At 45.1% G+C, this 144,179-nt stretch overlaps 4 protein-coding genes across 11 annotated transcripts; 1 reads left to right on the top strand and 3 right to left on the bottom strand.

The window, feature by feature from the left end:
• Positions 1 to 40,933: 40,933 nt before the first annotated feature.
• GP1BB (glycoprotein Ib platelet subunit beta) lies at positions 40,934 to 44,895 on the bottom strand. The gene has a single exon (XM_048322670.1). It carries the CDS (start codon positions 42,414 to 42,416, stop codon positions 41,826 to 41,828), a length of 591 nt encoding a protein of 196 aa, XP_048178627.1. The 5' UTR covers positions 42,417 to 44,895; the 3' UTR covers positions 40,934 to 41,825.
• Positions 44,896 to 44,990: 95 nt separating this feature from the next.
• Positions 44,991 to 87,683, bottom strand: SEPTIN5 (septin 5). Of its 6 annotated transcripts, XM_048322662.1 has the most exons (13): positions 87,595 to 87,683; positions 87,451 to 87,461; positions 66,939 to 67,002; positions 55,565 to 55,661; positions 54,965 to 55,051; positions 54,301 to 54,424; positions 54,062 to 54,196; positions 53,277 to 53,394; positions 52,847 to 52,948; positions 51,877 to 51,973; positions 50,475 to 50,610; positions 48,824 to 48,926; positions 44,991 to 48,502 (listed from the first exon to the last, which is right to left on the bottom strand). In XM_048322662.1, exons 3-13 carry the CDS (start codon positions 66,951 to 66,953, stop codon positions 48,446 to 48,448), a joined length of 1,071 nt encoding a protein of 356 aa, XP_048178619.1. In that variant the 5' UTR covers positions 66,954 to 67,002; positions 87,451 to 87,461; positions 87,595 to 87,683; the 3' UTR covers positions 44,991 to 48,445. The 6 variants fall into 6 exon arrangements, with proteins under 6 accessions (XP_048178619.1, XP_048178618.1, XP_048178620.1 ...); XM_048322661.1 differs by lacking the exon at positions 66,939 to 67,002 and having other exon boundaries at positions 87,595 to 87,677; XM_048322663.1 differs by lacking the exons at positions 55,565 to 55,661; positions 66,939 to 67,002 and having other exon boundaries at positions 87,451 to 87,507; positions 87,595 to 87,640.
• Positions 87,684 to 90,555: 2,872 nt separating this feature from the next.
• On the bottom strand, positions 90,556 to 125,924 carry LOC125335223 (septin-2). 3 transcript variants are annotated; one of them, XM_048322667.1, is made up of 13 exons: positions 125,893 to 125,924; positions 120,966 to 121,017; positions 119,770 to 119,869; positions 118,222 to 118,308; positions 117,495 to 117,618; positions 112,908 to 113,042; positions 112,328 to 112,445; positions 107,640 to 107,741; positions 106,693 to 106,838; positions 105,584 to 105,667; positions 104,595 to 104,652; positions 97,931 to 98,024; positions 90,556 to 91,339 (listed from the first exon to the last, which is right to left on the bottom strand). In XM_048322667.1, the coding sequence occupies exons 2-12, from the start codon at positions 120,990 to 120,992 to the stop codon at positions 97,956 to 97,958; spliced, it is 1,050 nt and encodes a 349-aa protein (XP_048178624.1). In that variant the 5' UTR covers positions 120,993 to 121,017; positions 125,893 to 125,924; the 3' UTR covers positions 90,556 to 91,339; positions 97,931 to 97,955. The 3 variants fall into 3 exon arrangements, with proteins under 3 accessions (XP_048178624.1, XP_048178622.1, XP_048178625.1); XM_048322665.1 differs by having other exon boundaries at positions 90,556 to 91,336; XM_048322668.1 differs by having other exon boundaries at positions 91,257 to 94,553.
• Positions 125,925 to 135,007: 9,083 nt separating this feature from the next.
• Positions 135,008 to 138,771, top strand: CLDN5 (claudin 5). Its single transcript, XM_048322669.1, has one exon. The coding sequence runs from the start codon at positions 135,107 to 135,109 to the stop codon at positions 135,755 to 135,757; it is 651 nt and encodes a 216-aa protein (XP_048178626.1). The 5' UTR covers positions 135,008 to 135,106; the 3' UTR covers positions 135,758 to 138,771.
• Positions 138,772 to 144,179: the final 5,408 nt, after the last annotated feature.

Raw genomic sequence — 144,179 nt, 5'->3', positions numbered from 1 at the left:
TTAGAAATGTTCTAATTTTCCATTACAAATGGTAAATAACAAGGCTGGAGCAAGGTGGGCTGAGGAAAGGCTGCTTGGGCAGGAGCAGTGCAGCCCTCAGCCTCCATGGCCCCCAGAGCCTGCTCAGGGAGCACAGCTGCACCGCAGGGTAGCATCCCGCAAGAATAACAGATAAACACGCTCGCTTCACAAGCCACTGGACACTATATTTCTTCTGATGAGAACCATCCATTATTCTTCCATCCTCCTCTTTGTGTCACATTAGTGAGAGGTTTTACAAAGCAAGTCAGGGGACAGCTTTATTTACTCCCAGACGCACTGCACGGCACCCAGGTCCATCAGTATTGGTTACACATGACCTCGGGTCTTCCATTACGGGCTAATGTCTGCAGCCCTCTGACCTCCGGAAGTGCTTGAGGAAGAGCTGCAGTAAATCAGAGCAGCACTTAGTCGTGGAGGAAGAAAGTCCCTCCTTATCAATCTGCCAGCGGGAGAGGAAGGACTCTGGCTGGGCTGCTGAAGGGTGATGTGCTGTCGGCTGCTCGGAATACTCCACAGACAGAAGCAGCCCTTGCATTGCATGTTGCCACCATGGACTGTAAGAGCAAAGGTGGAGGGGGGTGAGCCTGGCTGTGTTCACCTCTCAGCCTGGGCTGGCAGGGGGAATCCCACCCACTCCATTCACAGGGCAGGTACTGTCTATGAAGGCCTCTGCTTGGTACAGACAGACTTTTCTACTGCATTCCCTTGAAGGATGCCTGGTCTCACACACTGACTTCATGGTAAAGCAAGGGCTAACCCAGCCCTAGACCCTAACCCTGCACTAAGGTCTATAATCAACCCTTACTACCCAGCTTCTTACCAGAGGACATGAGTAGTCTGTGCAGTCTCAGAAAATTTGTCATCATGGAGTTAACCCAAGGATGCTATTAAACACCCTGTGTGCTAGAGCATAAGAAATTACAGGTGGAAGTAATAATGTAACCACAAAACACCATACTTGCAAATCATCATCAGTACAAGCAGTTCTTCCCGTGAGGATGGAAACAAGCAAATTTGCCACACATCCTCTGTGCCAACAGGTGAAGCCCCAGAAGGACACAGAGCAGGGAGAGCATTACAGAATAAAGTTCCCATTTCTGCTGGTCTTGCAATCAGCAGGAGATTTCAAAACTAGTAACAAGTAGCTCTCAGGGAGGCCCAAAGAACATTGGGATGGGACCAGGTACTTCTCTGCTCTGGATGGGGCCTTAAGGGGAGAGGATAAAGATCTGCCAATGAAATGCATTACAATCAAGGCAAGAGGACCTTGGAGAACAAAAAACCAAGGTGGCAATATCACTTTCCTTCCCCATTTATCTCCTACACAGTTGCAATGTTCATCTCATTCTCAGAGTGCCTGGCTCAGTCAGGTCAAGGAGCTCCCTCTCCCAAAGATAATCAAATACCTCATACAGAAAAAAAAAAATTCTGCAGTCCTAGAAACAAATGAAAAAGCAGCTGATCAGGTTGCTCAGGTCTGGAGAAGGCTTGAAGATCCAACATGCCATCTCCATCCTTCACCCCTAGAGCAAGAATACTACCCAACATAAAGAGCAAGGGAGGAAAAGGGAACAAAAGGATTTTATTGTAATCAAATGTGTCATGTGCCTAAAAAGTATTCTGCTGTGTCATATACATGTATACATAGTATATGTATGTGTTTTTTCCTTCTTGCCTGTCTGCAGAAAAACCACATCAATTTTACTCTCCCATAACTGGTTCTTGGCTCCCTCCACACATTCCAGTACAGCAGCATCACAAAATCTCTATAGGAAGGATTTACTCCCTCAGCTGATGTAGCTGACTGCCAGACTGGCATTATCCTCTTTGTATGAGGACTGGTTCTTCGGGGAAAGACAGGGTGTAACATCCAGCAAAAGGAGACGCTCTGCCCTTCAGGATATAGGAAATACTACCAGAAAGAATACTCTTTTTTTCTGGCAGAGCTTAAGATTCATACAAGATTCTCCAAGGGTGGAGAATCACCTCCTAATGACAACTCATTAGGTCACCTGGAGAGGTTTTTTATGGTTTATGTGCTTTGGGGGTTTTGTATTCTATTGCACAAGGAAGTTTACAGTGAGGAGGTTTTTGCTCAGCTACAATTAGAGACAGGCCCAGACCAAAACCTCCTAATTACGGAATCCCAGGTCTTGGAAATCCCCACACATGTATTCACACTTCACAGTTCAGACCCAACTTTCCACTACATAAGGACCAGTAATTGGGGTTTCTTTAACACATAAATATTAAAACCAGCCACACAAACACAAAGACTGCAGAAGGAGCAGCATGTTTCCATACAAACAGTGCAGAAAAGATTTTTTAAAAGAATCTGCAGCATCCATTAGGATCCTGGGAGCCTGGATTCATGAAGGCAGCAAATGTGACAGCCCTTTTCTCCTCACCTCTGTAACTATTTGCTTGCTGTTTACTTGGTGTTTCAGAAGTACTAAGTCACAAGATCCTGTCCTGTCAATTCTGTCACTTTTCATGTGACAGCTGTCTGTCTTCCACATGATGATAACGACTTTGAAATTCACTTGGCATTTCAGCTCCCTTCCTGCTTCTCTCAACAGCTACACAAATGATGTCAACACATACAGAACAATAGCCTGTCATGAGCTGATAAGCACAAAGTGCACAGGAGCCTGTTTCCACAGGGTGATCCCCAAAAAGAGACTTGCATGCATTAAAAAATGTATAGAATCACTATTTCTCATGGATATAAGGAAGCCAGAATTTATTGCTCTGTTCATGTTGAAGGTCCCAGGTGCTGTTAAGCACTGATGCAGATGGATCTTGCAAAACAGAAAGCTAAGCTAAGTAGACCTGAGCTGTCTCAAACAGAAAACTGAGCTGTCCCACATGTGTGTCTCAGTTGTCACAGTCACCAGGGTTTTTACTTTCTGCTATGCCTGAAGGAAGGAGCAGGACCACAGCCCAGCTCACCACACCAAATACACATTATGTGACATTTACACTTCAAGCCAGGGTTTCTCAAGGGCATACACTACCAAATTAATGCATAATTATAGTTTATCACAGTCCTATAAAGACTTTCCTTACAAATCCCAGGATATCCTAGAATAAAACCCAATGTATGGTGTTCTTCAGAGGTTTCTTGTTTTGTAGTTACTTCATCTTTTTCAGTGCAAAAGTTTATTTAAATATTTCTCTAACAAAAAAACAAACAAAAACCAACCAAACAAAAGACCACAAACAAAAACCAACAAAACAATAGCAAAATAAGGCACAAATGCAAACCCAATGTTGTTTTCTGTGGTGCAAACATTTAATGCCAGTTTCTTATTATGGCAGCTTAAAATCCTGTGACTGCCCCCTAAGACACTATCTGAAATAAAATAAAAACAGTGACAAGTCTGTAGCTGAAGAAAAGGATCACCAAGGCAATAGCTCCTGACACACTATCTTTGGCAGTGGAGATATCCTTGCCTTTCACTGCTTCAGCCTACTCCCAGAGTGCTTTTATAGAGCGTTGTTTTAAAATCAGGATCATTCAATGACCAGATTTATAGCACAAATGGAAAAACCATGCCAAGGATCCCTTCAGTCCTGCTTCATAAGCACTGCTTAAAGCTGCCCACCCCCTTATTTTTTAACTTTTTTTTTAAAACAAGCAGCTTTCTGTCATGAACACACCTATCTATCAGCCATTAATAGTGAATGGTGGACAATTAACATGGGCACTTCAAATACCAGGGCCATATCAGCATACAAGTCTCTAAAATAGGAATAAATGCAACTCAAGTGTGCAAGGAAGTTCTGTATAAATATGAATAGACTGAATCTGAGAGCTTTGAAAACTTGATAGTGCCAGTGAAATCCTGTACTATGAAGACAACCAGACTTTGCGCCCATCCATACTAAATCATTTTGAAACCTGTTTGCTGACTATTTTTATAGTTACTGTAAAGTGAGAGAACTTCCAAATTCACACTTCCCCAAGTATTTTTTACCACAGAGAATCTTACTGCAATTAGTCTGGTTTGTAATGGAAAACAGATGAAAGGAGAAATTAAATCAAAACCTTGCCTCATATCTAAGGTGTTTTCATGCCATGCATCCCAAGAAGTTTCCCCAAAACCAACAACATTAAATTAAAAGCTCAAATATTTCTACCAGACCCAACAAATGCAGATTAAGCTTAAATTTAAATGGAAAGTGAAAAGATTTTTCCTTCTCCTCACCTGCCAAGTCTTCAAAGTTCAGGGCCCTGTGTTTCTCTTTCAACACTTAGCAGCAGAAACACCTAGGGTTGAGTGGAGAGATTTCCTCCTCACACTGGCATTATTCATTATTTCTGAAGTGTCGACAAATGTCTTCAACACTACACAACGCACACAAACAGAGAGTCCCTGCCCCAACAAATTTACAGTCTGAGGCTGTTATCTTTGTTCTGTTTTGGTATATCACCACAAATTTCAACAGGGTACCAAATGGGCCCAATCCACCTTCCACCAGCAGTTTTCCACTGCTTTTAATAGGAGTTGGAACAGCCCCAGTCAGACTAAGTTATAGAATTAGCTGTTGCAGGAGAGAGCAGAGTTCTTGGCATGTCTGCAAACAGCAAAAAACCTGATTCTCAACAGTTTTGTTTGAAATTAAGTGTATATTTGAACGTTTTCACACATAATACATTTTGAGAACTTAAAGAGCTCCCTTTCACTGTGTCTTTCAACCCCAGCAGTGCTACAGATTAAGCAGCAGCAGGCAATTTCTGAACCAAGGCAGGCTGGCAGCTACAGTAACAGCTCCAGCTGGTGGAAGTTGGTGAAAGTTTTGGTTTAGTTTGTGCTAAGCTTTCTGCCAGGACATTTCACACACTGGAAGTGTGTATTTTCTCTGACATTTCTGAGAGCCTCCAAGTGTTCCTGCAAATAGCCCCACAAATTTATTTCAAATTCAAATTGTGGCAATTTCTACCTATCCAAAACTCTGCTCTGAGTTGTTATCCATGCCTTTTCCCCAGCTGTACCCTGTGGAAGAGAATGCAGTCACACAGCCCTGTGTACTAACACACACAAGAGGCACATACACCTATTTACACCTAAAAAGTCGTACAAGGATAGTACCAGCTGGAGACATTGCCCCTCTGGCTTGTGCTCTAGCTGGGGCATGGATCCTTGTCAACATTCCTGTGTAAACCAGACTTGATTTTAAATGTTGTCATAATTAATTATTGCAGTTCAAGCAGCATTTCAAACCACAAGTGAAACACGTTCCAGCTAAAGGCAGAAGGGAATTACTGGGAAAAGACTGGGACAAAAAGCATCTTAAACCCACACCCACAACGTCCTAGTTACTACTGATGCATACCATGCCAAAGCTCAGCACCAGCACAGCCAAATGCCAAATGCCACAGCTCACAACAGCCTGACCCCACCACTGCATAAACCACACTGAGTTCAGAGAAAGACAATGTGAAATGACTGAGAAAACTTCACAGTTCATAGAGCATCTTCAAAGTCACATACCAGCAGTGTCCCCACCCAAAGCCCTCTCCAGCCTACCTGGTGCCGTCTTCTGGTAGAGAGGGATCCAAAAGGGCTTTCTTGCTTACAGCATTTTGCTGATCTGCTCTCCCTTCCAAACAGGACACGGCCAGTAACTGCTGTGAACATCCAGGCCAGATGCCAGGTGTTGCTCTCCTTCTGTCCTCCAGCTTACAAGTGCTTCTTGCAGTTATCCCTGCTTAAAACCAGTATTTTCCTGATTTGCTCATAGATCTCCTCCTCCCTCCAAAACACGAAGTCCAAGGGGTTTCCATCCTTTTCCTCAACTGCTTGGCTCAGCCACTGTGGAAAGCAAAAATCAAGATCATGAGACTTGTGTGCAACAGAACAGACAACTTGTTTGCCGTAAGACATGAAAGTACACCACAAAGGTTTGCTCTGACAATTCTTATGTTCAACTCAGACAAATTGCTCTCTGATCCTTTTTAATGACATTTTTTTATTTCTATTTCACTGATATTCCAAAAGCTCCAAAACAAACGTAGGCATTACTAGCTTCCATCAGAAAGTACTCAGCCTACTTACCTGGAAACACTGCTTGGGGATTTAATAAGGTAACTACTTGTCTACAGCGCATCAAAATACTTAATTTCCAGAACAAAGCTTTTTAGTACTTATTAAAGTGTTAGCTTGTACTTAACTTCCTTCTTTTGAAAAGCTTTCTCAGTTTCTTTCTCTGAAGTAGCATCATCCCACTGATTACACACTTCATGAAGACCTGATAGGACCAAACACACTGCTCAACTGTGTTCAATGTATAATTCAAGATCAGCTCTTTCCATCGTAAACTGATCTGTTTACTGTGGAACCACTCTGGGATACAAGCCTAGTATCAAATTGGTTATTTGGATAAGAAGGGGTTTTTTTGCCACATCTTTCAGATGGAAATGGAGTGTTCCAAGATGCATTAGGTTTACGTTATTGTGCAAATGGGATCCATTGTGAAGGTTACATGCAAGCTTAGTTTCTGAATGATTATAAAATTTTCAATACCCAGGTTGAGAGCACAAGTCCAAGTCTTATATAGAAGCTGCCTTCAGCTTGAAGGAAATAAGAACTCCCAGGGAATGAAAGACTAGCTGATTTCCTTTATAAACCCTGAAAATTCTTGGGGGAGAAGAGACTTGCTCTACACTTTTGACATCTAGAAATAACCTCCTCTTGCTCCCTGTCTCCTACCTTCCACTTGCCCATTTCCCATAAAGGTCATTTCCAAACACAATTGATTTGAAAACTCAGATTATTCTGTTAAAATTGCTGACTTTGTACTTGGCACCCTGAGCCAGATTGGGACAACCCCCTCAGGTCCTTTTTCCAGCTAATTTATAGCAATTTTTGTTGAGACAAGGAGTTATGGTCTGTAAAAGGCTTGCTGTCAGCCTCTCATAAAACCCCAGCACCCTGTCAGAGAAGCGACAGAGCCTGGGAAGAAAGTTTCAGCAGTGATCAGCTGGTTTCCAGATGGGTGGCCTTCTACACGCTATCCAACCCCATGGGTCCAATAAACTAGCCCTGATTTTGCACTTTAAAAAAACAAAGATACAAACCCTCCTCTACTCTCCAATAGGGTTTTATAAACACGCTCCCAGTCTCTGTGTCAAATTTATTAGGAAGAAATTCATTCTGCTTTCTCTCTCTTTGCATGCATGTGGCCAGCCCCTTTTGCTCCAGTTTCTCACTTTTACATGGGGTGGAGAGACTTTATCATGATTTACATCCTTCTGGGTTGTTTTCCCATCAGAAATAAAGAAGGGAGTAAACAAGTCAGAAAGTTGAGGGATTGGCCTCCAAGGTATAAAACCACCCACATGAGGCAATGTTTGTTCTCAGTCTGGCATAAATTCTCCTCTTGTTCTCTCCTCTGCACCTTAGCAAACCAGAAGAGCACATGATTCAAGAGGTAAAAGCCTGATCAGCAGGACCAGTAGTGAGAAAACAGCCCAGTTCTGAGCAGGAGAGCATCCTGCCTCCAGAACAGAACTGCCCCAGTACCAGCACTGCTGCTTGGGGGCCTGGCTCTGCCTCAGCACACAAACCACACTACCTGCACCTACAGATCTTCAGTTCCCTTCTAAGTAGAGAAATCTGTACCAGCCTCTAGACAACTATTTATTCAGCTGATATGTCTGTCTGTTTACATTAATTGTGGCATGCATAATTTTCCCTGTATTTAGCCCAAACTCCCCTTTTACTTTCAGCTCATTATTCTTACTGGCATCACTGACTTCAGCAGTGCAAAGATTTCAACTTGGCATTACCCTGAAGGGAGACAGAAATGGCTGTTATCAGCCTTTTGCCTGGTAGATGCCTCAGGGCCAATATTCAGGCTTTGGACTTTCCTTATAAAGCTGCAACTTCGAAGCCAATTGTGTTCTTCTCTAAACTCAGTCCATAAACATTACTACTTGATGACCCTGACTATAACATGCTCAGAGACTTTCAAATAGTGCAAAAATAGAAAACATAATTGTAGGGGGAGACTGATTGTCTTCACAAAGAGTGAGTAAATGTCATATTTAATCAAGATGTTGAACTAAATTTTTAGGCATCATAAATGTCTGCTCACTAAAACACATAATTATGGATGATCCTGGAATTTGAGTATGTAGGCTTTGCACCGAGGAAATTAGTAGAAAATATGCTAAGGAACAGACTTAATTGTAAATACGTGATAATGATACCACTGATCCCTTAGAGCTCTCTGAAGGATTCACTGTGTGTATGGGTAAGAACGAGCCAGTTGATACTATGTAAATATATTATTTTTTTAAAAAACCCAACCTTTTATGAAGGTCCCTTATGGATGTTTCATAATGGTGTGAGAAGGAGGCAACTGATAAGCCCCATCATTTCTCTGATATATCTATTAGAAAAAAATTTCAGATTTGCTTGCTCTGACTTGCAACCCCCTGAAGGCTCTGACCAGCTTCCCATGGACTGCACCACGGCCAGGATTTCATTCTCAGATATGATTAAACCTTAAATAAAAACAACATGTCCCAAAAACAATTACAGCATTTTTCATCAACACGAAACTCATCAACCTCAGCAGTACAGACAATCTTTGTTAGAACAATGAATTTTCAGCAGGGCCTACAGAAACCTCATGGTGTAGGATCAGGGTTATTATTACCTTTTTAGAGGTATAAAGTTCCCTTATTAGGTGCACTGAAACCCAGAGCTCCTTCGGAAAGAAAGAATGCTTCACATCCACTATTAATAAGCTTTCACTACTGACGTTCAGGACAGCCACAAAAAGTTAATATCAATCTTTCCTGTGAAGCTCTGCCCATCTGCAGCATTTGGCACAGATTTTAAAATACAGTAGACTCGAGTTTTCCAGGGAGCAGCCATCATTCCTGTGCTCCCTCTAGAGTGACTACTGGAAGCCAAAAGCATTTAAGCAAAGCTAGATAAAATCAGCAGCACCCAATATGGGTTCTTTCTGGTTTCCTGCAAGTAAACAGACATGTTTACAAGGGGCTGTACATTCACATCAATCATAAGGTGACTTTGTTTACAGTAGAGGAATTTCCTGCAGGCTTTTGCTGTCCTGGTTTCTTTCTCTTTGTAATTACTTTTGTTCAAATGCAATTTAAAAAAGCCATAGGTACTCCAGCTCAATTCAAAACGTGACACACTGAAATCTGAAGCAGGCTATAATTCATGCCCAGATTTAGTTGTTCTTTTTCTTGTTTGTTTGTTTAAGCTAACACACATCTCTGCATTAAAAAGCCACTTTTCTCTACCTATCCAATTCATCTACACCTGGAAGAAGGCAGCTTTAATTTATCACCCCATAAAGAACTGCTTTTCTTACCTAACCTACACAACAGCAGAAGCCCACCTTACACAGGGATCAGGCTTATACTTCAGGTATCTAAGAGACAGATTCCTCAGGGGAATTAAAGTAAAAATGTTAGTGAATGCAACTGAAGACTGGTATTAATAGCAGCTGAGCAGCCGGGATTAAGGACTTCTGCTGCCATGAATCAGAGTGAACTATTTCTCCACCACTTCACTGAATGAAAATTTACTTCAGTGGGGATTTAATTTGAAGAAACACTACAGAATTTGGCTGCAAAGTTCAGAACTTGGACAGGGAACCATATTGGTTGTTCTGAGATACACATATGCTTGATAAAAAGTCATGAACCAAAAGTTCACTCATGCTTAAGCTACTGGGTGCAGATAAGAAAAGACTGCAGCACTTGGGCAGACATCTCACCCACTGTGATGGCACAGATCTCACAGTTGCTCCATCAGTCCCCTGAAGGGATGTGCTCACTCCAGCCTTTTCTGCCTGAGCTGTTTGCTCTCCACTCTGCTTCATGGTTCAACCACACTTTAGGTAACTCTGAATTATTATTCCTGAGTGCAAGTGAGCACTAAGAGGTCAAACACAGGAAGGGCCAGGAAAGGACACTCCTTTAACACACAAGTTTTAGGAGGCAAGGTGCACCTAACCCCCAAAGGCTACAAAAGAGAGATGCGCAAGAATATGAAGAGCAGAGCCAGAGATTCGCCAAGAAAGAAGTAGATTGGTGTTTATGAGTGGCAGAAGAGGGAAGTAGCCCCTGTTTGCTACTGAGAGGCTCAGTTGCACAAATAGGAGCAGGACCCACATGAATATAATTTCATGAATTTGGAATTTCTTTTCAGTAGTTTCCAATGTACAAGCCATGGTTCGGTATAAAAATCAGCCTAGTACAGGCTCTCTTTGTTAGCATCTGTTAGCAAGAATGTCAGCTAATCAATACATTGTTATTGCCAGATACCTACAGGGCTGGAATAGACACTATTTCTGACATTATTTTCAGTGTTCTTCTTACACTTCTTATTCCTGGAAGCTGTTTTCCTTCATCTTGTGTGGCATCATTATTCATCTTAAGCGATGCTTATCTACCTCCATAAATTTGCAAAAGGCCATCCAGAGAGCTGAGTCCCTCTGGACAGGCTACCAAACTCATGCAGGTAACTGTCTCCTCCTCACAACTTCATGCTGTCAGACTGTCACCTGCAGTTGGCTCAGGCTTTGGCTCTTCATGGTGGTGGGGACCCTTGTAGTTGACTTGCAGTGTCCCCACAGATCAGTTTCCCTGCTGTAGGTGATATGAGGGAACAGCCAGGACTTGGCAATACACGACAAAAAATCTTCCCAAACCTGTAATCCAATTTACAAGCAGCTCCTCGTACCACATTTGTGTGTCACAGGTGAATAGAGCCATGAGCTATATCTGTTAGCAGCTCCTGCTGCAACCATGGACTTCTGCAGAACTATTTGGCACCCTGAAGAATATGTTAGCAAGCCTGGAACTGCCTCCTGGAAATTTCCCAGCCTCTCTGTTTGCTTCTTCAGACAGACACTTCTTCTCCCATCCCAGGTATCTGCATTTTTCTCTCCCATACATTGGCAGAGCCCTGTGTTCCTCAGTGCTTTGTGCTTTTGAGGAATCCTGGCTGCACACACACAGGGCAGAGATAAACTGGCACATGGTGCTTTTCTGCTCCACAAGTGCTGTGTCCCAGGAGGATGAGTAGCACAGAGAGCAGGGCACTCTGAACCAACTGGGAAGCCCTGCAATCACTTCCAGTCTGACCTCTTGGGCAAGTCACTCATCTCTCAGGGTCCTGTCCTGCACCTCAGCTATTGAACTGTCTGAAACAGCACCTTAAATGCACAAGCTCCAAGCTATGTCTCTGCTCTGCTTTTCGTATTTCCTTTGAGATTATGGCCAAGTCACTTTTCGTGAAACTGTGTCCCAACCTGAATGTAGGGGTTCTCCTTCAGCAAGAAAAAACATGCAGTGTTGTGACACCACAGGGGGAACAGGAGGAGACAACACCAAAATTTTTCAAAGATGTCCATTGCCATGATAGAAGCTACAGAGAGCAAGATCTGTCTCTTGTCACGTGCTGGTAAAACCAAGCACCCACCATGCTGTGTCACTTTGCACTAATGCACCTCACTCCATAAATAATAGTGTATTGGTGTATGGGCCATAGCCAGCAGAATAAGTACCAAGTATGTAGGATATACCACCTCTAAGTTAGTGTCTGAAGGGAGTAAAATTAGGGTAAAATTCATCTACTCTCACTTCAAATCAAGTGAATAAGGCAATAACATTTAAAGGAAGGGGGACACAGTCAACTGTACCATGCACTCTTTGGGAAACACATCAATATCAACAGTATCTTGTAATAATATATTTAAGAGAATTATTATAATTCTGAATACTCTCTTGCCTCAGGACCAGTTTCTATTTGTCCCAAGACATGTTGAAACAATAAGGAACATTTTCTCACCAAGCCCCTGCAAAAAATTTTCTCTCAAGGGTTTAAAAAATTGGCAAAAAGCCTTCTGCAAGAAAAATGGAAATACTCTCTATTGCAAAATCATCACACTCCCTCAAACTGTGCATACAGATATCGGCAACTTAGAAAAACTCACATATTTAAAACAAGATCTTTTTCTGGTAAATACAAGGGACCACTCTGCCTTTATTTTTAGAAAGGGACAACATCAAGCAAAACTTCTCAGCATAGTACACAAACAGATGATTTCTGTAAATGCTTACACTGATGAAGTATGTGCTGTATTTGACGGGTAGGTTGTGAAATGTTTGTTTTGCTGCAGGACAACAAGATCCTGGAACTTCTACGTGCTAATACAATCCAAAGGATCATCAGGTATTTTGAAGGTTTAGAAATAACCAGGACATCACAATGAACACCCAAGTGTTTGCCATTTGTCTTACATTAACTGACCTAACAAGTCATCTGAATAAACCTGCATGTACATAAAACACAGGCGAACTGATCAAAATGAGGAGCTACTTTGCTTAGTGTCTGGCTGCAGCCTTAAATTCTTCAAGGGAAACTGGCTGAAGTAAAAAGAGAAAAAAGTCTTACTTCTTCTGTGAACCTCTTTTGAGCAGTATCTGCCACTAAGAAGATACTGAGGGAGAAGAAACACATCCCTAGCATCCCATGTCCTGATATTTTGGATGGAAACACTAGGTGGTAGCCTGAAATTCATCAGACTTCAGAAGGAAAAATGCGAGTTACAGCAAGCTCTTTTTTAAATTACTCTTTTGCTGTAGAGAAGACCATAATGGCTGTTGAGCAATATACAGGGGCACTACGGAACAGCAGAGGGTACAAGGACTAGCTGGGGGTCTCTTTGGCAGTGCCTGCCACAGTAGCTCAGAGCCAGCCAGCAGCGGGAGGAGGAAGAAAATGGATTTCAGTGTATCAAACAAAAGACCCTGCAATTATTACCATCCTGAGGCATCCCTGACACAGAGTGGGCTCAGTGCAGGAAAAGAAAAAGCTGCACAGAGAGCTGCCTCCCTTTGCATCATGTACTGAAAATCCACACAGAAAATACAGACCAAGCCTCAATAGTTTGCTCCTGGAGGCACCCTGCATGCAAAGAGGAGGGGGTTAATCTAGCCTATAGACAGGTACAATGTGCATTAGGGATAGGGGTAATAAGGAAGAAAACTTACTGAACCCAAAGCAATGAAGTCACTAACGAATGACTTCCTTGTCTTTGCACCCCGTGTGAGGATAAACATAAACACTCACAAGTACCCTAGCGAGCCTGGGCTACTTATTTCATCAGAAAAGCCACAACCTATGCCATGAAGATAAATGAGCTACAACTGGGGGTGTTTTTCCTTTTTAAAGCACAGTGGGCAGCAGTAGACACCTAAATACTTGGTATTTCTCATCCCTGTAAGAAAAGGGTTTCTACAACTTTTTAAGAAAAGCAGAGGAATCATCAGCATTCCAATCTCCTTGACATTGTTCACTGTGAATATTTGCATAACAAATTCTGCATACCTGACATTTCCTTACCCAGGCTGTGTGCATGCTCGCACCTGACAGCGGTTCTGCTGTATTTGCTGCCATAGAGATTGCTTGGCAAACATCAGAGATAAGCAGCAAACTCAGCTATCATTCTGTTATAAGGAATCCAATCAATTCTAATGTAAAAATAAGTCAAGTGTTCTTCCTCTGCCCATTCTGCTACTGATTAAAAGTTATAACAAGCTTCACAGACCTCCCATCCCTCCCCACCTTGTAAAACTATTTGTCTAATGCACTGGGGGGTGTGGCATAACCATTTGCACTGTCCTTCAGCATCAATTCAGAAAAGTGTTTCAGCATATGATTAAGGTTCTCTGAGTACAACACCAATGCTAAGCAAATGCCCAAGGACACTGCTGAGCTGGCTGTACCAGTGAACCAAGACTTTTAGCTGTCAAGCTTTGAATGAGCATCTTGCTGGGGCACCCTGGTCTCAGGGCATGGGCAGCGAACAGAAAGCAGCACTAGGGCAGAGCAGTGCTGATGAGCATAAAAGAATAGCATTAGAGCTAGGAAGGAAACACTTAAGAGATTCAAATCACAGGATGAAATGTAGGTAGCAAGACACATCACAGCTGTCTCATACATAACAGGAAATGTTTTAAATCCTCCTCAGTATCAAGACAATCAGACCAGATGATCCACTATGGTCCCTTCCAACCCAACCGATTCTGTGATTCTGAGAGCGTGAGGAAAGAAAGTGCTGCTGGCTTGCTCACCTTCTCTCAGGTCTGTGACCCCTGAGCTCAGAAGGAAAACTGGAATGGAGCAGGGAACAACCAGTCCAGGGTTCTTCTAACCCTCACGTCCAGCTGTCCTGCTGCCACACAAATAAGCTGATGAGGCACAAAGACACAGTGAAGCACAACTCAGAGGCAGCGTTGGACTCCTGGGGGCAGAAGATGATCGCTCGTGCTGTGCTGCCAACCACTCCTGGGATCCCCTTCAGAACTCTACTTGGCATGTGGGACTAAGAAACTGATGTCTCTGGGCACAGCACACAATTCTCTCTGTGTTGGGGTGGTATGCCCTAGGAGAGCACACACCTGCAAATACACTCCTTCAGGTGGCAAATAGAACAGGAAAGTGAATCTCCACTAGAAAGCAAAAAACCTCCTGATAATAAGCTGTGACTGAAGTGAAATTCTCTTTATGCACAGCCATGTGATATCCAAAACCAACCCAACTGTCCTTCATTCTGATCTTTACCAGGAATTATTAGCACCCCTCCAGGAGAAAATCCACCTCCTGTATTCTGTTTCCAGCTGGCTCCAATTCACTCATGTTCTAAATGTCCCACTGGATTCTTCTAACATTTTATAAGGTGTCAGCTTAAATTCCTGTAATCCGTGGCCCCAGCTATGGCTATTAGCATACAGTATGAAAAACAGTATTTGGGAACAGGAGAGCCAAACTGTGAAAGTGCAGTCTCTAAATATGGCTGCAACTTCAGAAAGGAGTTTGCAAATGTCCAGAGATTGGGCTGCTCTCATGTAAACCAGGTCACTTAGACACCAAATCTCCTGATCTGATCATATGTGTTGGAGCTTGAAAGAAGTAGGGAGAAGGGGAATATATGGAGCTACAAAAAGTCTCAATTTGCAACACTGCCAGTGTACATTTATCTTGAATATGTCTCAAACAGGAGAAAATCAAAAGAAATAATCTCCTGTGTCTGCTTGGCTCAGGACATAATAAAAAGTGGCAAAATTTCCCTCTTTTAATACAGACTATTAAGTTTTCCATCCCAAAGAAAATGGAGGGTTCCCTGCTATGTAAATGCTTCTCTCTAATAGCAACTGGTCAGCTAAAAGATGGGGGACTGATTTAAGAATTATTTAGTGAAATCTGGTGCCTTCTTTTCTGTTGGGTGCAGCCAAAGGCCAGCTCCAACTCTCCCCTCCCTAAGCATCTTGACAAATGGGTTTTTAAACAGCTCTAGTCCCTCTGGAGGGGGACTTTTTACAAGAGCATGCAATGATAGGACAAGAGGGAATGGCTCGAAACTGAGAGAGGGCATGTGTAGATTACATATTAGAAAGAAATTCTTCCCCATGAGCGTGATGAGGCACTGGCACAGGCAGCCCAGAGAAGCTGTGGCTGTCCCATCCCTGTTCAAAGTTAGATGGGATAGGGCTTGGAGCAACCTGGTCTAGTGGAAGGTGTCCCTGCCCATGGCAGGGGGGTTAGAAACAGATGGTCTTTAAGGCCCAGTCCAACCCAAACCATTCTATAACTCTGTGATAATAAATTAAGAAACCTTGTCTCAATTAATAGTCTCTCCAAATTGGAGGGGAGTGAGAATAGGGAGGAAGTTTGAGTCTTGGAGAAGATCCAGGTATTACACGCTGAGTGTAATGTAACAAAACAAAGAACTAGATAAAGCTAATAATGAAGTAATCATTAATAACAAATCTGTCGTACCCTAAGCAACAACATATCATCTGCTAGCAGCATCAGTTTAAAATGCCATATGTACAAGCCCCTTCCACATGTATCAGATTTTGATTTCTTCTCTTAGTCATGTTCAAATACAGCTGCCCCTGAAACTACCTTGTCCCAAAGGAAACCACAACTTTAAAGTGCAAGCCAGGAATATTCCCTTGGCTACAATGATTCTCAGCAGCATTTGACATTACAGCCAAGGTCATTTATCCACTAGCTAGTCAGGGATCGTTAGTGACCTATAAGTGCAAGTCTATTACAAACCTGTAGGTCTTACATGAGCTAACAGCACGTACCGTCTCCAGCCTTTTAGGGTAAGTGTGAAGACGCCTCTTAGATCAGATCCTCAAGATAGCCTGGGGATACTGATGCATTCAAGTTGGAAATTCATGCCAAAACAACCCCAAATAAAAATGCTGTGAAAAAAATCCAGTGTCAGGGTGTCTACTTGGGAAACGAGAGTGCCAAAATCACTTATTTTGCTGGGAACAGAGCTTTTAGAAATCACAGGCCTATTTAAGGGGTGTATGTGGGTGTTTTGGTTTGAGACAAATTTGTAGGACAAATACAATATCATACAGTCACCCCAGGACATTGGGACACTTTACAAAAACAGTCTTATTACCAAACAGTAGAGAACTAATAAATGTTTCAAGTAAGATGAGCTTAAGCTTACCTCCATTTTTTGGTGCTGTTGGGAGCAACATGATACAGTGATCTTAATGGACACATTTCCCATAAGTATCCTGGATTGCACCTTTATACTCTAGTGTATGGTTATTGATGAGCAGTATTGTATGTGCAGTTCTTCCCATCTGGGTGCAAAATCTGCACTTGCTATATTTGGAAGCTGAATAGAAAGCCACTTGGCATCTCCCCTCCTTGCCCTCACAGGATGCCCCTTTATAGCCCAGCAATCACCAAGCACTAGATGACACCTTTAACCAGTCACTCATCTTGACTCAAGTGTTTGTAAAGGTTCCCATTAGTCCATTTTTCTCTGTTTCACACCACCAGCATTTGAGCTCCCATTAAACTGAACCAAGGAGACATTCAAACATGACAGATCATCTCAGGATACTTTATATTTAGAAATCAGCCTCAGGCTACAACAGTTCCTGAGATTCCTAGCTCCCTTCAGACCCAGGTTTATAATGTATCCTCCACGAATCACTTTAATTTCAAATTAGCACTGCATAGTCCCCAAAAGCCACAGAGAAGAATGAGGCTTCCACCGAGCCAAAAACCCCACAAATGTCAGGAAATGGAAGACATGGTCCTAACCACACGTAAAATCCAATCAGAGTTGTTCTGATCATTGGAAAGCTGTTCTCACAAATACTTAGGTCTTTCCCCCCGCCATACATTTTATAATTAGTTGCTTGCTTTTATTTAACAAAATACGTTTCTCACACACTGCCTTCAAGGTTACCCTACTCTGTCGGTCTAACGTGAGCTGGCAAAAGATAAACACAAGCTGCCTACAAGATAAATCTAGAGAGGAACACACTCCATAGTAAAATCCTCCATTGCATCTGTTCTCTTCACATGAACAACTGCTGCAATCTGGTATTTCTGTTCCAAGATATTTATGTGTTCCATACACCAGTGGGAAGCGATTAGGCAAAGCAGTCCCGACGCTGCAAAGTGCTCACCAGCTGAACCGTGCGTGTGTGGGACGATCAGCTGTCAGTCTGAATCCACATGGATTTTGTTACCTGTTGCCCCTGTGCAACACAGTAATCAATATTAAGGGATTACACTCTAAGAACATGAGTGGGGTTCAGTTTTCTCTAAGTGACCCAAGCACATGCTCAACGTGTTTGTATGAGGAGATCAAGTGAAAGATCCATTAGACAATAAAGCAGCACAAGCCCACGTTCCTGTGGGCTGAAATCAAGGGCACATTTTCAAGCACTGAGTAGGCTAAAGAAACTTGATGCCATCTGAAACAGCCCTCAGCCAGTGTGTGCTGGCTGGATAGAAAATTCTTATTATCTTCTTATCCTGCTTTGTTCCTTGCTGGGTTTTTGCAGACTCAATAATAAAACAGCAAAGTAACATCCCAGACAGAGAAACTGAAGAGCCGCCCCATGTTTTCTTTATGAAGTGCTTCATGTATTTGCCTCCGGTAGCTTTTTCATAGAAGCTAAGGATATTCATGAGGAGAGGCATAGCGAAACCAATCTGTGTCTGGAAAAGCTGATATGCTCCTTACTTGTCGTAACCTGAAGCCACTGCCTTCTTTTTTCTCTCTCTCTTTTTTTTTTTTTTAATTACTGGTACATATTTGAGACCTGAGCCAAAATGATATAAGAAGGAATCCTGCCATGGCTTTGCTGATTACTTGAACAGGTCCTTTGACAGCAATAAACACCCGTGCTGATAGCAGAGTATAATGCAATCTCAAATCAGGCCATAAACCAGGAAAAACAGATGAATGCTGAAAAAAAAATCCTGATGTAAGTGCATGTGATGGTCTACTACTGCAGTGTAACCCCAGGTGCTCTGGTAACTCCTTCTTGTCAAGGAGACTACAGTGCTTTAAAAACTCTCATGAGCTAAACACTGCAACATCCCATGGAAACAGGGAGGTATCCTTCACTCTGCAATCTGGTAGACAGCTGATGTCTGCTCCCACCCCTGTGGGGCTGGGGAGTCTGATCCCAGCAGGACCACACAGTGCTCATCCAGGAAGCCATTGACCGCACTGAGACTAAGCCTGCAAATCCCAGCCTTTTGCCTAACCAGGAGCACAGTCCTTCCTCCGAGATGAAGGAAGAAAATAGACAAAGTTAGGTTGATAAGCTAGGCTGATGACAGATGCTGTGTTGAATTCCCACATTAGATAGTGATGATAAGGACTTAATAATTTCTATACTGAATGTACAAAAAGTTTAATAATGCATTTCTTTTAATAAATATTGAAAGCATAGTCACATAGTGTCATACCCAAGCACTCAATTTTATGATTTTGTCCCCAAACCCATGGCATTAATATTAAGATATCATAACTTAGTGGGTTGTTGCTTCTTTTAAATTTGCCTTCTATTTCTGAGCTTTAAGTCCTGTTTTTCAGCTATTACTTTTTTCCTATGACAAGGAGGGTTAGAAACTGCCTTGGTTTTCAAAGGCTGAGATTCTCCATTAATTACATGCATGGCTCTAGGAAATACACCAAATATCGCATAACTTGGCATTCTTACCATGTTTCATGTTCAAAGCACTTAGTAAAATTCAGTTAATGGGTCCTGATAGCACTGCTGTATTTGGGGTTAGTAAAAAATGGTTGCTCTGAGCAGGACTTGGGACCCTGACAAGGCTCTTTGGAGGATCAGGCCCTAAGCAAGGTTCCTCACGGTCATTGGAGGACTCATAACTGGGATTACAGTTTTGGATTCCTCCTGTCCCGAAAGCACACTTCTCTTATTAAAGAAATTAGCACTCAAACAGAGCCACATCCACTCCTGAGCATCTGTTTACACACTCTGGGTAATTTTTGCTTTGTTTGTTACTGACCTATCCCTCTAGCCAACCCTGCAGTAATGAAGCAGTATACAACATCAATAAAAACAATGTACAAAAAAGTTTTTAAATTGAAATACCACACACCTCTGTAAGATCTGGAAAGTAACAAAGCACAAAATGGCAGCTCTTGTTTCCACACCTGCCTTTCTTTCCCATCCACCCACCCAAAATTTTAACAGGAGTGTTTATTTGAAGAAAGAAAAATTAAAAGCTAATAGGTAAGAGATGCACACTGGGGACTCAGAGGGCCCTGATCTAGGGACAGGGAAGGTCTCATTACACCTGAGAGCCCTTTTTCCTTTCACTGCTAAATCCCACTCTTGGGCGTCCCTTCTGGAAGGCTTTCTGAGGTTGGTAGTGTTTGCACTGCTTTGAAATGCAAGTCTCCCCTCTTTGTTTGTTTTTGAAATGGTTTGAAAGGGAGGAGCAGACGTCCTTGGCTACTAAAGCTGAGCTTTCCCAAAACACAAGCTGCTGCTCTTTGTTTGCTTCTCGTTAATTAGCTGTGTGTCTAATTAGTGACAGGTTCCCTTTGGCTTTCCTGAAACCAAAGCCGCTCCATGTCAGTAGAGGTCCATCAGGGGACTTGTCAGTGACCGAATGGTTTCCAGCTGCTCTGGGGCTCTCCTCAGGAGCACGGTGCACACACACTGTCACTTACCCCCGAGGGACTGCTGATAGCCGAAGGAGATACCCTTATCCGCACTGAACCCCTGATTTCAGGCAGGTCCAATCTGTAATATCCTAATCCACATCACATCCTAATTCACATCACATCCTAATTCACCGTGGAGACAGTTTCACAGCAGGATAGGAAACAGGGGCTCATTTTCTAACCCTCTGCTCTAATCCACTTTCCCTTCCCAGTGTTTTGCTCCGACACTTCGGTCAAGATTCACCCCAGTCCAATAACACTAAGTTCACCCGAGGGTGAAAAACTACTTTTCATCTGCACAGTGCATCACTCAGCTTTCAGGGCACTCACTGTAGGATACTGTTATTGCAGTTTGTTTATTTAAACTGAGGTGAGCTTGGCCTGTTACCAGCTTTAAATTCACCTTTTTGGGGACTCATTGAAAAACCCCTTCAGCTGTACATGCTGGTGTGAGAAAGAGGAAGGACACAGACTTGTACCATCCCAGGGGACCACTGAGACTGTTTCTCCCCCACGAACACACTTCCTGCTCTTCTCTGCTCACTTCCCCCCTACGGGTTTCCATCAGCAGATCCCTAAAGAGAGAGGAGTTTATTTAATTCCCTACTGATGCTAGATCCTGTTGGTGCCAGAATGATTGATGGGCAAGCACCATGACTGACGGGAAGATGCGCTTTCAATTAGCTGTGTGGGCCCCTTCCCTCTCCTGCTCTCACTCCCCAAAGTCCCTCTGGGGCAGTGCCCTCATTGCAGGGCTTCTCTTTGTACCAGAATTCTGTATTCCCTACCCTCTCTTGTATCAGCAGCACCATTTTACACAAACATGGCTTATTTTAAACTGGGCAAAGCTGAACATGGAATTTTCTTGGACATTAAACAACCCCCAAACCCATCAACCCCAGGCCACCAGAGAAGATATTTCTCCCAAAAGCCACGGGGTTCATAGCATTTAATTCAAAACCTCTCTGAAACCCAAGATCTGTGATACATGGCAGATGACAGCTCTGGGGAGTCATGGAGCCAGGAGAAAAAGCATAATCTTTACATGGTTTTGACTCCTTTTTTTGCAATGACCACTCTAAGACTGGCCTACATACAAAAACCGGGATTACTCCTACAAAACACTATCAAATGCAAGGGAGATGAGAATTCATCCTATTTGGTTTCTTGTTTCTGCAGAACATGTAATATCTTAGCTCTTGCTCTCATTCTTGGTTAACAAATCCAACCCCTGGCACAGCCATTTGTGCAAATACGATGGCATAAGAACATCAAAAGAGCATTTTCATTTCACCTTTTCAAAGGTGATTTTTTTGCGTTTCTTTTCAGGTTGCACTAGAAATAATATTGTTTCCTGGAAATATTTTCCTGCACCAAGATTTTCCATTAAGAACAAACAGTATGATCTAAACATTGACTGAAGCCCAGAAGACTGAAACCATTTTCCTGTGTCAGTTTTAACAATAGCCACATGTGGATGAACAGCAGGTGCCAACAGAAAACATCAGATCTGAGCTGATATGCTCTTCACCAGCCAAGTCCAAAGCCTGCAGCAAGGTTATTACTTCACTTCCCACAGTAAAGGTGATCTAGTCAGTAACAATGGTGTGGAGATGAGAGAAATCAGGGCAGTAATGAAGAACTACACTATTCTGGGACAATTGACTCCAGAAACAAAAGCATTGGACTAAGAGTTGAAGAGATATATAGAGAGACTTTGCTGGTGATGTACTGGAGATATGAACATCTAAGACCTCCTCTACTGATCAAATAAAGCTGTTCTGAGGAACTTGTATGACATTAAATCATGGCCAGAGAAACTTATCTGAACCTAAATCCCCTGTAAATGCTTCTCTGTGCCCCATTCCTCCATCTGCAAACAGGGTTTGATTATTTCCAGTAGATCTACACAGACCACATTACAAAGCTCACTACTCCCAACCCACTGGCTTTATGTATTTCCAGAAGCACTATTGTCTTCTGAAGTTTACAAAGCATCTTGGATTCAATTCTGGAAACACACATCTAGACCTTGCCTAGAATATATACGTAATCAACAAACTTGAGACAGACACTTCTGTACTGGCTGGTACAAAGATTCCTTACTACACAAACTAAATAGCCTGCCAGTATCAATAGCAATTAAATACAGTTACATAATCAACTCTCATTTCCAGCAATGAACCAAATCTTCCTTGTTTTAGACAGGCAACATAAGTAAAAGTCAGTAACACTATCCTCATACTGTTCGAGGAAGAACACTCCAGAAGACTGGAAAGAAATAGCCTCTAATAGAGATTCTTTCCCACATTTCCACATGGAAAAGGAAACCCCAAAGTATGTCTCTACTGCAGCCTTTCAGCTTCTGTTGCTTTTCTAGTTCAAGTTAAAAACATGACACAGTCCATAGAAATGCATGAAAAAGAAATCAAGCACCTGATATACTTATGATGTGTATAAGCAGATGTGTGAGACTTTCCTGTATGACTCATTGCTCATCCTTGGTCAACTACAATTAGGAAAACAACAGGAGGAATTAAAATGGGACAGAAAACCATGACGGAACAAAAGCTGAGACATCAGTCAGCCTAACCCTAGCCTCAGTTACAGCATGTGAACCTGAAATAAGTCTGCTAAAATCAGTGCTATTCTTCCAGACTTACATACATGAAACAGAGATTAGGAGGTAGTTCAGACAATAAATCAGAAGATGTGCGTATCATCACTAGTTTCACTGCAGTTGGTGTACTGCAACACATGCCTCTGGTAGGGGGATGCTATGAACAACTGAAGCCTGACATTCAGACCTGGTTTGGACTCCAAAGGTTGGACTGCTTCTTACGGGTTGCACACTGAGGGATGGCAGGCTTGTCTACACACTGCCTGCTGAGCAGTCTGAAATGAAAAGGGAATCTGGCTTCACTCTCCACTGTTCATCTGTTGGGAAAAGAATTTCCAAGAAAAAAAAAGAAAATATATTTCTTCTTCACTTTCTATCAACTTCCCCTGCAATTACACATGGCTTAAATCTAGTGCAAAGGAGGGACCAGGGAAAAGGGAAATAGGGTTGTCTTTGGAGAAGCAACTTAATTATGTGCAGTGTGGAGCCAGATCCTACATTTAAAAGGCCATACTACAGAGTTCAGCAGGCCATGAGGGAAATAAGAATTTGAGATCTAACAAAAACAAAGAAAAAGGAATGTCTTTTTAGATACCCCATGCTTTCAAAACCAGGGCAAGAAGCCTATAAGGAATGCCATTAGTGCCAGCCACTGCAGCACATCTGGCTTCAAAGCTGCCCTTGCAACTCTACATGTTTTTTCATCTGTGTCAATAGAAAAGAGCAGTAAACAGTTCTAGCAGAGCTGTGATGGTCCGATTTGGGATGGAGTTAGAAAAAGCCAAATGCAGGCTAAGTAAGGAGCGCTCACAGAGCCAGTACTAACTCCTAAATAGCTTGTCTCTTGATCTAATAGAAATTTGGAATTCTAATTTGGAAATGCTGCATGTGTTCCCTGTCAACCACCTCCAAGATCACCTGTAACATGAAGCAAAGGAAAGGCAGAAGGATCTGATCCAGCCACTGACCCTGCCAACAAGATTTGTTTCAGCCACCGCAGCAGAGGTGAGCAGGGCACAGTCCTGTCTGTGTGTGCGAGCCCCGTGGGCAGGTAATAGGATTCAGACAATCCTTTTGTGAAGCAGCCCCTTGATCCATTCCCCCAGTCTGGCTGGCAGGAATGAGAAACCGGGTGGATGTTCCGGCTGGGGACATTTCTATCCAAACGTCGGTGAATTCTGCCCCAGAGCCGGACGTCTCTTTTCCTCGCCCGCTGGCCGGTGGAAGCGGCAGAGCAAGCGCATCCCAAAGACTGTCTCCAGGTTACTGGTGCCCTCTGCCGACCAGCAGGAGGAGGACGAGCCTGATGCGATAGCGAGAGGAGAAAGATCCCAGGCCTCCGCCAGTCTGCGTGGAAAGGCCTCAAACACAACGTACAGACCACACTTAGGTGTAAGAAGCTCCTCCCCTCTCCCCAGTCTGACCGGGTACCCCACGCAGCAACACATCTGCAAAGGGACCACATGATCACTGTAAAATCATGTGCATGAGATGATTGCAAGTGTCATTCTGAACCTCAGCCCTCCAACAAGCAAAAGTATTAAAAAAATCACCAGCATCTGCGGGTTTGTCTTCAGTGAACAGCCCCCTCAGCACACACTGAAGTGCATCAGCTCCTGCAGTCCTGCACCACAATGGGGCAGGGGAAGCGCAGTGTGGCCCAGGAGCACTTTGTTTGTTCTGAGTGAAAGAGGGGATTACCTGAGTGGGGCTAAACAAGTGCCTGAAGATTCAAGTGATGTCCAGAGCCAGCTGAAAACAAGCTGTATTGCAGCCACTCTGATGGCAAAAGATAAAGAGGCTGATGGCTTTAAGAAAAGGGCTCATTGCACAGGAGAAATGGAGGGTAAATTGGTCTTTTTATTTCCTGCTCGTGTCAGCTGGTGATGAATTAGGAACAGAAGAAGAACCCTGACAAAGAGCTCCCATAGGCCAACCAGCAGGCTGAGAATTTGGGAGGTTCAGGTCTGCAGGGACCCCATGGCTGCCTTGTCGTACCTGCCCAGCTGTCTGTGGGCTTGGGGTTTGACTGCAGGGGGGGTGAAGAGGCAGGAGCTGCCTGGGGACTGCTGCTGTGACTGGCAGGACAACTTCCCCCCCCCCCCCCCCCCCGAGGCTGATGAAGGGGCTGAGGAGAGACGAAGAGGAGCTCTTTGTTAAAGTGTACCCGCCTCTTGTGGCAGAGCCAGCCAAGCAAGAGGAGTTGCTGTAACTTTGCCCCTGGCCTGTCAGGGCTTTTTACAGGACAGAAACTTTGCTCTCTTAGCACAACTTCAGGAGGGACAGCACACAGCTTTCATGCCCCACCAGCTCTGAAGAATAAGCACTTGCTGGCAACCCTTCAGCTCCAGCCCATCCCTGTACCCAACAGCCCAGGAGCAGCTGGAGCAGGCTCAGAGCACCTGCACTAGAGGGTTGTGCAAAACCCCAAAGCCACATGACTGTTTGCCACACAGAAAAGGGTGAATCAGCCCTTCCAGATTGATCTGCCACCCTCCAGCATATGACAGACTTAGCCCTTGGCTACCCACAGCAATATTATATCCACTTTGTTTGTTAGGGTGTCACTGGGCTGAAGGAGCCTTTTCCCTGACCTGTCTTGAAGCCAGCTGACCTCAGTAAGAGCCCTACTTCCCCACCTCAGTGCATGTAACTGTCTATCATTCACTTCATCCCACATTTTAGGTGCTGAAGAAGAGCCCTGGCCTTGGCATCTGCTCTGCAAGCCCAGGAGGTATGTACTGAAAGGCACCTGCTTTCAGGCTGTGGGAACAACCCTCTCAGCTCTCCATTAGAGAAGGCGATGACAGTTGCACTTATACAGGTGACTAGGTTTCACCCATAAGAGACAGGCAGAAGGATGCTTTAGCAAAGGGCACACCAAAGAAATGCACCTTCTCTTGGCTAACCTCTGCCCCCCTGGTCCTTGCCACTCACAGTGAACTAGAGGTGTTCCCTGAGGTAGGACAACCAGTTCTGGTGGCAAGAGCTTGGCTTGTTGTCACAGAGCAAGAGCCAGAACTTGCAATAAACCGTTCTTTATAAAAGCACTTTCCCACATGTTTTCCCTTTGGTGGCACTGCAGCACCTCCCCTTCTCAGGTGCCCTCTCCAGGACTGGACCTCAATTAACTCACAGCCTCAGGCTATAAATCAAGTCAATAAAAGGGGCTGTAAAATAAACATGAACAGATCTTCCCCCTTCCATTCAAAGGTACTGAAGTGGCAAAGCCTTTTTCCAAGCAGAGCTTAGACACCCTGTACTTCACTGGCCTCAGAAGAGGGAATCCAATGTGCTCATACATTAATAGAGGCGACCTGGTCACTGGGATGCAGGCAGTGCTAGGAAGTGCCCCATGGCTTGGAGGTCAGCCCCGGGTCTCTTATTCAGAATTTCCATGGGGTGGACAGTTCTAATTTACAGCTCACAAGAGTTGGGAAATATTTTAGAGAGGGAGGTTAAATAAGCAATGTTGTTGGTTTTTATTAAAAGGCCTGGCCTACAAGAACATAAAAGCATACATTTCATCCAGCAGACCTACCTGACACCTCAAATAAGGAAGAAAAGTAGATCTTCAGCACTGGAGCCAAAATCTGCTCCAAGGGATGCCCAGGAGGTCAGTAAAGTTGGCTGCGTGACACTGTCAACACAAAGGACTAAATTCTGCTGTCAAAGCAGCAGCCATGAGAACTGTAACCTTTTCAAATAATTTGCAAAGGAAGAGAACAGAGGATATATAAACTATTGTTATTTGTAATGCTCCAGTGTCCAAAGCTTCCAGCTGAAAACAGGGCCACAGCATGCCAGGTGCTGTAAGCCAAAGTGAGAGAAACACCCTGCTTTGAAGTAGTGAGATCCCTGTAGGCATGAGGGAGTAAGAAGATAAAGCAAGAAGAACAGAGCTTTGGCCTGGTTGTTCTGATCCACCCAAGGCCCTGTATACCCTCACTGGGCAATAGAGCAGGATAACCCCTTCAAAGGCTGTTGGTAACAGTCTTTTAAAGTAAGATGACCCAATTTATGGAAGGTTCTGCCTTTCAACCAACTCTCCACACTGTCCAGCAGCACAGCAGCCTCACTCATCTGGTCTACAGAAAAGAAACCAGCTTTATTACTCCAAATCACTGCCAGTTCCCTCCATGGTCCAGAGTCTGCATCAAACATTTTTATAGCCTGAAAAGCCATATGGAACCTTGAAATACATTATTCACCTTCCTGGGTCAAAAACGGCAAAGTAACAGTAACTCTTCAAATCTTTGGACTACCACACCCTTTGGAAATCCTCCATCTCCCTTGTAGCTCATAATCCAGCCCCAGGGAGTGTCTAACTCATAAGGAGACTGTTTGCTTGGAGCTAAATCCTCTGCATATTATCATTAAGAAATGGATGAAGCAACTGTAGCCTGTTTTCATTAGCAAAGGGTCCAAAGCCTGTTCAGAACTCAGCTGCTCCTTGCATTAAGGAGGGAGTGAGCACATGTGCACACACCCACAGTGGAATGAGAAGGGTTAAAATCCTTAGGTCTATCCTTTTGTGGCCGCTCTTTCTGTTATTGTTGGTTTGCAAAGAACTGCTCATTCAGAGAAGCAGGTGAGACATCTTTAGAGTCATGAGATGGATCAGAAGATACAGAAAAAAAGAGTTCAAGAGAGGAAGAAAAAGCTGAAGGGGACTGAAATCTTCCTTCAAGTCTTTGTCCCTCCTCTATAAATGGGGAACTATGACAATGCTCCTGTAGTTTGTCCAGTTAATTATAGAACAATAAGAGGACCTGGGCTGTGATGGATTGGTGATTTACAAGATAGGAGTGTGAGAGCGGAGAATGGCAATTACACGAGCACTTCCACACTGCCTATATAACAGAGTGTTTGACTAAGGAACAGAATCCCTCGTATCTGCCTTCCCCTGATGATAAGAGCCGAATGCCTCACAGGCCCAGGTAAACAACAGATTGGCTTCACTCAATCTGGATGCCCGTTATCTTCCCCCCCCCGCCCGGTCCTGGAGAGGCACCTAGGGAGAAGGTGCAGCACTGGCAACTGCTCACCTTCCCTGCAGGGAGTGGATGCCCAGGACCAAGATAAGAATCACTGAAGTAAGGCCACAGGCAGGGGACAATGGCAGGACTTGGGCCACAAAGCCATCCATCACTTGGGAAACAAAGCTGTTGTCAGCAGGGGTGGCTGCATCCTCCAGGCATGTCAGTTGTCGAGTGAGTTGGATGACAGGCTCGTCAAGGGCTGAGGGGGCCTCCGGGGAGATGCCAGGAGGAGCAGAAAGACCATACAGTGATTGTTGCTACTCCGAACCAGTGCCAGGAAAGGCCACATTGCTTCACAGATTCCTTCCAGGTGAAGAAAGCATAAATCTCATGATACCAGGTTTGATTTTTCTTAACTGAAGTATTTCTCCAGTAGTTGAGGATGCAGCACTTTTCCTTGGCACAAGGGAGTATTGTAATTGCACAAATTAAGGCCCTTCATATTTTCTGACCAAAAAATCCAGGCTCAAAATATTCAGGGATTTTTTTCCTCTTTTTTGAATGGTGTGAACCCTTCCCTACAGTCTCTAAGTACCCATACAAGAATTCCCACCTGCTTACAGCTCATTTTCTAGCTCTGTGGCTGGCAACTAACTGATACAAGTTTGGTCCAGTTACCCCATCATAAAAGAGAGAAACATTGGAGAGTACTGATAGCTCCACAGAGGGGTTGCAAGGGAAGGGAGCTGTAAGGTAGTGTACACATCTCCTTCACACTTTATGCACACACCTCTATATCTGAGGAATAGTTTTTCTGATGAGTCCCTTCAATGATTACCCTTATTTCAGAGTAACAAAGTAGCTCAGTTTGACTTCCCGACCCACTTAAGCCTAATTGCCCCGTGTAGCAAGCCCTTGCACAAGTAGCTTGGTATATATGTAGTTCCACCAAATGATCCACCTTGAGGGAACAAACAAATTTCCAGCAGGTCTGCCTTCCACATGAAAGTGATACAAGAAGTCTTTCCGAGTTCAGTACTGGCCAGAAGACAAGAATGAAACACATGTTTCTGATCATTTCAGAAGCTCCAAAAGAACTCTGGTTCAGAGAATGGGCAAGAGTTCGAAGGGGAAGACGTGTCCTGTTTGAAGTATAAGGTCTCATTTTTTTATTAAGCCATCTTAGCCACTCTTAACACATGCCCATGAAGTGTCAGCCCAGGGCAACATGCAGAGTAGTTCATGATGCACATATAAGAAGTTAAGACATCCCAGAGCCTGGAAACTGCTGAATTCAGCAATGTGGTCTGAGCTCATTGTAAAGAAAGATTAAAATGATGATGAGAGTCAGAACTTGGACTCACAAGTACCAAGGTTTAGAGTGGCGTACATCTCGAATTATAAGCTGCTCTCTCTCCTTTCTTTTTCCTCATTGCAGCTCCTGGGACTTGCCTTCTCTGTGTCATGTTAGGTGACTTTTTGCTTATTTTTCTGCAGTCGGGAGAGATGCCACAAACCTGGAGCAGGGCCCTTCCACCCATTAATCAAAAGCTACAAGTGCTCTGCAGGGAGACAAAACCTCTGTGTGTTTTCTCTGATATTTCTGGAGCACGGCATGGAGGGCAGGGGGGCTGGGCCAAGGACCCCTAGTTAGATTAACGTTTTATTCAGAGACCTATTAATCAAAGTCAGAAGTAGCATGAAGCAGCACCAAGGGAGAAAAATAGCTGGACAATCAAGGCCCTTTCAAAAAAAACCCCAACCAACCAACCACCCAACAAAAAAACGCTCTCAGCTTGCCCTGATTTACTGCAACTCACTCACAGAACTAGGTGGGAAAGGGGGGATTTGCAGCCTCTATCCAAACAGGAGTGGACCATACAGGTAAATTCTGGCTTTTTTCACATTAAGCAAACAACTTTCTGTATCCTGCCCTCAGCACCAGTCAAAAAGGTCCCTATCTTTCTTTCTCCAGAGCATAACGTGCTTTCATGCAAGCTTATACTTTTTAATTATTATTTTTGGAAGACTGCACAGTTACACTCCTTTTTCTTACAAGGAAAGACAGGCACAGTTAACGGGAACAGCTCTGGCCAGCGTTCTGCAGGGCCTTTTGGGGAGGAGATAAATGACCTTAACCGCACGATATGGACAGGAGTCAGGCATGTATGTGTTGGGAGCCTGAACAACCCCATATTTGTTCCCTCTGGCACCAGCACTAACTAATCACAAGACGAAGCACAGGGACAGGTGGTACGAGCCTGAAAACACAAAGATGCACTGGGCACGGTGCAAAAGGGGTACTTTGTTTTAAGATAGAGATCAGCCAGGGAAGAATTCAACACTCAACTCTACAGTTTGCCCCAAGAACACAGCCACTGAAGCTCTGCATGTCTCAGTGAGAGTCCAGTCCATCCATGACTTCTGTCTCCTCAGGCTGTTGGAGGATGGTACCTCAAGGACCTCTGAAACCTCAAGGCACAGAAGGGAATTGGGCCCCATGACCCCAAAGGCTGATGGCATTAAGAACATTTTTCTGTAGGGGCTCAGCCAGTAGAACCACATAAATTAAACAGTTCCCAGAGGAAAACCTTGTGCTTTCCTCTGAAAGTGGGGCAAGCCTCCTGGAAGACGGAGGGCAGGGACTAAGCTGGACAGCAACATGATGACCAGTCATGTCAAGCAGTTAGTGGGAACCTATAGCAGCTGCCTTATACAAAGACAACTTTGCCACAAGGAAGAGGAGGTGGGGAAAACTCTATGAGTGCATTCTCTGCCCAGGAAAAACCAACGCATCTCCAGCAGCTTTGGGTTGGTTTTCTCCCATGGCGAGTTCCTGGCAGCTGATGAAAGCAAGGAAACTTAGGGAACTTGATCCCTTCTCTCTTCCTCAGGCTTCTGCCCCCTCCAATCCCAAAACACAAGTATATGGAGGAAGAAAGAGATTTTTCCTCTACAGATACACAAGACACCAGGCAAAGAGAGGCTTGTGGAATGCACAGCCCAATGGATCTAGTTTCCCAGAAAGTCTGGCCTGGCCTTAGCAGAGGGTTAATTAACTCTGGCAGCTCAGGGCTGGAAAATGTCCACTTCATGCACTGGAGTGCCTGGCCACGGGTGAAGAGAGGGCCAGGCAAACCATAGGGGCAAAGGTCCATCTGCAGACATGTATAAAAAGCTTGGCTGGGCTTGTGCCTGGGTCCTGTGGGAGGAACACAAGAAAGATTTAGTTAATTGTGATAGCCAGTCCAGGGTCTTGTGGGTGCAAGGGGAGAACAACAAAACCACAAAAGAGCTAGAAAAACACACAGCCATGCCAGGCATAGGTGGAGATGTATTATATGAGGCAGGCATGCACTCTGCCTTCCCTTCTCTGGGCATCACACGTGTCTTCGTACCTCAGCCTCCAGACAAAATGGCTGAGTGCTTGATGGGGCTTGGAGATACATTCCTCAGTGGGTGTTGGGGTTCACAAGTCAGGAAGCCAAGTGCATCACTGTGGCATAACAAAGAAATGAAGTTACTCCAAGGCCATGCAGACCTGATGAAAGCAGGATTTGGCTTCCCTTGCACACTGAAAGACAACACTATCCCATATCTCTGTGCACGCTTGAGTGAAGTGTGTTCAAGACAGGAGACCTCTGTTCCCATTGCTAGTTTTGCACATTGCCAGACTGCAGGATACATTTCATGGTCAACAAGAGCAAAGTCAGAGAGATCTCTTCCCAGTGTAGCAGCTCCCAGCTGCACCACACATGAAAAAATGCCCTTGTTCCCTGTTATTCCTCTAAGTAACTAGGATCTGAGTATTTTAAGAAGACTCCTGGTGGCGTTTTACAAGACTTCTGTGAGGTGGCAGCTGCCTATGTAGGCCCAGGGTCTGCTTCCCAGACCCTGGTGTCAACCTGTAATGCCAACTTTTCTATCCTCTGACTTACTGAAACCTAGAGGGAGCTTGGCAATTAGCTTAACCATGAAGAACAGGAGAACATGGTCCCTCTTCTCCAGTGTGCCAGTTATTGAGAAGGAAGCAAGAAGAGCTATGTGCAAAAGATACACCTTGGGCTGCGCATCCTTCCCTCTCACTTCTGAGGAAGGTGGTGCTAAATGTGGGGGTGTTCAGTCCCAGCTCTGCTGCTGCTGTGTTCTGGGAGAGGAGGCTCTCTTCCTGCTTCTGTTTCTCCATCTTTCCAATAGGTGTGACAGCTGGTATCCAGCTTGGCAAAGCCATCCAAGATCCATTGATGAGAAGGATCTATGACACAGCTGTTATTATTTTACTAATTATGTTCCTCACACTTCCTAAAACAGCAGGTTCATCACAAGGTAGGGAAAAGGATGAACAGTGCCTGGAGCTATTTCAAAGTGTCCCACCATCCAAAAGATAAGAGACCAAAACCTTTATGCTGTGTTAGGATAGAATACGGAGCAAGTGGGGAGCTTACCTATCTGCCCGCTGTGTAGCAAAAGGAGGGTGAGAAATTAACACAGAGTTTCTGTGATTCCTTGGCTTGCTACTCAAGATGAATATCACAGCCTTAAATATTTGAGGGAAATACTAAACCTAAACAAAGGAAAGTAAGATTCAAATGGAATTGTTTGCAAAGAATAAGGAAGAAAAAGAGAAGGAACACAGGCCAGGAGGTATTGGACAAGCCAAGGAAAACATTTTGAGAACACCATGCCACTTAGTGCAGTCAAATGTATTTCAAAAGCAAAGAAATAGTTTTTCAGAAGTTACTGCATAGCCCAGCTGTAGGCAGGAGGTGTACTGTTGCCCCTGCTTTGAACCAGATATATCCTCTCCTTCTGCCCAGCATTTTTCACACACAAATTTCAAAGCACTTGCAGATGTTCAAATTTAGCTTCCGAGATTAACTTTCTAGATTAGCTTTCTTGATAACTCCACTCAATAAAATAGACGTCAGCTTATTCCTTCTGCTCACAAAGGTCCTGCAAAAGCTGCTTTGCTATTAAGGACTCATGGTGGCCCACAAGTTCTACTGCTTTCCTCTCCATTGGAAGTGTAGCAGCTCAAATATATTTTATGTCTTTTTTTTATGTACAACTTGGCATAGACTTGGGTACAGTGATTCAAATGAAGATCCTTCCTTTCCTGTGCTCTGAAATAGGGCTGGATTAGCCAGAAAGGTAGGAGGGCAGGGCAAGAGGAAAAAAAGTGAGCGCCAAGACAGGCAAGGGAATCCTGGCATTCCTCTCTGAGCCTGTAACCAGGTCCACCCTCCTCTGATATTCTGCCACTTATTCTCCATCTGTAGGAATTGCTGAGGAGACAACTAGGCCAGCTCGGTAGGCAACAAATGATTCAGCGTTTGTAAATACTCAGTAATTGGCCCAGATCAAGCTCTTGTTGCCAGGAAACTGCCCATCAGCTCTACTCCTTTTTTCTGCTCACTCCTGGTCTTTTCCTGGTCGTGTGCACAGACTTCATCCTGAGGGCTGTTTGCTGTCAGCTCGGCAGTGAGGTTCTTCCTTAGCTGAGCGAGGAAACCTTTTCCAGGTAGCTCACAGCAGAAAATGAACAGCCAGCAGGGAATGCTTCCATACACCTGCCAGGGACATCTTCATCTTTGTAGAGCTTAGGCCAGACCTTCCTGGCTCGGGGAAGCCAAGGGGAAACTGCCAGGCGGAGAGTGGCCCATTTCACTCCATACGAGGATCACGGGGGAATCCACTCGTGGCCCAAGGATGCTGGAGAATTGCTCTGGAGGAGACAGTGCCCCATGGCATAAGCCACCTCCCCTCAGCAGCAGGCCATGAGGACACTGGTAGTTGTACTAACAAAGACCATTTACCCCATCCTCCTTTTTCTGTTCACTCTCTCACCACACACAGTGAAAGACACTTCAGCAGACAGAGCCTTCTCACTGTGTAAGATACAAAGCTGGTGGAAACCATTCCATGAACTAATTTTTTAACATGAATGCTCAATTTGGCACGACTAAGGAACAGTTGGTATAGGCATCTATTTTTAAGACATGGGTTAAAAAATACATAAATCAGTGCGTTGTTTAGATGTCTGTTTTCCAGCTAACAAATACTGAAGCTCCAATTTTTGGATTAGAGTTATTTTTCATTTAGAAAGTCAAGTGTGTTGCTAGTAGGCAGGTGGATGAGCATGAAGATGAATGCACCAGTTGTATGCTCTGGGTTTCAGCTGAATCACTTCCAAGATAGATTTTTTTTTCCTCTAAGATGGGAAACATCCGAGATAATTTCCCATCCCACATGGATTTCACAATTTCCCATCCCTGGGAACATAGAGTGCCTAGCACATGGGGCCCTGCAGACATCTACAGATAAAGACAAGGCAAGGTAGGAATGCTGGAAACTCACAGACAAATGGGGATTGAAATTACATGCTAATTTTTCCGCAGCTAATTAATCACTGGAACAAGTTTAGGGAATACAGTGCCCAATCTTCATCCCAATTTTCTTTCATTTTGACAGGATTCAGATGCTTTCTGTGGTTTTAGAAATACTTGCCTTACTGTATATAACTAATGTTATACTACCAAGACATGCATAATCCAGTGCTCTTGCCCCACCATTGGGCCTCCCTCCTCTTCTTAAAGAGATTCCTGTTGGCAATTTGTGTGCACGGCCCAGCACATGCTTCAAAGGCTCCTTCAGTGAACCCTGGCTTTACTGAAGTCGATGGCACAACAGACCAGGGCTAGGATTTCACTCCACTGCCCTCAGGTTTCACACATTTTCAGCAGTTGCATCTCCAAATTATTTTTTCCCTGCACATCTGGAACACAAAGGAGGCCACTGGATTATTGCAACACAAAGCAACTTACCCACAGCTGACTTCTCCCAGAGTGTGAACTCCACCACAGAGTTCTGCACTTACTGAGGAGCTTCCTTTCAGATATACACACAGGAAAATAAATCTCATTATATATTTTCAAATTACAGACAATACAATGCCCTGTCTCTCCATCTTTACCTGATGTAAGCATATCTCTTTACTTGTCTCAGCACAGAAAGAAACCAATGCAGTCTTTTCTTTTTTTTGATCAGGCCACATCCAGCAATGGACAGAATATAAAACACTACCTGATGTGCTGTAGGAAACTGCATGGGAATTTGCACACTGAAATTCACACACAGCACTTGGAGAGAGTTTCCCTTTATTTAGGCAGCACAGAAATTACAATGCTGCTTCTTGTGCTCTTTGAAGTCTCAGGAAAAAAGGAAAAGAAGCAAAGGGATCATTAAAATGCCATTTTTGATGGATAGTGGCAAGAGGGGACGACAGGAGAGGAAGTAATCAAGAACACCAAGGTCTTGCTTTCAAAGCCTCCTGCACTGGATGATCAAATTAATATGTTTGGTGGTTTTGGTGCAGCTCGGCCATCAGAGAACCAAACATAGGAAAGTAGCAAGCTGTATTTTATATACAACTTGGGAAATGCCAACAGCAGTGGGAAGGGTGTGGAAGAGCAAGTACCAACAGAATAGGCAGCAGCTCACAGCAGAGCTGAGGACAAGGCAAGAAGGACAACAGCTGTTTGGTTAGAAGTAAGCAGCCAGCCCAGGCAGGAAGCTTTGGGCTGGACCTGGAGAGAAGTGCTCTAAGAAAACCATGGCAGAAAACCATGTACAACTGCACAGGGAAATTGCCCTCCACTTCATAGGTTTTAATGTGGACAAATTCCCAGCAGCACATGGGGATTTATGGAAACTAAATATGAAGCCCAAGTCCCACTGACTGTCATTTTGTCTCATGTCCCCACAGAAAAAAGATTTCATGTTTTACTTCCCTTCTCTCTCCCTGCAGGAATCAACGCAGCTGACCTAATATGAAGATTCACCTGTGAGAGGTACAAAACAGCCCGGGGAAAAGCCTTCATTTCACCAGCAGGTTCATTCACAGAGATCACGACACAGCACATAAGGGGGCCATTGTTCTGGAATAAAATCTCCATTTGAGCTCTCTTCTTTGGCCATGATCAATGGGAGGGAATTAAAGTCTCATCCTGGGAAAAAAACCAGCTTGCTAACACTGTGTTGAAAGATCAGGTAATGGAGATGCAGAGCAAGTGTGGGCACCCACATAATCCCTTGGTGAGCTTGAGAATGCTGAAGGTAAAATTTCCTGGTGAAAAAAGCTCCCCAAACACAAGGACATCCCTTATCATACCCTGTGAGAGACAACCAAGTCAAGGGCTAGGAGTCCTAACAGGAGATGTTGGTGTTTCACAGTCCTTTGATCCAGATTTCAGATCCCCACAGCTCCTCCCAGTGCAGGGACATTTAAATTCTGCAGGTGCTTTGCACAGCTTTTCAGCCTCTGCATTTTGTGTCCCACAGATGCACAGAGCCAACCCCAAGAATTTTGAGCCCTCTGTCCTACACAGCCCTGGGGTATTCTGAGAGTACTTACCTCCCACCCATCCTCCAGGCACCTTCCCATCTTCAACAGGCATGTCAGTGGAAACCCACTGCTCTCACAACTCAGTGACAATGGGCAAGGGCTTTTTCTACCACCTGCAAAAGGATGGATGGATTTCCACCCTCCAAAGCTCATCAGACTAAATACCCACAGAGAACCAACCCTGTTTCCACCACAGCCACAGCATCATAATGACCGCCTTCCTCCCCCTCTCTGTTTCAGTCTGATGCTTTGAAACATCAACAAGAAAATGAGCTTTTTACCTAGTAGTTCCTGGTTCAAGAAGCAATGTCTGCTGCCTGGGCAACTATGCAATGTCTTCTGCTTGGAGCATCACTGTCAGCCTCTGGGCAGACACCTATCACACTTGCCTTCATCCTCTCCCAGTCCCAAATCTCGTGTGTATTTTACTAGTCAAAGCAAACAGGAGATTAAAAGTGATTTGCTGCCCTCTCCCGAGCAAGCCCCAGTGACATGTCAGTACTGTAGTGGCTCTGGAGACAGACTTTCCTTCAGTGAGCACAGCTGCTCCCCTGCAAAAGGAATTGTGCTGATGTGGCACCAAACAGCTGTGACAGGGCAGGTTAGAAGTGATCATCAGCTGTGACAGACGAGGACGGCAGGTCAGCTACACAGCCTGAACCATGTGGTATCCAAAGAGGGCATTCCTGCCATTTTGGTTTTGTAACTCTCAGGTTAATCTTCCTCTGTGGAAATACAAAGAAATACCTCCCGGCATATTCTGTTCTCAAGAGTTAGAAACATTTCAGAGCAGAAGCAGACCATGAGATATATAAAGAAATAGGAAAAAAATTCTTGTAGATTTAAGAGGGTAATTTGAGGATGTTTTTTTGGACTAAACCCACTTAAATCTTTTATGTCCTCCAGTAGAGCTCTATCCTGTCCTTCCAGGGAGCATGTAAGTTTACATAGAAAAAAGAGTATGTAAACACACATTATCTTCAGGACAGAACTTAACCCTGCAACCTGCTGCTTTCAAGGCGCTTCCCAAGATAACTAATCTTTTGCAGAAACTTGTTAAATTAAACTGTGCTCTCCATTAAAGCCCCCCAAAATCAGGCCTACGAACCTGAGGGAGCCTCTGTTTTCAGATGAAAATATACACATAAAAAAAGTTAAAGCCACTTCTAAACATTTCTAAAATATTTTTTTTCCTATGTACCCTAGGACAGATAAGATGCCCCATGATGTGGAATCTACACTGCTCTTCTTGGCACTCTCTCTGAGATGCCCTTCATGCTTCAGTCCTGAAGGGAAATGAGGGGCTTGGCAAAGGCCAGGTAGCCTCATATTCATGACCATGAAAAATGTCTCTTACAATTTGTAAACAATGCAACAAATCCCAGATCAGGCTGCCACCAAGGCATCCACTCGAAGTTCTCACTTGGGCACACGCACAGCACACAGCTCTGACTATGTGAGAGAGGGATGTGCTGTGCTTCTCCAGCACTTTCTTCCATACTTTCTCCAAGCACTGCCTAATCTCCAAGTGCTGCATGGAATTGGCCTGTCCCAGTGACCAATCCCTGCAGTGGGTGATAATGAGTTGTTGCCTGTGTGTACAGATGTGATATTTTTATTGCATGCCTGAGGGTGCAGAACCTATGAAAGTGTAAGTAAAAGAACAGGGGCAGGTTCCCAAGGGTCACATGGACCCAGGCAATCTGTAAACAAGGGCCTGCAGCAACCTTGAAGCAAAACAGAACCACTATCACCATATGGTACAAGGACTGAAAAATGTGTTCTCTGTGGGATTACGGGTTACAATTCTCTAGGCTCCAAAATCAGCTTGCTTTGCTTTCAAGCCTTCTTTTTCTCTGCAAAACATGCTGAAGTCACCATTAAGATAACTGAGAAACAAGGCATTTGGAAGAAGAAAGAAGCAGTGTGCCTTCCCCAGTGTCATCCACCAGCTGTTTGGTCCTTCACTTAGAAAATGCTGACCTGCTTTTTAGATGCTTCAGGTTTGGAGCTCTGCATCATGGAGGCTGCAAACACCTTGGTCTGGCCTCCCAGGCTTCTTTAACCTGGTAACTTTCAGAGAAAGGAACTGCTTGGAAGCATCTGAACCTTTGACAATGCAGTTGCCTGTCCAGCAGGCCTGGCAGCCCAACCCTGCATGTCATGGGTTTGGATTGGCCTTGATACTAGAAAATTATTTGCAAAGCAGCTTAATAGCCTGTGTTTATCTTTGCCATATTTCATCGCTACTTCCCCTTTGAAGCACGTGTGCATTCTTGGACAGTATCTCCCTTCAGAAAGAAAGCCAGTTCTCCCTTCAACGACATCCCAGCAGATCCTCCACTAGGTAGTGGAGCAAGAAAGCATCTGTGATATGCAGATTTCTGAGCCAGGAGAAGGCAAGATATGCAGGCTCTAGATTTATGGATTAGACATGCTGCCATGGCACACAAATCACTCTGCACTCAGTGCAATTCATTATCACTGTGCCATGGCTGGTCACATTTTTCACAGGTACAAATAATGCAAAGCCAAAAAGGCTTTTTAACTTTCATGTGCCAAGACTTAATGATGCAGAGTCAGGAGCCCTCCTGCCTGCCCAGGGAAGCAAAACCAAAGTCAGCAGTTGTTCTGTCTCTCTGGGCACACTGAGCCCTGAAGGTTTTCCAGCACCCCACAGCAGTGTTAACAGACTAAGCAGTCACAGGGCTGGGATTGTGCCTGTTCCCAGTCCAGCCTCTCCCAGCAACTGAACCTGTGCCTGTGGCACTGCCAGTACTGCCCACATGTACAGCAACATCCTCTAACCCAGGTAAGTTCAGCTAAAAATCTGCAGGCAAACCTGGGGATTCATTCTGTCATGCCAGCACACTCTGCAAAGTCTTGGGCAAGCAAAGGGTCTTTTACATCTCTTGCATGTATCAATAAAGGAAAACAACAGGCATAAAATACTAAAATAACAGTATAATTGACCAACAGGAATGAGAAGGAAGGGATGAAGGGATGACAGTGGCTTGTGCTACTTCCTTACACAGCTGCATCTTGATTCTGGCGAATGGACAAGTCAGAAAATGGGATCACTATTCCTGTGGAAAGTTAGTTCCTCAGGGGTAAAAAATAATTTTAAAATACAACAGTACTTAAAAATCAGATTTGAGAGCATTTGGGGCCTCATGGAGCACCAATTTGGACCTCTCCACAGAGGAGGCACCTCGGTGGACCTGTGTCACTCCTTGGAGGTCATGGTCATGGTGATATTGCAGGGGATACTGGTGCAAGAGTTGCATTGGGCAAAGTCCAGCATGGTGCAATCCCCAGAAGAAAAAAATAAATCTGAGTTGGACCCTCATTTCCTTGGGTGCCTTACTGCCACATCCAGTCAGGCCAATGCCACAGGGGTTAGTGCTGGAAGGACACGGGGCACAGCAAGGAAATGGCAGAAGGAGACCCCCAAGTTGGAGCCGCATGTCACTCACCTCACCAGGCTGGCCCCGGCACACACAGCACGGGGAAAGTCCATCTCAGCCATCGACCCCACCCGCGCGCTGCCCGTGAGGGACCCACGGGGCTCCATCTTCCCGCCTCAGCTCCAGCCGCACCGCCGCCCCCGAGCACCTGGGGCTTTCCACTGCAACACCTGGTGCGTTTGGGGCTAGCGCAGCCCCCTGGGCTAAGCCGAGCCGAGGTGAAGCAGCCTGAGGCAGAGAAGCCCCACGGCTCCTTTCTTCCCCTCAGGCGGCCCCGCTGAGGGCGGCTCCGTCAGCTCCTTCCCCCCTCACGGGCTCCCTCAGCGGCCTCGGGCAGCGGCCGTCGGGCCGCTAGGGGGCGCTCGGCGGCCACGGGGCAGCGTCGCCCGGCGGTGCTCAGCCCCTGCCCCGGGTCCCGACAGCGCCCTGCCCTGCCCCGTGTGCCACCGCCCTGCCGTGTGTCCCACCGCCCTGCCCTGGCCCGTGTCCCACCGCCCTGCCGTGTGTCCCACCGCCCTGCCGTGTCCCGTGTCCCGACAGCGCCCTGCCCTGGCCCGTGTGCCACCGCCGTCCCCTGGCCCGTGTGCCACCGCCCTCCCCTGTCCCGTGTCCCACCGCCGTCCCCTGGCCCGTGTCCCACCGCCCTGCCCTGGCCCGTGTCCCACCGCCCTCCCGTGCCCCGTGTCCCACCGCCGTCCCCTGTCCCGTGTGCCACCGCCCTGCCCTGGCCCGTGTGCCACCGCCGTCCCCTGGCCCGTGTGCCACCGCTGTCCCCTGCCCCGTGTCCCACCGCCCTCCCCTGGCCCATGTGCCACCGCCGTCCCCTGGCCCGTGTCCCACCGCTGTCCCCACCCGTTCGGTCACCGCCCTCCCCTGGCCCGTGTCCCATCACTGCCCCACCTGTTTGGTCACTGCCCCCACCTGCCCCATCCCCTGCCACCAGCTGCCCCGGCACCACCACTGCCCATAGCCCCCAGGCAAAGAGCTCTTCTCGTGGCCAAGCTCTATTCATGTGTGAACTGAGTGGGGAATGGACCCCCCACGATTTGGGTTTGGGGGCTGAGGGGCACCGGTCGTTCACCTGCTGGTCACCCCACAGCCCTGCTGCCCCAAACAAACGCCCTCTCCTTTCCAGCTGCATCACAAAACAATAAGCAGCCACTCAGTGGCTTTAGAAGAAACTCCCTGTTTCTCCTGGCCCATGGTGGAAGCCAGCAGCTGCCAAAGTTTAACCCTACAGTGCACTCCAGTAATTTCTCCACCTGCCCTTGGGATTTGTTTTGCTTGGCACAAAATCTGAGGGTGAGGAACTCCAGGGAGCACAACAGCATGCAAGATACCCAATGTAGAATAGAAAAAAAATAAAAAGCCATTTAGATCATTATGCATCATTATTTTATTTCAATTTTGTTTCATTTCAAAAATAATTAAGGGACACCATAAACAGCAGTAGGCACAAGTGGGGTTTGCAGTTTGAGTCTCTAAAGACCAGACCTCTCATGCCAGGTGCCATACAGGCACAGTCAAACAATTCTTGGCTTCAGGATGAATTTCTCATGAAGATTCAGGGCCCCAGTCTCACTCACTTGAAATCAGTATTAAAACTACAAGCAGATTGAAAGAAATCCAGATAAGGTAAAATGAGTGGGCTTCTTGACATTCCCTCCCTCCCCCAGAACAACATTAGAAAAGATGCATCAAGAAAGAAGGCATTTCCTTTCCCTTTTACTTGGGAAAGCAAGGCAGGAGAAGACTAAAACACTAGTCCAAAGCTCTTAATGCAGTCCGTGGTTGCAGAAGGAAACTGTATTTCTCCATTGTCCTAGCTCAGTACTTGAACAGTTCACTGCCCACCTCTGTCCTCACCTGATCCAGCACAACCAGAAGCATCCTGGAAATATGGCTGGAATACTGTAGGAGAGGAGGAACCGAGCACTGGAGCCCCTATGAGCTTATGAGCTGTTTGAGTCAGTTCTGGTTGCTGTAGTTCATTATTTCCTTAGTCTACCAAATCAGAACCACTTCCAGTTCAGACAAGCAGTCAAGATCATGCTAAAGAATTTAAAGCATTGAAAAAAAAACACAAGATTGATTTTCCAGGAACACAGCAAGTGTCTGATCAGTTCAAGTCCTGCTTCAGACTGCAGTCAGGATTAGATGTTGTACTGAATTGCCCCCTCTGAATATCACAAACTACAGGACCTTGGCACAGCAACCCCCAAAGGGAGGATGGTCTTCTGTCTTGTGACGTTAATCATCATTGTAAGGGTTTATTGAAGAAGATGCCCAAGGTCTACCTGCCGGTCTAGTTCTCGGGTGGTGCTCCAGTCTTCAGCGGTCATTTTCCGAAATTTCTGCAGGTAGACAATGATGAAGATAACCAAGATACCCTGGAGGAAAAGGAGGATGAAGAGAGACACCTGAGAGAGGAGAGCCAGGCTGCAGTACCAGTGCTGGCATGTGGAGACAATCTCATCTTCTGTCAGGTAGGCGATGATCCGGCCCTCCAGGTGCGCTGGGGAGCTGCATCTCACATCCCTGTACAGGCTCCGGTTCTGCTGCCACTGGAGCCAGGAGCGCAAGTAGAGGATGTCACAGGTGCACTCCCAAGGGTTGCCCTGTAGGTAGACTACCTGGAGGCTCCTCAGGTTGTCAAAGAGCCCATTGGGAATAGAGGTGAGCCTGTTGGAACCGAGGTGGATGATTTCAGCCGAAGGACGGAAAGCAACGGGCAGGTTTTCTACAGTCAGGTCTTTCGACGAGCAGTCGGTAATGTTGGTGGTGCACTTGCACGGCACAGGGCATATGGGTGTCACGAGTGGGAGGAAGCCAAGGAGGGACAAGAGAATTCCACTCTTCATTTTCACCTGCAAACACTTCCCTGGTGAGACTGGATGAGGGGAGGCCAGACAAGTAGACACCACACACTCTAGGACTGACACCACAGCCAAGGTCTTTTGTTGTTTTGTTCTGAGGATAAGTTTCTAAAGTTGGGTGGATTTGGTGTCCTTCACTGGAGACATGAGAACTCTGAAAAGAACAGAGTTAATAGAGAGCAAATTCTTGATCTCTCACTATAGGAGAAGGAATTTTCACAGTCTTCCAACCCTGGATTTGAAGAGGGATATGAATACATGGCTACTGGAAGGTTTAGCTGCAGCCATCAAATACATTTTCACTAGTCCTCAGAAGTGTACATGAGCTGCTTGTGTTTTCAGCATTATTGGAGTGCATTACCAGGGTAGCCAAGAAAATTTCTGTCAAGGAATCAAAAACTAGAATATGAAATTGCTCATGCCTTATCATAACTCTGGATTACATCTGTAAGCAAAGCTTTGTTCATGCAAACTTCAGGAGGAGATTCAGAAATAAATTTACTGTTACCATGAGTACAAAATAGCCTTTCCAGTTTTGAAAAGAAGTAATAAACTGTAAATTGGCTGCAGAGAGGGTGCTGACCACTGAGGATGGAGACCAGTGGAGTTTTTTATGCTAGACCCTGCTCCAGCAGGTGAATAATCACCTGTGCTGGGAGACATGGGTCAACAAGCCTTTTTTATATTACAGTCTTGTGCCAGTGCTGTAACTTCTCCAGGAGAACAACTACACACACCTGCAACAAGGCAGCAATTTCTGTGCTTGACAAATTGTAATTGTCAATCAATTAAAAACTAAAAAAAGAGTAGAAGGTAGCATTGTTGACTTACCAGAGTAGTTCAATCCTTGCTTTCTTGCTGGTTTTACAACACAAGAGAAAGGTCTCAAGGCAGTCCAGTCAGTGCAAGAGCGTGTGCATAGCTGCGCTCCCGGATAATCCCCTTGCAGCTGGCTGGCAAGATAAGGGTCAGGCTCATCCCAGGGACACCTCCCACATGAGGCCTTCCTTCAAGTCTGCTGCATGTCACCGGAAGCTGAGGCTTCATTGAGCAAGTCTTCCAAGAAATGGGAGCTGACAACCGCTCACAAGAACATAGTTGCTGGGAGAGATGCTGCCAGTACTGGTAACTGTGATTCTGGGCCCACAGGCTCAGCCCAATAGAAACGTCACCATGTCTCAGTTGCATAACTCAAAATGCACTTCAGACTGGCAGGTGATATTACTGGTTTGTACCATACTCCCTGAGCACTGCGACCTTTAGGTTCCCATCTCATCAGGAAAACTTGGCAGAATGGTGACACCTAGCACTTTCTGGGTGCTGACCCTCAGGTTTCCCTTGAAGCAGTGACACAAAATCTACTTATTACTGAAAGATCTGCTGATAGAAATGATCTTCCAATCCATCCATCTTTCCAGAGAAACATTCTTCAGACACTTTCATCCTCTCATGATCATTATAGGGGTAAAATATAACTCTTGGCATTTCACTGTCTACATCAAAATAAAACTAGTTGGATTCACAGGATGGCCAACAGACTCGGAAAGACAGTGCTCTGAGGAGCTGCTCTTCAGGCAGCCAAGGGAGCTCACAGCTCTCGACAAGCACAGGTACTGAGAAAGACTGACCACATGCTTTATTCAGAAGCTGCGTTACACAAATACTTGAACAGGTAAGTCCAAGGGTCAAAATTACATTCAGGCAGAATCATGTCTTCTCATGGCCATCACATCTTCACAGACATTTCTCTGCCATCAGCCTGAGCAGGCATACATTACACTCCTTAGCCTAAGGCCACCAGAACTAAGTTGTGAAACTGTTGCCCTATTGAACTCAACTCTGTTACCTTGTACTGTGGACATCCTAGAGAACAGAAATGATGAATGCCTTGAACGTGCTCATGTTAAGAGAACTGAGGGTGCAAAATATGGCAGAATGTGGCCCTAATCAAGGGAAATTTTTTATGCTCTAAAGAAAAAAATTAAACTTTAAACTTCTACAAAATTGGAGCAGATCATTCCAGTTGTTTCACTGTGGTGGCCAGAGTGGGAAAGAGATCTTAGGCAACAAACTAACCCCGTTTTTCCTGCAGGGCCTGCTTTCCACTTAGGAGCAGCTCGACTACTGCAGGGTAAGTTTGTTCAGCAAACTTACCTCATCTCATGCATTTGGCACCTTGTTTATTCACAGGCAGGTGTTCAGGCCAGCTGTGGCATGGAGCTGCTCTGAGCCAGACCTGATGTGGCTCTGCATGCAGCACAGACTTGGCAATGCTCTCCTGACTACTTACAAACTGGATTTCCTGGGACTGGATCTTGGCCAGCTGACCATTGATGATTTAGACACCACTGCTAGGGGAAGCCTGCATATAGAAGAACCTTCAAGATCATCCTGCTAGCTTCTGGAATAAACAGGCCAGAAATCCCATGCAGGAAGCCTGCCTGAAGCCCGCTCTGACTGAATTAGATAAAAGGAGAAACAGGGTCAGTTTTGCTCTCTCCTGCCCATAATGTATCACCAATGCTGCTCAAGGGGGCTGAAAATTAAACAGAAAGAGGCTGGATTGTTGAATGTATTTATTTCACTGATCAATTCAGGTAGTAAACATTAATAATAATAACAATAATCATTTAATAAAATGGTATGTTTTAAAAGGTTTTGTTTTCTTTGTTCACAATGACAAAATGTTCAAACAGAAATTTACAAAAAAATATAATTATAATAACCCAACAGATGGACAGGAACAAAGAGCCTAGGAATGGAGCAGGGGGTGAGGAAGGTGCATGGCAGGAGCAAGCCAGCATTAAAGCACAGTGGAGTTTGTGAGGAAGAGCAGGAAATGCCATTGCAGAGCACAAGGAGTGGAATCCCCTCCTTTGAGGGGAGGCATGCAAGGAGGCAGCAAGGACTGCACAGGCAGGACCAGCACAGCAGCACACACAAGGAGTTCATGCCATGGATCCTGTCAGGCACAGGGGCCAAGATGTACCGACAGCCCCAGCTGCAGCTGGGATAGCTGTGGAGTGAGACACCATCCCTGCAGCCACTCACTCAGCAGGGCAAAGCTCGGCAGAGGCATGGGAATGTGCCGGGGGGTGCAGGGGATCGCATGTGAGGCTGTGGAGGGTTGCATGAGGGGAGGTGTTAAATTACTTTCCTATCCACACTTCTCACTGCCAGAGCCACATGGCCAAGCTCCATGTGTTCAGGAGTCTCTTCTCCACTTACTGTAAGAACTGATCTCACAGTACAACACACTCCTTAAATATACAGATGTCACTTTCCAGGCCAGAATCTGAACCCCTGGTGTCCCCCAAAATCAGTCTCTAATCCCTTTCCAAGCAGTCCCCAAACTCTGGAACTCTGAGCAGGGAATCTCCTGCACATGATTTCAGTGGTACCACCACCCCTCTGTAGAAGCCATCTCTGGTGCCTCACTCCTGTGTGTTTTCTCCTAACTGCAACTTGAACCATCTTTGCCAGCTGGTAGCCAAAGGCTTCAGCTCTCCGTAGAGAACAGGCTTGTGACTCTTGACTTGATGTAGGAGCCACGTGCACTGAGCTGATGGAGACTTCCCCACATGGAGGGATGGGCAGATCCACCCTCAGCAACTCTGCCTGCCTGTGACCAGCGTACCCTGTGCTCTCACCAGCACACAGCACCTCTGTGCACAGCCCAGCATGAAAGCTGTCAGGTGCTGTCTGTCCATGCTAAAGGGAAAGGGTCTTCTTTATCTTCTAGGAATGAATGAAGAAGGAAAATCTCCAAGTGGACAGGGCTCATTTGCAACAAAACATCCTCCTCACCAAGACTAGTGTAAGAAAAGAGGGGACAGATACTTCAAGATGCTTCCTGTTATACTAGCACAGAAAGAGCTGAGAATTCAGCTGTCCATCTTTTTGGAAAACCTGGAGGAAGCTCCTGTTTCAGTCTACTCCACTGCTCAAGTAAGCACATCATGCAAAGAAAGGCCATACTTTCTCTTAGGTGCCTTGGTCCTTCATGTTATTGAAGTCAAGCTGAAGCCTTCTGCTCTCCCAGCACCTGGCACTGCCACTTATGAGCCCAAAATAGGGGAGCATGGAAAAAAACCCCAAACATTGTTGAACACTGGTCTTGCCCAGCTTGCACAGTTCTGTCAAAGGGCTTCCATCCTTACTTTGTCCTTCCACATGGTGCCAGGGTCTCTCCCCCGCCCCTACAGCCCATGCTGTGGCTAAGCAGAGGCTCTGTACAGTGAATAACTGGAACCAGCCAACCTACTCACCACCTGGACAAACCCTGACCAGGACTCTAAAGCCCCATGGAGGAATCAGACAAATGCAGTGCCTAGTAACAGAATCTAGGGCCTGGCTATTCCTGGCCAACACTGTGCTTCCTACCCAGGGAGATCTACTGGGGAGAGCCAGAGATGGAGGAGCAGATACAAAAGGGGAAAGGGGTCAGAGGAATCAGCCAAGGAGCAGAAGGGCCCAGCCCATGGTTGCACTCCCTGGAGTCAGAAGGAAGAGCCAAGTGTCTCTCCCTCCAACAGCCCTGACTCCTGTGAGCATGGCAGTGCTGCTGGCGAGCCCTGCCCTGTCAGGCATATCACACTGCAGGGCTCTGCTCTGGCTGGACTCAAGTTAAAAATACTGCAGGAAGCAAGAACAGGACAGGAGCTGCTGCCCAAAGAGTGCTTTTATCTCTGCCCAGCAGACCCACCAGCCTTCCCAGCACTAGGACAGGAAGAGCCAAGGAATAAGGAGGGGGAGAAGGGCTGAGTGCCCAGGGGAAGGGCAGGGGAGCAAGAGCCAAGCCTGCTGGGCTGTCCTCAGCCCCATGCAGTGACAGTCCTGCACCTGCCAGGCTGACCCAACACCTGCCCACACAGGCTGCCTGCAGATCTCGGGTACAGGCCCACAAAAACTGCCCCTTTCCCCAGGAGAAGCTCGGAGCCAGCAATGTGCTCGTGGGACTGCAAAGCCCGGGGGCAGGGGACAGGTCTGCATTTGGGGTTAGATTTCAGCCCTAGTGTTTTCTACCCCCTCCAAAGCAGTCTTGGCCAAGCACTCTAAATGCCACAGTGCTTTTCAGAGCAGACACTGAAGACACACTGCAGCTGACAACCAGAGCTGAACCATGAAACACCCTTGGGGCTCCTCTACCAATGCCTCCAGCCCGCTGTGGAAGGAAACCATGGCAGGGAAGGTGCTCACTCCCATCACCTCCTTGCAGGCAATAGTCAACAACTCAGCCTCTCTGCCAGAAAGATGTAACTGAGAGCAGTTTTCTTCTAACCAACCTCGAGGCACTCAGTCTCTTGCTGCTCAGTGCAAACATCCTGAAGTTTTCTTGATAGGAAGAACAAAACCAACCAACTAAACAAAAAACCCATAAAAACCTGGACAGGATACCAGGCAGTCATCAGGACTCCTGAGCACGTCAGTGCACAGAGAAATCGCCAGCCCCATTTCTCTGGGCCAGCACTGTCCCCAGGCTGAGAAGCCCGAGCAGCGCAGGTCAAACTCACAGGAGGGTATGGCTGCCTTTACAATGCTCATGCTGGCCCCAGACAAGGGAAACAGGGATGGGGGCACAGCACCTCAGCTGGGAGTAAACACCTACGTGCATTGACACAGATACTGTTTAAGTTCGTACACCAGAGGAACCAGGACTTTAAATACCAGAGCATTCCCGAACAAGAGTACATAGGAAAGGGGGACCTTTTTCTTTTCTTTTTTTTAGGATGCCTTAGAGACTTCCCAGGCTAGTTTCTTTAAAAAAAAAAAAAAGAAATTAAAGAATAATTATTACAAAAGAAATACACATCAGTAAACTGTTAAGTGAACAGCCTTCTCCACAATCCAGCTGGTCGAAAAGCCAGCACTGCTGCTAATAAATTAGAGGGTGCGGGTGCAGCTCTTGCCCACAAGTCTCAATACAACAGGAAACGTTTTCTAAATGTTCACAGCTCTTGCCAGGTCTCAGATGGTCACTGGGGGATTCCCTCTGCCCTCCGGGTACCTGCCTCTCACTGATCCTGCATCTGCTGCTGCATCTTCTGCAGCATCTCTTGCATCCGCCGTAACTGCAGGAGACACAGAAGAGAGAGTCAGAAAGGGACCAGGGGATACACACTGGGGCAGCCCCTTGGAGCTGACAAGGGAATCTCTCAGAGAGTATTAACTCCTGCCTGAGCACAGAAGCACCTGTGTCTGGGGTGGAATGGAGCTATGTTTCCCTGACAGAGGAAGCCACAGGTTTCACACCCTGTCCTCCATCCCAGGAGCCCACAATAGTGGGACACAGGAGCGGGAAGCCTCAGGACTGCCTCTATGGGGCAACCCTGGAGAAACTCCTTGGATTCCAGCTCTAACACCCAGGAGGCACAGACAGAAATGGTACTCACCTCCTCATCCTTCATCTTTATCAGCTTTTCTGTCTCAGTGTCCGGTGTTGGGAGAGGCAGGATAGGAATGGGGCTTTCTATCCTGTTGTCCTGAGTCAGCTTACTAGAGAAATGGAGAGAGGGGGGAAGAGCAGTCAGTCATGGTTCAGGATGGCTGGCTTTGGTGTCACCACACAATGACTGTCACTCCCCATGGCAGACCCACCAGCAGTGCTGCATTAAACACCCAACCAGGTGGAGGGGCCATGGGACAATCCAGTTCAGAGCTGTGACATGCCCTTGGATGGAGAATGAGACCTCCTGTTCAGGAGGTGGGAGGCATGAGACAGGCACAGCATAGCAGCATTGCTCTGAGGGCTGGGGTGCCCATGACTGCAGGTAGGGGACACAGGAAGGAGGCGATTTTCTTCCAAAATACAAGAGCTCTCAGTACATAAGGAAGGAATGTTAGTAGCCAAAGAAGTCAGGGCTGAAACTGGAACTACAAAATGCTCCTTGCAGGTATTCACCACTTGGAGTCACCATTGGCTCATTACTGAGACAATTCCAGCCTTGGAGTTTAGGATCTCCTACCAAAACGACTCTCTAGAAATGGCCCTGTGCTGGTTTTATGAAACTTGTTCACTGGCAAGGAACTAATCATGGCGTGAGAAACAGTACCAAGCTGAAGCTTTCTCTAAGCTTAGCAACCACTTTTTCACTGTGCTCTTCTTTTAATAGACACACAGCCCCACTTAAAAAGCAGCTGTGACACTGCTCACCCAGCTCTAGCATTTAACATAGTTATTTTGGGACTCCATATACTTGCTGCTGAAAAAAACAGGCTTGTCTGCTATGCAAAAGTACTCGGACACACTGTGTGTCAGGAGAATGTGCCAACCTGCACGTCAGCACACATGCAGGACTGCTCCTTGCTGAAGCACAGCCATTCTGCTCTGCAATGTGGCAGCACAGAGCTACCCAGCCAGGGCTGGCAGGAAGTGAAGGGAATGGTTCACAACAGAGGAGCCAAATCCTACCAAACCCAAATTTTTTCACCAGTATCTCAGTCATGGAAGGGAGAAGGAAAAATAGAGGTCTCAAATGAGAAGCCTGTGAGTGTTCTCTCCTCTGTTTTCTGATCATTCTAACTAAAACCACAGCGCATCAAATGCAAAGGGAAGACAATGCAGAGAAGTCTTTGGAGATGTGTTGTCTTACTAATTGCCTGGGCCCTGTTGTCTGAGAAACAGCAGCATCCCAAGGGCCATGCTGTTATTTAGACATAACTGCAGACCACAGAATGCATTCCTCTTTGGCAATGCACACAGCTATCACCCACCAGAGAGATGGTTCATCCCGTTTTATTAGGCTGGATGTATTTAATCCACTGCTACAAACAGCTCTTCAAAAGAATCTCCAGGCCTAATTCTCTATGTCTGCATGGGGAATCCTCAGACTGGAATGTGGATTCTCAAAAGCATTCCCGCCTTGGGTTCAGGCTGTGGGAAACATGCTTGGATTTGCTATTTTAGTTCCCAGTGCCATTCCTGAGGCTGCAGCCCAACAAGTCCCCAGCAGATCCACAGCCTCCTGACCAATGAGCTGTTGTGAGAGCAATCCCAGCTCCACAGAGAGTGAGAGACCCCTTCCACCAGAGGTGGGGACCCACCTGGTCATTTGCTGGATGCACTGAGCTCGATAGTTCTCATAGTGGACATCACAAGTGACATCCTTCAGGTCGTGCATGTGTGTCCGGATCAGCATGTTCCGCAGCTTCACAAAGTCGCAGTGTGCCTGGTTTTCCACTGGAAGCAGCAACAGGAGAGTGCTTGGGTATCACACCTCACCACGCCTCTCCAGGGAGCCCCTTCTCAGCTCCTGGACACCCAGACTGGACTAAAACCCCACCTCAGGGCTCCTTCCTCATCCACCCCTGCCACTGCCCTGGCACAGGCCTTGATGGTGCTCTGCACTTCTCAACACTGAGGCCAGGCTGCCAAAGGCACTGTGCTCCCAGGACTTTATCTGTGTAAAAGGATTCATTAAGCACATGCAGCAGAGCCCTGAGAGAGGATCCCATGTATATCGGATGTCACTGTTATAACCACAGTGAGCACAGCTGGTGCTGGAGGTAAATTGCTTGTCTCATCAGAATTTAGGACTTATCAAAAGGCCCCTGTAGACAAAATCAGCTCCTGAGGGGCAAAGCCAAAAGCAGGCAATGGAGAGCTGAGCTGCTGTTGCCATGGGGAGCCTGGCTCCAGACAGCGCTGTGGGAAGCACTGTGCTGCCGTGATGATCTCCATTTGCCTCTCTGCAGGGCTGGGGAAAACCAGCTGTATCAGGCACAGGGATTCACAAAGTTGATCCTACTGCCAAATGCCAGCATCCCGACAGGCACAGCCCCCTCTGAAGCCATCAAGGGTGCAGAGCCAACAGCTGGGCAGCCCAAGCAGCCAGCACCAGCCCATGAGTACAAACACAAGCTTTTGGGATCTAAAGCTGCAAGGTCTTAAAGCAGCAAACCAGCAAGGGCAAATCAGCAACAGCAGCAAAAGCCATTCCAGGGTTATTCTGCCTAAGGGCTTTAAGACATTTCTCCCTTTAGAAAGGAAGAAAGTTGGAGACAAACATTGTGCATCAGCACAGCCTCCAGCCCAGTAATTCCAGCACTTACAGGAGCAGCAGCAGAAGAGGGAGTGCACGAGGGTTTATGATTGTTTGGCTGAGGGCAACAGCTTCTCCCCAGAAAATAAATGGGCAATGCCCAGCCCTCCCTGCTTAATAAGAAGCCATGTCCTACTGCACATTAAAGCTCAAGCATTCTTCCATTCACACTGGAACCTCTCTTCCTCAGCCTGCAATGGAAGGGGTATTGATATACTCCCAGTAACAGACCTCCTGAACCAGTCCCGGTGCCTCTGTCTCTAACCTATCTTGTCCCCTGCCATGTGCCAAAGGTGGCACAGACAGTCCCAGCTCTCCCCTGCCATCCTTGTTGGAAATGCCTGTCTGTCCTTGCCCCATGCCTGCCTGCCCCTCCTCACAGTGCTCCCAGGTTCCATGCTTACCTTCCACAATGCCCCAGGGGTAGAGCCGTCCACGGACCCGCTGGCCTTTTGCCTCCACCACAGTGTTACTGCCGATGACAGCAAAGGGAGCACTCTCCTGGAATGAGAGGCACTGCTGAGCCCAGCTCAACCCAGCCTGCCCATGGATCCCTTCTCCGGGAGCCAAGCTCAGGCATAGCAGAACAGCAGGAGGAAGGTGCTGGTAGGAAAGGCACAGGGACATCCACACGTGCCACAGAGCAGGGCTCCACAACCCAGTTGCAGAGAAAAGCCTAAGGCACTGGGATCTACAGGCAGCATAGGTCCCAGCCTGACCTCAGCTGTCCTGAGGGAAGCTGTGTCTCTATAAGATGCCTGCATCCCTTTATTAAGGGGAAGATCTACAAGGAAGCCAGAGCAAAGAGGCTGGAACACCAAGCAATTGGGACAATGTAGGCCAAGAGCAGGAATGTACAGGCTGTGCTCCACGCTGCTCAGAAGGGAGTCAAAGCCCAATGCCCCCCTCTGACCGGAGAAACAAGGCTGTACTGCATGCATACACAGGCTTGGGAGGCAGTCAGGACTGGGCTGCCAGTCTGTTATGTCCCCCAATGCAACTAATGTGTCACAGTGGTGCCTAATCACTCACAAATCTCTCCTCCTTGCTGATGGCATCACTCAGAAACAGGTGCTCAGAACTGCTGTCCGACCCAGCTTTCATCTTAAACACACAAGCTGGGGCAGATGGAGGAAAGACTGACACTGCCTGGAGGGAGAGCAGAAGGGCCATGTGTTCATGCCACACTTGACTTCATGGCACCAGCAAGGACATCAGCACCTTCTCCAGGCCATCTACCACATGAGCCAAGGCTGTTCCCTGGGTAGCAGTAGCACAGGCCTTCAGCACAAGCAGGGCAGCTCTGGGTCGTTCTGGACTGACCCACATACCCATGAGCCTGACATCACAGATCCTGCTGAGCAGATTCCTTACCTTCAGCTCTCTGTCTTGCTGCTTGAACTCCTCGTCTTCATCAGAGTCACACTCAGGAAACTGGTACACTTTAATGCCAAATTTGTCGATCTCTTCCCGGATCTGTGTCCATGCAAGACAAAACCAAAAGGATGTAAAACTGAACAATACAGAAATACTGGGTTTATTCTGTTTGTGCTACCATGGTTTGCTATAGTCTACAGATGGCAAAAGGATTCAATGTTTCTTCTAGAGTCAGCCTCTCTGCTGACTTCCCTTCTCACAGCAGAGCACGGCTGCAACTGTATGTGCAGAATATATATATATATATATATATACACACAAACACACTGCACAGACACATAAATACATATATATCTATCTCCCCTCCCTCCTCAGCCCATCCCTGCCACTACATCAGGTATAACGCTGTAGAGAAAGAGCATCTCACTCTCTCTTTTAGCTTCCGGATCTCGGAGGGGATCAGGCAGTCGGCTTTGGCAATCAGGGGCACAATGTTGACCTTCTCGTGCAGAGCCTTCATGAACTCAACATCCACAGGCCTCAGCCTGCAGCAGGGATGAGGGACACTGTTAGCAAAGACACACTGGGCAGCTCTCCCTCCAGCCTCTCTCACCCACCCAGCACAAAGGGAAAAGGACAACACTGTCACAAGAGCCTGCAGCAGCACTGGGACAGCCCTCAGCTAGGGCCATACCCTCAGGAAAGCTGTGTCCAATTTTAGCTGCTGAGTGTCTCATTCAGACACAAGCTGGGTATTTGCTCCCTTGCAGGCCAAATACTGCCCAGGCCACAGCCTGGGGTCTCCCTCCAGCTGTCCTGGCAGCCAACACAGCCCCTTCAGCTGCTCCAGGCTAGGCTGACACATGAGCCAGCAAGGGGCAGGGACTGAAGGCAGCTTAAAACTCCCTTTCCTACACATCAGTCTGGCTTAGCTAGATAGGAACATACAAGTCTGAGTGACATTATTTCTCCTGATTTTCAAATCAGGCTGTAAGGCCTGAGGGAGATCTGCTCTGCCTGTTCACAGGCAGTCTGTCCTGCCAGTGATGGGAAGGGGGTGCTGTGATGCTTAGCAGAGGGAGAACATCCAGACAGCTCCTCTCCTGTGCCAACAGCCCTGGCAGTGTACAAGCTGCTACAGGGCAATCCTGGGGCACAAGGGTCTTCCCTCTGGACTGAGTCACGCCCCAGGCCTGGAGTGTGGGCTCTCACCCGTGCCCAAAGGGAGAGATGAAGTAGAGGCAGCAATGCACTCTGTTGTCCTGGATGTTCTTCCGGTTTAGGCCACTCTCATCACGGAAATACTGTTCAAACTGCTGGTCAATGTAGTCAGTGATGGGCTTCCAGCTGGGAAGGACAATTCAACCAAAACAAAATCATCAGTAGTGTCTCCTGTCTCCTAATGACTGTGAAGTCAAGGACAAAAAGGAAGGCAGCAGTGCCTTGCTCACCATTCAGTGTTGTTAACAGCATCTCCAAAGCCTGGTGTGTCCACTATGGTCAGCTTCAGCTTGACACCTTTCTCCTCAATGTCCACTGTGTGCTTGATGATCTCCACTGTCTGGTTGATCCTCTCTTTGAACAGGAGCACATGAATTAAAGCCAGGCAGTAATGCTGGGGGATCTCCACTGCACCCATGACCAGCCAGCTCCCCCTTATCACTGACACAGGGAGTAGCACAGGTTTAAAAAACCCCAGATCATGCTCTAAGGAGCTTCAAGGGGGTGGTGCTGCAGAAGGCCAGCAGACAGACTCCAAGAAGATACACAAATCACTGAAGTGCCAGTAGCCCAGCTGTTCTGAACATTTTGTCTGGTCACTGGGGAAGGGGAATTCCTATCACACTCCAGCATCCAAGAACAAAAGACAAATCTCAATATCCCATTCCAAAGGGCTAGTGCTGCTCTGCAGCCTCATCTTCCCTTCAAAGGGCAGAAGAGACCTACACCCAAACCCTTTTTGTTCAATACTAGTGCCTTTGCAGACACAAAGGAGAGCAGAGACACAAACAAGAGGGCTGGGTTCCAGCCAAGCTCGTAGCTGCTGCTGAAGCAAGGAACCAAAGTACTAGTCCTTAGGACAGTCCCATTCACCCCGCTTTGCCCCCAACTTACCCTCTGCATTGAGGAGCTTTCTGTCTTTGTAGAGGTCTGTCAGGAACAGGCTATTCACCAGCGTGGATTTGCCCAGACCCGACTCTCCTAATTGACAGAGCACAAAGGGGAGGAGGAAAAAGCAAGCAACATGACCCACTAATTGACTTACAAATGAAACTCTGAACAAGGCTTTGAATCCTGAGCCAGAGGAAGCAAGAGAGATGAGCTGTCAGGAGCTGTTTATTGGCACTGCATTTTTCCAGCAGTGGAAAGATTTTTGCTGCAAGATGTCTCAATCCTTGTACAAATGCGATCTCCCGGCTCCCCCATTCTCCCTCTCTTTCCCTTGGTCCTTGTTTGGCCCTGCCTTTACCACCCAGGGTGGTCACTGTTGAAGGTAAAGCTTGCTCGAGAGGGTTACAAGGGGTAAGGAGGGGCCCATTCCTCCTGGGAGAACTGCCACAGGCTGGGGAGCAAAGCAAGGCCTGACACAAGGACCAGAACAGAGTGAGGAGAGGATCCAGGCGCTATGGAAGCACCTGAGGGAAGTGAGGAGAGCTGGTTCCCTCCACATATCCACCATGTGGCCCAGACACCTTCATTCACGGGCAGCCTCACCTGCAACCATCAGGGTGAAGTCGAAACCCTTCTTCACAGATTTCCGGTGGACCTGGTTCGGCAGAGTGGCAAAGCCCACGTACTGCTTCTCATGGTCCTGCAGGGCAGAGGTGGATGGCAGCAGGTCAGGGTGTGCCACCCCTTCTGCTTGAGCCTCACACAGTGACAGGGAGTTGGACTCAAAAAGCCCCTGGAGCAGAGCCAAGCACTGGAGGAGAGGCTGGTCCCTGCCCTAGCAGCAGTGCAGGGCGAGGCATACACCTCCTCTGGGCTCAGGGACTTGGCCCTTCCCACAGGTGTGCACAAAGGGACATCTCCCAGCAACAGCCCTGCTTGGCTGCTCTCCCAGCAGCTTCCCAGCACAGAGAGCACAAGGGAAAAGGCACAGCCCACCAATTCCACCAGAAAGCACATCCAGGGCTGCTGCTGACAGACAACCTTCTTAACTCTTTGCTTCTTCTGCACAGTCACAGGCTCCCTTCACAACAGGGTCACCAAATGCCACCTCTCCCCAGGTCATTTCCACACCCCTCCCTCCAGAGGCACGTGTGCTACATGATGGAGAGCTCTGTAATTAGCACCCTGGGGCTTGCACTGTCCTGAGCCATGTCTAGAGAAAGGTACAGTGGCTCAGCTTCTGCTTGACCTGAGAGAGGATTATTTCTTGCTGTGTCACAGACACTCCTGGCTGAATAAGAGGAAATCCTGAGTAATCTCTTGTGTTATTTCTGAAGAGACCAAAGTTCAAGGAGCATGGGAAGTGGAAGGATGTGGAAATACTGATAATAGAACTAAGATGATTTTGGTGAGGGTATTACATTTAGTATTACTGGAGTGTTACCTACCACCCAACCACCTCCCCAGACACAGCCTCTTGTCATTGAGCATTCTCTGACAGCACAAAATCCACAGGCATCCCACAAGCATGGCACATGCTCTGTACAAGCAACAAATGCCTGAGCTAGAGACATGATAGAGTTTGCTTTTCAACATGGCTGGATATAATCATACCACTGGGATTCACAACACAGACATATCCACGGAGCCGGGAGTTCCTCAAATTTGGCCCTAGCTCCTATTCCATGGATGTCTTCAAGCACATGACTCTCCTCATCCATTCTCCAGGCACAGTAGGGCACGTCTGTTCATAAGTTTAACTATCTCCATTCCTGAGCCGCACACTCAAAGAAATACAAAGTATGATCCAGGGTGTCGAGCTTAGGGCAGTGCTGACTTGCACCTATTTCCACACTGCAGGTGGGCAAGGTTGCTCCCAAGCAAGTCTCTACAGTTACTAGTCCACCTGTGTGAGAATCCCTGGGCATCCTCAGTCAGACTGTGAAGTTCCAGTGGAGACATTGAGCAGGGAAGACAGAGAGTCCCCTCCTCCCAATTTATGGCTGCTCTGGAGCTGCCCGCTGAGATGGAAGAGATGTGGCTGACAGCCATTGTGGCCCAAGGATTCTGTTCTTTAGCACTGTCACTACCTTCCAGCCACTGAGGTTTGGTTTGGGTCTGAAACTTGGTCATTTTAGCCCTGAGTGACTGTCGGTTCTGATCTCCCTCACCTCCCATAGCTGAAGCAATGTTGTTTCACCACCCCACAGTCCAGAAAGGCAGGAAGAGACAGAGAAAATGAAATTAGAGAAATGGGAAGAATTAGAGAGTGCCCAAAGTGCTCCACTGGCAACTGGAATGACTGATCTAAAAGGCAGTGACATTCCAGGCAGCAGAGCAGCGAGCAGCAGTGAGACCCCCGGGTGATAAGTGGCAGCAAAGCAATGCCTGCCTGGGGGACACCACAAACTGCCACCCCAAGGGCTCAGTAAAGGGCAATGAGGTGTGAGAAGCAGAGTGAGAAACGTGATAATGGCAAGGTCACAAAAACAAGGAAGAAAAGACTGCTTCCAGCCTCTGTCCCTCAGTACCAGAGCTGTCTCCCAGCTGCTTCACTTCCTGGTAAAACACATCCATGAGCACAGCCAAAGTGGACACATAACAGCCAACATCTCACAGTAAAATGTCCAGTGTTTCCCAGCAAGCACCACAAAACATACAGCATACTTCGCTTTCGTGCTTCTCCTGCCCTGATCTTTACCAGACTTTGGAAAGAGAAGGATCACCTGCTCTCTCCAGTGACTTGATGTGTGAAATAGTACTAGTAATGTGCTAATGAAACCATAGCTGAGGCGTGGGGTGTGTTTCTCTTGTTTTGTTTGGTTTTTAACCTAGATGACTAAGGGCTGCCAGTGGAGACACTGGGGAGCTGTGCTCTGGTGCAACTCCACTTACTTCTGCCAGGTGTAACTGGCTGAACCTGATCTCTCATTTCTGCTCAGTCCAACCAAGAGAGCGTGGATTTGCTGTACCTGTGGTTGCCTCCCCACAGCTCCGTGGAATCACGATATCCAAAATGAGCAAATCCCAGCTGGTGCAGGACACTGCCCTTTGCCCATGACTCATGCAGTCATTTCCCTCGCAGAAAGGAAGGTCAGTGCTGAGTGCAATACCAACAAAAGAGCTTCCCTCGCTACGGGAGGCAGCCAGACCTGTGAGGGGAAAAACCCTGTCCCCAGCCATGTCTCCCTCTGACCAGCCATGGACACACTGCAGAGCCCTGTCAAGGGTGAAGGCAAGAGATGCAAGTGGGACTTGTGAGGAGGGATCCCCTTCTTATAAGAGCCCTCTCTCAGGAACGGCAGCATGGTCTCTGCACCAGCCTTGATTCATGGTTCTTCACATTTGCTTTGAGACGGTCAGCGTGTGCCCCTATCCCAGCCATATTTGGGCACTATGACAGGCACGTACCACCACCTTTGCCAGCACGGCAGCATCAACATGGCCCTTAAGGGGCCCAAGTAGCCTCCTGAGCCTGGTGTGTGCCTTGCACAAAGCTCTATACCACTCACCACCTCCAGGTACTATCTGGAGAGCAACCGCGCACGGAGTGGAGAGGCCTGGGAGGGCTATTGACAGAGACAGGCGGCTTTCTGGGTTATGAAAAGCTAAAATCCATTAATTAAATGAGAGGCTTGAATGGAAGGAGTTCCTAAATGTATCACAGCCCCCTCCCCATGCTCTTGACCCTCACAAGCCAGGTCCCATCAAGCTGACAAAAGCTGGGACAGCTGGTTCCTGCACTGCGCTTCCCTTGCCAGCTCCAGCTGTCGGGAAAGGGCCTCAGCCAGCCAAGCCAGCGGCACTCTGGCACAAGGAGCCCCTCTCCCACCGCCTGCTCCATGCTGCTGCCTTTGTTCCCACTGGCATCCTGCTACCACGTGCCTGGGAACGTGCCCTACACACCACCACTGAGGCCACCAAGAGCTGTGGCCAGTCTTTGGGACCCTGTCACAAACCAAAGCACCCCAGGCCAAGCAAAACACACCCATACTCTCCTTTGGCACATGCTTGCTGGTTCACCAGACATTACAGCAACATGTCACATCCTCACATCCCCTAATACCCAGCTGAGGCAGCCAGGGCTCCCTGGCAGCCAGTGTTCTCCCTGGGAGTTCAAGCCAAGCAACAAAGCCCTGGGTGGGTTCAAGCCCTGTTCCTGCTGGGGGCGTAGAAACATTCAGGATCTGTTGCACAGAGGAGAAGCTGTCCTGGTATTGAGGCATTCACAGGGCTGTCTGTACCTCCAAGACAGAGTACAGCCTCCATCACTGCTGTCCTTCCCAATTCTCTCCTCACATCTCTGGTGGATGTGCTGTTTAAACCAACCCAGATCTCACGTGACTTCATCATTCATCCTGGGGATAAAAGGGGCCTTACTGGGTATATTCAAAAGGGCTAAAATTAAACATCATAAGACCAAAGTAAATTTGAAGACTAGTCCCTATCGAGGTCTGGAGCAAACCCCAGAAATGATGGAGCTATGCTAGACCCTGGCGCCTCTGCTTCTTCAGGGGGAAGGGGCCCTCTCGGTGTCACAGCATTCAGCACAAGCCACCCAGCTCCCTCCCAGGCAGCCCTTCCTCCAGCCTTTCCCCTGCGGCCAGGCACGGCCGGCCGCCACATCCGCGTCTGCACGAACCAGCACAGCCCAGCCCTGGAGGAGAGGCAGACCCTTTGCTTCCTTTCATTGCAGAAAGCTGCATAAATTCATAACACAAACAGCCCCCGAGGCATCTGCCACGGACATCTGCTCCTCGAGCCTGGGGCTGAGCACAGGAGTATCGGCAAAACCACTCGCCCACCAGCATTTGCTGAAGAGAAGGAACCCGGCCAGCAAAGCACAGCATTAACACATTGTTAATTAACACAAATCGGACTGCGTGTGGGCACACATAGCGCTGACTCCTGCCCTGAGCCCCCCCAAGCCCGCACACGCCATTCAGCCAGGGAATCACTGCATCGCATAACCGCACAAAAGCGTCGCGCATCTCGCGGCTGCCCAGCGCGCCTCTCGGCCCTGCGCCCGCGGGGGCTGCTCCCCTCCTTTCTGTGCCCGCCGTCCCTCCCTTACCGGCGTCTTTCCGCTCCTCTGCTCCTCAGAGGTCTCATCTTGTGCTGCGCGCGTCTTCTCGGGCACCATCCTCCCCCCTCCTGTCCCCGCTGCTCCCCGGCTCGCGCAGTGCTATAAATACATCCCTGTACCTTCAGCTTGCCTGGGTGGCTTCGCTGTGCCTGCGTCCGGGGAGACAGCAGCCGCTCCACTAACCGCTCCTGAATAATGATCGAATCCATAACCGCGGCTGGCAGGACGGACGGACAGCCACCGCGGGCCAAAGGAAAAAACCCCAACCCATGTGTTCCCTCCCAGCCTTCGCTAAATCCATGCGGCAGCCCCCCCGCCTACGCGTGCACACACACGCAGGGCTGGCTCGGCTCGCCTCGGTGCCGAGGCGAGGCGAGGAGGAAAGGCGAGGAGAGGCGAGGAAAGGCGAGCAGGCTCCCAGGCAGCTGCCCGGGATTTCCTGCCTCCGCCTGTGCCGCGGGAGGAGCCTGCCAGCGAGGACAGGACAAAGGCCACGGCGGCCGCAGGCCAGAGGCGATGTCTCTCGCCCCGCCAGTGTCCCGCGGAGAGGCTGTGCACGTACCGGATGCTGTCCCTGCCATAAGTCTGACTCCGCGTCACAGATGGGCCTATTCAGCTGAAGGATTTCTTATATATCCTGCCTGACGCAGCCGAGACAAAGGTTTGCTGGAGGAAACCTGCTCTCAGCAAAAATGTGCTGCTTCTGGCTGGGTGGGTGAAGGTCTCAAGGGTCCGCAAAGCCCCCCAAAAGCAGGGTTTAAATATAACCCCCAGGTCCTAGTGCTGGTTGACGTGGATCTATCTCCACGTGGCGCAAGCTGATCTGTTGTCTAGTCCAGGCTCTACTGCAGCCTCATCTCTGAATCCAATTGGAATAGCAGCAGATGCATTCTGGATCTTACAGCAACCATTCAAGCTCTGAAGATGTTTCAGAATAAGGAAGTATCTGTGTGTTCATTAAGCAGACAAACCCAGCCCAGCAACAGCCCTTCACACCAAAAAAGTCGTTCAAATCTCAAGCCTGGGTTCCGAGCCTTTCTATGAAATATGCCTTCTAGCTCTTTTGTGCAGCCACAGAAACTGAACAGGAATTTATATAAAACAGACAAAAGCTGCTAATTTCATATAATCACACCATTCCAGAAACTGGGGGGTTAATACCACAGCATGTATAATGAAGTGACAGGAGATGACAGCACTGGTGGTGCTGGAGGAACCTGTCCCTTGCCCCACAGGTTCCTGAGCAGCTTTCTGCTCACCAATGGGAAGGACTCAGGCTACAGCCATACTCCTGCCTCGCTCTCAGTCAGAGTTCCTCCTGCTTCTCCAGGATCTGCAGGGCTCCAGCAGTGGCTCCACAGGGTGCCAGACCAGCAGGGCCTGCCCTGGTCACCTTGGGCCACAACCCAAGTACTCCAAGTCTGACTGACACCAGGTTCTGTTATAAGGTACTGAGTCACTATAAGGTCCAGTGGCCTGAAGTCTGGGAGCAGCTGTGAGTGTGGAAAGGTGAGAAGAGGGGAAAAAACCCCCATGTTTTACCTATGCTGCCATCCTACAAGCTGATAGGTAATGTCAGAAGTTGCAGGCACGAGGTCCTAAAGGCTGATGAAAATAAATGCAGAACTGGGAAACACTCCCAGAGCAGGAAAACTCCCGCCATACAACAGCTGTCATACCACATGCATGAAACCGTTCTCCAAACCACCCTGCTCCACCAGCAGCATCCTTAATTACACCCAGTGAGTTTTGTTCCCAGTTGTTCCTGTGTGTAGCAGTCAAGCAGAAGGCCTGGACTGAGATCCAGGTGTGGCAGGAATTGCCACTGCTCAGAGCACGTCTCTGTTTGGCAGCTCTGCTCCTCACTCTGGAGCATTGCTCCATTCCCCAGGGAGCTGACAGCCCTACATTGGTCAGCCAGCTCAGTGGTAGGTCAGGCCATACTCATGACACCTCTTCTTCCTCTTAGATTCACCTAATCCTTGCTTTCCAGGACTGGGGGACTCTCCCACCAGGGGCCGCAACTTGCACACGACTGAGGAGCAGTGACTGCACCACACTGCCTGCACTGGGCAGCAAAAGCAATGGCTTGTGGCACGCCCAAGGTGCATCCAAACCTTCTTAAGATAAAAGGAGGTTTCACCAGCCCTTCTACACCATAAACCACAATAGTTGCAAGCAAACCCTCTCCAACTCCCATGAATTCTCATGGCTTGGAAAACCCTTGTCTGAGGGCCACAGGCCACACGACCACCAACCACAAGCATCTTCTGAGGACACATGGAGACATGCTGTGTCCCCATGAGCCCACTGCACCAAATCAGAACATTCTTTTGAGCTGGGATCACGGATGAAGTCAACAATGATTTGGTTGCGACAAAACCACAGTGTTGTTCGTGGCCCCAGGAGCTGTGCTGACAGTGCAGAGAGGAACAAGGAACTACTGTCTCCTGAGTGCCTTGAGCTCTCACACATCACACATTCCCTCAGGATGGGCAGCCAGGGAGGAATTCCAGTCAGAAGACTAAGCCTGACAACTCAGAGAGCAGATTAGGAGAAGAAAAAAAGAGTGTATCTTGGCTACAGAGATCATCTTAAGGCTGAGTGGCCAATGCTATGGCTTCCAAAATACTAAAGGATTGTCGACTGGTCCCAGACTCAGCCTCTCCTGTCCCTCCTAGAGATGCTCATCTTTCATCCTCAGAGTCACCAAACCATAAATGACAGACTCATTTGTGTCCTTCAGATGTGCCACGTGACACACCCAGAGCTGCTGGCTCAGGCTGGTCTGTGTCCGAACTTCCCAAAGACAGCCAAGCCAATCTCGTTTTGCCCCTGTCCTTTCTGATCACACTCCTCTGTCCACACAGCTCCTAGAAATGCCCAGTGTAAATCCTGGCCTGCTCCTCCAAACAGAAATCGGATGTACACCGTCCTTAAAAGAAGAAAAGCAGCACACAGGACATCTCATGTGCAGTGCGCAGCAGAGCTCAGCAGGGAAGATCTTGGCACTTCCAAGATCTAGAGCAAATCCAAAGTGTTTTCTTCCACTGGCACCTCTAAGCTCCTCTCCAGGCAGGCACCCGCAACAGCGGCTCGGGGGTCAAACTGGCTGCAGGATCCAGGTTTCTGAGTGTCAGAGCAGAGCTCTGCCCAGCCCCAACCTGTCAAACAGTCACCCAGGGCAACACAGGCTTGGGGTGCACCAAGTCCTTCCCACATCACGGACCAGCAGAGAAGTCCCCCACCTGCAGGGGAGCTGTTTTCTGGCAGAGATGCTATGGCCTAAGGACTGCAGTGCTCAGGCTCCATCCTTGGTGAACAACCAGGAGCATGTCATGGAAGGAAAAATCTTCATCCTGATCCAGACAGACACTCTTGAGCAGCACAGAGCCAGGCAACAGGGTCCCACAAGGGATGCACCCAGCCAGCCTGGCCTGCATGGAAGAGTGGTGAAACTGCATATCCGTGGCTTGGCAGGGTCAGCACAGTCATGTAATAACAGCATTTATGCCTTTTCCTCTGAAGCAAACTAAGCTACTTTCAGAATTCCCCACAGAAGGGAAATTTTCTTCCTGGCTGTTTTCTAGGACGAAGGGAAGGGCAGTTCCAGAGAAGCTCTTTGCTCAAGCTGAACAGGAGCAGCAGCAGGCAGCAAAACCCATTCCCAGCTTGGACCAGGGCAATGGAAGCTGAGGAACAGCAGATATCCTCCATGCAGGTGCATGGCTGGGAACCTCCAGGGCTCAGTTACCACCTTCTTCTCCTGCTGCCTCCTCTCCCACTATAAGGAACATCAGTGCTGACTTCAGACAGATGAATCTCACAGGTATTGCAAGGTCTGAACTCCGCTGCTCCATCACCAGCAGAGCTGCACACTCACCGTGAGGCTCCTGCTGACCTGATCCAAGGGAAAAAGCCTTGCTGATCTAAACTCTGATGAATAATTTAACCTCGAACTTGTGAGCAAGGCTTCATGTAAGCGGCTTCTGGGAGCATCAGAGCCCCAATGCTTTAGCCAGGCTTCATCCTGTGATGCTCAGGAAAAAGCAAGATACCAGACGAGAAATGCAGAAATCCCAATGCACAGGATTAATCCCTTGTATGTTCAGTGCCACAAACACAATCTGCACAGCAGCCAGATATCATATTTTCTTTTACCTATCCCACAGGTCAAACTTTAATTTCCGCTCAAGGATCACTGCTGCTTTGTCACATAATCCCTCCAGAAATCTATCAAATTCCATTTCAAAGGTTTATTTAGGCTCCCTGCTTCCACTTGAAGTGCCTCGTGCTTCCCAAGAAGCACTGTGTGACTCATGCCATGCCTCCACTTCCAGCTCTTAAAAAGGAGCGACGACCGTAATTTGCCTCTTGCTTGTTTAAACTCGTGATTTGCTCTGGAGCGAGTTCACAGCACTTCTCACACCCAGCTCCTCATTTAGGGTAATTTGCACGATATAACAAACTGGGCAGACGTGGAGCTGGCTGGACGTCTTCCAGCAGCCCCTCGGTCGCTGCCCGGATCTCTTCCCGCAGCCCCTCGGTCGCTGCCCGCTCCCCTCCGCGGGAGCAGCCGCCGTGCGGTTCCGGCGCGTTCCGCGCGAGGGAGAAGCCGGCCCGCGCAAGGGCCGTGTCCGAGCGGGGAGCGCCCAGGCGGCTTCCCCGGCCAGGGCCGCACAGAAATCAACGCGCCGGCCAAACGAGCCGCCCTCGCTGCTTCCTCCGGTTGCGAACACATTCCTTAGCACAGGACAGAGGTTTCCAAATTTAGCCTGTTAAGACAGAAGGAGAAACCAGGTGGTGCAGCAAGGTCTGCGGCAGTCTCAGCACTACTGCTGCTCATCTCTCCCTCTGATTCATCCTCCAGCTCTGCAGCACAAATCAGGCTTAAATAGATGCTCGGCCTCTCATCTCAAAGGTACAGCTGGGAAAACCAGAGAGAGGCAGAGCAGAGCCCTGCCAGTCCTGGGAAGCCAAGAACAACGTTTGGGAGACAAACAGGTACACATTGCTCTGGGGCACAGAAGCTGGCTGGGCTGACAGCGGTTTGGTGGAAGAGGATGGAAAATATTGGTGATTTATCCTCTGAAATGGAAAGGCACTGCTTCTTCCAGCTCCCAGGTTCTCCATCCAAATGACAAGAACATCAGTTTTGGAAGCTCTTGATGCATGTTAACATACATGAATAGGAAAAGGTTGGGGACAGGATCCTACAGAAGGTGCAGTTTAAGTTACAGGTAGTGGTCCCAATCCTGCGATCCTTACTCACCGAGTAGTCCCTTTGAAATAGAGACGACTGCTCACGTGAGTAAGGGATGCAGGATCAGGCCTGTCTACCAAAGAGGCTGAATCCTGAACCGGAGAGGACATCACGGCCTCTGAGCATTGTCAGACACCCACGCCTGGCCCAGCAGGAGCTAATCCAACGGCATCACAGGGGAAGACAGTCCAGGCTGGGGCACCACACCTGCAAACAGCACACTCAGCAGAGACCATGGAGAGCAAGGCAGTGGACAAAAAAGATGCTCCACTCAAGCAGAAATTCTCCTGATTCATTCCCAGTTCACCCATCTCATGGATACTCCCAGGTCTGCAAGGAGATCTTTCTTAACCCTGCTGTCCTCCCAGCAGGCTCCTGAAAACCGAATTGGGAGAACAAAAGCCAACTGTCTTGGGTGAACTCCCAACCTCTATCTTCCAGCTACAATTAACATAACTTTAGGAGTAGCTGATGCCCACGAGAGAGGAGAATAAGCCCACTCAGCTCACCAAATAATTTTAAATTCCATTAATTAAGGGGGGAAAGGCAGCTCTCTAAAGCAACCTTCAGTTCTGGGAGGCACCCAAGGAGAGAAAAGCCAGCCTCAGACTGTGAGCAATAACCCCGAAAAGCTCTGCAGAGCAAGGAGGTAGAGGTACCTTCTCCTTCCTAGTGGGTCTCCTGCAGGTCTCCCATCAAGCACTCAGAGGCCAAGGCTCCAGCCACACACCCTCCCTTCCCTGCTGTCAGCTGCCCCAGCACACTCAGTAACATGAAGCAGAGTCCTTGTGCATGTTGACATGGCAGAGGCACACAGGGACTTTCACCTTCCTTCCCTCCCTCACCCCTGGGCTTGCAGCCCCAGCCCACTTGACCGAGATGAGCCTGCTGAGAGGGAGCCAGGCACTCACCCTCCTCCCTTTGCACCAGCACAGCTCTGCCTGTGCTCCACCTCCATCTCCACACACCACAGCCATACCTGGCTGCGAAGTGCCATCCCTCGGAGCCTAGCATGGGCCAGTGTTCCTGGTGAAAGCAGCTGTGTGCCTTCCAGTCTCCCCTGGCTCGCTGTGATGTGTGCTGGACCATCTGCTATCCCAGAGGGGACCCCCAGGAGCCCATTTCCCAGCCCCGCCATAAAAACAGTCTGGGCAAACGTCACTGCCCACATCAGTCTGCCCAGGGCTGGGCCCTGTGTCGGGACTAGCATCTGTCTTTGCAGATGGATAATTAGATTCCGTTTCCATTTCCTTTCCCCTCCTGATGGTTTCTCTGGCTGGCAGTTCCCCCACAGCCCTGCACAATCCAGCAGCATTAGTCAGAGGAAAATTCTGCTCCCTTCCTCCCCAGGATGTTGTTCTTGGTTCAATATGAACAGCAGAATGAACTGCATGATGATTTGAGTGCTTCATTGCAGTAGCATTTGTCCTTTTCAGCCTGGCAAACACAGGCTTCCCTCCCGTACCTGCACCCTGCCCCTTTTCCCCAGGCGTGATGTTGTTGGCCATTGGAAGCAATTAGCTAATCACCAGGAATAAGCAATCAGCTGGACTGAGGTTACAGCACACCTCCAATTTATGAGCAATTGTGCCAAACACTCCTTTTGGGCAGGGCCTAAAGAAGCGTACCTGATTCTCAGCCATGGTGTGAGATGCTCTCAGAAAAAGATCATAACACCCTCCTGCAGGAAACCTGAGAAAGAGATGGAGCAATGATGAAATTGGGGTAATTTAACACAGAGCTGTCTCTCAGAGCTCCCAGAGGAGGGGAGGATTGTGTGCCCAGATGAAGTATCCAAAGAGATCCTCACTGAGCGTACAAGATTGTCTGTCCTCCCCTGCCACTAAGAAGTGGCTTTCTGGGAAGGAGTACTGATACTGAAGCCCTGATGGTTGCACAAGCATCCCCAGGACTGCAGAGATGCACAGACACATCAGCTCCACCTGACAGAGAGGACTTATCCTGCTGGGATCCACAACTTTCCCACAGTTTTTCCCTCAGAGGAGATGTACAGACTGAAGTTTTCAGAGACAATCTGTCAATTCTGTCTTCTTGTACCCTGTGACATCCTGTGTTCTCCATGGGCAATGTCCTGAATCCATGCAGAGCAGAGACCTCACAGCTCTCCATCACAAACCATCGAGACTTCCAGAAGCTCCGCATCACTGCCTGCACCTGGCTGCAAAACCCAAACTGCTGCCTGCTCCATGCAAGGGGCTTTGAAATGCCTTTCAGAAGATCCCAGGAGCTTGCAGCTGACTCGCTCCCCTATGATCCATGCCAGCCCACTGCTGGCTGCCCACCAAGAGCTGGATGGAGTGTTACCCAGCTGTGCCAGGCTCGCAGGCCACAAGGCTGAGACACTGCAGCCGTTGAGCAGTCAGCACCTCTTGCACCATTTGGGGCCTGGCCAGGCTTCCCAGGGCCTGGCACGCACCGGTGCCCGCGCCGGATCACAGCGGCAGCAGGCGCGGTGTTCCCAACGGGCATCGCAGCCCCAGCTGCCCGAGGAGGTCCCCAGCACAGCTGTGTTGTGTGCCACCGACACAGCTGTGGGACTGCCCAGGCAGATACAGAGCCTGGCAGTTTGCCACATGAATGAAGAAGAAAAGGTAAGGGCAGCAAGGCAGCTGGGGACCAGGATTGTTCCCCACTTGCCTGCGGTTGTGCAGCCATCCAGCATTCACATCAGCTCCTTGTACCCTGCCATTGCAGACACTGAGGCCGTGCCTCAGGGGGAGCTGTCAGAATAATCAAAAATGGAATCAAGAAATGCTTTCCAACACCTTTCTCTCCCCTTCTCCATCACCTACTTGCTCCAGCAAACACCAAGCCTGGTTACACCTTTGCTGCACAACTCACCACTTCCCTCTGCCCTGCAGTGTGACTGGAGATTCACATTTTATGTGATGATGGGAGAAAACTTCAAGTCACAGAACATCTAAATCAAACTGTGCTGTCAAAGGGAATTTAAACAAAGTTTCTTCCAAGATGAAGAGTAATAGTCAGTAACTGCTGAGTGTTGCTTCTCCTTATCAGGGAGATGGTGACCAGTATGGCAAAAATAAGACTAGTTGGTCAACTACTAGTTGTAGTGAAACAGAGCAAAGGACCTTGCATGAAGAAGTATCTGGCTCAGAGTCTCAGCAGGGATTGTGTCAGATACTAGGGCTCCCCATGCTCTTCTGTAATACAGGTGTGAATTGCAAGGTCTGGAACCCACAGTAAGGATGACCAACCACACAGATCGTTTACCAAGACTGATGGACACTGACAGGTCCCAGTGCAGTACCCAGATGAACACCCTGGCTGAGGCTGCTGCAGGACAGTTTGCCAGGCTGGGGGGTCGGCTCAGCAATCTTGGTGCTCTTTTACAGAGGGGCAGTAACAGGCACCCCAACACAGAGCTGAGAGCCAGCACACCCCACCAGCACAGCAGCCTTGTCTGCTTCAGCCCAGCCCCAAACTTCATTAGCAGTTTTGCAGCACTGAGAGATTCCTACTAACCGCTGAGATGGAGCCATCTGTTTCCATTTATGTGCTGGCTCACAGGAGCAGCTACCCAGCAAAGGACTCCAGAGAGGGTCTGCTCTCCTGAGCACACAGGGAGTGAACAGCCAGCCAGTTGGGACAGAGGCTGAATTCACCCTCCTCAGTGACCTTATACCTCCCTTCTGCAAAATGAAGGCCTGAGAGGCACTGCAGCCCTCCCCCTTTGATTTTGTGACTGAGCTCCATCATATATCCACCTCCAGGCCACTTCCCTGAAGGCACAGAGGACCTGCTCCCAAGCACAACTACACCGAATTACTGCTCTGCATGGCACCACAGCAGAGGAGGGACTGATAAAGCTGTTCCCTCATCTCTTGGCCTGCCCTCTCATCAGTGGCAGATTCCTTTTGGCTTTAAGCCAGGAATCCTAAATTAACAGCTACCAGGCCCTCTTTTTTTCTATATCAGGGTCCTGCAGAAATCACATTGTGCAAAGAAATATTTACCCAGACACCTTTTCCATGCATTCATTTTTATGTACACGCTGCTTGGACCAACCATGTACCCAGCTGCAAAATACACTAGTGGTGCCTGTGCAGCACAAAAGCACAGGGAGTGGAGATGAAAATGGCAGCAGGTACCATGGGAGAGTCTAGGCAGCTTCCAAAAACAGTAGGAGGAAAAAAGGGAAAAAAACTGGGGACACCCTGTGTGCAGAGGGCTACAGAAGTATTGGTCCTGTCTGGCAGCTGAACTTTGGGACGACTTTGCCACCTTGTTTTACCAGTCACACCTGCTTTGTGAGGGCAAATAGTCTTCTTGCTCAACAGGAGGTTTCATACTATAAAACAGATTGCTTAATTCTTGGCAGTTTGTGTTCAGCAACTACCCTTTTCCTGTGTTTGCTGCTTCCTGAGTACCCATTTTTTCAGAGTCAGAAGAGACATTATGCTCCTCTCAGCCTGCCCATGGGCCCTGCAATTCCCTTCAGAGATTGCTTCCATTTGGAAGAGCTGGTGCCTGTGGTGGACTCATGACGACAGCAGAGAGCAGCAGAACATGTACTAAGTTCTCCTTTCCTTAACAATAAAATCTTCCAAGTCTGGACTGGAGACAGCAGAACTGAGTGTTCCTGGAGAACAGTGCTCTTGGGTGAGAATGGAGGGAATACCAGGACATAGCATGAACAAAACACAGCAACAATAGCACCCTGTGATACTGCAGTAGCAGCAACCAGCTGGACAAAACTGCCACAAACCCAAAATCCTAAAGCATGCTACACAGCTTCATGGAGGGATCCTTCCCAACATGATCTTGTCCCACTGCCCCAATCCCATCACCAGCCTCTCTGCCCCACTGTGTTTTTGATTATCTCACCTCCAACTGCACCCCCCTGGAAAAGGCAACTCTAGATCACTTGGCAGGCTCCACCATGGCTCAGCCCCACATCAACATGGCACTGAAGCTGCAGCCAGAGGTGGGAGAGCAGCCAGACCTCAGGTCCATTCTCAATAGCTGGAAAAGAGCTTTCTCTAAAGTGTATCCTCCTGTAGCTCGTGTATCTGGTGTAACAGCCCGAGCACAGGAGCTTCCCTTGCTTCTCCAATTTGCCTTTGCTTTGCTATCACATATTGTCAAGCTGTCCCACTCCGCCCTGCTCCACTGAAATCTTCCCAGGAGACATTTCTCCTCAAAGCTCCAGACAGAGTGACATTGCCATCCTGGTCCATTACAGCCCTGTCCCAGTCACCCTGAGGCTGCTCCCGGGGACTTAGTACATTGCAGAGAGCACACACAGCTTGAGCCACAGAGCACAGGGCTGCTGAACCTGAGAGACCAGGGGAGTCCTGCCTCCTGCAGTTCCGAGCCCACCGGCAAAGCTCTGCTCAGGCAAGCAGCATCTGCTGCCAAGACCTCGCCCAGTGAAGGAAGAACCAATGACCCTGCCCTGATTCGGGGGAGGGCCTGAGCAGCACAGCAGGGCTGGGCACAGAGCCCTGCGTTACCATCCCAGCTCCAGAGCTGACAAACCTCCCACCAGAGGCAGCGCCTGGTACAAAGCCTCATTTGTTCCCAACACGCGAGCCCGCTCCAGGCTGCTGCCGGGACACATCTTTATTGCTCCCTCCTGACTTCAGCAACAGGCAAGGCTTGGGGATAATGGTCCCTTTCTGGGATGCTGCTGGGGCTCACACACAGAGGCTGCAGATGCAGGGACTGCCAAGGTCCTGAGCCCTGCCAGGCAGTCACCACTGACAGCAGCACAAACCTCTCTTGGAGCTCCACTGACCCAAACTCCTTCTCAAAGACATGGCAGAGCTCCTCTGTCACCCAGCCACCACCAGTCACCTGTCATTGCGCTTCAGTGTCATGGGCACAGCTGTGCAATGCTGAGCAGAGGGGAAAAGAGGGACATTTTTAACACAAAATCCTTGTTTGTCCATGCACTTTGAGATTGTTTCATCACGTACAGGCATGGAGACAATTCTGAGCCAGGAAGGAGGAAAGTGGGACTGCAAACTCTTGTCCTCACTGTGACATGGTCACAACAGGATTCATTTTCAGTCCCTGCTCCCAGTGCAACAGGGAAGAGGGGCAGGAGGGCTGAAGAAAGTCTCTTGCTAGATCCCACGAATGGTTAAACTCTCCTTATTTAGCAGTGGTGGGAGGAGAATTTATCTCCAAGAGTCTTGATGCCACCTGGGACAAGGCCAAAAGAAAAGCAAATTCTTCCAGTTAATTTATCCCCCTCCAATACTGCCTACCCAGCTACAGGGAGTTTCTGCAGCCACACAGCCACAGAGACATGAGAAAAGACTGCTTTTATTTTCCCAGCCGTAGCCTACCACAGCCCAGCATCTCTTCAGCTTGAGCTGGAGCCAGAAGACAAATAAGCTTAAGGGGCAGTGGCTGGACACTCCCACACAGCTTGTGAGACAGCACTTGGAAGTTGTCTTTGCTGAAAAATATGGATATTTACTGAAGTTCAGGGCTGCACCTAGCAGACCAGCTCCAGCATCCAGAATAGAGCTGGGCTTGCTGGACACCAGCAGAGTCCAAAGACTCCAGGCTCCAGCTGTGCAACAGAAAATCTTGGCCATCTCAAAATAGCAGACATCAAGGCAGGAGGAAGGGCCCTTTGCCATGTCAGGAAGCAGAATTATCTGGTAGCTTCTGCAAGCAGTATCTGTGGTCTCATGAGTCCCTCATCACTATCTGGACCTGCAGCTGACACCCCAGCTGGCTCCCACCCCATGCTCCAGATCCTCAGATCTCCCAGATTTCTCACTGACATCTTGGCTCCTAAAAAGCAAAGCCTCCCGGAGGGCTCTGATTCCCTTTTCTACTGATCCACAAAGCCCTCAGATTCAAGGAACCCAGCGGGGACTCTTCCATGCATACACATACCTTCAGCACCTTTCCACACAGCATATGATCACACTTAGCATGTTTTCCAGCTGGGCACAGCTCAGCACCCTTCAGGACAGGGCTGGACTTTTCATCAGAAACACTAACTGCTCAGATATGTGACACGTCCAGCTGTGTTTTTCAGACTCTGCTTCTCCCTCCTACTTCCCCCCACTCTAGCATGTAGAAAGATGAGAACGGAAAGATAAAAACCCCCACATCCATCACTCACTTCCCACCCCCTTGTACAGCTGCACCCCTGGCCATGCCCAGAGCAGCCCACTGGGCAGGAGGCACAGGGCTCTCCTGGAGTCTCAGCCCCTCGCCTGCATCATTCAAAGAGCATCATAAGCTCTGGCTGGGCCTCCAAACACTGCTCCACCTCAGAGCTGGAGACGGATGAGGTCATCTCCAGTCTGAAATCACTTCCGTTCTCAAACTGCTCCCAAAATTGTGCCACAGATTAAAAAGACTGGGATGGGTGGGGAGGGAAACCCAAACCAATGGAGCATGTGCCCCATTAAGAGCTCAACACTTCATTTATCTCTGCCTCCCAGTCAACTGCCATCCGAGCCCTCCACCCTCCCTCCTTCCCCTGCAAGAACAAACCTGGCAGAAACTGCTTTGAGTTAACAGCAGGGTATGGCACAAGCTGCACAGGACTACACTCAACCCCCAACTCCCCAAATCCAAACCCAAGCAGAGCAATGGGGAGAAATCACAGCTTGGTGTTGTCAGATGAGCTCAGCCTCACTGCTCTGCCTTGTGCCAGCTCCAACTGCTGACCTCCAACTGCAGCAGCCCAACTCTATCTCCCCCCACACACACAGTGTTGGAAATGGTTTGTACTGGCAACACAGCACCACAACCCTGTGGTTTCTCCAGCACAGCACCATTCTCCACTGTACAAGTGGCCACACTGGCCAAGGTGGCAGCAGGATTCTCTCACCTGGATCAGACAGCACAAATGCCTGAGGAACCAGACTGAGAAAGGAAAATGAAAATTGAAGTCGCCAGCACAGGGCAATCCTAAGGAAAAGAGCCTTGTAGTGGTCACACTTGGCCAGGAGAAACCAGGCTGACAGTTTAGTGGCATTCTTTTAAAAACACATTGACCACAGATGAATCAGTGTCTCATTCTTGGAAGCTCTAACCCGACCGCAGTACCCAGCAGTGCCTCAGGCAGTAACGGCCACCACACATCACTGTCATACACACACACTCCTACACAGTCATGGGTTTTTCCCCTCACCCCAGACTTTGCTCAACACAGGAAGGCACCCAGGTTTTGTGGGTCTCTTCCAAAATTCCCAGTCTCATTGCAATGGCTGCCATTGGATGGGGCCATTTTGTCAGCAAATCCAGCTGCTGTGAACCATGCGCTGCTTGGAATCCAACCCAGCTGCAGCCCCTGCACAAGGCCTTGGCCTCACTGGTGACACAGCAGCCACTGGACAAAGCAATGCTGGGCACGACCCCACAGGGTGATATGAGCTACTGCAAATGCAGTGGATAGAGGAACAAGGGGCAGAGCATGCTCGAGTGCAGCTATGGATCACATGCTGCATAATTTTAGACTTCCTTCAAGCAGGTGGAAGACTGGATTGTGTGTGCTGCCAATCCTGTGATAGTTTTTTTGGCTCACACAACAACCTTGGGGCTGAACAGCAGGAGAAGTACAGCATGACTGCATCGCCCAGAGGGCACTTTACTCCTCAGCCTCTTTCTAGAGGCCAGCCCTGGACAACAACCAGTCAAAACTGCAATGACCTTTCTTTCTTGTGGGCTTCAGCCCTTCTAGAAGCAGTGGGCACCAGAGAAAGGAACCTCTCTCAACCCCTGGCACCAGGCATGGACCTGGGCTGTGCATGTAGCTCCTCTTCAGCATAGACTAGGAATAAATACACTGCAGGACAAACAGGTTTCAGCAGAGGAAGCAGAAGGCTGTTCCCACCTGGCTGCATTCCCACCAGGTTCTTTCTGCCAGTTTTGGCTTCACACCTGTAACTCAGTAAGATCCAGCAGAAGTCATCAACACAATGAGAACCTGGTGGGGAAGCAACTGCCCAACAGACAGGCTGCCTTGTTGGGGAGATGAGGAGCCACAGACCTCCTACACAGCAGTGCCTGCGAGTTCCCAATGGGAGAGCTCCAACAGCAATGAGGGGAGCAGGGCGTGCTTCACACCCACTGCCCTGAGAAACACCAACCACTACATGGAAGGAACAGGTCTGAAGTTGAACATTTGGGCTAAGGGGAATCCTGAGGCTCAAGTGCCTCTGGGAAGCTTTAGTTGTGGTGTGATTGACTCACAGGGGAGCAGAGCCACTCCTTCATCAAAGTATGCTGTGTATCCCTAAAAATCATGGCCTCCAGACAGAAATGCCTCTAGACAGAGCTGTTATATCCTGGGCTTCAGTTCTGCCACCTTTAAGTAGAGAGAACTTCACTGCAAACACCCACACCTGCCCTGGCTGGGCCAGTGATGTCTGCTGAGCCCTTAAGGATACAGTGCTGGAGAGCCCTGAAGAAGGGTCATGCTCTTCACCCTGCATCCAGACACCCTGGAGACCTCCAAGCCATGTTCTCTGTCCCCTGCAAAAGAGATCAACACTGCAAAAGATAAGAAAAGATCTGCAAGAGCAAAGCCTGTGTGAGTTTTCCATGCTGCGACAAGTCTGGGTGAAGCAGAGTCAGGCACATGGGAGCACAAGGCCTCAGGGCAAGCACTGCCTAGCTCCTCAGCCCTGGATTTGTCACCCAGAGAGCAGACTGCAGTCAGCCCCATGCTCCCAGAGAGCACATCCCTATGTCAGGGTGCCTAGCCAGAGCACAGAGGCGATCTCAGCTGCAGAGGGCTCGTGCTCAGCACACGAGACAACTGCCAGGCACACAGAGCAGTCAGAAAGCAGCACAGCCACTGCCATAAACAGTGACTATCCACTAGCCAGCTCCTGCCAGGGAGACACAGGAGGGCTTTAAGGAGAAGTCCAAAGGAAAATAAAGATGACAATTTTCAAATGAAGGTGGGATGAGGTTAAGAGCATTAATCCACAATGGAGCATCTCTGCTGAACAGATCCCTAAAATAGAAGCAGCATTGTAAAAGTTTCAGTTCCAATACAGAAACCAAAATGTTAGATGGCTCTGTCACTCCTGAGCACAGCCATGATCCTTTCACAGAGCTTCGACTCTGATTTTTTTGAGGCAAAGATGAAAGGGCCATTCAGAGCAGCCTGGAACATACCTCTTGCAGTATTTTCAGTTATTTTCCTTCACCAACCCCTTTCCTGGACCTAATCCATGGACCACAGCACATGAAAGGCAACTGTAAGCCTGGCACCAGGTGTGTAAATGCCGAGGCAGCAGCAGCCTCCTCATGGGAGATGGTGAAAGCTCTTGCTACACAGCAGCTTAGATCACAGAGGGATGGTGGGGGGAGAGCAGTGACAAGGCTGCTCACCAGAGCCAAATTTATAAAAATACAGGAGGTATCTAGCTCCTCTTAGTTTCAAAGGAGTTGGGCACTTTCATCTGTATTAAAAGAAGGCTGGCCCTTGGTTCTTATTATTGCAAATTGCCTAAAAAATTTTCCTTTTAAATAACTACATTGTACAATGGCCTTTGTGGAAAAGCTCATGTTTCAGCCTATTGCCTTTCATCTCTACACCACCAACCCAGACCAGAGGAATGTGTCAGCTCCTTGGTTAATCTAGAGTGTGCTGACAATTTCAGAGGCACTGCAAGCAGGATCACTTAATTTGTGGTAGGAACAGCCCACAGTTCTGGGCTGGCACAGTAGGAAACTGCAAGGCTGTGGCACAGGAGAGGCTCCACAGACACCATTGCCATGCAAAGACTCAATAACCCTGCCACCATGTCACAAGGCCCCATTGAGCTTCATACTAGGAGCAAGAAGATCAGAGCTGATGCTATGATCTTCCAAAAAAAAAAAGGCACTGGGTTTACAACCCAACTCTACAATTTTGGCAAATCTCACCACTGATAATTCAGTATAAAATACTACAGCAAGACCAGGCAACCCAATTTGACCAGGACAGATGTGGAATATGAGTCTTGTCCTGATAAGGTCTCAGGGATGGTACTTTCTACTGAATTCAAGACTGCCATTTTGCCTCTCTCCTCATCAAAAATTACAGCCTTAGGAACAAACCTTAGCATCCAACTGGACTGCAGGAGACAGAGACTAAAGCCCCACATCTTGCAGAGGGTTATTAAAAGACACACATTCAAAAGCGCATGCTCTACTCCTCCTAAAACCCTTTCCACCTTAAGATAACAATGTCTTCCCTGAACAACTGAGGAAAAAAGAAATCACAAAAGGTTAGTGCCCCGAGCTGAATAACTACTGTCCTTGCATCAGGACCACAGCCCAATCATTTAATAAACGGGGTTCTCCATAACATCTGTTCTTTGCAGATAATATCACTGTGACACTGGTCTTCGCTGCTATTTCAGTCTTGATTTCCACTGTAAAGTTTATCCAGTCAGAGTCATCAATATATGCTCTACTTGCCCTGTAGCAAAACTGTTATCAGCAACTCACTAATACAGTCCTGATTGTAAGGAACAGATAATTGTGGAATCCTCCCTCCTGAGAATTTTTCTGTGGTATTGCCAATTTCATGAATTTCTTTCTGGGCTCATCTGAAAATAGCAAAAATGGTAAAGTACATGAGATGTAAGATGAGAGATGCTAACATAGACACTGGAATAGCAGAGTTCATGAAGATGTCACCTTTGGGATGATTACAGTGGATTTCTAGAAGTCAGAATGAAACCAGATTAAAAAGATATTAGAGAAGACAGAAAGTCATTTGACTGTAAATTCTGTAGCTGTTGGACACACAAGGGGCAGCAACACACAATGTTAGAAAGAACTTGGAAGCAATGGAGTGGAAAAAATTGCATTTGCTAGACCGTGTTTTCCTATGAGGCAACCAAAGGAAATGGAAACAGTCACATAGGTAAGGCAGAGCAGCAAGGCAGGGTGGGGAATGCTCCACTCAGTCAAAGGGTTAGTGGAGAGCCAGCATCCTCATGCAATGTCAGCTCAAGTGACAGCCACAACAGGCCAAGAGTAATTTGTCACTCGCACCCCTTTAATGTGAACTGGGTGCAAAATCAGATTAGATACCCACTAACAGCTCTTGGGACTTGCAGCACAGCGTGAAATCAAACCTTTATATGTTTTAAGAATCCAAAGATAACTATCTTCAAGCAAAGCCTGGAACCAATGTCACATGCAAAATGAGGAGGGGTTCTCTTGGGCTCCCAGCCTGGGCTCTGACTTGCCAGGCCAAAGAGCGATCTCTTGGGATGTATTTTCTGGGATTTATATTCTCAGATTTATTCTCTGTGTGGGTTCTCATCCCACTGCCCCTTGCAGGCTTTTCAGTCTCATTTATAAACCCCTGCCTTGCAAAGACAAAGCAAGACCTGCTTCCTCTTCTGAAGAAAACACATGCTGGCCTATTACTGCAGGATGCCAGCCAAGAGGTGGGTGGATGCCTTAGTTATTTTATTTTTTGAAAAATAATAAAGAAAAATAGTTATTTGTCATGAAGGAAAATCCCTAATCAACTAAGGGACAAGCTCTAGGTACCCAATACACATGGATTCACTGGAGCCACAAATAAGCTCAGCCCTCAAGCATACACAGGGTGTCTGAGGAAACGAGAGCAGCGGTCTCATCCAGGTACTTCCTGGACATCCACTGTCATTAATGTCATGATAAATGGGATCTGAGACCTCCAAAATGCCCAGTATGTGCTGTGAGCTCTACCTCTCAGGGACACACTTCAGTACCAAACATACCCAAGTGCAAGATGCAGCACAGGAACAGCGCACAGGAAGAAGCATCCACACACTTCACAAAGAACCAGAAGATGGCTCATCATGCTTTCAGACTAACAAGCCCCATGATATCCCTCATTAGCAACCCCACGCACACACTGCACTGCTGCCACATGAGGGGCAGCTCCAGTTAACACCATCACTTGTTTACAAAGAGAACAATTCTGCTATTGTCTGACACCTGCCCATGACAGTGTGACCACGGCAGGAGCAGGGAGTTGTTTGAATGACACTGGGCATTCAAACGAGGCAGCAAAACGCCTGGCACTGGCTGGAACGTCTGAGCAGCTGCTGAGGACCAGCCCTACCACCTCAAACAGAAAGGCTTTCACTGACATTAATGAGAGCTGCAGCAGATAATGCCATCCCACAGCTCCGAGATGGCAGGCAGCCTCTCCATTCGGGGACTGGCAGGCTGAACAGAGCTGGAACTGAGGGACAGGAACGCTGGGCTCCATCCAGTTACTTCTGGTTTACTCCAATTTCTGTGAGGTCCAATGCTGTGAACCTGGTGTGAGCCAAGCATGGTGGGGCAGGGCAGATGAGGCTTATCCAGGTGACAAGAGGACATGCTCCTGCATGTGATGGTCATCAGGGTCCCAAGCAGGTGCATGTGGCGTACAGAGCAAACAAGCCTCTAACTGGCTGACCTCCGTGGGCCTGCTCTGAGCCTCTGAAGTCTGAGCCCCAGGGCTGTTGGCAGACTAGAGCTGATCCAGAGGGTCCAGCTGCTCAGTGAACCTGGAGTGTTTCCCAAGCATGTGCCTGGATTAACTGCTCCATAACAGCACCAATTCTGCTAAATGACTGTCTTCCCCAATACCCACTTCCCTCATAAATACACGCTCTGCCAAGGGCTCCTTTCAAGGGGAGGGGAGCTCCTTAAAGCAGCTGACCCGCACAGGTATAAACCTCGGGACAAGACACGAGCAGTTTCTCTTCTGCTTGCTACAGCTTCAGTGCACTGCTCCAGCTGCATCACAGAAACCATCTCTGAGAGTCGGGACTGCAAGAACAACTGCTGGGGGCCAAGAGATCATCCCTGACAGCATCTCTCACTGCCCCAATGACACATTCCTGCTCATCTTGGCCCTGTGCAATCACAGCGAGGCTTTGCTGCAGACCAGCTCCATCTCTTGTATTAACTCCTGCTGCCTTGATTCAGCCTACTGCCTACAAAACGGCAAATATCAGCTCCTGAAGGCTCTGATGCTTCTTCCATTACTGTCTGATCCCAGCTGGCACCAGAATCCCTAAGCAGCAGGAACCTCTGAGAATCTATAGGATCTTAAAAGCCATAAATCTCCCTGACATTTTTGACAGCAGGTCTTGGGCAGAGGGAAATTACTATTGGTCCAGATAAGCATTTCCAGTACTGCCTACCCGCATTTCCAGGACTTCATATCACTTGCAGAGAATCAGGAGAGCTTTATACCAAACAGCACGCACAGCCAAGGGGACTGTGCATAGGGCAGGCAGATGCCTTTGTGACTCACATTTCACCTGAATATATAATTAATGTAGTATGTAATTTATTTTAAAATAAAAGTGGATGTAAGATTGCAGGATCTAAAGAGACTACATGTGTGTACGTATCACAGCAAGAATGAGCTCAGTGCGTCAGGAAGGATTAAAATAGTTCCCACACTGAGGAAACAGCCAGGAGACATTACAAAAAACTGAAAGCAAAGTGACTTGCCTGGGAAGTAATCTTAAAAATAATTGCAATACAAACTATAGCAGTAAAAGGCCTGGCTTGTGCTCTCATTTGTGTTCACACAGCTTCATGTACCAGGGGTCTGCAAGGAAAAATGAAACAATCACTGGAGCCACATCTGTACTGCCACAGGCTTTGCATCACAGAGAGCAGAAGGAAGATGTTAAGCCCTTGGAGCCTCTTTTCCCACAAGCTGAGTGGATCTCTTTCCCCTCCCTTGCTTCTGCACTGAGAACGTCCAGAGGTCAGTGGGACGGGCTCACTCCTCATGGCCAGTCTCCAGGAGCTAGCACTCATGATCCTGTGGTTTATTTGCTCAGCCTGCACTCCCAGCTCCCAGTTTCCCTGCCAGGAGTCATTCTGGGAGAACGGCACCAACTGCGTCGGGTGGGGTCAGGCAGAGACGGGCCATCCCAGCTCCATACACACACCCTGGACACATTGGATAGCAAGCTTCAAGAGAAACAGGGCACTCCCAAAGATCCCCGGAAGAGCAAAGGGCTGAGCCGCACAAAGCTCAGGTCTCCCTCTCCTTGGCACCGAGGGGTCACACAGCACAGGCAGGGTCAGGCAGCCGCTGCCCCTCTCTCCCCAGCAGAGTCAGGGCAGGACGAGCAGGCGGCTGTTACTGCCAGCAGCCACTGCGCAGAGAAACAGCCCAGATTTAAGAGCTGAGTGAACTTCTAGTAAGGGCTTCCCCCCTCTGACTGACTTACAACTACACTGGCTCACACCCCACAGAGCCCCAGGCTTGCATGAACCACAGCCCAAGATCCCTCCACTGCTACATTTCCAAGTGTTAACCCTGAGTCTCCCTCGGCCCTGGCTGCCACGGCACGGCACCAGGCTGGGGCAAGCCGAGGGCTCCGCAGCTGTGTCCAGAGAGGTCTCTGCCACCCTGAGCATCCCCGCACTGCCCAGCACAGCTACATCCCTCTTCCAGAGCTCAACTTCAGCCTCAACTTCTCTTATTTCTTTTGACTTCAGGAGTGGACAGCTGTACTCAAGCCAAAAACTAAACAATTTTCCTCCCCCTCTTGGCGTTACACCCTTGCAGATGCTTGTGCAGGGTTTCATTTCCTCTTCAGCTCTTGGCCAACACTTAGCCAAGCTTTCCTCATTAGCAAAGCAGTCCCTGCATCTTCTCAGCACACTCTCCTTTCAGCCATCCCCAGCACTTGGCTGCTGTGATGTTGCTGGGGTACCAGCCTTGCGGGCAGGGAGTGAGGACTGAGGGAAGGGATACCAGTGTAGAGCTGAATGTTAGCAGGTCATAGCAGATTTCAATTAAATGCACTGAAAATACAAAAGAGAAGGAATGAAGAATATCACCCCATTCAGTCCTAAAACAAAGACAGCTCTAACTTAAGTCAGGAGCAACAGATCTGTTCCACTTCCTGCAGCCCAGCCCCTATGGTCAGCACTGTACATCCAAATCTTCCCTCTCAGCATGCAGTGCTGCCTTTCACTTTCATGCTGAACAGTGTTTCTGGAAAACCAAGTCATGGATGAACAGCAGCACACATACATACTGATGAGGAGCATATGTTCTGGCATCTGATCCCAGCACCACACACAAATCCAGCTCCTGAACACTTTTGTGGGAACAAGATGACTGCAAACCTCTTCACAGCTCCAGGGACAAATCTCTGGGAGAAAGGAATGTGTAACAGCAGACAAACATTTTTTCCTGTGCTTCAAGGCTAACCACACTGTAGACATGCACACACACACACAAAATCTAGCCCTTATGGGAATTATTCCAGTATGCTATGAAACAACTTGCAGACACTTCACAAACATCTGAAGTCATACACGTAGTAGAGGTGCCACACATTTCTTTTATGAGTAGAGCATTACCCTGTGTGGTTTCACTGTCACAGGGAAACCTCTGCCTTGCACAAGAAGGGGACAAACACTTAAGTGTTGGTCAGGCAAGAAAATGCTACAGGCAAGCAAAGAATGCACCCTCCAGCTCGTACTCTACTATCCAAGAAAAAAGGTAACACAGAGCCCACCTGAACTGGAAGAGAAATGGGAATGGGAGAGGAACCCTCTCGACTTAGCCAAGAGGTACCTCAGCAAGAAGTAGCTGAAGTATTAAGGATGGAGCCAAACTCCCCAGGCTTGGTTTCAGCACATATGAGCAGTAACTGCAGCATGGTCGTAGGAGCCACCACTGTGGGGTGTCCCAAAACAGCTGGGGAAACCCCTACGACCAAACATTTAAAACTAATTTGGCAAAGCTCTAGAGACACACAGCAGGCACCCAGCCTGGCCTGGTATAGCGACCAACCAGCTGGCTGAGATGGAATCTCCTCTGGATTTCCAAGATGTCCATTTTATTGGGTATTTAATGAACAGCACCTTAGATTGAAACTGGGCAATATGGGTTCTAGAAGACACTGAATTCCACCAGTTGTTTCTCTCTCTTGACTTGCCTTTCCTCAACTTTCCCAGGGAACTGTCATAACACAAGCCCCTTACATTTATTGCTAGAACCATCAAATGAAGAACAGCACCAGCATGAAGCCAGTAACATTTTTGAGAGTGTAAGTGGTTGTAAGAGACTCCTTGACTCTGGAGACTAAAAGCACCCAGGGACTGCGTTTCTCCTTTGTTCAAATGGCAGCAACATTTTCCCCTCTGCAATTGCAAGCCCTCTTTTGCAAAGCCCCAGCAGTCTGCAACCCAGCAGCGGAACAAGAGTCACCAGCATCTCTTGGGGTTAAATGAAGGTTGTTCCTACTTCCTTAACACCAGCAAGGATCATGTCCTAACATCTGTTGAACTTACACATTTGGTTAGTGTGCCTGGAACAGCCCTGCACATCTCTTACAAGTGCAGCAGAATTTTGGAGTTGCGCACAAGTAGCTGGGCAAGGAAATTGAAGTGACAAAAATCCTGTGCAGGAAGCACTTACTTCTCCTTTCCATAAACTGCAGATTGATACTTGCACCGAGAGGGCTGAACGTCTCCCCTGCCCTGCACTCACAACTGTTTCATCCATTTGGAGCATAAATAATTGAAGAGAGACAGCAGCAGCAGGAGGAGACAGAATCTGTTCCCAGCTCTCCAGTGGTTCCGTTTCACCATGAAGTCCATGCACTGACCTCTTCTTAAAGCCCTTTTACAGGTAGCCAAGCAGACAAAGAATGGGAAAAAAAAAAAGTCCAAGTGCCCAGGATGAACTTTGCTTCCCAGCCCAGAACAGCCCATCTGTGATACAGGGCCTCCTGCAGCCAGGCTGTTTAGACAGATGCACAGCAGAAAGACAGGCAGGGCTGAACCTCCTGACCTTCTGCAGTCCCAGCCCACTCCCAACACACTGCTCTGAGCACTGAGCCTCTGCCCAGCTCAGAGGGCAAGGGACCAACGCTGTCTTTTGAAATGGGCCAAAAAAAATGAATGAAACACACAAGGCTTTTCACAGAGAAGTAAAAGCTTCCACTCCTATGCTACATCTGGCCAAGATATACTGGGACATCAGAAAAACAAGCAGGGATGTGCTGCTTTAAGAGTGTTTCCACTATTTACCTCCAGATTCTGTGACTAATTTGCTACTCCCCTTCTGGCAGGCGCATCTTGGTGGCCAGGATGCATGACCAGGGTTGGAAAACACAGAGGTTGGAAGAGACATTAATGTGGGGAGTCAAAGAGAAACAGCCTCACCCAGGGCAAGCTATGACACAGTGAGAGACTATCCAGCTGTGGTGAAATATCCCATTAAGACAGCTGCAAATATAATTTTGCTTTCTCCAAGGGGGAAAAAAAGCCACCTCACCACAACCACCCTGAATTGATACAGAGCAGGAACACAGATCCATACTGCTGCTCGCAATGATTCAAAGAATCACAATTATAAAATAATTGGTTTAATTCTGAGAAAATTAAAAAGTCAGTGGTAGTCTGTTCTCCTTCCAGGTTCCATACTTTTCTGCACAAGCAAGAACTTTCCTCTAGTCACAAGACTACAAGAATTGTTACTGTAAGAAAAACATTTAGGTGAAAGATGGCAATGCAGGTACAAATCCTCCAAGCTACTCCAGCAGAGAGTTTGGGGAGATTGTGTAAAGACTAAGGTCTGCTTGTGGTCTTTGCTGTACAGTTGCTGTACAAGAGAACCTACCACTCTGATTATACTTCTCATCACATGCTTCACAAAACTCAACTAATCCATTTTCCCCACATAGGTATCTGCATAGAAATTGAGGGTCACATTAGGTCCTGTTCAACCAGCTCAAGGCACAAGGAATCACCACTTTTCCCTCCTCTTAATCTGCTCTTGGTCATCAGCAGCTGCCTGCAGTAGAGTTGTCCTCAGTGTGACACAGGCAGTATCTACAACTACCTCAGGTGCCTCAGCTCTATCCAGAGTGCAGCTTTTCAGGAGATACACTTTCCTGTAAGCCCACCTGGGCTTATTTCTCCATAAGCATAGCAGAGAAAAGGAGAAGGCAGTTCAGCACACTTCAACAGGGAACTGGGGGATTTCCACCAGCCAGTGTTCTCTGGTAGGCATGGCTGGGGTTGAAAGCTGACCTTAAAAATGATGCTCTGTGTTGGCACAGTTGCTATTTTAGATAGAAGACATCTCTGCTGTTGCAATATCTGCTGTTCCAGGAACAGATAGAAATCTCTGCTCCATTTTTTATAAGAAAAAAAATCAAAGGAGTCTGAATGAAAGTTTTTAACATATAAAACCCAGGTTCTCAAAAACTGAAACACAAAGGCAATGAATTCAGTTCTCAATGACTCACACTGAAACCACTCCTCCAATCAAACTACCTTTTACACACCATCTTCTCTATACACAGCCCCCCACATATATTTTTACTGACAAGCAGACCACTTCAAAATATGTTCAAGTAGAAAAAAAGGGCTAAGCTGAGTGCAAAAGGCACAGCCCTGTAATTTCAAACCCACTGAAAGAACTGGATCCACCAGATAGTCTCTGCTCCCACACCCAAACAACTTTGCAAGTTGATGGGGTGGGGAGAGATCAACTTGGGAAGGAGAGGTTCCCATCCTCCTGATTTAAAAAGAAACAATGACTTCAAAGAACATTAGAGACATGAGCCTGAATGAGCAGGAGCCAGCTTCAGAGACACGGCAAGGTAACACCCCAAACACACACACGCCAACAACACGAGCTAGGAGGCATGTTCTGGAGGAGTGTGCCAGGAGACTCCAGTTGAACCAGGTACTTGGGAGGTTTCACCTTTACTCCTCCCACACCAACACCTCTGGCTTTGGCAGAGCATCCATCTGCTGCACTTGCCCTGTTTGGTTCTCAAGTCAATACTCTTGACAAATTGCTGGGTTTCCCTACCCAGGGCCTATTCTTCTGCTCATGGGACGTTAGTCATTGCTTCATTTCCTACCCAGCTTCACCATGAGAATCCCTCCTAGTGATCCAGTGGTAAATAAATTGTTAGGAGAGAAACCATCCCTCTCCAAGAGGTGCTGAACTGAGATGTAATAAAACTGAGGAGCTTGGTGTCACCAGGCAACCTGCCACAGAGCTCCATACCAGCCCAAGCTCTTAAACAACAACCCTTCCCCTGGGAATACTGGATGCTCTGCACACAGAGACTGGTATGAAACCTCCACTGACTTCAGTAATTAAGAGGTCATTCCTTGGAAATCAGAGAGGTGGAGAATCTACCGTTATTTTTTCCTGATGAATGGTAGTAATTAGGAGCCCAGCCTGCAAATCAGAGTACCCTGAACCCAGACAATGCATCAGCCCTGACCATGCTGTGAGGGAGGATGAAGACATATTGTTTGACACCACATTGTTCCATTCTATGGACTCGGTAAGTCATGAATATTATTAAGACTTTACCAAAGGTAACCCTACTTATATGCAATCTATTGTACTGCCCTCTCAGAAGTTCACTGCATTTCCCAAATATTCATTACAAAATAGCTTTTATAATAATTTTTGAAAAATTAATTCAGACAAGAACCACAGCTTTAGTAAATCCATTAAATTGTTATCTGCTGTCAGATGCAAGAAGACTGGAAAAAAGCACAGGAAGAAAAATCCTGCTCTTAAAAAATGCTAAACAAAAATCATTTTATGCTTTTGCATGTTCACTTCAATTTTAACAGATCACTTTGTGTTCACAGCTTGGTTTCCCCTTTCCATCCACAAGTAACAGGGCTGGCCCAAATCCATAATGAACTGTGCTCTGTCATGCAAGACCCACTCTACACTCAGCATAAGACACGCAGATACACACACACCCCCTCCACACTGGAGGAAAGACCTCCTCTGCCCCAGCGGGAACTGCACTGTCCTGCACACATGGGCTCTTTGGGGTTCAGACTCCAGCCCACTTTTGCCTATGTAGTGTGACGAGGGCCTTCAGGAGTTATGATAATATCTACAACAGACTCCTCTGATCTCTACTTCACTTCTTCCCCTAGGGAATGCACAGAAAGGAGCCTTGTACATAACCCGCTTCCCTCTTAATTTAAAAACATGAACTGAAGAACAGCATGTTTCTGGGGAGGTTACAAAGCTTCTCCCCAGTTCACAGCTTACACTAGATGTTCCACAATGTCAGAACACATTCTGGATTGCTTTCATCCAGAAATAAAAGAAGAATTAACAGCAATACTCACAAAAAACTACAAAATAATAGCAAAATTTCAAGTACCTTGGAAAAATGCAACTGGTGATCCCATTATCCCATTACCCCTAGATTCACTTTGTTCTTCTCATCACTGCAATCAGCAGCTCACAAAAATGCACAGTGCCAAGTCTGCATTTTATAGGGAAATACCATCCCTTGCCATGACCAGGTGAATACCCACGCTGCTACAATGCTAGTTTGCTTTTTTGTGGCCCAAAAAAGCTGTGCAGTACTAGGGTCTTAGCAGGCAAGGTGTTTGCTTCACACAGAATTGGAGCCTCAGAGAGCCTGGACCCAAAAGCAAGTGTAAGCCAGGCTGGGAATGGGTGAGATTCTTCCCATGCACTGCTCTGCTGTGTTAACCATCACTTCCATCCCCACCCTTCTGAGACAGAAAGGCTCTTCCATTTACAGCAGATGTTGACTATATCATGATGATGGGGGCTGAGGAACACACGGGACCCTGATAACCTCTTACCTAAGCACTCAAGCTCTGCCGAAAAGGATTCTTCTTCTTTTCAAACACCCTAAATCCCTCCAAGTACCAAATAAACAAAAAAACCTGTCGATGTCATCTGATTGCATCACCCCTCCTCTCTCTCCAGGACTCAAAGGCATGTCTCCAAATAGCTATTAGCTTCGCAAAGCAAAGCAGATGTTCCCTAACACCCAAATCCTGGCCGCCTGCGAGGTGCCGATCGGCTGCAGCACCAAGGAGCGGCAGGGACCGGGGCTGTGTCTGCGCATCTGTGCTGCGGAGGGCAGACGGATGGGAGACGTGCTCCCAATACCCAAACGCCTCTGCCAGTCCCGCGCTGCCTTTCTCCATCTGAACCCGCTCGACACACCCAAAGGCAGCGACAAAAAAGAAACCCAAGCCAAAACCCGGGGGGATGCGGCAGGCAAAGCGCCTATTTCCCGGATGAATGCAGCCAAGCCGCCGCTGTGCCCAGGTAGCTGCCGCATCCCCGCGGAGAGCCGTGCCCGGCGGGAGCCCACCTACCTGCTTCTCCTCTGCGGGGCGGCGCGGCCAGGACGGGATGCCCGCGGCGGGGACCGGCAGCGGGGAGAGAAAAGGAGAGAGAGTGAGGCGAGAGGGACGCGCCGGGCCGCGGGGCGGAGCGGCCGCGCGTCCCCGCCGCCTCACCTGGGTTCACCAGCTTGCTCTTGTACCGCATGCCCGTGCTCATGATGCCTCCCCGGAGCGACAGCCGAGCCCGTGTGTGCGAGGGTGGGTGGGGGACTGAGGGAGTGCGAGCGGTGGGGCCGCCCCGCGCCGCCGCCGAGGGGCCGGGGCCGCCCGGGGCCGCCAATCCCGGGAGCCGAGCCCGCCCCGGGCCCGCCCCCGGCGGGTGACAGCCGGGCCGGGGGCTGCGGGAGCCGGGCAGGGCAGCGGGACCCGCCGGCAGGAGCACCGGAGCGATCCCCCCTCCAGCCCCGCCCCGTGCCAGCGGCTGGCGAACGCAGCCCCGGGCCGCGGTGATGTGCAGGAATAGTCCCCCCGCAGCCACCCGGACCCGGGCAGGCTACACCTCCCTGAAGGTTTAAACACTATAAAAGGCAGCAGTCCCTGCTCTCGAACAGAAAAACAGCGGCGAGAAGGAGGAATACAGTATTTTAAAAAAATACAAAACCCAAACACAAATGGAATAAATAGGAAATGTGTTTCCAGATTTAGCATCTCAAAATACAGTGGGAAGTCCTGAATCATACTGCAACCATGCTGTGTGGAGCAGGAATATGTGCTCCGTTCCCATTAAAAAAAATTAAAGAGGTTATATGGAAAGTTATTTTAGGTAAAAACTGTCAGCATAACTCTTTAAGACAAGGCAAGAGAGAACTTAAATGAAAAGCAGCAGTTGCACATAACATGAGAACAGCTCATAGAAAACTCAACGGTAGAGAAGGAAGGAGAATGGGATGTGAAGACTAAGGACACCCAGATCCTTCCCCTGACTTCCATGGCTGCAGGGAGGGGTCATGCCTTCCCCATTTCAAGGACAGGCAAATTATCAGACCTGAAACTCTTCTGAATACAGGACAGGATAAGCTTGGCAGGGTGATGGCTGCATAACTAAAGGGGACTGCCCTGCCTGGGAACAAATCTGACACCGATGCCACAATACCAACTTTTCAAATCCTTGTAGTCATCACAGCATTTACCTTGGCATTTCTTCCACCTTCTCAAATCAAAACATCCCTCATAACAAAACAAGGAGACACTTCCAAGGCACAGACATTTTAAAACCACATTAGCTCATCCCGAGTTCACTTTCAGCCATTGATTCAAAGCATAAGAAAAAAATAAATCAGGTAATTGTCAGCAAATTTCCTTGTTTTTAAATGCGAGAGAGCCGCAGACCATTAGAGACTGCACCACAATTAAAGGCACCAACAAACCAATCAGCCTTTCATGAGTTGTTTTATATCTGCCACAGTGTTTTAAAACTAATGAAGGCTGAAAGGATTGCAGTCAAATGCTCTTTGATCCTGCTGAACAGTCATTAAAAAAGTTACATGTGGGCACTTTGTCCCAGTGCTGGAAAATGTCAGTCTGGAGAAGGCCAGGATGAAATTCAGAGAAAAGGACTTGTCTTCCAAGGCCCTGGCACTGCCAACACCTATGGGAGTTGAAATGCAAAGCCAGAAAGTAGGCTCTAGCCAGTGTCCTCTATCCAGAGAGCTCCACAATACAAAGACTTGGCTTAACAACTATATATTCTCCCAGTAAACTGTTAAGTATTTTAGCAAAACCAAGTTCAAATGTAACTGAAAACTAACATCAGTCAACATCAAAGAAGTGACAGAAAGCATAAAAAACCCCCCCTACATTGAAAGGAAAGTACTCACATATGGAATCAGCAGCTCTGCAAGCCCTTCTTGGACAATTATTGAAATAGATCTCAAATTTTGAGCCAAAATGCTCCATCTGGAATCCACAAACCCAAAGAAAGTACAGACTATCAACTGGTACTCAGTATCCCCTAGTAAAAATCTTTTCACTGAGGCTTCCCAGACAAGAACTGTGACAGTGACTTTAGGCACCTTGCTTTAAAGAGAGAGAAAAAACCCCCTGTTTTTAATGAAATTAAAGACTAGATGCTTTTGATAGTCTGCTTCCCCATTGTCCTAGCTGGCTTAGAAAGATGAAGCTTTCATGCCACCTTTGCTCAGAGAGCTAATCCAGCTTGTAACTAACATCTCCAACTGAAGTCTGGGCTTCTCAGGAGGGGTGTGGCTATCCTGACTTTCACAAGCACAAACGGACAGCACATAATTAACAGGCTTGCAAAATATGATACAAAATCCTGGAAGAAAAACAACAAGAAAGGTGCATATAACAGCAAACAAATCATGAAAGTTTGCCATTAAATCTCTCACCTCGGCCCTCTAGACAGACATGGTTAAATTCAAATCTTCATAAAAACAGTAGAAAATTTGTGTGAATGCAAATCTGTCACTCCATTTCTTCTTTCAACTTTGTTATAGCAGCCACTGAAGTAATAATGTAACGTCCATTTTATGCAATTCAACTCCAAACAAGCCAAATATGCATCCCTGTGATGCCAATCATCTGTGAATCCTGATTAAACACTCATTGCTAGACAGCAAAATTAGGCGTAATCATTACATGAAAGACACCTCAATTTAGGACAGAAGACAAAGTGTCTCAATCCCATATTTGGAAAGTAATTTATACTTGTGCATATATAAAACACACAAGACTACAAAAGCATGCAGAAGAGAGCTATAACTCAGCAATGACATAAAGGAAATAGCAACATTCATGAACTGAAGGTGTGTGATCAGATTTTCAAAGATATTCACCCACCTAAAGACATCAGTAGATGCCTAATGAACTTTGGGAAAAAAGCGGATGTGAAGTTTTGCTACCTAACTTATAGGTAAAACACTTTTAAAGCTGTTTTAAAATGAAATCAGAGCAGTTTGCAGGTAGACAAATTTTAGAAAACACCTTCATACCCCAGGGTAAACATCACAATTCCTCTGAATATGCACTGTGCACAACACCATTACAGCATTTCATACATTAGCTTGAAAAGGCAAAATAAAATAAAATAACAAAAAACACCCCAAAAAGAAAATCAACATTTTCCACATTCATACAATTTATTACAAAACTTCAATGAAAAGTAGTGCTATGGTATATATAAAAATTCAGTACATGCCATCGCTCAGCTGACAGATAGAAATGCCTGTGACAAATTTTTGCCATCAAAACTTGAGACCTGAAGCCAAACCTCCAGAGGCATCCACACAAGTTGTTGGTGTGTGGAGCGTTCGTGGTGTGTTAAGGCACGGCGATTTAGAAAAGTCAGCTTTTTCGAATCACTGGTGAATCATGGGTGTTTTTGTACATTTTCTCATACATCACACAAATGCAAATCACCAGAGAAGAAGCTTCAAATGCAACAAAAGCACAGAGGAAGTTCTGAAAAACGGATATGATACATAATAACCTAAAATGGCAGGTGAAAGTTATAATACTGTGCAAACACACAAACGTTTACTGTAAACAGGCCACAAAGTCTTAGTATTAACCACGAAACCGTTCAGAACAACCTAGCAGATAAATGATTAATTCCTTAAACCCACCACAATGACTAGTCCACACAGTGTACTCTTGGCAGTTTCTGAATAAAAAGGTATAGGAAGGATAATAAAACCACATAGGTAAGTATGAAGACAGTGTTACCAAAAGAATCAAAAGAGATACACTATAAGTTGAATAACATTGAGTATATAAACCAAGCAGTTTTACAACACGATCTTCAGACTTTGTGTTTGTTTTAACGCAGGTCTTGGTCTGTGGCATCCAGCTTTTGGGCAAAGAAAAGAGAGCACCCATCCACTTAGAGAACCGTATGCTGCTGGGAACAAAAGTGGAAAACAGAGCATTAGAACGGACAAACTCTTGGCACTGTCAGAGCATTGGGGGCAGTTGGAGCCCCTCCGAGCAAAGCAGCATAATCCAGGGAATAGGGAGTTTCAGTTTCTGCATCACAGGGACCTGCATTACAACTAGATCAGCTGAGCAGTTTGGACCCAAATATTTATCACAAATGTCTAATAAGAGCTTATAAATGAGAACTCATTTTTAGCTACATAGTTTCTTAGGCACCTAAACCCCCCCTCAGCCTGCAAGAACACAAGAAGCCCTTACAGCTCCTCTCAACAGTCCTGCACACAACACATCGACCTTGGCCTGTTCTGTGAAGCATTATTGCTGCTGAGGGAAACAAACAACTCAGCTAAACAGGGCTAGCAGTAGGCAGCAAGTTCGACATCATACACCAACACTGCTAAGGTAAAGCAGGAAAGCAGACATTTTTTCAAGCATTCATACAGCACTGTTCCTGTGCCTGAAAAAGAAGGGATACTGGTCTGTAATTTCAAAAATAACTGTCAGTTTTGGGTATTTCTACAGTTACTTGCCAATCAAAAAGGCTGCTACAAAGAAAGCAGAATCCCAGCTTTCCCTGAAAGTTGGATCCTGCTTAAGAAGTTGCGTCCGATTTGGAACTCAGGGGAAACACCTCAAATTCTTCAGTCCCAAAAATACTCATTCCTGACAGAAAAAAATAGCTTAATCTAAATGCTCATCTGGATGGAAAAATAGAAACATTCTAAAAAACACCGTTGTGCCAACTTACTTGTAAAATACAGTGTAACACTCATCCAGACTACAGTGGGGTAAAGGAACAACATGCTTTGCTCTTTGCCATTCTCATTGTGGGAATTCTGTTCAATACACAATTTCTTCTTATTTTAAGGAGCCCATCACCTCTAATAACAACTAAAACAAGCAAGCTAGCAATAAGGCTTTAAAGTTAGAGTCCATAAATTGCTAAGCAAATTAAATATTCAAATTCAAAATTAACCTCTTGTGCTACACTGCTACTTCAAATTTGAAAGAGAAACTTGATTTCTGCCAGTGCCTGCCCAACTCTAATCTGTTACAGAAGATACCTCAAGAAGAAACCGTAACTCATGTTTCAGACTCACAAAAGGACTGGAATTTCCAATAAACATGTCGGCTTGGGTTCTAAGCACAGCTGTGCACTAATGTTAGCAGCATTAGCTCCACGATACCCACATTTTATAAGCTCATAGAACACACTTGGGCAAAGTATGTTCGTGTAGTTCTAATGTGGATTCATCTCACCGCTCTTTCTTCCTCATCTCCTTGTAAGGCAGTATTTTATGATACAATTAGGTTGATACTACTCTTGACAAGTTTGACCTCCAGCTTTACTAGACCAACCTTATAGTCCCCCATGCTCATTTCACGAACACACAGAGTTAACAAATGCCTCCATCTGCAATGTGAGTTCATACCATCATTTAACAAAGAGGGCATTTCTCCAGTGTGCCATTAAAACAGAACTCTCTCAGTAAGTAGCATAACTAGCAAGTACTGCATACACTTGCACCCTGATCATGTGGTCACATAGCTCAGAATCCTGTATTTGTAAAGATTTTGAAAACCTTGTAAAGGAAATGGGTTTGCCTCCCCCTCAGCTCTTCCAAGAACACCACTGCAATGCAGGGCGACTTGACACCTCTATGTGTTCACTTCTGAATTCCCAATGAGAGAAATTTGCTTTATAAGCAGCTGCACTTTCTCACCTCAGTTGTTTTTCTTCAAATAGCACTCATTTAATGTTATAACTACAGCCCTTTGTGTGTCCCTTCGTGAGCAAGAACTTTGAGAAATGGCATCTTTCCAAAAGGCAGAGGAGTACTGGATGATACCAGCGCCCTGCTGTAGGTTTTGACTCATTTTGTCACCACACCCCAAACATTTTGGTTTTCTGCTGTTTCAGTCACCCTCTGTTGACGTCACTGCTTCAAGTTTGCTCCCTTTCCTTTGCTACTCTGTGGCAAGACCTCATACTTCCCCACAGCAATCATCATCAGCTGAGTTCACAGTAAGTTACAAAACTGACCTTTGAACTGATTTCCAATGCTCATCAGTTAAATATGTTAATAGGGTTGATAACCACAGAAGCACATCTACATACCAGGATCTAAGCTTCCAAACTATCAGAAATGTTCCTCTGTTTCTTGGCAAAAAGTGGCCCTGACACATTTTCAAGTTCCCCATTATACCATACAATTTCCAGCTGAAGTCTGTTCTCTAAGGGTGAAAAAGCTTGTGCCAGCCCATCAATGCAGGATTTGCTGAACAACTCCAGAGTCAGAAGAGCTGAGGAGAGCTGGACACTGACAGCACTCTCCTGGTCTAGCTTCTAGCCAGAGAAACATCCACTGGCAGTGCCAGGCAGATGTTCCAAATACTACAAATTTGCCCAAGCTTCACATTCTCTAGGCTCTCAATTTCAGCTGCCAAAAAACTACATCATCATTTCTGCTGCCTCAAATGACATTTCTCATCAGATCAATTCAGTATTCAGCAGCATCATTTTAGAAGGCTGGTTGCTATGACAATGCTTTGTGTTGTTCTGTTAAATGATGTCAATTCATTGGTAGAAAGAAGAAGCTGTTTGGTGTCTTTAGCACTGTTCTTAGCAATAACCAGAACAGTGTTAATGTGCTCAGGAGGCTTTAAAATACTTGTGGAAATCACAAGCTATACTAAAAGAATTTTCAACATGCTACAGATATTTTAAGTGCAAGATGCTTGGGTTTCTTTTTTGTCTGAATATACTTCCCTAACTATAACTACATTTCCAGATGGCTATATTAGCGTTCCACAGCCTGGCTTCTGTTACTGATTTGTCCCAGTATGATCTTGAAACTGAGTGAAGACAGACAAACCAGATTTGTTAGAATAGCAAGAGGAAAACAGATTGCAAAGAGATACGCTGTGAGAAACAGAGAAGCAAAGGGAAGAAACATCAACTAATAACCATTTCACTTGGTACAATTATTCCAGCTTTTCATAGTAATTGCTCATCTGAGATGGACAAGTTCAGAAATTAGTAAATGTGCTGTTGGAGTTACTGCAGAGGCTTATTTCAAAAGCATTTCATATTTGAGCACCCAAATAAAACTAAACCTGTTTTAGGTTTTGGTACCTTACTCCACCCTTCCATCTTCCTCTTCAATCCTTTGTGTGAACTGTCAAATAAAAGAACCAATAAGCTCCTACACTTTACAGCAGTATCTTGTGTTTTACAAGGGAAAAAAAAAATCTAAGGAAGATTAGTAAGGAGAGTATATCAAAAGTCAGGGTAAAAAATTGTTACTACTTATTCTAAGAATATCCTGGTGTCTAGCTGTGCTCTCATTGCCTGCTCCACCTGCACTGGTTGCACACAGAAGCTATTAAATGTTTAGAGGAAAGAGACAAAAGTGTAGCTCAACACACCTTTGTTAGGGCTGCACTCAAAAGATCTTAATCACCATCATCTGTTCTCACAGGCTTTTGTCAGAAACTGCAGCTGGAAACAGGAATGACCAGTGTGCCAAAATCATCTTCCTTTCCTACCTCTAACCCAGTCTCCACCAGCATTCATCTTCATTCCCTTTCAGGATTCTACTTCACAGCAAGAAATCTGTCCACCCTCTTTGGAAACCTTCATCTACGTCTAATCTTTGCCTTTGTCACTCCCCTTATTCTTCTCTTACTCCAGCCTTGAAAGAAAAGGAAACTGCTTGAAGTAAACTCTCCTTTTGCTCTTTCCATAAAACCTTTAAAGATGGCCCTATTCAAAAGGGATCAGGCAAACCAGACCTTCCAGTCATCCCATCGGTGCAGCAGTTTCTGGTAACACAGACTTGTCAGTCTTTTTGGCAAGGATTTGAATTTAGCACTTCTTAATCATTATGCAATGCTCCTCCCAGAACACCCCAAAGCATTCAGCAATCTCCTCCCCACCCCAAAATACATCTGAAATCAGAAGTGGGTATTTCACATATTTGGATATTAACACATTTCATTACCCTACTGTTTATTCTCCAGCTCCTACCTATGAAAGTCTTCATACTATACCCCACTCCTCTTTTCCCAAAATACCTGAAAACATCTTTATATCTGTGCTTTATGTAGGGGAAAATATTTTAATGGACTTTTGAAGAAAACACAAAAAGTAGGTATGTATCCAAAATAAAAAGAGTGACAATATTAATTTTTACATAAACTCTGTGTTTATAAAGTCACATATTTTTCTCAGCACAAAGTAAGGGTGCAAAAGAGCAATGGGAGGAGAGACTGTGCTTTCAGTAGCACAGGTGATTCTTTAAAGTTCTTGTAAAACTAGAACCTGAGAGATGTTCAAGACAAACTCTGATAGAACAAAAAGATTAATACCAACTATATTTAAATTTGTTGGCAGTTTGGTTCTGTTAACCACTGTGTTAATTACAAGCTTCCTGGTTTCTCTAGAAATACTGAGTTCAATAAAATACATCATGATGGGAATGGTGGAGGTTGAACTCATCACTCCTCCTAAGCTGCAAAGTCAGTTAACATGCATTAGAGAAACTTCCCTACGGCTAAGATCTGGATTAGGATTCCCTTCATTATGCTGCCAGAACCATACAACTGCATCTGCAGTTCTGACTGTGCATACTGGCCAACAAACTACACTAAAAATCAATCTATCTCTCACTCTCTCTCTCTCTCAAGGGTAACAAAACCCAAAGTTCAAAAGTCTTTCCTGAAAGCAACCTGTCAAACATGATTTCCACAGCAGCATCAGAAATGTATCTTAGCAAATTCCAAAATAACAGCAGGACCTCCATGTATGAGGATCTCATTCAAATCCTTCTCAAAATATCTCATCCATACTCAGTATTTCAGGCCAATAAACATGACCTCAAGATTTAGTTCAAATCACAACAAGATCATGGGAACACTCAGTTAAATCTGCAAAGTCTCCTTAACACACAGAGTGGTCCAAGCTGCACTCCAGATTAGCAGTGTGAAGTATCTACAGAAGAACATTTCCCTTGGACACACATGAGCATGCTCAAACTCTGTTTACTTACGTACCCATGGCTGCAAATTCAGCCTGGGACAAACCATGCTCCAGTTCCTTTTTCTAAAGGCCATATCCAGTACTGCCAGAAGCTGCGAAACACAGGGGATCTGGGGCCATTTCTGGCTAACCATTAGTGGGAATACTACATCCCATTAGCCCTCAGATACTGATTTCAAAGCATTTAGGAACTGGAGAAAGAACTCTGAACATATTTGTACCCCTTGCCATCCTGTGCTCTGCCAGCAACTGTGGACAAGGTTAGGTTTATGGTGTTTTTTTCTTACTATCAGTTTTAAAGTGCCATGTAATTAAACATGATTTCTAACTCCTACAAAGAACTGAGCTCCTTAGCAAAAAACAGTAACAATAATTTACACTAAGAACACTTTCCTGCATCAAATAACCATTTCCACAAGTAGTCAGAATTTGACCATATGACAACAAAGTCACTGTGAAAACTTGGAACTTTCAATTCCAACTATAATATTTAACAATATTGAACAGGCTGCAAAATGACCAGCTCCTGTGCAGGGAATGAGAGCTTTCTGTCAGACACTGCTATCATATACACCATGTGGTCAGCCTCAGTGTTTAGACTTCCAGCTCTGGGAAAACATATCTTAGTATGGAAGTTGGAAGACATGATGTGAAGACTCCTCTATCTGCCACAGTTGAAACTGTGACAGTAAGAAACCTGAGACTGAGTTACTTATTTCCCCTTAAGTACTTCACTCAAAGATAACAGTGCACATACCAGTAAAACCATCAACTTCTGCTTAAGTGAGAATCCAGTGAATAAGTTTATTTCTTAATTATTTTTTTCTTCTTTTTATGTAAACAGGAAGACTGAAGGTTCAAATAAAGGCAACAAAAAATCTCCTTATTTTAGGCTTGGAATGTTGGCAGCTGACACAAGGTCATAAGGGATAACATAATCCATTTTATTCAAGCTTTACATTCCACAAGACCAGCAATCACAACTAGAGTATTAAACTGAAGTATTAAGCAACAGGACTCCTCATATCCGTCCATGTTTTGTTCTTGCGTTTAGAGGATGAATTCTACCAGAAGAAAGAATGAGTATGTGCTACACAAATTTTTTTCTCCACTCACTCTGATCCCCCCTAATACATCATACTTATCATCAAGGGAGTCTGTATTCAGCACACCTGACCAAAATTGTCTGGTTCTTTGAGAAAACTGTTGAAAACTCAGCAGCCTACATACCCCAAACCACTCTAACTTTTGTTTACATATCAAATTAACTTTCTGAGCAGCTTCTGCTAACAGAAGCAAAGCCTGATGATCCAAAAATAAGGCACTGAAGAGAAGGATTTACAGTTCTTAAAAACAGCTGGAAAGGTAACATTGACATATACCTTTTCTAGTCTGCTCATGACATCACTTTTATTTCCTGTTAAGTACTGTAAATGCAAGTCCAAAGTGCAAACTTAACAACAATCACTGCCAAAATCTTATGTAAGAGGTGAAAACAAGTCAGAAAAGCAATACCTGATGCATCCAGACGTTAAGCACCTTAATCATCACCCGGCTTCATCCTCATTTGGGCTTGCATCTGGGCAATCATCTCCTGCATGCGGCGCAGCTGGAAGAGAAAGACACCCAAATGTTTACAACAATTTAATGAGAAGCCCAAAAATCCAGGAAACCTTAAAACTTTTTCTTCCATGGTAGGACACAGATCCTATTTTCATCTTCACAAACTGGAAACTTTCAGTAATTCACATAACTGAATACTTCGGTTTTTCCCATCTCATATTCTTCAATTCAGTCCATCTAACTTTCACAAAAGATTTGTAAGAATACTTATAATGAAAATTAAGCAACAGAATCCAAATCTTTTGAAGCCAGCTACGTTTGCAGACTTGTGAATCAGCATTTAATCCATAATAAGGAAAGCATGCACAGAGCTATACCTGAGTGAGCTAAAGCAGCTTTGTTCTGATACAGGTGCTCAAAGCACAGTATCATGTAGGAGCACTCATCCTGTGACTATAAGGGAACTCTGCACACTTTTAGAAGCACTAACAGCCAAACACGAAGACAAGATTTAAAAACTATTTCAAAAGAGAAATAGATGTTTATAAAATTTGGAAAGCCAGACTAAACATACTAAGCACCAATACTTTTTACATCTAAACAATGACTTTTCCTGGAAATAACTGTTTTCTTAAGGCATTTTCTTTTAACACTTAAAAGTTAGTTTCCATCTCATAAAAGGCCAGTTATATATAATGCTTTGTTGCTCGTTGTTTTTTCAAAAAAAAAAAATTAATTGGAACAAATGTTCTAAGAAAGAGGAAAGAACACTAATATAGATTTTCAAAGTATACATGCAAATACCTCTAATTTGCTTTACAAATGACTGGGTACTTCCTTCCAAATGCAGGTGGGGAAGCTCCACATACAGAACTACAAGTGCCCCATTTTACAAGGTGGAAAGGAAATACTCTGCTATTTCCATGCACATTGTATAACCTTTGAGTCCATCTCAAACCAGAGATCATGTAAAAACCTGAGGCTTGTATAGCAAGTTCTCTTTTTTTTTAAATTATGTAGAAAACTCCTTTCATTTATTTTCAGGGGGGAAACAAACTGAAAAAGCACTATGTCTAAACAATTATACTGTATTTTCATCCAGTCAGCCACATTAACTATTCTGATAGTCGCTACTCCACCAGGTTCAATACAAAAGAACCTGAGACAAATGCTTGAGTAAATGCATGTGGTGTTGAGCTGTTGTTTCGTTAAAAAAAAACAAAACAAAAAAAACCACACCACCAAATGGAAAGAAAGAAACATCACAGAACAAATAAAAATTAACTGCAGGTGCCTGTATCACTTTTCCTTGCCTGCTCTCAGATACATATTTAGGAAAGAGTAAAATACTGAAGATTAACTAAAGAGTAAAAAAGATTGCAGCACAGCCAGCAGTAACAGAGCTTGCCCAAAACTAGCTGGCTTATGTACTTATCCTCCTGCTGCAGCAGCACAGGGTTCAGGAGAGGCTAATTCAAGTTGCTGTGGCTGCTGCAGAGATGCCCTCCAACAAAAGGAGAGTCACGCAGGAACAGCATGAGATACAGCTAAGTCTGTGAGGATTATTATAAATCCATCGACATCTTTCTGCTAAATACTTAAAACAAAAAGCTTCTGATCAAGAAGATGGCATAACATTGCAGGAAGGAGGAAAAAAAAAGCAGAAAGTTCCCAAAATGAGTGTTGCATTGACTTCATGATACAAGAAAAAAGTAAGCTTCAAAGATCAACTTGTAAAATGTAAGACACCTGGTCCTTTGAATTGCCTCTCTGCAGATTTACCATCAGAATAAAACTAGCTTTTTGGAAGCTCTCCTACTTGAGCTTTCCCAAGAGCACTCCAAGCTGAGCCATGAAACATTCCCAAAATAGAAACCATTCAGTAATCACAGGGGGAAATGCTGCTGCACATGTATTACAGTGATTGCTCAAATGCAGAATTCTGCTAATAGCCAACATCATATTTTAAGACTTAAATATAGCATTGAGAATTGCATTTTCTTAACTGATAAAAATATGGCCATAGCAAAAAATAAATCAGATGCTGCATATGACACAAATATAAGGTAGCACAAAAATCCCAGGATACCTACTCTGCTCTAATGTTAAGATTGTAAAAGATTTTCCTTTTCCATTCTCATGTGGTGTTTTTGAGACCTACTGGTGAAGTCTCATTCTTTTCCATTAGGTAAGTAATAGCAAGTTTCTGAAGCTATTTTAGAATAATTCAGCAGAAAAACTTGCAGGCAAGAGGTCCATGAAAAAAACTAGGCACATTGCTGTAAAATGAAAAAAAGAGAATCAAGCTGTATTGTGCTCAAGTGGTAACCATGCCAGTCTCTTCAACAATTCCTCTTCGAGTAGAGGACAGGACACAAGAGCTGTTCTTCCACATTACAATACAAACCAAAACCAGCTCGTGTTCACCTTACTGGATCTACTGAATAGACAGAAAAAAACCTCTGCTCTTAATAGAGGCAAATGTAATTAAAAAATCACACCAAAGACTGAAATTGATGTCACGTCAACATCTGCGTTCCCTTAGCTGTTGGGGACTGCAAGCATCAAGGGCAGAAAATGACTTTGATCTTGCTCAGCAGCAAGTCCTCTCACTTGCAAGAGCAGCATTGATATATTTGTGTTCATCCCCTAAAGGACGGATGCTACAACATGACAGCATAGGGCCAAATGCACATAATGAAAAGGAAGCTAGCAAACAATGTTTGGAAATCTGTTAAAACAAATAATTCCTGTGAATTCTCAGATAACAAAAGGCAAAAGAATAAATGTAACCTTGGTATAAATGCCCCTTAGTTTACTTACGTCAGGTCTACAATTTAGTTCAAACTATCATGTAACTACTGCAGCAAAACAGAAAGGAAACAAACATTTAAAACGAGAGCTAAGGTTACAGAGCTAAAAGTGAACCATACATCTTGTTCATAGCTTCCATGCCCTTAACAGAAACCACAGACACACAGCTCTGCTGTACCTACAGGATTTCATCGCAATACCAACAAATACTATTCCTGTTTAAACAACGCGGATGGCTTCCCAGTGACCAGCATGCAGGTATCATAGGAGGAGAAATATTAAGAAACAAACAGCATTTACTTCCCACTGGTATGTTTCCCCTCTGCCAAGTCTGATTATTTCTGCCCATGCCTTTACATAAGAAAGGTGTAAGTGAAGAAGAGGCTGCAAGAACAGGGCAAGATGGAAAACTGGAGACAGTGGATTTTTTTCTAGTGAATGTTCCCATAAGAGTTCTTTTGATTAAAAATACCTCCAATACAAAAGAACAAAATAATTTTGTTAACTGAAGACAAGAAAAATACTCCTGATAAATTGGAAATGGAGCTACCATTGAGACAAATGTCTTCCATCGGACATGTTGACAAAGAGCAGAAGTCACTCTGGCCACAGCCATTAGAGTACATGAGCAGTATGCACTGTTGGTTCAAAAACAGCTCAAAAGGACAAAAAAAAAAGCAATTACTCAAAAAAAGAAAAAAAGTTTTTACATTATAATTCCTCAGGGATTCCCAGTGCTAAGTGGTTACTAATGGTTTTCTTCTTCGGAAGTCTCCAGGAGTAAGACTGCACACTTCACAGGGCAAGGCTGAAGCATTCTGCCCCCTGCACTGGGCAGTAACATCCCACAAAACAAATTAAACTGCAGACCTGTTTTTATTTCCCTCAGGTCTGCAGGTCTTCATCAGCAGTCATGCTGTCTCTTCCCATAAAAGTTTTCCCCTTACCTTTCAAAACAATGCTTTCCCAAACCCCAGCAGCAGCAGGCATTACCTGCACACATTGGTCACGTCCTCACTCCCCATGGGGCCACCGCTGGCCTCCAGCCTGGCAGCCCCCACACTTCTGCTCCCCCCTCCTGACTCCCACACTAACCCAGGGCTCTTTATCGCATCTGCCAAAGGGTTACACACGTTCAGAAAATGGAAGGACAGAGAGAAAACAATTTCAACATTGTTTCATTCTACTATATACAGCCCACTGCTGACCAACTCCACTGAAAACAGCGGCGTGGCGGGTTTCGCCCGAAGTCTCAGGGTAGCTCACTAGAAAAACCAGAGGAATTTATTCCTTGCTGTTTTCATGTAATCACAGCCCTAACATTTTTCTGAAAGTACTACCTCTCAAAACTTTGAAAGGTTTTTATTAACAAGACATTTTCAGAGTAGGAGAAATATGGCACAAAACTACAAACTAAGTTTGTGTCCACTTACACTACAACATCAAAATACTCTGTTCTGCATCATATTTACAGAAAGGAACAAGAATATCTTTATGCCTATTTTCATTTTCCAGCTCTTAGAAACAGGTCATCACTTGCAAATGAGCAAAAGCACAACCAGACTAAGCAGTAAATCCAAAATGACAGATTAGCAATTCCAAATTGGCTGAAGTGGGGACCACATCCTTTGGCATAATAAAAGACCATTTAGCAAAAGTGATGCCTTGATAAAGATGATCCTGGCACTAGTTCAAGCATTCATTCCTTCCAAGGTTATATAAACCTCACAAAACTGTAAATAGAACATCAAGCACCGTTACTGATGGGAATGCAGAACAGGAGGGGAAATGGATATTTGTTTTCTCTGTGAAGGCCATGGAATGCAAGCCCATTTCCTCTGTGCCTCTTTCCTCCACAGATTTTTCCCAGTCTGAACCTTAGGGATGATTTGGAGATGAAGGGACTTCATACCAGCTTATCTACAGAAGATTCAGCAAAGCCTCTTGATCTCTTTGGAACAATAGAATGCAGAAGTTAAAAATGTATTTGTTTTTTCAAGTTCTAACCTAATCCCCTTCAACTTCAGCAGCAATTATTCAGAGATGATTAGCCCCAGAGGAAACTTTCAAAGACTGTCCCCTGAGAAATTCAAAATTTCATTCCTTTAGCCATGTTATATAAAAGGCACATTACATATTTATATACTGGTCTATTTTGACCACTCTGTGTCAATGCATAAATAGACATTTTATACATATATATATATATATGTAATGTGCCTGTCATATCAACAATTTCCAGGGAAAATATTTATAGGAGACTTTTTTCAGACATAAGTCTTAAAACAAGTAGTTCTACAAGGGTACCCAAGATTCTACTTAACTACTAGGCATGTACAATTTACATAGTTCAAATAACAGGAGAAACAGTTATGACTTAGAGAATTTAAGTCTACTTGTCTGCTTGGAAGCATTAAGGAAAAAAAAGAAAAACAAAAACCATTTTCAAAAAATGCTCTTGACATTTTCCAAGTGTCCAGTACTGCTGGCTATCAGCTGATGGGCTACTGCTCCTTTGCACGTGCCCCAGTAAATGGGAGGCAGCTAATTTGTGTACAGAACTTGCAGAAGCTCCACTCTTGTATGTGCACAGCCATCAAGTGTGCTTATGCTGCTGAAATGAAGTTATATAGTGATAAATATGCAGCTCACTCAATCTCCAGTAATTCATATTATTAACTACTAATTATGGTGATAATCAGCTGCTTCTGCATTTCCTCTTCGGAAAATTTTTTGCTCTTTATATCAACATGCCAGGGTTAGCCAATATCTAACCAGGGTGAGCTATTTTTAAATATGGATGCTATAAGGGAAAAAGGAAATGCACAGACCAACATAAATTTCAAAAATTTCCATGTATGGGAGTCAATCTTCCACCTCAGAAACACACAAAACTGCTTGTAGTTTTGGATTTCTTATTCCAAATCACTGCACATGTGCAATGATCCTTCCAATCATGCCTTCCTGCAGTTATGGACATGGATCCAAGCTGAACTGGATAAAAGAAGGATAAAGAGAAAAAGCCCCACTATCTTACAATTGGCAGCAAGTCTTCAGTTTTCCCACTGCAAGTAGTAAAAGCACTGGCAGCATACTGCTAGAATTTAAATACCAGGCTAAAAATTTCTGAGTCTTTACAACTTGAACATAAAAATATCAAGTTAAAAGGCCTAGCAATAACTTGGAAACAGAGTGAGAAATCAGAGTTTGAAAACACCAAATCCATAAATTGACAGGTGCAACAAAAATACTATGATTTAAGTCAAGGTTAAGATGAAAAAACATATGTATTACCTATATTATGGGATTTTTAAGACTCAAAAGCCTATTTCTACTCCATAACCACAAGAGATAAAAATAAATTTACTGGTAACATGCTTGCAGTAAGCACAAGCACATCTGAAATGACATTAGACTGTCAGTCTATCCCACCACTGTATGCTTAAGGCAGCATATGTAGCTGACAAACATAAATTGATTTCAATACTTAAAATAGCAAATATCCTTATGGAAAATTAGCACCTAAACGGGAAGTGATAAACATTCTGCCCACAAACAAGAGTGCACACACTACTTCCCATCCACAGTGCAAGTGACTATAAACAAAACACTAAGGGCAACTTGTATGCTCAGGTTAGGTCTGTCATTTTGCACAACTCCAATCCCACCTGCCATAGGCAGTAGCTGATGCAGAAAACTGAAATTGGAACATATCACCTTATATTAAAGAACAAGTCAGAAAACTGAAAATGGAACATTATCATGTTATATTAAAGAACAAGTTTTAGAAAGTCCCTCTTACCTCAGCCTCTTTCTGCTGGAGGATTCTATCCTTGTCTACCACTTCCTCTTCAACAGGCCTATTGAAGAAAAGAAGGCATTGATAGTATAAAATATAGAAGTAAAAATCTCCAAGAACAGATTCAAGACTTGTATTTTAATTAATATAACATTAACAAAGTCTACATGCTTCCACACAGGGGAAATTAGGACATTTTTAAAATCATACTTCCCTTTTGTAAAAGGCCATCTTTACCTCACAGACTCCTGCTATTCACTGTCCATTTCTTAAACTTTGATTTCTTTACTGCTATATGGATCTTTAATGAAGAGATTTCCTCCACTATCTATTCACGGTACAAAAATCAACCACTAAAAAGCTGTGTAGGCTATTTCCTATTTCCTTCCTTCTTTAACATCAAAATGATTTGCTGAATACTTAAAGAACAAGTGGAGTGTGGACAAGAGCAAGTTGCTATCCAGAAAGATGCAGCAAAGGTAGATGTGGATTTTTTGCATTAAGTTGCCAAGGACAACCTTGCCAAGAATTAAAAAAGAGATAATAAACTCCCTAAAAACACATAAATTATCAGAAAAGATTGTTTGGTCTAAACTTCTCTCTTTAGCTATATATGAAGGAGCAAGAGAAGAAACACCTCCCTAAGCAGATAGACTGGGGGCTGTTTAAATGTGCCCACTAGTGTTCATTTTCTCCAAGCAGACATCATTGTGTAAAACCTATTTTGTTCGCAGGCATCTTCTTTCTGCACATTCCAATTAAAAGCACAGAGAAAAGGAAATGGATACAGAACACACAGCTGTTTATAAGCACAGCACTTCGCTATATATTAGTCCTCCTCAAGTACAGCATTTCATACAAATTTCAGAATTCCATAGATTGAAATCTCATCAGAAATAATTGTTTACAGGTGGGATTAGTTAGGAGGAAGAGCAAGTCCCATGTCAGTGGGGAATGAGGAGCAGCAGAGCCCAGGGGCAGCACACACTTACTTGCCAGTGCGTTTTAGCCTCTCGGAACGGAAGTTCTCGTAGTGCAAGTCTTGGGTCACCTCCTGCAGGTCCTGCATGTGCGTTCTAGAACATGCAAAGGGCTATTAAACACTCTGTCATTCTCAGCAAAGCAAAGAAAAACACCCTTTTATCTTCTGTTTCTGTTTTATCTAATGGATCTATTTACCAGAAAAGTAAATCCTTACAGACCAAAGCAGTCAGAAAGCCAACCAGAACTCTGCTTTCAAGTTCATTGATCTTTAATTCATTCCTAAGTGCCCCCATCAATACTATTCAAAGACCCAAAATATGCTGTCCTCCTCCTGATCATTAATTACTCCAGACAAGTTGTTTATACCAGTTTTTGCAGTGTTAAGAATCTTCCAAAGACAGTTATTCAGAAAGATACTTTAATTCCTAAAGTATTTTATTACTCTTAAGTGCTGTCAAATATAATTTGTAACTGGGAACTAGGTGGAGCTGCTTGGCTCGCACAACAGCTGACACTGCTTAACTATTTCCAATTGCCAAAAAAAATAAAAAAGGAAAACCCACTTGCTCCCAATGCCCAGCAGAGGGCAATCCCTGCCCGGTGCAAACTGAATTTGGAATGACACAACGGAATTGATTTCCAGCAATAGCAAACCATCGTTTTTTAAAAATCACTTAAAACCATTTACGCAGGCAGAATATCCGTATCGGCTAAAATCATAACGGGGTGGGGTATCATATTTAACAAAGGATTTCCCATACTGCCAAGAAAATTGCCCTTTGCTTTTAGAATACCCTTCACTTTGAAGAGTATTTTAAAAGCCTCTCTGCCCCACCAGCTGCGCCATAACAAAACTTCAGTTGGTATGTAAAGCCATCAAATCAGTTCACTTAAGACATAAAACCATCACACATATCTGGCAACATAAAATATAGAAAATATTCTGAATTCAGAGATCAGAGGATACAGCAGGAAAACAAGCTGCAGGGGACTAAAATGTCACTCTACACTGCCATCAGGGCTAGTTTTAAATGAAGGAATTAACACTGCTATAGGTCTTTAGTCATTGTGGCAGTTACGTCACCACAGGAGATGGGATCATTTTACCATTACTCACACCAGCATTGTGCGCAGCTTGAGGAAATCATTGTGCTCTGGATTTTCAACTTCAACAACTCCCCAGGGATACAGGCGGCCTCTGATTTTTTTCCCCTTCACCTCAATAAGTTGATTGGATCCAATAACAGCGAAGGGAATGCTAGCCTAGTTGAGACAGAAAAAACAAGTTACTGTTTTGATTTTTGGCTGGTTAGTTTTTGTATTTTGCTTTGTCTTTCTTTTAAAGAAAGGACAAAGATTCAAGTAACAGGCAGGAGGGGGGGAAAGAAATGTTGACAAACACTCTACTAAAATCCTTTCACATCAGAAAACCAACAAATCCCATTCTAGACAATGCAACCTCTCCTTATGAGCACCTGTAGCTTTGTTAGTATCAGTTTGTATGAACAGAGGCACAGAAGGAAATGACGTTTCATTTTAGGAACACTTGACTGTTGTTCAAGTACAGTTTGGGCATAATATGTCATCTGACATAACATCACGCATGGAGAACAGCCAACAGAAACATACTTCAGATACAGAGTGAAGTACTTAGAAAGAGAATTTCAGACACATTCTTCAAACACCTTTGCAAGCACAAAGAGGAAATTACTTGATTATCTGCTTTAACAAGAGGCAAGTTGTTAATTAGTACTGCAACCATAACATACACAATCTCTCTCCTTGCTTGCATGTTACAATGTTTGAGTCAAAAAACAGACTGCAAATAGTAGTTCATGTTTAACAGTTGTTTACACATAAAAGAGAAAAGAAGAGAAAGTCGTGACACACTACACTTGGAATTCTGATGAAGCAGAGACTGGACTAAAAAGGATTATAATGCAGAGTCAACGTACGAAGGAAACTGAAATTTTCAATACATTGTAAAAGTAATAAAGTACCCTTCGGCATATTGTAGAGTGAAGAACTACAGCAGCAAAATGATAAACTAGGAGTGAAACTTGCCTTTAAAACTCTAGTTTGTTCTTTAAACTCCTCATCTTCATCAGAATCTGCATCAGGGAGCTGATAAATCCTAATGCCATGTTCAGAAATCTCATCCAGAACCTGAAAGTTTGCAAAAAAGAAGCAGTAATACTCTTATTTCATTGAAGAGGTATTCAGTTAAAAATACATAAAATTGATTTACTAGTCTGTCACCAATATTCACTTGACTCAGTGTCCAAACTGCAAAATAACATAGGCTTGAAGATTTTTTTAAACGGCACAAAAGATAAATGTATTTTTAGAAAACATAGCAAGTAAATCATTAAAAAGTGCCAGAAGATTTACAAGGCAAATATAGAAGCAAAGTGAGGTTAATATGAAAAAAAGAGTAAAAGTAACAAGAAGGAATTCATTAGTTACAGCATCAAAACCATTCACCCCATGTCAAACTACATTTCTGTGCATTTGATATGTTCAAAAATTTAGAAGACAGTGCCTATTGCCTCTTGAATCAAAAAAGATAAAAGCTTATTATCCACTTAAACTGCAGAAAGTCCTTAAAAATCCGCTGAGAAAAATACCCTGTTCTTGAACAGTTTTCTTTGTCATTAATGTCTGAGGTTAACATAAAAAATACAGTATCTGTATTCCTGGGCACATTCTTTTCCTAATGAAATCACTGCAGGGGTGAGCAGCCAGCATAACTCCAGGCCTTTGGCAGTTTCCAAAGGTGGCACAAGTCAACCCTTTTTTCAAAACCAAAGAGAATGTTTCTGCTGCCATACTATTGAATATACTTAAGTCAGCTCTTGTCACAGCATCAAATGCACTGACAAGAGTTACTTTCAGTAAAGCAAGTGTGGTGGTATAAAAACAGCATGAAGAATGCTGAGATTCCACAATGACTCTCTCCAAAGGGATCTCGGATGTTTCAGCAGAAAAGAGAAACTGTGCAAACTTCCTAGAGCAGCAACTGTAACCCTACAAACAGCACCTGAACCAAGCAGCTGCGCTGCTGAATGAACTCTCAGCATAGACAAAGCTTGGGCAAATTCACAGAGGGTTTTGAAGTAATTGTAAAAATATTCAGAAGAGCCTGTGTAAGGACTTGTGATGGCATTACTACGTATACAACTGGAGATTAACTTGGTAGCACAAAAACAAATAGACTTCAAATAGAGAGGTCTTAATGAGCCTTCCATGAGTATTGTTGGCTTCCTCGATCCTCTGTCATCATGGCAACCAACAGCTACAGTATAAATGAAAATTGTCCAACCAGAACTTGGTTATTAAACAGGTGTTTAAAAGAAAACAATTCTCCAGACCATAAGCAGAGGAAAGAACCATGTATGAGCCACAGCTGTTCCCCTGACAATGTTTTCCTGCCAGGTATATAAACATCCCCCGCACTCACACACTGAATAAAAGTACTGTGAGCCCCCACCTACACAGAGAGCAATACTTCATAAAGAGAAAAGAAATTTGCGAATAAGTGTTGCCAATAAGCATTTAATACATTCACACAATGACATTTAAATCAATGCATGTTGTTACTGTTTTGCAAAATGGAAGAGACCTGAACTGTCACCAAATGACAGTAAAGGATGCACAGCTGGGATGGGTGGGGCAGCGCTGCAGTTCGATGCCTTTAAGTAGTTGCATAAAACAAGAAAGCACATTTAACCTGGCTGAGATTTTCAAGATAAAATGCAAGTGGAACAATAACGGGAAAGCCGACAGCAAGGGGTGCTAGAATAATATATTACAGCTGTTAAACCTAGTGCTTTCCTGAAAGGAAAAAGAATTGCAATAAAAACAAACTGTATTTTATGCTCCTAACAATGAAACAGCATTTTGCTTCTTCAAATCTGAATTTTATTGGCCTCAGAGGATTCTGTGTTCCTAAAGATTAGCCTTCCCATGGGAAATTAAAAAAAAAAAGTCAAAATACTAGCTCCCCTCTCATGAAGTCATTCCTTTGAGCATGTTTCCTTAGCAGCCTTGCATGGCACAGCTTGTGAAAATGTCTTGCATTTCTTCCCACTCAAGAGTTTTAAAAAATAACTTTGAATTCCAGAAAGCCCAAACAGGAATTACTCCAAGCTGGGTTTCCTTTGCAAGCACCACAAGCTAATCTTGCTGCTTAGTCCATAGCGGCAAAACAAAAACATTTTACTTCAGATTGACGGCCAAATGGCAGAAACATCTAAAAAAAGCAGGACTTCAAGCTGCGTCAGCAAAGCAGGACTTTGATTCCTACTCTTGATTAGAGACTCTGTTGGCCAAGATGCTTTGAGTTAAAACAATATACAGTAGCTTTGATTTTCAAAGCTTTGGAAGCACATTATACATTTCACTTAATATAAACTCAGTTTGCAGACTGACCTTTGCCTGCAGTATAAAAATAATGCAAACTTGTTTACCTGCTTCCTAACCACTCCCTCGGACTACAGATGCCTTTTATCTTATTGTACTTAGCCAGTGTATAAATGTGGTGTCCATATGTCAAGACTGTTTTAAAGATTAGTTAGTTAAAAGTTTGTTAAATTCCCAGTGAATTATATTTTTAAATAATTAATGTACCACTTAAATGCCTCCTTCAATTCTTTCAACATCATTCTCCCAAATGCTGAACCAAAAAGTAAGCAACTATGAATACTGAGCCTGAAGTACACTGCTGAAAGGGTAAATACAGGGGATTTTATAAAAAGTAGCAGCTCCACAAACAATGTGAGATATAAATCTTTCACCAAGTCAGTACAGTAACAGAAAAGGAATAGCAATAAAACCTGCACCATCAGCCACATTTTTGCTCTATTATTTCCCTATGAGTTCTTTCAATTTGCATGCAGTGCACCTGTCATTAGCTTACAGTATTTGTGGAGGAACAAAATTAAAAGCTCAAGAGCCTGGACAGAATTTCTTCCAGCAAGATCTAAACGCCCTTCTTGTCTCAATGAACGAACTTTTTTTTTATTTCTTTCCTCCTTTCACCTGGTTCACCATAAAGCTGCTCATTTCTATACAAATATCTCTTCCCCTCTTCAGTGGATGTTTGTCTGCATTGCAGACAAGGTTCATACAGTCACTGTCCCCACTTTCAACCTCCTCAGCTACAAAGGATTCATTCCATTTCTTGGGCAAGTTTTCTTACATCACTGAGCTTTATAAAACACAGCAGCAATGCCAGCAGTACCTCACTCTGTCGAACTGTAGTTCTTCACATGCCCACACAAACCATGGCCACACCTGTCACTGTGGCGCTGGTTCACACAAAAGAGCCCCAAACAAATCCTCTGCATTTAGGTGCAGTTCAGCTAATGTGCTGCTCTGCCAGCATCATTTTATCTATACTATTTTCCCAGTTAAATAAAACTGTAGTCCCTCTTCCAGAAAATTGAAAAATACTCCCAACACAAACACCCTTGGAATAAAGATCCAATAACCATCCTAAAGGCTTACAGGAAGTCACAGGATCACAATTAAAACAACTGTCATGCCCTGTATGAAAACGTAATATAAAAGATACCTTACCATGAAAAGGTTTACTCTGGTGTAAAATACAGACTGCATTTTAGAAGTACTAATTATCTCTACATTACTCAAGTCATTAAATTTGTAAAAATTCACAGGCTTTGTAGGGTTCAAACCCCTTAAGACTTTACAAATTATTGTACTTGTTTTGAGTCAATTGAACCTGACAAAGCTTGTGATCTCAATAAATTTTACTGGGTCACCTCTAAGCATACACAATACAATCACACCACCTACCCATTCCTTTAAGAAGGTGCATGAAGCCATTCTCAGTCAAAGAAGATAAACCAGAACAGATTAAATATTTACATTCATTGCCCAGATGATGCGATAAAACGGAAATTCAATTTAAGGTTAAAGACTTGTATAACCACAAATATTGACGTTATTCCATTTAATTCACTACAATGTCATATTTGCCAAAAGCTGGGCTGTCTTGGAACGGTTTGTCAAAAAACAAAATTTCAAGATGCTGAGGAAACCTTCCAAAGCAAAAGAAAGATTTTAGTACCACTGTCTGGAAAGATAGACAGTCTCCATTCCAACCCTGAGTATGTCCTGGTGTTTCAGATGAACAGATAACCCAGGAGGAAAAATGTTCACACAATGACATGCATTTATCCATAACAACAGAGCTACAAAAGCATCCTGCTCATATATTAACCCAACTGTCCTGTCTCTGTACTAATGTTTTAGTTCGTATCATGGGTGCACTTATTTAATAAGTTTTCAACCACATTTTGCTACAAACCATGCAGCAGAGTGCACAACCCAAGCACCTTTTGGATGAAACTGCAGATATGCCCTCAGAACACACCTAATGCACTCCCAGCACTAATGGGCACTCAGGTCACTGCTCTATGAGAGCCAGTCTGAAACATCTCCACTTCTTCTTTCAGGATTGCCTGAACCCTTGTTACAGACCGTGTTGCTCAAAACCTGCCCTACTGGGTGCACTGCTTGCTAAGATACATGAAGCCAGTTAACAGACACATCTTAGCAAGTGGAACTGGTAGAGCACATCAGACTTCAGTGAAGATTTCCCACCTCACACTTCCCGAAGATTAGGTCCTTGGCCAATATCATTCACCCCTCTTCAGTTTGAAATTACTTATATTTGGCTTTTATATTGTATGGGTTGTTCTGTTCTCATGACCAAGTGTTAGACCTACTCTTCTCTTCAGCCTCTCCCTCTCCTTCAGCGTCAGGGTGTCAGCCTTGGCAATCACAGGGACAATGTTCACTTTTCCATGAAGAGCCTTCATGAACTCTACATCTAATGGCTTCAGTCTGCCAACAAGCAGGAAAAAGAAAAAAAAAGATTTAAAATAGGCATGGGGTCTTGTGTTGTTTGTTTTTTAACAGACCAAATGTATTAAAAATTATTTATTTCAAATGTCCACATAAACAATATTTTCATAATAAATTAAGTCAGCTTAATGCCCTTGCTTATTAACTTGGTTGTGTAAAGTTTAAGTTGTAATTAAAATTGTCACTATACAATTAATTGGATATTAAAAACACTTATGTTTCTGGGTGATAAACAATGCAGTATTGACTACCTCAAAACAATATTAAATGCCAAAAAGGGGACAAGGTAAAGGAGAGCATTAATCCCCAAAGACTGCTTTAATTGCACGAGCTGACAGGTTGGGAAGTAACTCAATTAATATTACTGCTAAGTTACCAGTTCAAGTAATGAACAGACAAGGTACAACACCCTAAAATAAAGCAGCTCAAGTTTTTGCTTACCCATGCCCAAAAGGAGAGATGAAGTAAAAGCAGCAGTGGACTCTGTTGTCTATGATGTGGCGCCTGTTCAGACCACTCTCATCATGTAGGTATCGCTCAAACTGGTTGTCAATGTAGTGGATAATTGTTTTGAAGCTGCGGTATGGGAGGGGGGAGAAAGAGAGGCATCTCACATCAGCTTTAAGTAATAAGGAAAGAATCACGAAAAGATAAGAACAGGACAAACACACTTTTATTAAAAACATTACTGTTACAAAAAATTCAACTTCCTAGCATTTTATCTAGTACTGAGGAAAAATATTTTGATAATGCAAAAGGGTGTTTTCATAACAACCACTAAGTGTCAACTTATGCCTAGAGCCAATTTCAAGTGTTATTCTGTTCACTGAATAAAAAGTTCAAGTGCAAGCTCAGAAAAAACGACTCTATGCTGAGACAACACAGGAATAGAAGATTGAGGATTTTTCTGCCTTTTTTTCTCGGGGTAGGGGCTGAAGATGTTTTTAAACTAGTTGACAAATGACATATCCTAGATATCCTCTTGATTTACAACCCTGAACCTAGAGCCAAGTTTCTACAGTTACCTCTGAAAATTCTGGTATTCTAGTCTGTTTGAATTAAATACAAATACATTTGCAAGTCATGCACTCAAGCATCACATGATTTATTAAGCTATTTTTGTTACCTTACAGAATTCTTTTCTGTTGGCGAAGAAAATAATTCCTACTTAGCTCAAGGTAATGTAAAATATTCCCTACAAAGAAGTAAATGAGCACAAAATCTGATCACATAGATTAATCAGACACAGAGAGCAGTGATTAGAGAGAGAAAAGAAAACACAATGCATAACTAAGAAGATCATTTTAAGCTGTTCCAGAGCATGCAGACACCTGCAAATACCATTAATATAAAAGAACACTTTATATTAGGTACTGCAGGGGAAGAGAAATGAACAGCTGACGTAGATAAGATTAGGTAGATGACTGTGTATCATGAACATGTCTTAAACTACTTGAGAAACAACTAAGCAGAAAGCTTAACTTGAGAAATAGGAACATACATATTTCTGTTGCTGAGAAAGCACAAATTTGATGAGATACATTTAAGGAGGAAACAGAGCAGGTAACAGAAAAGAAAATTTGGAAAATGAACACAGAATGCTGGCAAATACTGCAACAGGCAGCAAGGTTTGACCCAGGGCTGCATGGCTGCAAAGAAGATAATAAAAGAAAGTAACAAGAATGATGGAAGAGATCCTGGAGGGAATTTGATTCTCCAAAGCTAGGTAAGCTTTTGGATTGAATTGCAGGAATAAATCCACAGTAGAATATATATACACATGCTTACATCTTTGCAAGATTCAGCTGTTCTAAGTCATACTACAGAACACAACACAGCAAAAGATGGAATTTATTGGGTTTTGACCTTACTTCTACTCATTAGGAACCAGCATCTTAATACCTAAATGTGCTGAAACACATCAATATGGTTTTTGTTCCTGCTGATCTTCAACTGCTGATCTCTTAGCTGGTAAAAGGTAATGAGACTGAAGACATAAAAATATTAGGACAGAAACCAAACACTAACAATGGGAAAGAGCTATCACACATTTCTCTGGCAATATAATCAGTTTACGTGCAGTTTTCTAGCTCTAGCAGCTGTAATTTTCCCTACAAATATGGTGTTAAGTGTCCTGTACCTCCTGACTTCCGGGAAACACCTGGCTTATACCACAGTGCTGTCATTACTTAGGAGATAGCACATCCTGTATTGTAACAGCAAACAGCACAAATACTGCATTTAAGCCCACTGGGGGAAAATGAACAATATTATCAAGCTGCCAAAACCCACAAAATATAACCTTAGTCTGTTTAAAAAAAAAAAAATAGAGAAAGAAAGAAAAAAATAAATAATTTAGCAGCAGCCAGAGAGCAGAGAGCAGCTATCAAAGAATGACCTGCGACACCACAAGCAAGATGAAATAAAGCGTGTGATCGGTAATATCGAACAAGTTCACCTGTAGTCTGCTTTTGTCAACCACTTTTTTGAGGCCAAGTATCAAAGCAAATCTGAGCATCAAGCAATTTTTTTCCTCCCCGATTATATCCTCTCTCTTCTCATGAAAGATGTTATTTTAAGGACATGTTTCTCTCATGATCTCAATGTACTTATGCATGGAAAAGATGTCAAATGCGTCAAACCTCCCACCATAAGGAATTTTGCTGTTCTCTGAACACACCCCTAAACTGATGCCATGAGCAACCCTAGGTGTGGGTCTGATTGTAAAATACAGAAATCCAGCCAGCACTAAAGCTTCAGAATCTAAAAAATTATCACTATAGTTAACTGTGGTTCACCTCCACCTCTCCTTACATACTGTTTTAAGTACAATAGCATCCAGAAAACGAGAATTACTCTGCGTTGTACTAAATCTATAACAAATCATTTCCCAATCCAGTAGACCTCCTGGACACACTCCTGGTAGCACAAAATCCTTATCAGTCCTTCTTCTGTGACACAAAATACATAAAAATTTACCTGAGCTCCCATCCACGAAAGTCAAACTCTAAAATTTAGCCCTTTCATCAATGCCCAGACAGAGACTAAAAGCCATTAGGGAACCCACTCAGGAGAAAGATATTTGAAACAGTCCCAGCGATTGTTGCCTCCTAGAGACACCATGCCAGTTTGGTTTACCTGTGTTCAAAAACAGCCTTAGTAAAATTCATCACCCTGAAAAACAAATAGTCTGCACAAATTGTAGCCTTCCCAAAAAAAAAAAGGGCTTTATAAACCGTGGATCATGATCAGCACTATCTACCAGTGAACCACAACTGCAGTAAATGCTCCTGAACACAAAGATAAGTTCAAGAACATGAACTTGCTCCTTCCTCTGAACTACCAAGGAAGGAAGGTGGTTGCACTGGGTTAGTCTTCACTACAGTTCAGAACAAAGAGTCTGTCCATCCAAGTCCTGGAGACATCCTGTAAAGATTAACAGACTTTGTCAAAATGACACTTGCCTGGGCTGAAAGGTTTTTCATGTGACATAAGCAGACTAAAGTGATACCATTAACTGCATCTTTTTATTTTGTAGGATGTAAGTGCTGTTTGTTCCTGTAGCGTATTTGATGTTTCAGATTTGTCACAGAAAATTACGTACAAATTGTTCTACTCAGGTCTGAATCACCACGGAATGATTCTACTCAGAAAACCTCCAAAAAGAATGGGGAAAATCTGAACATGGAGGTCTCCAAGAAACATCTGAGCAGAATAAACAAAGGGCACTACAACACAATCAACAGGAAGAGCTCTCTATAACACAATGCACAGGCTGCAGAGCTCTCAGCTCCAGCGGAAGGAAGCTCTAGTCAACAGTGCACAAAATAGGCAAGATCATGATGCAGCCCAGAAAGATGCCTTTGTTTTATTCCAAAAGTTCAGTTTTTTTCAACTTACTAAAGTAGGAAAAGTGGGAGGAAAATAAAAACCTCACTAAAGCTTCACTTTCAGACTTTCATTTAGTACATTACAGAACTTCACTGCCTTCACTTTTGCTGTGTTCCTACATCTACACCATAGAAAGAAGAGAAAAACCCTGTCTGATAATAAGAACACTGCAAATACATCATTCTGTCAATGCAAGAATGAAAAACATTCTATTAGCAATATATATGTTTATTTTACCTGTTACTTATCTCTTTTCTTGTCTTTAACTTATACTGAAGGACTCAAATAAACCTGTATTAGCTTTATGTTCCATTTCTCTGCACAGTGACCCTTGTTTGCCTTGGGATTACCACCACCACCACCACCAACAAAGCGTCAACAAAATTAATAACTAAGTAAAATAAATATTGTTAGCGCTTCTTAAAAAACAATCATGTCAAAATTCGAAGTTTTACTCCACTGCAACTAGAAGCATCCCAGTAAGGATAGCTCATCTTTATTTGAAAAAAGTTACCAGCTTTCCACAGTTCATGAGAATTGCCTGAGTGTAATTATTTGGAAACTACATTTATGAACTTATTAATTCTAGCTTTGTTACTAATTGCCCAGTTCCTATCTAGCTACTTTATAAACTTCTCTCTTCACAATCATTATGCTAAAGCAATTATGTGTGTTTTCCAGTGTATTTGCTGACAATTACTTCATCCATTAAAGATTCTCAGTGATATTTAGGCCAGAGAGAGCCAAGTGCTAACTTCACCATAAAAAAACACCAGTTCTACCTAAATTGCTAGTAATACATATAGAAGACAGGGAATGAAAAGAACTGTCTTAAAAACATGGAAACTGGATGGGCCAGAGACACAGAAAGTAAAAGACAGAAAGTTTCCCCACCATAATTTTGTCCTATTGGAATGGCCATAGAGACAAAAAGCTGACTGCAGTGCTCAGAGAAACTTTTTGAAGGAGAGCCTGCTAATTTTGAGGCAGAATCATAGACACAGCCTACAAAACTTTTAAGAACATCAGAAGTGGTTAGAAAATTGAAAGTGGAAGTTGTAGAAAGTAACAGACACACTAAAGTAGTGTTTGTGTACGGCACACACTTTATTAACAAAGCAGTATTTACACACATACCAGTCCTGGCTGTTAATGGCATCTCCATATCCTGGTGTGTCAACTACAGTTAAACGCAGCTTCACCCCTCGCTCCTCTATCTCTACTGTAGAAGCTTCAATTTGAACTGTTCTCTCTATTTTCTCTAAAATAAAGGAACATTTGGATTGTTATTTGCCTATCAATTGCTGCAGAGACCCCCACAGGAGAGAGCAAGAGAGGAGGAACTGCAAACACAAGTGTGTTGTAACCTGCATGACATAAAATATTTTATCAAAATACACAAAGTAGTAGGCAAAATTTAACACCATGTTTTTGTAAGTAAACAAGAAACAATGAACAAAAACGTGGGCTTATTATGACTATATGCAAAAATAAAATCGTAATACTCAAAAGCACAATAGATTCTTTGTAAAAAGGTTATTTACACCTCTAACCATGATTTAAGGCACTAGAGACAAAAAGCAGTAAGAAGAAATGGGGATTAGAGCAAAACCACATTTAGGTATTTGATACCTAAAAGGTTTGGGAGGTGTTTTTTTAATAACAACTGATAAAGAAACAAAAGCTGAGTCTTTGAAAGGAAATCTAAATAGGAAAATGACAACTCAGCAAAACGTAATTTAGAAAATTTAAATACAGCATGACGAAGTGGTGTAATAGGTGAAGAATGAAGCAATATTAAGTGAAAAGAACATGAACTTTTATAGGGTGGAGTGTGCTGGAGGAACTGCAAAACCACATTTACCTGCAGCTCCAGGAATATAACGTTCTGGATAAAGATCAGTCAGGAACAGACTGTTAATTAAAGTGGATTTTCCTAAGCCAGACTCACCTACAAACAAAATAATTCAGGTTATTAAGCATATACACTTTTTACTCCAAGATTTTTAAAGCACCTTGTCTTTCTCCAAGCCCACATTACAGGAAAAATAATTTGTTCATCAGGATCCACCCTAGCTTTTGATATAAAAACATCAAAGGTTCAGCTAAGCGCTTTGAAAACACCGGAAAAACAAGCCTCCAGTGTTTTCATAACAGTCCCATGAAAATTTTAAGTTTACTGTAACAGATGTCACAATAAAAGCTGAAAGGTCATACAGCACTTGGACTATAGATCTAGAGATAGTTCAGTTACTTGCAGGGAAATCACAGCTTTTTTCATTTAAACTTACAAAATCAGGAGCTGTAACTCTCCTGCAGAAAATTTCTGAGAGCTTGAAGGTTTTCCTAAGCTAGAAATTGAACCTGGAACACTGCTGGGAAGAAAAATGAGTAAAGCAATCCCAAACTAACAGTCAAGTTTTGCACCCTTACAGTTAAGCCCATATATGTTCTACGAAACTGAAAACCATAAAGCAAATTATTCAAAATTCACCTGAGAAGTTTCATAATTCTGTAACTTCAAATGATACAAATTTTGTCCTACATCTGAGTAATAAAGTGAAACGTGTAAATTTAACTACTAAATCTGAGTTTCAAAAAATCACTTGTTTCCTAACTCAAGGAATCAAAGGAGTCAGCATTTAGACCAACTAGCCATATTATTTTAGATTCTACTAACCCGATCTTAGAGATGAAAAAGTTATCTGCATTTCTCATCACAAACTACATGACACAAGAACTCCACAATTATCATGAATTACCTATTTATCTCACAAACACTGCTGAATACTGTCACCAAGTAATCCCAAATGGTACTACAGAGCACATTTTCATTTTTCACTAGGTGCTACAAAAGAGTGACGGTTCTGTGGACTCCCTTTGCACATGTACACCATTAAACTGATTTAATGGAATCATAATTCAACATGTCACTGGGAAGAGCTTTGTGCCTAAAGGACTCTCCATCAAAGAGACTGAGAGGTGCTCATTGATAGAACAGGCATATTACAGGTTTATCTCTGACACCAGAGTGAGTCAGTACAGAACAGCAGAAAACACAACAGCAGCATCACCATTTCAACAGCAAGATACTCACCATGAGCATTCAGGCTTTCAATGGGGAAACAAGACTCAAAGAAAGATTGAACAACTATCCCTATCATCTGACGATGAATCAGGAATACAGAAATGTCCTGTTGGCTCCAAGGCATCATCTTTAATCATTATAAATACTCCCTCCTACTAAACATGACAAAATAGTAACAGATTTAATTAGAAAGTGTATAGAGGTTCAAAGCTTCTTCTTCTGCGTAACAGCCAAATGCTAAGTGGGAAGATGTAAATGTCTACCTGAAAGAAATGATGTTGTTGTTGTTGTATAACGCCAAAAATACTTAAAGAAGTCACTTACCAACCACCATCAGTGTGAATTCAAAGCCCTTCTTCACAGATTTCCTGTGAACCTGGTTGGGCAGATTAGCAAATCCCACATAGCCTGCCGAGTCGGAAAACTGACAAGAAAACAAAGGTTGAATATAAATGAGATCCCTTTCCCCCTAAAAAGCTGGAAAAGAGTTTACTTGATTCTACACAATAAAGTGCAGGGGTTTATAAAGCACAAGGAAGAATAGAGAATGAAACAATTCTTGCTGCAATAGCGAGGCAGACCTTGAAAAGGCTCATTTACCAAGCGGGCAGATACAAATAGAAATCAGATAAGTACCTTGGGCTATACAAACAAAAGCCTTCCCTTGGATAAAATAAAAATAAAAATCTGCAAGCTTGCAAGAACACACTATTATTAATCTTAAGAAATAACTACAGCTAAAAATAAAAAAAATCTGTTCAAATTTGGTGTCTGCTGCTACTATCTTCTATAAAAATAATGTATATGCTTACAGGTAAAAAAACAAGAACATTGTACTAAGGGGGGGATTACTGAGATATAATCACACAGAGATGTATCTTTTGCTTGTTAAGCTGTTCACCTATCTTCACAATCTTTAACTTCTAACACAAAAGCAGGAAAAAGAAACATGCCTGAAAAACTTATCAAAGAGATTTGGGCTATAAACAGGGCAGTCTGCTTCACCATCTGTTATCCATTGACTGAAAACCTAATAGGAGCCTAAATAAGAACTGCAGCCACCTGACTTAGGGACCTATGGGCTACCTGGAACCAGATGTTTTCTTCACAGATGAGTTTATGATGAGAACAGATTTTTTACAATGCCATACACTTCCAGTGGTGTGGGGGGATACAAGGGAAATCACTTAAAAGGTAATTATTTATTTGCTAACAATCCTTTTAAAGCCTATCCACGTGGGCAAAAACATTAGAAATGAAGGCTTGTCGTATGAAATTTCCTTAGGTGAAGGTACCATTTTAACTTTGTAAGCAGAGACTGAATGTCTGGTGAACACCACAAAGCCTATCACTAGGATCACGTGCAATCTCTGTCTCTGCTAAGCAGTTCCTTTTAAGAAACACATCTGAAGAAATAAGGTATCTTTTATTCACATTTTTAGCACTTCAGTAAAACCACAAGTATTTCAGAAGTTGAACAGATTCTAGACAAAATTTTGGCTATGCAGCCATCTCTTTACCTTTACTTTTTCACCTGACTGAGACATGTTTCTTCACTTCAAGTTTCAGACGCTGGAAAAAAAAAGTCATAGTGCATGTTAGCTGACTTGAAGATTACATTACTTTTAATTTTGAACTGATCAATTGCATGTAATAATCACATTCTATTCTAGTAGAATGAAATGTCACATACTTAAGGATTACCAGAACAAACAAGCCATTAATCAAAATGTCTTGCTTCTGAAATAAATCACAGGAGTATTTAATTTAAATACTTAAAATTTTCAAAACAGAAATATTCATTTAAAATGCAAAATATTAAAATTTAGTATCACAACAAACTTTCACCCATCCTGTCTTCATAGAAGGATGGTTCACAGATAGGCGAATGTAATGCAAATGTTGTCCAAACATTACATTTGAGAATTATTACCACATCCAAAAATTCTCATGAGAACAGGACACCTACATGATTCTCAGGTGAGGGTCAGAACATAACATTATTTTCAGTGACTTCAAAGTGCTATTGCTGAATAGGACACTACACTTGGCTAACCCATGCTGGACACAAAAATTCACCCCGGTGTGAAGGACTATCAAAAAAGACTTGTTCTTTAGTTTCAGACACCCTGAACAGCTGGACTTTGGCAAGCCCTTATCTCTTTACTCAAGGATGTTAGCTGTGCTATAGATTAGTTATCAGGGCAATAGCAAGGCCCTTTCATTTAGAGCAGCCCCAGAGTAGGGACAGGAAACACAGAAGTGGCAGGAGCACTTCACAGCTTGGTTTGTTGACAATGCTGCTCTTGGCCTGGAAAAGCAGGGAAGTGACCTATGCAGGCACCTGTGTGTTCAGACTTTCCTGTTGGGTAGCAGGAGTCGTTTTAGCAGGATACAGTCCAGTTTCTAACACTGGCAGTTTGACAGTCAAATCCTGGCAGAGACACACTAAACTATGGACTGAAGGAAACATCGAAGTTAGCATAATTGCTACTTGGAGTTTTAAGTAAACAGGTCTTCAGCTCCCATGGTATTTCATTTGCCCTGCAGCAGGCACTTAAAATCCTGGCAGCTGTGCAGGTATCAGCTACCCTATGAGCAAGGAAAGTTGTTTTTTTCCTCCTCCAACTACTTTTCCCCCATACCCAGCTCATTTGCTTACTAATGAAAGCCCAATGCATCCATTGCCTGGAAAATAGGGAGGTCCTGATTCTAATCATCTTCTGTCATCCTCTAATTGTGTATTCCTCAAAACATTCTGGAAAGCATCCCTTAAAAATGGTTTTGAAAACACAGTGCTTATTTTTCTTTGACCAGTATTCAAAGGCTCATTCCAGCCTCCAGCTAACTATTGTCACAGATCCTTAAAGACAGTCACAAACCCACTGACAGAAGTAACTTGTGGCTCTGTCCACATCTTGTTTCTAGGTTTGGAAACCTCTGTTGTCACCTTGTCAATAAAATTAGTAACCTAGTTCAAGAGTTTAGAAAAGCTCATATTTACAGAGTGCTAATGTAGACATACCTGACCCATTTCTCACAGTAATGCCAGGGGAGAAGCCACCCAGGCCAGCTGTCCATAGACAAAGGAGAGGGGGGGAACGATTCAGGTTTCAATACATATGGCAAATTCTCTAACCACTTCTACCTTAAACTGACAGTATAGTCACATCCATTGTGGCATTACTAAAGTTACTTGATTAAAAAGCAGAAGAGGCAAAATTGTTGTCAACTGATTATGACACATTCGGCTTCAAAATTAGTCTGTCATCTCATAAAAGAACATTTTTTCATAAAATCATCTGTTCCACAAATACAGCTTACAAAACCTGTTTCCTATAAGGCAAACCTCGTGCCTTACTCTGACCGAAAAGTTGCTGTAGCCAAAGCAGCAGCCCAGCTGCTCTGATCACATCATGACTGCAGCTCACACTTCCAGTTAGTCACTTCCCAATGTCTTCTGTTAGAATAGAAATGTGCTAGCTAAAAGTTACCTCAACAACAACAAAAAACCCCACAGAAACACCTGCTGTGCTACAATGCTTAAGGCGCCAAGGTTCATTTGGGAGCTCAGTTGCTTAGCCGTGACATTTTGCAATTCCTAGTACTGCCCTCATGAGGTTTCCTCGAAAATCATTCCACCAAACAACTTCCCTGGATGACCACGTGCTGTCTTCCCGAAGCTCTACCATACAGTACAAATCAAAACCTCAGAATTAACAAAATGCCATACATTAAATCTTCTTAAAGCACCAAACAACCGCAGCACTCTCAGCACTGTTCACAAGTGAGAGCTTGGCGCTGGACCAGTCCACACTGCACATCAGTGACTGCGGAAACCCACCAGCTCTGCCTGCACACAGCTGACTCAAACATCAAAACAACGTGAAGTTGAGTCTCTAACAACAGTCTGGGTAGTCCCACACCTGGAAATTGTAACATCTAATTTCTTATCAACTGTCCAGAACAAAATGTATAAAAAAACCCCACAACTAAGGCAAACGAGAGCAAGAACTGTATCTGTTCTGTTTTCTTTACATTTTCAAAGTACTCTTTCAATCAGTATGAGATTAGCAAATCAGCACATACAAAACAGTTCAAGGAGAAAGGAATAGACAAGATACATTCACAACAACTTGCAAAAAGCAGTGAAACTTTATTTGTAAATAATGCTGGGCCCTATTTAGCAGGCCTAGCAGAAAAAAAGGGACACTGCGCTACAGCATAGGAATGTCCAAATCTGGTTTTGAACAATGGATAACATAATAAAGTTTCATTTCAGATCTCAACATGTTTATTCCTATCCTGAACAACATCATGTTGGCAATCTAAAGGAGCAAAGTATGACCAAGTTCAGTTGTAGCTGGAACGTGCCATCCCACCGTCCTCTGCTAAGAACAGTATTCCGGTGAGAGAAAGAGAGGGGAAGGAAAATGGGTCATTTCCTTTGTTCCTGTCAGGATGCAAGAAGTAAACTGCGAGGAACAGGCAGACTGGGAGCTTCTTAATAGGAACCAGCACAAAGAAAGCACTACCAAACATGTACAAAGAGCATTTCCATATAAGGGTATCAAACAACATTTTCGAATAATCACTTTGGAGGGACCTTACAACTATCTCGACAAGCAGAACAGCCCTCCTGATTTCTCAGATGAGGCTTCTTTCTTTCCATCAGAGGCTATATAACTCAGATACTTTTTTGGCAGTATTTAATAAAAGCAGTGAAAACTTTAAAAGGTTTCCCAGTGCTGGAAATGGTCTCAACAACATCAGCATTCTGAAGTCACTTTTCAGACTTAAAGCAGACAGAAACACCGAGAATATGTCAGTAAACCACCAGTATTTGTGGTTTCTCACTAAATGAACTACAAAACCCAAGGAAGAAATGTCAAATACTGAGTCACACCTATAATAATAGAAAAAATGACATGAATCTGTGAATCACTGAGTTCTAACAAGTGTGTCCAGCAGAGCCTGTTCCGTGTGCCATGCTTCGTTCCTGGCACGTCCTCACCACTGCGGGAAACCCCCTCCTCCCCACTCCCTCTAGACCAGCAATCCCAGGTGATTTCATTTTTCCTCATTAGAAATAGATATCAGTTGAAGGAATCATCTTTTACACACTAACAATTCTGCTTTATTCTTATTCAGGAAAATGACTGTCTCATTTCCACCAAATACGGAATTAACAGAAAATGCAACAACCCAGCTGTGACCTTTGCAGACAGACTATGCTAAGTGTGAGCCACAGCTCTGGCTTGGAATTGATGTTCAGTGCTCATAAGTTCTACAGCTTCCTTCTGCTATTGTATTTGAACCAAGGAAACTGTACGGGAATTACTACTAGGAATGCATCAAAATTTGGAACATGCATGTGACTGAACAGCACACATATGCACAGCAAAAGGAACAAGGACTAAACAGGAGTTCAACCACCTATACGAGCACTATTCTTAAAAGACCAAGAAAAAGCAATGCAGAAACCTAAAGCTCTAATCCTAAAAGTTCCATTTCAACGCTAACATATGACTCTAAACAACTTCTTTTCGTAGTGTTTTTTCAATTAATCCGATCACTTGAAACACACAAAGGAGGCAGTGATGCCGTTCTTGTAAATGATCAGTTTTAGGGATGATGTTGTCCCTATGCGAGGAGCTTTTGACAGTATTTTTGCAGTTACTGTGTCACAGAAATACTTTTAAACAGACCTGTAATTGTGAAAAGCAGGAGCTTTTTAAAATTAAAAAGCTAAATATATTAGCCACAATCACTCATCAGGAAACAGGCAGCTCTGCCTCACACCCACAGAGCATAAATATAATTGTGTACATACTGGCAACGCACAGCAAACTGTTAAGTTTGTCTTTAAATCACTTCCACGTCATGCTTAAGTCTCATGATACCATCAAGTCTCTGACCTACACGTGAACAATAATTAAAGACAAAAAAGCCAAAAATCCAAGAAAAACACCACAAAAAGAAAACCCAGGAAAGTAAAGCACTGGTTCGGTCAGTGGTCAAAGCAGGTACGCGTCGCTCTGTGCATGCCCCCGCCGCATCCCCGGCTCCCGGCAGCTGCAATCCCATGGTGGGTGCTGCAATTTTAAAAGCATCCGAGGAATGCCCAGTGGAGACAGCACTTCCTGCTCCATCCTCTCCTCGCATCTCCGGCTACCCCAGCACCGCGGCCTTGTCCACATCTCAAATTAATCTCTGCCTTGTTTTAAAAACAAACCAAGGTGTGCGCGAAACGGCCCGACCGCGGCGTCCCGGGGCTCCTGCCCCGGTGCGCTTCTCCCGTCCCCACACACCGGCTACACAAACCTCGCCGCGAGCGGCGGCGGGAGGCCGGACCGAGGCCGCGCCTTGCAGGGGGCGAGCCCCTGGAGCGCTCTGGGGGCGGAGGCGCCGCCAGCGAGGAGGACGCGGCCCCTTCCCGGCGCTCACCTGAGGCCGCGGCCGCTCCCGCCGCCAGGCCGCGATCCGCCGCTCCCGCCCCACAGCCCTCCCGCATCCCACAACCCACCGCGGCAGAATGCCCGCCTACCTCGCGCCACTCTATGGTCCGGGCCGTGCCGGAGACAGCAGCGAGAGGCGGCTCCGGGAGCACCAAGAGGAGGGACAGAGCGTCCCCCGCCCGCCTCGGCGGGCGCGGCCATGGCGGCTCGCGGGCCAAGGCCACCGGCGGACTAACTCCTGAGGTGCCACATCTACACGGAATGGTTTGGTTTCTGTTTTCTACCCAAACGTCGTTGAACTTTGAGATTGCTCCACCTACAGCAGGTTTTAGCGATACTCCTCACTGGAAAACCTGGCTAGTGTGATAACCGGGGGAAATCGAGCTTAAACTTTGTGCTCTTTGATTGCAATGCAGTATGTAACACAACCCTGTTTAGTTTTCAGATGCTCATTCGCACATGAAGCAAATTCCTCTCCCGAGCATTGTGCAAAAAATCCAGTGTACTTGTTTTACTTCCACTATTCTCTTTCCTCACGGCTTTCCCTCTGGTTCTGTGAGAGCCTTGGTCGCTGTCATCGCTGCAGAGCTGAGTGCGATTCTCACCTGCAAGTTCTCTGAGGTATCAGGGACTCCAGCGGACATAAACCTGGAGTGTAAAAGATACCTACAGTCAGATTACAGAAACAGATCACTTTCTCGTGGGGAAACAGCGTGACATAGCCCAAACTTTAAATGCAACACTGTCAAAACTAAAACGCTATTAGCAGAAGTACCGGAAAGGTTTTTTCCAACTTTCCTGCTGCAAGAACTGTTCAGGAAAGTTTCTAGAAATCCATCCACACATTTTGAGCGGGCAATTTGTATGTGTGGCCTAGCAGCAAATATTTTGATTTAAAATTCTGAATACCAAGAAATGCATTCCTGTTTTGCCTATATTCCCGTCCATTAAGCAAACTGGGTTGCAGCTCACAACAGGAAAATGTGGAAGTGAAACAAATGCTGCTGAAGGCAGACTGGCATTATTTGCAATTCACATTGTGCTGATATTATCAGCTGGGCATTGATGTGATCTGAGTAAGAACAAGATAAAAGCCAGTGAAAGTGCAAGCAAGTTCCACTTCCTACAACAAAATATAATGTTATAACTCAAACTTCTGATACACACTTCTTTGCTGGAGGAGTTAAAAGATGCCATTTCAGTCTTCTTTAGAAACTAAGGTTTTATTTTAAAACATTCAATGGATTTCCATATAGGTGCTTTGTACTATCACCAAAGGAACAACTGTGGCAGTTTTTCTTTCACTAAATTAGAACACTGTGATGGACACAAGATTTTGCACACATGCACTGCTATTACAAACACCTGTTTAGTTAATTTGCAGAAATTATAAGAAATTAGCACAGACAATGCCAACCTACAGCCTGCCATCTGCCATCTCCCACAGTCAGGTGGGAGCTAGTGCTTTCCCATGACCGTCACTCCTTTCCTTTGGCAGGATTTAGTGCAAGGGGTGAAGCAGCCTCCAGAAATTTCAAATCCTTCACTACTGAGGTACACCAATATTTTTCCCAAGTCATGGCTGAATCGGATCACTGACCAAAATGTTCCGGGAAGCCACAGTCCTCCCCAAAAGGTTCCATTAGGCCAGAAAGTGACCTAGGGAAGGGCTCTTGGGGTAAGAGCAGAGGTCAGTCCTAGCCAGTGCCCTGCCTCTGCAGTGCCCAGGAGCAGATGCTTCGGAAAAGATAAAAGTAGCACCGTGCTTGTATTTCCTCCCAGCTTCCGGCAATCTGGGGCTCAGCAGCTTCCTGAGCCAGAAGTTTTATCTTGATAGTTCTCTCTTCCATGAATTTTTCTTCTTGCTTTTTGAACCCATCCCAACTTCTGGCATTAAAGAGCATCCTGTGACAATGAGTGTTACAGTGCATTACTCACTTGATGAAAACATACTTTTGTTACTTTCGAAACCTGTTAGGAGACTCGTTACGGAACTGCGGTTTACAGGAATGCCAGGCAGCAGAACTGAAACTGTTTCGGATGTGGGACTGAGAAATGCTGCACTGCAGACACCTACAGCAAATGCAGGCCCCCCCAAACACATGCTGCATGTTTGTTATTTCTCACACCAGTATTAGCAGAAGTGCAAACAGAAGAAATGGTTGTACTGAAGAACACTGGTTAAATAGTTTAGAAATGTTCATGCTGTGAACAGCAGTCTGACTGTGATTCACTCATTCCCAGAATTATTATTTTAAAAATAATTCTGTTTTATTTTTCCCTTGGAAATTCCAATGCCTTTTATTAAAGTTCCTGGTACATCTAGGTTTACACTATCAAAAGCACAAAAGTCCTTCCTTGAATTCAAATCTCAGCTTCGTGTAGAGTCACATCTTAGTCAGAAATACCTCATTCATTCAGCAAAAGACATTATGTGCCTTTTGTTCCAGTCCTTACCAGAGAAAATGGTGATATTGATTATAATAAAATAAATACAACCATAAACTGAAACCTAAATTGAGTTTTAATAGATAAACCAACTCCACACTCCTTGGCATTATTTCCCTTAAGATATGCTGCTTAAAACTGTCCTTTTTTTTCAGTTGTGAGATCCCTTTTAACTTGATTTTCTTTCAGTGCAATCTTTTCCTCACATAGATGAATGTTTGGATTTGAGCCTAAAATTCTGTGTGATTGCTGTAATGGCTGCACTATAAAAGCAATTCATGGAGATACTGACTCACTAATGTGAGACTCTGACCATCTTGAATTCTCCCAATCCTCCCTGGAGATAAAATTGCCCAAGGCCTGATTAAACAACTTAATCATATACATAAATCATTTTCATTTCTGTAAGATTTCAGTTTGTGTTTGATTCAAAATATTTGTGTATGCTTTGCCAAGTTACAGTACATGGCTCCAGGTCCAAACCTTTAAGAAATAAATCTGCTGCACACTGTGGGTGACATCATCTTTTAAAGGATTAACAGAGAAAAAAGTACTTTGAATGTAGCTAGTGTGAATGTCAGATACTGTAATTTAGATATTCCCCGGGATAATTTGTAGGATTTGGGTGTGCTGAAAGACAGAAATTTAAGGGTGAAGTTCCCATTGTCTGTTAGTGTTTGGTAAAGTGCTGATTTGATCAAAATACTCTTCTGTGTAGGGCTTTATCTATGGAATCACCAACAGGTGATTCCCATTTATCTATGGAATCACCATTCTAACATCTGAAATTTCCTCTGTTTTTGCAGGCATGCTGCATCAGGAATCAGAGATGTCAGGTCCACGGAAGGCTGGTCTCACTGCTGAGCCCTTCCGAGGTCTGCAACTCAGAGCTGGAGCTCGGGCAGGGTACGAACAGGAAGCCACCATCTGTGCATGCACCAGGATTTACCGACACAACCTACTTTACAAGTAGGAATCCATACGAAAATCTGCAGCAGGTAAGTATTTTCCCTTGCTGCAAAAAGCACCCAAGCTTCATTTTCAGTGACACACTACAGGAAATGAAGACTGTTTGATTGATAGTAGTTTCAGAGGAACAGAAGTGTTTCTTTTGCATTTACAAGCACGTACAAGCCCTCCTTTTCAAGATGCTACTTATGGCAATGAAGAAGCAATAAGAAATGCCTACAAATATTCTCCAGTATAAGAGACATTTTGCATCTTTTCACCAGTAGCAGCCATCCTTCCTCTTACTGAAAACAAACTTCCCTTTTAAGAAAGAAATCAGGATTTACCAAACAGATGTGTGTTATTCCCAGTAGAGTTCATCTAAGACGTGTAGGGGCTGCACTGCCAAGAAGAGGTGTCCCAAACCTTCCAAACTTCTTCTCAGCAATGCACATTTCCTGGGAAACTTGATAAATGTAGTATATTTCCCATCACTAACCCTGAATAGTGTTCAGTAACTTCACGGTCATGTCTTTACTAATTACTTTCAACATCTGTGAAGTATATTTAAAACAATGGCATTTCTCTTTACTGACGCTGCTCTTTACAAACTGACATCTGATGTGATTTCCCAAGAATTACATCAGAAAGAGATCTACCAGGATCCTGGTACACCACAATCTGTGGAAGGAGGCTAACTCTGGAAGAGGACAAAATTAAACTACTTTTGTGCTGAAGGAAACACGATGTAGAATGAACCATTAGGCATGAAACAATGTGTATTTCCTATAGGTTCCTCCCCCCCCCCCCCCCCCCGCCTATCCAAGCTTTAATATGTTATGTTCTCAAGATCTGTCCATAGCATTAAAGAGAAATATTTGAAGTGGCATGGCCTAAGCATATATTCAGTGGGATCTTCTGACGAGCAGGATGATCAAACTCTTTATATGCTTGTCTACATGACATTCTAAACTTTTGGAAAGGGCCTTCATTGCCCGTATTAACTGCCCTGGAACATCATTAACATGGGGTTAATGGCTGTCCAGTGACACCACAGTGTTCTCTGGAAAGCTAAATGGAGAAAACAAGGTGCTGAAGGGTTGGCTGCACAGCAGCTCACCAGTGCAGCCCAGCTGGTCCTGACTGTGGTGGCTGGAAATGTTCTCAGCAGGGTGTGCTTTAACAGAGAGACATGATGATCAATTCCAACACTGGGAAGTTTCAAGTGCTGCTCTAGAAGTTTGTGTGTAAAGAAATTCAAGCAGGGGGATGTGGAACTTAGTCCTAATGATGGTTTACCACTACTGTTTTCCTCATTCAGTGAGGAAAGCGCCTGTAACACTGTCTCAGCATTCCCACCGTGTGTAGCCCTGGCTGCATCCAGGCAGAGGGTGTGTGTAAAGAGCAGAGACTGATACAGGGCTAGGGCCTGGAAAGGGATATGCAGCAGCAAATATATGAAGGCTGGAAGCACATTTATTATTCTTTCAGTGTTTCTCCAGCTATATATATATATATGTTTCATTCCTTTCTTTTACCTGAGTCTAGCCATATCACCACTGAGGGGGAGCAGGGCCTCCATTCCTCAATCCCAAAGAGCAGCAGCAACACTTGTACTAAAAAAAGTGTTGGATTCTACATCATTAGCACTAGTCATTGAGAATACTACTTGCTCTTGCAAAATTTTGGTCTGGCTTTCTCTTTGCTCAAAAGATGATATAAGAGAAGAAGTGACAATTTCGTGTTAACACTTCAGCTTATTTTCAAAATAAATCATCTTGAAATAGATCCTGTGGTGAAATTGTCCACTCTCATTTTGTAATAACCTGCTCATTTGACAAGAACTCATTTCCTATGTGCCAGTCTTCTGATGTATCACGCTGAAGATACATTGGCACTGCTGACACACAAGAACTTCCTGGAGCCCTATCCTAGTATGGAATCTCTTCTGTTGGGAAAAAAATTGCACTTTAAATGATAATTCAGAAAGAAGTAATCTTTGCTGAGAAACCTCAGGCTTTCTAAATAAAGAACAGCCTTTGCCTAACCCCTCTGTGTTTGTAAATCTCCCTGCCTTTATTTCAGCACTAATTAGAATACAAAATATGGCACAAAATCTATCTCTAATAGGATTCCTAATTCTTCACCTTTGCTTATGTCTGATCCAAAAGTTATGGTAAGCTGTCTCGAGATCACTGGGCTTTTAATTAATCTTTTGACTCATACTCCATCTTACACAAATAATACAAGGTTTGTGCATAAGATTGATCCCAAATGTCATTTTCCCTCTGTCTTCCAGATGCTTAATATTTTAGGAATTAGAAAGAGCAGAAGCACTTAGGTGAGGGACACTCCACAAGTTATAAACCAAGTGTGCTCTGCACACTACATTTCAGGTCCAAAGGCAAATCTATCCAAACATTGGTGGTGGGAGGCCTTGGGGCTGAGCAAAGCCCTGGCAAGGCTGGAGGGCTGGGCACAGCAGGTCTGTGCCATGGGACAGGGCTCATACACCAGGACAAGCAATGCTGGTGAGAGCCTGGACCCCCCCATTCACAGCCCTCCCAATAACTCTGCGCCTGGTGTTTGTCCTGATTGTCAGGAAAGGAGCAAAAACACAATCACCTCTAATCCCAAAGCCCCTCTTGCTATAGTATGGCTCCTGTGCAATTGTTCTCAGCTTGAATACCACTTCCGCCCATTTTCACGGGCTGTAAAGCCCCCCTATGTATCCCCCTAGAATAATTCAATTAATACATAGCTGAAGCAGGAATAGATGTAATGACAGGAATGGTCATTTGTTAAAGAGCCACTTTGCTGCAAAAACATTGTGCCTTTGAGTTTAAAGGAATCCAGACTTTTCCAGCAAGGGTTTAACTTACAAGGAGAGATTTTCTTTACTTAACACCCCAAATAAAACATCATGCTGATTTGTACTTCCATTTAAGAAAGTAGAACCTTTTCATTTCTGGGAGTTTAATTTCCAGTGTTTTGACATTAACACCATAGGAAACCACAACGTGCTGATGCTGATGGGGTCCTCAGGCCCCCCAGCAGCTCTGTCAGTCAAGGTACCAGTAAGTCAAGTAAGCAAACCTGTGAGCACCTTGCACCAGTGGTCTCATTAAAGGTAGTCTGTGCAACAGACTTTTAGGATCAGAAAATAAAGTAATTAAAAACAGAGGTTGTTGCCAGTAACCAGGATAAAAGCTAATATCTGGGATAATGAAAAGAAACAGACAAAAGTGAAATACCAGGAATGGAAATGCCTCTAAGAAGAAAGGTTCGGTTGCTCTGTGATTATTAAGCATGTATTTCCCCAGAGAAATAATTGCCTTGGATTAAGTGATTTGTAGGAATCAGTTGCTGGGTTACAGGTAGCAAGGGAAGGTGGGGTGAGGGTTGCAGAGGTAAAACAAGCCATGGGCTGCTTTCCTTTCTCAGCCCAAAGACCCAGGCAGCTGCGCCAGCCCCATGAGTGCCTCCCAGCCAGCACAGGAGCACACACAGGCCATGTATCAGAGGAAACTCAGAGTTCCGTGCTCCCGGGCAAGTGGCAAGGGTGGGGCTTTCCTGTGCTTATGGGCTAAGATAACTGGCATTTCTCCCCCCTTTCTTAATTGTTCTTCTGTGCTGTTCTCTATATAATCATTATTATCATCATAAATACAGACGTTATTCAGTTTCAGCCTGTGTTCTGGGTTTCTTCCTGTTCACCTCTGAGATACCTCTGTCTCTGTGGATGATTCTTTTGCACATTCTCCCTGACACCAGGGACTCTTCTGAGTGATTGTAAGCAGCCTCAGTTTGACAGACTGCACAGCCCCAGTCACACATTCCTCCTGGACTTGCACACTGGAATTTGCAGTTTTGAATAATGGAAGTAAACTGTATCTATTTTATATACAACTGGGAGAGGAGATAAATCCTCTGAACTCCGTTTACCAGGCAGCCTTTGTTAGGAAGACATTTTCCATGCTAGAAATGTTTGCAGCTCCTCAGGCAGAGATAATCAAAAGGCTGCAATCATCCTGCGTCAGCATGTCCAACTCCATGACGGTCCACAAGCTCCTGATGTTCTTGTATTTCTTTTTTTGGGTGTCGTGTGGCTATTTGGTGTCTTGCAGCTAAAGTTCATCTTCTGGTTGTTAAAAAAAGGAAGTCAAAGGCCATATCCAGTGTGCTGTGACCTTGTTGTCATCCTCCTGTTACTACACTGGGGTCCTCTGCTGAAGTCACCTGTCAGGATGTGCGCAGGGCATTGCTCCTTGTTACCTCAGCAGTCACATCCTCAGCTGTCAATCCATGTGATTCCTTTAACCTTTGCTTATTTTTTCTTCTGCTGCTTCTGCTTCACATGTGGACCTTTCCATTAATGCTGCATTCATATCAGTCTTAAGATTTGGATCACAAACCTCTGCATGCCACATTATGTGCTGTATATTTTTGTACAACAGAGAAAACCGCTTATATAGGGGCAGGAAATGTGCTCTTTTCAACTCTGTGATCTTCTCTACACTGGAAGGACACTTTGGGCTAACTGAAACTAAATCTAGTCAAACCAATTCAAAAGTCACTGTGAACATAACTTTCAATTTTGTCTAAAACATCCTAACTTACTGCAATCAAAACAAGCCTTTCTCAGGACACCCAGTGCAAAGCCACTGGAACTCAGCTCCTCGTGAGTGCTGTGAGGCAGCTGGTGAGGTCTGTTCTCTTTCTCCAGCTTCTGTAACTGCAGCATTCACACCACAAACACTCCCTGCATCTGCCAGCCTGGGGGGCTGAGACCTGCTGCTGGCTGCAGCAGGGGCTGAACCAAGGCTACTTTGCAAGAACAATCCAGGACACCAGCAGTCATGAAGAGACTGTAGCAATTACAGTGTCTGCCCGGCCTGATGATAAAACCTCTTGTAAATACAGATTTTTGACAGGGCCATGTAACTCATTAACATACCATAAAGATTCAAAATGTACTCGAACAATTAAAACACTAAAGTCAGGTTTGGAGTCTTTGTGAAAACATGTGTAAATTGTATGCCTTGCTCTTGGCACCAGGATCAGAACTAACAGAGTTTCATGCCTGGTGTAAGCTAAGAGCAGTTATTCTTCCTGGACCAAACTAAGAATCTGTCTACTGGTACTGACAGGTGACATGCAGATCCCATATTCAAAGCGCTTCCATTTTCAGGGTGGCTCCTAAGCGTTTGACAGTGTTTTCTTAACTTTTTGCCTGACAGTGTGCAGGAGAGAGCTGTGTCTGTCCATCAGTGCTCAGTCTTCTGAAAAATGATCGATTACACTCCGATAACCAGGACTTCCACACTGCTGGGTGCCTGTATTGGCAAGACCTCTCCACAGGTCTGGCTGCGGACTTTATCAGTAAATAGGAAATACACAGATAACGGCACTGAAAGGAATTTGAACAGCCGAAATCCGAGACAAGATGCCTCCCGCCCCACGCTTAACTGGGAACGGGCAGCGTTCCTGCGAGCTCCTCCCAGATCAGGGTGCCGGGGAGACCAGAGCGAGGTTTCCCAGCTCCGGCGGGACCCCTCGAGCAGCAGGAAGGGCCGGACACCCGCCCCCTGCCCCTGGCCCGGTGCCGGCCCGCGGCGGGCGGTGCTGCTGCCGGGCAGGGCCGGGCCAGGCGGGACGGGGGCGGAGGGCGGGCGCCCCGCGGCTCCTCATAAAGCACTGCCCGCGACCGCGCCGCTCAGACCCGGCTCGGCAGCCGCCCGGGGCAGCGCAGGAGACCTGCTGCGCCCTCCTTCCTGCGGAGCCCGTGGGACAGCGGTGTCAGCAGCATGACTTCGGCGGCGGTGGAAATTTTGGGGCTGGGACTAGGCATCCTGGGCTGGGTGGGGGTGATCCTGGCCTGCGGGCTGCCCATGTGGCAGGTGTCGGCCTTCATCGACGTGAACATCGTGGTGGCGCAGACCATCTGGGAAGGGCTGTGGATGAACTGCGTGGTGCAGAGCACGGGGCAGATGCAGTGTAAGGTGTACGACTCCATCCTGGCGCTGCCGCCCGAGGTGCAGGCGGGCCGGGCGCTCACCGTCATCGTGGCACTGCTGGGGCTGGTGGCGCTGATGGTGACCGTGGTGGGCGCGCAGTGCACCAACTGCATCCGGCCCGGTAAGATGAAGTCCCGCATCGTGATCGCCGGAGGGGCCATCTACATCCTCTGCGGGGTCCTGGTCCTCATCCCGCTCTGCTGGTTCGCCAACATCGTCATCAGCGACTTCTACGACCCCACCGTGCCGTCGTCCCAGAAGCGGGAGATGGGGGCCGCGCTCTACATCGGCTGGGCGGCCACGGCCCTGCTACTCTTCGGGGGCTGCCTCATCTGCTGCTGCTCCTGCTCCCAGCGCGACGAGACCTCCTTCCCCGTTAAGTACTCGGCGCCACGGCGGCCCACGTCCAACGGCGAGTACGACAAGAAGAACTACGTCTGAGCGGGGCTGGCCGGCTCCGCAGCCCCGCGGGGCACGGACAGACGGCTGCGGGCCGGGAGCGTCTGCGGGGAGCTCCAGCGCTCCCCTGCCTGGAGGCTTTTCTTAACGGGGACCCCCGTGAAGCGGCGGCCCTAGGCAGGGCAGCGCCCGCTGCCCTCCAGCCCGGCTCCCCGGCGGGTCCGGCCGCTCCGCTGCGGGCGGCGCCGCGCTCGGCGCCGCCGGCTCCCGGTACTGACCGACCGCGCTGCCGGGCGAGCAGAGCCCTCCGCGGCCGCGCAGAGCAGCCGAACCAGCGTCTCCCCCGCCCGGGGCGGCCGGGGGAACCAAGGAGCTCGGGCGAGTCACGGCGGCGTTTACCGGGACGCCCCGTCCGGGCTTCGCCGCCGCCGCCTGCCCGCCCGGCTCCTGCCGCGGGCCTCGGCCCTTCCCCGGCGTTATCGTGACACTTACTTGTGAGTACTTTACCGCCCGCTGTCGCTGCCGGTGCCTCGGGGCACCGCCTGACTGCTGGCACCGGGCGTCGGATGCGCCCTGTAGCCGAGGAGCAGCTTCCTATCTCCGTCATCTCTCCCAAAAGGCTACATTTGGCAGTTCCCGCTCGGACTGATAAGGGGGGGGTTTGATCTATTTGGGCAAATAAAATAGGGATTCTGTCCAAAGCATGACACTAACCTTGGTCCTTAATCCCGCAAGCAGTAACTGTTTGGAGAAAGTTACTTGGCTTTCTTCAGTTGTTTCAGTCCCTCAGTGAAATGTATTGGTCTGTGTATATGAAACCTTGAAAGAGATTTCAGGTAGTTGCTGTCCTTTAGTGGAGTACAAATCAGATAACACTGAGTTGTCCCTTGAGGTTCTTCATCTCTTCTCTTTCTTCAGCTTATGCTCTGTTTTTACTTGAATATGAAGTCATTGCCAGAATTATTCGAGGACTAGATTAAGAAATCTAGGAGATCACTGTATGTCCTAGCTCCAGCAGGGCCTCTGCTCCTCTCATCTGCACTACAGGAGACTGGAAACATAAAAACTGCCCCAGATACTGATGGTTGGGGGGAATGATGCCTTGGTGGCCTTCTTGCCAAGTTCTGCTTGCTGCCAATTTTGAAATGTGTGTTCAGTTGGACATGCACTTGGTTGGCTCCCCACTATGATTTTGTTAACATGTGCTTTCCTTCATTTACCAAATCAAGCAAAAAATTGCTAGAAGAATTTTACCAAAAATATCTTGACTGAGACTTTATGCCAGGTGATCGATCAGTTGTGAAGTCATGACTCTCACAGCTCTCAGCTCCTCTGCATTGCCTTGGTAATACTCTGCAGACTGGAAGGAAGATGGTTTGGGCAACATAACTAATTTTCCTGAGCTCGACACCTCCTGAACTTCACCACAGCCTGAAATATTAGCTTACACTTTTTTATTTTACACTGCAGAGACAAACCGTTTTAAGGGAGGGGCTTAAGGGGATGTGTGATACTCCTCCAATCTAATTCCTTGTAAATCCACACAGGATTATGCTACTAACGGTGGCAGCATCAGCATTGCCATAAGATTTCTACCAAGAGTTAGCGAGGAAATGTGCTGTTTATACTCCTCAGAGAGCAGCACTACGACCTCATAGGTCCTCACAATCACCTACCAATACAGTGCACACCTGCCCTGAGCATTAACTCTTGCAGCTTTCTGATAACACCAAACTTATGGACTAACCATAGCTGTGGGTCTGACAGATTTACATTGACTCTGTTCTTGCCTTGCTTAGCAAACTTAAAATCCTGGAGGTATCAACAATTCACAAACTGGAATAAGAGACTAAAGCCTTGCCTTTGCAAATTTTGATGTTGAATATTGAGCACAAGATTTACCCTCTTGAAGATAACTGCTTTTGTTTTTTAAACACACAAATAACAGGGTCTGTTTTATCAGACAATACAAAAGTAGAGCTGTATGTCTACAACTACTTCTCTATAAAGAGGTGCAGTTCTAACGCTGTCTCCCTTTAAATAAAAGCTGTAATATTGTTTTTATGATGTGATATGTAGTTTTGGTACAAGAATGAAATGTTCTGTATTTCATCATTGCAACTTTTTAAGAACAGTATAACCTTGTCAACTGTAAATGTATTTAAATGCATCTATTTTGCAAGAAATCTACCAAAGTTGGCTTGTTATATGGTTTGGTGCCTTTATTTGTTTCATGACTACTTTATTTTAAGTTGTAACATCCAACTGTATTTGTCACCCACCCTCACCCTTGCTCAGCTCTCTGGTCTCTAGAAAATGAGTCCACAGATACTAGCTGAAATGCTGGACCTCACTCTCTTTTGTCTCAAGTTAAAGAACTAAACCCCGTTGACAAATGTCTGCATGTCTCTGAACAGCAGAGCCTTCAGAAGTGCTGCAGAATTTGCGGTCTGACCAAAAGATGAACTCTTTCTGGACAGTGCATCACTAGCATTTCAAATCAAAACTGGTGTCTTTGGGAGGGGGAGGGAAACCCACGCCTTAGAAGGGAATTTTAACAAGCCAAATTTCTTGTATCAAGGCAAGGTTGGATCCTCTTATAACCAAAATTCGAAAAAATTACACAGAAAGACCTCTTGGAAGAAGCCGGTGCTAACTGTGCATGTGCTACTAAACACAGCATCATCCTACCAAAACCATAACTTGTGGCTGAGGTCAGTGGGGCAGCACCCAACAATACTTGCAGGAAGTGGGGTCCATTTGTAAAAATATTTTTGCATTTACTCTCATCCTTCAGTATCCTTAGTTGTTGCTGTGCTTTAAAAGACAACCTGAGAGAATGCTGTTACTGATGGCACTGGCTTCGGGGTAAAAGTCTAAGTTGGTTTTTGCTATGATTTGTTTTCTAAGAACAAAGATCTAGTCCTGAACTTAAAAACTTGGAAGTGCTCAGGATCAAGCCTGAACCTCATCCCAACAAAAAGATAAACCTATAGCACTTGTTTACTATTTTTATTTTGTATTTATGATTATAAAAATAAAAACATGTAAACCAATCCCTGAAGAGGGTCACTGTACTTTGTGAAAGCCACTGGATTGTTTGGGCTCAGGAAGGTGGGGTGTGATATTGGTGCCCAGAGGGAAATTACCTGGGCTATCTTTGGGGAGGAGAGCTGGGTCACCTCCGGGGAAGAAGGAAGGGCTGCTCCCTTGCAGAGCAGAGCAGTCAGCATCTCAGCTCTCCACTGAAGCCTCAGACAAAAGAGAGCAAGTAGCAGCAGTTAGTCTTGTGATGTGAGCACATTAGGAAGTGGAGTGTGAGTCCCAGCTATTTTGGGAACAGCTCTAAGCACGAAGCTTTTAAAGCTTTCAATTTCTACACGTTTAAACTAAAAGGAAAAAATCCCACTGCTTGGATCAGCCCCAACCTGACCTGATACCCTAATTCTTTCTGCCAACTATTTCTTTTTTTTTTTCAGTGCATTCAAGCTGGGGAAAAACATTTTCACAGATGCAGCAGAACAGAATCTAAAAAACCCCCCAAAACCAATAAAGACTGGTAAAGTAAACTGTACAGACTAATTGCTAGTGGAGAAATCTGCCTAAGTTATATGACTGCCAGGGAGGACATTCAATATTTTGCAGATTGGTTTCTTTTGCAAGATTTTCAAGCTTTGTTCTAACAAACTGTTGCTTTAAAAATTAAGAAAAAACATCTTCAAAGCCTTCATTTTGCAGCATTCTTGCCAGCTCGGTTGAGATTAACAAAAGCTCCTTGCCACCCTCCCATTGCTATGCACATGCTGAGCTGGAAAAAGGGTGTCTGTCGGCTTGGCCTTTGTCCTGCTAAACGAACCATTTCATAGTTATGAATTTGGAAGTAACCTGCAGTTCATACCCTGCAAATCTGGTTAGATCCTGTCTGTGCAAAGAAGGGAAATGCACCAGGCAAAGGGAAAAGGAAGCTCAATCAGTCACGTTTGCTGCAGGATGTTTAAGGAAATATTTCCTTTTCCTGTCCAGAGATGTTTGTTGGGCATCTGCTCTTTGGAATATATGAAAGCATTTTACTCTTGAAGTGAGAAAGCAGTGTAACTTCAGATTTTTATTTAAAACCTATTCTCTGATCAAATATTATGCAAGGAATTTTTCTTTTTCCTTGGCCATCTTTCAAACTCCATAGGCAGGTGTCCTCCAACTCATCCATATATCTGTAATGCTAGAAGATAATCCTGCCTGTCAGGAGCCATATGCCGCATGTAAGTGCCAAATTCATGCATATATTCAACAATATATTAATGCAGTATTCAGCATCAGATGGTACCACAATGCATCCCTTTTTGTGTGTGCACCGAAGAAGAAAATCATTAATTAAGTACACGTGTTTGAGGATTTGCTTTTATAAGTCTGCTTGGTAAAACATAACAAATATTCCTGCTGTATTAGATTAACTGGGAGAGAGCAGGTGAGTTCTCTTTTCAGGTCAAATACTGCATTTGCTTTACTTGTAGCCTGATTGTGATAAGACAAATAATTCCAAAAGCAAAGCCTCAAGAGGGTCTTATATTTCTATTTTGGACGTGACTGACTTCTGTCATTCTTATTTTGATCAGACCTTTGTTTGTGTCTGTGCATGTGTGACTGCTCCAGACTGTTCCTTGCTGACTCTCTGCAGCAGTAGGCTCTCTGTCTAGAAACCCCCTTCTACCTACTAGAACCCTCAGTTAGAAGAAAAGGAGAACTTCAACCACTGCGTCACTGATAAAACCTCCCACGGCAACAGTGAAGGCTTTACAGTTGCTTGGATACACAAGACTTCCTTCACCTTTTCTTTTTCTTAAACACAGATTGAGACATCATGAGTCAATTTAACAGTGTCCTTTGTCTGTGGCATTTGGGGATTTTGTTTACAACACTGAGCTTTCCCCTCCTTCCAAAGCTCACCATGTGGATTCAACCCAAAATTGGACAGAGAAAGGTAGGGAGTAGTAGGACTCAGCATGGAAACAAGTGTTGTGCTGAAGGTATCTACCCAGGGCTCGTGCCAGTCTTCTCATCATGCTTGAGCCCAGCTGCACCCTGGCCACTCATCTATTGCCCTGAGCGAGAGCTTTGCCTCTCTGAAACTGGCACCTATAAGTTTGGGTTGCTGATTGCCGTACCCAAATAAACTCAGGATCATGGGGGATCATATCACACAAACTTTACCACTTAAAATGTGAAAATACTCATCAGCATCAGAGCCTGTTTTAAAAGTGATACAGGAAAATGAATATATGAATGAGTCCGGATGTTACCCATCCTGACTAGAATTAATTGGTGCATTAACTGAACTACTGGCTTTAGCTTTTTGATTTGAGAACAATGGAATCATACAGCATGGGGAACTGTACATACAGCATTGATTAAAGCAAAAGAAGAATGAGCCTTGAAACTACTATCCAGCTGTTTTGGTCTCAGGCTACAAAAGGAAAAAAAATGAAAGCACCTCACTCCACAAGCCACAGCCTTTTCAACAAGGCACACAAATCTCATTACATTAATAATGGAGAGTAAATGACAAGACCACCTCTGATACCCAGTACAGAACAGTACAGAAGGACTTTGACCATCTAGAAAACCAGGCAAAAAATAAAATAAGCTGCATCTTTTACTCTGATCCTCCTTGAATGGCAAAAGCCACTCAAATTGACTAAAGCCCTGGCAGCAGCTGGTAGGGTATTCATAGCAGGTACAGTGTGTTCCTGAAGCTCAGTTGATACGTAATCCACACAAGTTACTCTTTCTTTTGGAAAAAATAGCCTTAGTTTGGGCATGAGGAAGTGCCCCAGTGCTATTATGTACAGCAATAGCAGTGGATCCATTCCTTACTACACCTCAGCTCCAAATCCAGGGATGTTCCCTTCTGGTGGATCCTCCAGGCTGCACTAGCCAGGCAGAGAGTTTGCATGGCCCAGGGAGGTGCTCTGGTGTACACAAACAAAACAGATGAGACGAAGCCTGTTCATGTTTATTTACAGTGAAGAACAAAAGTAAATGTTTAAAATAGCTGATTTTTCCAGGCAAACAAAAGATAACCCTCTCAAAAGTGACTCTGGTCCAGTGAGCAAGCTGTGAACTCTGTGCCAGTTGTATCATCCTGTGCCTCTGTCATTGCTGGCTCCTGCAAGGAGGTAAGTTACACATGCCCATTTTAGGCCTTACACCTTCTAGCGCCAGCTGTGCCGGCTGTGGAACATTTTGGGGTTTTTTGAGACAACCAGAAGATTTTCATTGGCTGAACAAATGCTCTAAAAGCTAGGAGCTGCACAAAACCAGATCCTACAACAACAATTTTAACCTGGTAGCAAAAATAGTTTGCCATGTTAAATGCATTTTTGGGTTTCAGCTGTGTATGTTCCTGAAGTTTCAACCAAGCAGGTTAGCTGACAGAGCTCTGAGTGACATTCCTCTTGATGCCACGCCAGGTACTATGACAATTATTCTAACCATATGTGGGTACCTCTGGGCTCCTTTCCCACTTTCAAACACATTCGGAACTGAATCGATTCCCCTCTGTTACACTCATACATAACTCATTAGCATTAACTGTGCTGGTTATCAGAACACTTCCACAGAAGGTTAAACCTCAAGAGAATTTAGGCTTGGGCACAAAAGATCACTCAGGAAAGAAAAATAGGCACCGCTTGACAAGAACATATGTGAAATCTCAAAATGGTATGATTCAGTTTCAATATACCTTCACATATTTGAAGGATTGGGGCAACAAACAACAATCACCAATTCTTATCAGCTCTAACAAGTGCCTAGCACGGCAGAATTCTTGCACTATGTATATTTTTAGATTACTCGTCCAGTTATAATGTTCTGTCCTTACTGTATATCTTTTGTTAGAATTAGGATATCTGTTGCAGCAGCCGGGATAACCTTTAGCCTGAGCTACAAAACCTTTAACAGTTTCCAGTTATAACAGCAATCTTTCATTCTATAATACAAATAAACCCAAGTGTTATCTCAACACAGAAGACTCACATGAATACCCAATGACTACAGAATGATTTCACCATTTTTTTCCTCTATAATTTCCTGCTATTATTTCACTGGAAGCGACTGCCAAGATCCAAGCAACATAATACATTTCACTGTTTACATCTACTTTATTTTTGTTATACTGTTGACATTTCAAAATGTTGACATGCAAGGCAAGTTTTAAAAATTGAACATCTACTTGAATTCCATTATGTTCTTGAACCCTTATGTTATTTTTAGACTGTCTCGTTTTCTCCTGATTTTCTTGTCTTGTCCAGTTGAGAATATCTATGCACACAAATACCTGCCAGTTTTATAAAATCTTAACTCCCACAGCTTGTGCCATGGAAGAGGAATTTCTATTTTTCAGAAAGGTATAAGACACATTAATGTCCCTTTTCAGACATATGGAACTAGTTTCTCCATAAATATAATCTTTGTCTACTGTAACAATGTGGATTGAGCAGCAGTTTGGAGAAAGAGGGAGTTCCATTGGGTGCGTTAGGAAGAAACTAAACAAAGGCATCATTAAAGCAGTTATTCTGCAACTACAGATAGTGGATATTCCCAGAAGCCAATATCATTCTAAGATTCTAGGGCTAAAATGCTGTTGTTTGGATAATATTAAAAGAGGCTTCTTGTCTACCTGGGGTTATTAATGACTACAACTATTTAAGACATCCATACCATCATTATAGTGTTCCTCCTAAAAGGAACGCTATTATCCATGGCATCCTGCCCAGATTCCTGCAGAGCTGATTACATTCTTTAGAACCTGCACTTTTAGTTCAGTACAGCAATCCTGACTTCATACCTGGATGCTGCATGGGCTCATTTCACGCTCTGAAGCCATTACTGATGTCTGTCCTAAAGGCTGATCATAGGTGGTGGGAAGAGCAATCCATTTTTCTCCTGCCTCTCTCATAAGGTTGTAGATTTTTTTGCCTTCTCTGCAAAATGTATTCACAGCCTTGCAGAAATGGCCTCTGGCAGATTGCAGTGGAAGTGTTGAACTCCACTGGTGTGTAGAAAACAAGCCCACTTCAAAGGCAGGGTAGGAGGGGACGCTAAATTGTAAGAGGGAGTTTTTTCCCCTTGATAGAGTTACTGAAGTCTGAGTCACGTCACAATATGAAATTGAGAATTTCAGTTTTAGTACCTGTTTCTACACAGGAATTTGGTTTGCAAAGGAAAGGGCAAACTGCAATCCTTCTCCTGAACCAAAATGTCTTAGTCTGTCCTGCCCTCATAACATGGGCAGGCAGGATGCAGGAGCACTTAAACTGCTGTGGAACTTCACTTTGCGACCTTGCAAGTAACTCTGAATCAAACAGAAGGGTCTTAACTCAGAGGGAGAAAAAGGAAAGACATAATGATAGTGCTTCACAATGAGCAAAGGCGGGTAAGACCCTACCCTGCTGTAGGCACCAAACTG

Source organism: Corvus hawaiiensis, chromosome 18 (assembly GCF_020740725.1).
Source record: "Corvus hawaiiensis isolate bCorHaw1 chromosome 18, bCorHaw1.pri.cur, whole genome shotgun sequence".
NCBI lineage: Eukaryota > Metazoa > Chordata > Aves > Passeriformes > Corvidae > Corvus > Corvus hawaiiensis.
The sequence above is the reverse complement of the archived record's forward strand: the minus strand, read 5'-3'. Positions and strand labels throughout refer to the sequence as shown.

Coding starts and splice junctions, on each gene's coding strand:
- GP1BB (XM_048322670.1), bottom strand. CDS start 42,416: ATGAAGAGTGGAATTCTCTTGTCCCTCCTTGGCTTCCTCCCACTCGTG.
- SEPTIN5 (XM_048322659.1), bottom strand. CDS start 60,256: ATGGATTCGATCATTATTCAGGAGCGGTTAGTGGAGCGGCTGCTGTCT. Junction 51,974..52,846: donor AGCAAGACAGAGAGCTGAAG/GTAAGGAATCTG, acceptor CTCTCATTCCAG/GAGAGTGCTCCCTTTGCTGT. Junction 48,927..50,474: donor TGCATCCAGCAAATGACCAG/GTGGGTCCCCAC, acceptor CCATTTCTCTAG/TAAGCTGACTCAGGACAACA.
- LOC125335223 (XM_048322667.1), bottom strand. CDS start 120,992: ATGTCTCAGTCAGGTGAAAAAGTAAAG. Junction 119,870..120,965: donor AGTCAGGTGAAAAAGTAAAG/GTAAAGAGATGG, acceptor TTTTCTTGTCAG/TTTTCCGACTCGGCAGGCTA. Junction 105,668..106,692: donor AAGCTGCGCACAATGCTGGT/GTGAGTAATGGT, acceptor TGCATGTTCTAG/AACGCACATGCAGGACCTGC.
- CLDN5 (XM_048322669.1), top strand. CDS start 135,107: ATGACTTCGGCGGCGGTGGAAATTTTGGGGCTGGGACTAGGCATCCTG.